Here is a 136,831-nt window from a genome sequence, read left to right on the forward strand (position 1 = left end):
CTGCACATGTTTTATTAAGTATTATGAAAAAACACAGTAACATTTACTTCCTTCTCAAAGTGCTAACATACATTTGGAATTACCTGTTCATGTTAATTTACTGAAATTCAAAGCTCGTTGTATTAGTATTTCATCCATTCAAAAGTATGGTTTACATACCCAGAACCTTGAAATCACACTCCAAGTAAACCAAAGCACTGCTCTCTAAGCCAACTGTCACCAGACAACCAGTTTATCACCTCCATTGAACTAAGTATGAATAAGAGAAAGATGTAACTGGAATATATTTCATTTTCAATAAAAATTCTGCAGAGGACAGACTTTCCACACAGCACCAGTTAAATCTGTGATGCAAACCAAATAAAGTGTTTAGACATTTGCTATTTTTGTGTCTTTTTTTTTTTTTTTTAATGTTTCTTGTTGTTGTTCTTTGTTTGTGTGGTTTTGTTTTGTTTTTACATACTTTCCTTCCAGGATGCTGTGAAATATCTCACATCTGTCAGTCTCAGCGGAGGGAAATCACTAGATCGATTACCATATACCTAGCATTCAGGTAAACTCATAAAGGAGCACATTTTTTTTTTGAGATTTAAGAATACGAAACTCTGAAACTACCTCTCTCAGAGGATTTCCTTTGTATCAAACTGATAAGACCATATCTGCAAAGAAATGCTACATCATTGATCCTGCTGTGTTTATTTAGAAGGAATGCAGTAGAAACAAACAACTACACACATACTTGAGGCATGCAAACATGATATACTTAATAACAATGTGCATTCCTGATGTCTTCGAAGAGCAGAGTTGATGTGTTGAAAAACAAGACTCTTCCATTCAGAGTTCCATCTGCTAAAATATCCTATCATCTCAAAAACATAACTAACAATTCTTTTTAAATTCACACCAAGAAAACAGAATTCTCTTCTGAAATCAAGCCTCACTGCTCTGTTGACACTTTACCAAAAATCACTGTCACCATGACGAGTGGGACCAGGCCGCACCTCGAGTGCTGCGTTCAGCTTTGGGCCCCTCGCTACAAGGACATCGAGGCCCTGGAGCATGTCCAGGGAAGGGCTACGAAGCTGGTGAAGGGCCTGGAGCACAAATCCTGTGAGGAGTGGCTGAGGGAATTGGGGTTGTTCGGTCTGGAGAAGAGAAGGCTCAGGGGAGACCTCATTGCTCTCTACAGCTACCTGAAAGGAAGCTGTGGGGAGCTGGGGGTCGGCCTCTTCTCACATGGGAATGGCCTCAAGTGGTGCCAGGGGAGGTTCAGGTTGGAAATGAGGAGACCTTTCTGCTCAGAAAGAGCAGTCAGGCACTGGGACAGGTTGCCCAGGGAGGTGGTGGCATCACCATCCCTGGGGGTGTTTAAGGAAAGGTTGGACGTGGTGCTTAGGGACATGGTTTAGTGGGTGATGGTGGTAGGGGGACAGTTGGACCAGATGATCTTGGAGGCCTTTTCCAACCATAGTGATTCTACAAAGGCAAGTAATGAGCAGCTAGTACGCCTGCAAGAACTACAAAGCATTTTCCATATAAATACTTTTATAATGGAAAGTGTAAATATAGGTGTTACAAACCGTTCCTCGTTACATTTGCTTTTAAGATTTTTCATGTGGCATCAGTGTTCAAAGATTTATTTATACAGAAAATAGCTTAACTAAAGCTATGCTATCACTCCAGGCCAACAAAGCCAGTAAAAATGCATATATATACATGCTCCCACTCTCTGTAAACCTGGCTGACATTGATTTAGACTGCAAAATCCCATCTTTAAGCAAATAGGAGCAAACTGTGTACATCAAGCCCAAACACCTTTGAGAATCCTACTAACCATTAGAATGTAGATTTGCTTTGGTGCATCATAAGTACACCATTTTTTCTTATAGAAAATATTATGTGACAGAATTCAAGGTGTACAATGTCTGCAAACAACAAAAAACAGTACTTGTGTTCACTCTGAACAGTTAATGACCTTTGAATCTTCTGTAACACAGCGAGAAAAAAACCTGCACAATGTTTGTTGAACTACGGTATTTTGCTGAATGACATTTAGAGAAGCTGGGCTGGGAAAGGGCAAAGATTGCTTCCCTTACTGTCCTATCCTATACCCCACAGCCAGTCACAGCAGTGAGCACACTGGAAATTTTTTCTCCTCTCCCATTCCTCCAGGCCCAGCAGGTCAAAGCAAGAGAGAGGACTGTACGTTGCAGCTACCACAACACAGCACCAGCACCTAGTCACAAATACCACATAGATTTGGGATCGTGACACTACTGCGGTATTTTAATAGCACCCATTAATAGGATCCACAAGCAGACGTGGCACACAAAAATAGTTCATTTAAGGTATGACAAATGACAAAGCCCAATTCTTTTTTTTTTTTTTTTTTTTTTAATAATTAATCAAGTATTGTACTGTTAATGAGTTTAGACATTCTGAGAAATGTACTGAGACTGTACATGCTCCTCAATCATTATCTTTACTTTCATATTAAAAACCCTTCAGTACAACTGCTCATTTCTGTACTTATTTGATTCAAGTAACCATATCACGTGTTACAGTGGTTCATATGGTAAGAAAATATTAACTAGGAATTTCACTTTTTTCTTCAAACCAAGCTTGAGTTACAGCCATGAACTTTGAAATATCAATTGCTTGAGTCGCGCCAAAATAAATCTTCTGTTAGACAGGTTTAGTTCTTCCTGATTTATCTAATAATCAACTAATTCAGGGTAGGTCATACACCCCTAGCCCAATCTTGTATAAAATCTCAACTTTTCTCTTTTAGGTACTTTCCACGAAAATAAGCTCTTCTTTGTAGGTACTTCTAGAATGTACTGTAACTGTGCATGAGAAATTGCTCTATGACAAATGGTACCAAACCCCATGGAACCAGGTCCTACAGAATTTCCAGTTTCCAGATGAAACCAATTCCCATTCCAGGAAGAATTTTATTTTATTTTTTTTAGATTTAGAATTCATGCTTTGTACTGAGCATATACAGTGAGAACTTTTTTTTTCCACTTGGGACTAATACAAGAATCAAACTGATACATTCAGAAATGAAAGGTGGATGAGCACTAATTACCTGCACAATTCTTTTATTTTGGCAACATATTTATGCAACATTTTCCTTACAGTTTTGTGTTTTTGTTGTTTTTTTTTTTTTTTTTAAAAAAAAAGTCTCTTATGTTACAAAAATGATTTTCCAAAGTTATTGCAGAAATAAGAAACAAGGCCTGAACATAGAAAGTAACAAGAAAGATCAGTAACAAGAAAGATCCTCAAAAAGCATCCAAGAATGGCAGAATCTGAAGAGCTATTGTGTCACACCTTTATCAGCTACATGTGACTTTATTACAGAACACATTCACTGGGGCAAATGCACATCGTAAAATCATGCTTGGGTCTTTTAGCTTACGCTGGAACACTTCACATAAACTGAGGATGTTTTCAAGTAGTCTGTTGGATGGTGCTTTCTTCACCTCTAATGTGACAAAAAGTACAAGCAGGCACACACGGGAAGGGGGTGGAATGATTCTATTAGCATTATCTCGTCTCTGTATTTTGGCAACTGATCAAAGCCGCTAATGAGTTTTGACGTCTATGAGATGTTGACTCTCAAAGAGGCAAAAACGTTACCAATTACCAACTCTCTTGCCAATACCTCTCTCTTTATGCATCTTGGTGGGAACCACAGCCTCCCATAGCTGTACGTCCTCACACCTCAGAGCTTTTACCTTCTTACCTGTAACTGGATAACATTCAAAACTTGCCAACACATCATTTTATCATTTCTCATACTGTGAAATCTAGTTGTATTTTAAACCTTTGTGAAATATAATCTACAGTTAACAGATTAAGTTTGCCCATAACCACATGATCTCCTAAGTCAACTTGCTCTATGTTTTCTGATAAATAAATAAAGAGCCCATCATTAGCAAAAACAGATTGTTTAACCTGAAATAGATCTGTGCTATCAATGAATACCTGATGCCATCACATTTGCCAGACACTGAAATTCATCCTCCAGTTTTCCTTGATATCAAGAACTGAGAAGCTTCCTTCATAATGTAATTAATGCTTTGCATGAATTGAATGTCAATAAAATTACTCTAAGAAAAATATAACAGAGGTAATTAGAATAAGAAAGCTACATGACCTCAAAGTTAAAAAATAGAGTACAAGAAACAAATGTAAATAAATACTTAAGTTTCAATCTTATTTAAGGAGACTGCTGCTAATGATAAAAAAATAAAATAAAATAACATTAAAGGAGTATTCAGAAGTTGAAAATTGAAATAGAAGAGATCTAGGAAAGATCACAGTACATTGGAGGAAGAGTCACATCTCAAAAATTATAAATATTGAAGGAAGGATTCTATTTTATAGAGGAGAATATTGGGGAGGAGGGGGTGTTACTATCTGCTCTGGGTCTGGATGGGATGTTAACTTTCCCTGCAGCAGCCCATACAGTGCTGTGCTCTGCACTTGTAGCTAGAACAGCAGTGGCATCACCCCAGCGTTGTGTCTGCTGCTGAGCAGTGCTGGCACAGCATCAGGACTCTCTCTGACCCTCCTAGGGGGTGGCCAAAAAAGTGAGGAGAGAAACATCACCAAGGCAGCTGACCTAACCCAACCAAAGTGATATTCCATACCACATCATGTCACACCCGGCAACAGAAGGTGGAAACAGGAAGAAGAGGGGAGGGGTGGGCTCTCGTGAAAACGTCGGTCCTCCTCCCAAACACCGGCTACGTGCATTGAGGCCCTGCTTCAAGGACGTGGTCAAGCATCACTCATTAGTGGGAAGTAGAGAGTAATTTCTTTCCTCTGCACTTCCACATAGCCTTTATTTGTTTTGTTTTTTTTTCCCTTTCCCCCTCCCTTTTCTCTTTTTTTTTTTCCCTTTAGTTAAATTGTTTAGTTAATAATAATCTTTCCTTAATAATTAGTTCTTTTTTCCTTTAATTTAATTATCCTTATTTCAACCCGTGAGTTGTTCTTTCCTTTACTTCTTCCCCTCCTCATCTAAGGAGGGGGAGCAAGAGAGCAGTTGCGGTGTTTAGCTGCCTAGCAGGGTAAACCCACCACGCTATCTGAAAACCCAGATAATCAGACTTTTTGCATAAATGTTGGCCACACAACACACACACACACAAAAACGCCATATAAGAAGATAACATACCATCAAATTGCATGGTTCAGGGATTAATAACACAAGTATACTTTAATCTTCACAGCAAAATCAACCCTCATTAGTAACATTTGAGCATCATCACTATCATATTATGTTCCAGTGCCCTAAGTGAAGTGAGAGTTTAACCAATCACCCCCGGCAAGTGATCACATCATTCCCACAACAAAATGACAGCTATTTGTTTCAGAAAGGTCAAACCTCATTACCTTCCTCCTTCAGGGGAGAACGCTCCAGGCTTGTGAAGGGCAGTGCTGCCAAGGGAAGCCTGCACAGCTGCTGTCTCTAGTACATGTGGCCTGCACAAGAGTACTCCAGGCTTCTGCCCTCTCAATTCAAAACCCTTCAGCACTGCTGAAAATCTCACATGCATTACTTAAAAACATTGCTGAAGACAATTGAATGCAACCCTGCAGATGTTATGCTGTGGCCTGGACACAGGCCAGATGGATTTTTTGACTTTAATTCTATGATTCTGTGATTCATGCAGTTGCCTAAAGCACACAATTGACACAGTGGATGTCCGACCGGTTGCTCAGAAAACTTTCATAAAATGATTTTGAATTAAGGTCTCTATCTGGGACATCAGCACACTCAGATCAGCAGCACAGACCTGGTGATGCTCATTTGCATTCTTTTTCAGCGTCTCTAACAGGCCCCAGTGGACTGGAGGCAGAGGGCTGTAAGAACTCAGCAAGTGAAGCTGACTTAATGGGTTCTGTTTGATTTCCGCAATCCTCAAGGCCCTCAAGATAGCAGGTGCAAACTTCGAATAATGAGCTGTAGATGAAATAATAATTGGGCAAGTTCTGTCTTGCAATCGATCTGCAACTACTTTAGCAACAGCTGTGTGTGTATCCAAAATATATCCCGTGGTGCTGTACACGGAGTGAATGGCAGCGAGGCAGTCGTCCTCAGAGCACCAGCCAGCCACCAAGTCCTGCTGAAGCTTTTCGAGTAGATCTTTCCGCAGCTGAAAGTGGCCCTGATTTTCCAGCTGGCTGTACAGTTGTGTCACCAGTTCTCCGTCCCCATCGGCAATCAGGTGCAAGTACCGCTCGAGATTGGAGGACTTCAGAATATCTACTGCTGGTGAGGAAGTGGGAACTAACTTTCTTCCCCTCAAATCATAGCTACCCGTCTGTATGAAGTCAGTCAAAACGTTGTTTTGGTTGGAAGCACAAATGCATTTTCTAATAGGGATTCCCATAATTTTAGCATACAAAGCAGCTAATATGTTGCCAAAGTTCCCTGTAGGAATGCAAACATCGACAGGACTTCCAAAGGCAATAATACCTTGCTGAACAAGATCAAGGTATGCAGAGGCATGATAAACTACCTGAGGAAGCAGGCGTGCCCAGTTTATGGAGTTTGCTGCTGCTAAAGCTGTGCCATATTCTACCGTAAGAAAGCCAGTGTAATCAGAATTGGTGAAGATTTGTTTTATAGCCGTCTGGCAAAAATCAAAATCGGATTTGACACCTATGGACCAGGCGTTTTCCTTCTGACAGCCAATCATCTGTGATTTTTGAATGGGGCTTACTCCATCCTCAGGAAAAAAACTCATGACAGCAATTCTCTGTTTGTCAATGTCATGGAGACGACTGAAGCCATCCAGGACAGCACTCCCTGTGTCCCCAGAAGTAGCTACCAGAACCAAGTAATTGCAGCTCCTGGGAATGCAGTATGCAAACATATGCGGCATCATCTGTAAGGCAAAATCTTTAAATGAAGCTGTTGGTCCATGAAATAACTCAAGGAGAAACTGATTGCCTGTCAAATGCCTAACTGGGGCGATTTTAGAACAAGAGAAGTTTTCTCCGTAAGCAATGCCAATAATTTCTTGCAGTTTCGATGCAGGGATATCAGCAGGGTGTATGCATCTCTCAAGTACCACCTGGGCTCTTTCAGCATACGTTGCTTCTATCAGGCTTTGCCACTCTTCGGCAGTGAATTTTGGAAGTCCTCTCTCAGGAACAAAGAGTCCTCCATCGGGGGCTAAGCCCTCAATAACAACATCACTGAAATACTTGTGAGTGTCTTTGTGTGTGCTCCTTCCAAAACTACTAGACCTAGTTGAAATGTAAGTTTCCAGTTCTGAGTTTTGGTATCTCTTCACGGCATCGAGGACCTTTTCTGCCACGATCTCTGCTGCCACATCCCCTCCACAAAGCACACGGACGTCGTACCACCTTTTGTAGAACTGCTTCCTGAACTGAAGGATGTCCTTGAGAGAAGTGCCAGGACCCTGGCCCACAATGCGATCCACCTTCATCGACTTCAGCCTGCTCATAATGACCGCCGTGGGCACGTCCAGATACACAACGATTCCATTTTGCTTCACATGCTGCATGCCGGCAGCATGCATCGGATTGGACCCAGTAAGGGAAATGACACTTCCAGATGCTGAAAACTTCAACAGGGCTTTTCCTTCCTCCTCTAAAAATTGCTCGTTACCAACATCCTGCAGCTTTTCCGACACGCTCATATTCCAGGTTGTTTCAAGGACATCATCATCTATATCTATGACAGGGCAATCCAGTTTCTGACCTACTATTCTCCCAACTGTTGTTTTCCCAGCACCCGGAGGCCCCATCAGGATAATATTTTTGTTTCCAACAAGAGAATGGCTTGAGAACCACAACTTCCATATCTGTGCAAACGCTACAGGTCTTGAAAACATCAGTTTTAAACACATGCCAGAAAGACTGCTTTGGGCTATCAGTCTCAAAGGCTGATACTTAACATGAAACATCTTCTGCTTTTTTTTTTTTTCAAGCCAACTTGACAATCCACTTAATTGCTTCAAAAAGAAAAAAGAAATATCAATTAGTCCTTCAGCAAACATCTACAGAAAAACTTAAAGGATATAAAATTCAGAACAAGAATGAAAACACAAATCCAGTTAGGATTTTTTCAGTGCCAAGGCTGTACATAAGACCATTCATTCCCCCCCTCCTGCGTAGCTCCAGCTCACCTCCACTGACAAATCCAACTTCAAGCAGTCCATATTGTCAGGTTAAATAAAGATATCCAAACCTAACACTACAATACTCTCTGCAAATAATATTGTTCATAGGAATTCAAAATCAATTAGCTTTTCTGCTAGTAGACTTATTTAGAAGTACACATTCACAAATAACAAAGGCTAATTATTCTTGTGTAATCAGAAAATTGTAAATACTGCCTTTTCCTACCTCCAAGATGTCTTTTATTTCCTTTCTAAAAAAGGAATTAAAAATTGCAATACCCTCTTAAATCCAATAAAAACTCACACACTTGGGCAACAGCAAGGCTGGAAGAGTTCCATCCAGTTCTCTTCTGATGGGATGACAGACCAAGTGAATTGTCAAGAAATCCTATAATGGAATTTTATCGGGTGTATTTGGTGTAAAGTGGGAGAGAGAAACAGACATCATGAAGACACTCTACTCTCAAAAAAAAAAAAAAAAAAATCACTAGGAAAGCAGCATCCTCAACACAGATCAGGCAAGACACTCTCAATACATTGCTTTGTTTGCTTACAGAAATCAATGCCAGTATCAACTGGAGTTGCAGAACACGATAAGCATGTGATATTTAGAGCCAAACGGTGAAGGACTCAAAATCTCAATAGAAGAGGAGGGCTCGGGGAAAAAATCCACACACATTTGCGCAGAAAATTGTTCCCGAGTCATTTTTCAGTGTAGGTAGGCAAACAACTTTGTTATTATTATTTCTTCACTGTTCGTGAACAAAATGTTTAAAGAAAAACAACATGAAACATTCTTTTAGGAAATTAATATCATTTTAGATGTAAAATTTCACCTCTTGGGTTATTCATCAATTCTTTTAAAATGTAACATACGTAAAAACAACGTTTTTATTTATTTAAGACTGCATTAGTGGATAGCCGTTACAATATGCAGAACAGAAATACTTGACTAAGCTTCAAGCTGCAATTTTTATTCCCTCCTGACACCGTAACACATAACCGAAACTGCAATCAGCAATTTCTAGTAACTATATTTTAAAGACTCAATATAACTGTAAGCACCCCAGCTACTTGCTTCACTATGGTTGGTGGGTTTTGTTCGTTTGTTTTTTGTTTATATACCAGCTACTTTGTCCAGAAAAATAATTTTTAATGATGAAGTGTTTTTCTGTGTTAATCAGGACTGACTAAATAGAACAAATGAAGGAATTCACTATAAACTGCCAGATCTTTCAGCCATTCAGAGCCATTTCTCTAGACAGTCTCCAGTCCAACAGTGCTTTAGCACTGCAGAGAGCAGAAACAGGCCTACAGTTGCAGAAGGCAGGTGAGCACCAAAATGGGAAACCTACCACCTTCCAAAGACCTACTCAGGGTTAAACTACATTTACAGTTACCAGAGTCCTTGAACCCTGCTGTTCCCTATCACAGTGGGCAATATCAAATGACTCCAGAGACACAGGTCATTCTAACTCCAAAAATGATAGAAGCTCAGGTTTTGTAAGAGAAAACCACAAAAAGTCTTTGCTTCCAGATGTTCCCTGCTCTACGTTCCTAGAACTGTCTTTTAGTCTTACCAATCTATTAGCTTATGTTACAAAGTCAAAGCACTTCTAATCAGCTAAATCTTTCCACTCACTCACTTCCGCATGGAGAGATGAGCTTGCAAACCAGTGCCTTAAACGTCACTGTATTCTGTGTTTGCACCCTGCGCTGTGACACAGTAAGCATGCTGTAATTACAAGGTGTAAATCAGAGTAAAGATGGGCACAGAATGTATAGATGCAGAGGCTTTTGTAATAGTTATTTAAAAGAACATGAAAAAAATCTGTGAAGAGTAGTTGTGACAATCAGCATCATTATAAAGCCATACTGTAATCATAATGCACTGTAGTGAGTACAAACATACAGAGCTACAGGGCCAGAAAGAGGTATTTAAACTTCCAGATGTAAATAGGTTCAGGATTCAAAAAAGACTTAGAGGCACTATTTTAGTGATTTTATTTATTTAACCTAGGAATCACTTCAAACCTTGTTTATGAACTGTGGGCATACAAGTCAAGCCAAACATAGCAACCTGTCTACGTGTCTAGATGCACTACAGATTCCCTTTCAGGTACAGTACATGCTATACAGCTGCAGGATGTAACATCTGGACTGCTTTATCAATCTACAACACAGGGACTTAAAACACCCAACATGAGAGCTGTAGACAAGAAAGGTACAAGAAACAGATTTCTCTGGTTACATACTTGCCATGTTTACATAAACTTACAAGCAGCCTAAAGGATTGTTCGAAATCAACTCAGTTAATTTGGTGCAGAAATTTGCAGGGAATTTTATTCAGCTGCTCAGAAAGTTTAACCTACTACGGTTTAATCCAATTTTGCACCCACATGAAGTATACATGCAAACAAGCTCGCAACCACTCTTATTCCAGTGGCAAAGCTATGCTGTAAAAACATCTTGAATCAGACTTCATGTCTAGGAGAGCTCACCAGCTTACAGCACCAAACCAACCACCCTTAGTTACAGCTACTTCTACCAACAGGTTTTTGTGTTGTTTTATTTTACTTTTTTTTATTAAAGCAGTGCTTATACCCGTACCTCCAATGAAGCTTTGGTAATACACCTCAACCCTCCACTCGGACTGCTGAGGGCATCTATGTATCACTAGCAGATAACCAAAATTTTAACAGCCACAACTGGTGACAAGAATTCAAGTGAAAATTGTTATAGTTATTGGTATGGACACAAAGTTTGCAGAGACGTGAGGTATGGTTAAACGGCAGAGCCCAAGGAAGGGAGAGGCAGTTGGCAGCTGTTGAAGACCTCAAGGCAGGTCAAGATAAGTAATACTCATGCTTCAAAAATGTTAACACAGAAAAAATATCCTTTTACTTTCCTCGGAGTTTTTATGTAGAGTAAAAAACTCCTAAACAACCTCAACCCTCCCACAGACCAAAATGTTAAAAATAAGTCACCTGCGTGCACACACTTCACCTCGTTTCCTCAAGGAAAGCCACCCACGGGTGAAGAAGCCCACAGGTCACCACACACAAAACCCTCAGAGCCACTGGAGGTGGCAGGGTCGCTCACACCCCCCCGATCACGACAATAAAGGCTCACTGAGGCAGCACAAAGCGCGTGCTGGGGACAGACCTTAACTCCCACGGGAGCTCCCGCTCCGTGGGGCACTCCCACCCACGGGAGGCTTCCAAAACATTATCTCAGGGCACTGCGGCAGCTTTAGGAGTCCTGTGCACCGTCACGGAGGGGTCACGCTCGCTTCTGGGCGCTGCGAGGTCTGGAAAAGAGAAAAACAAGACAAGGCAGCCCGGGCAGGCCGCGACGAGGGCTCCCGCCACAGCCGCCACCACCCCCTCCCTCACGAATCCCCCCCCCGCCCGCCGCGAGGCCCCTCACGTACCGCCCCCCCCCCCCCCGACCCCTCCAGGCTCACGCCGCGCATGCGCAGCCACCCGGCTCTCCCCTCAGCACCCCGCCTGCCCGCCCTCAGTCCGGGCGTACGCGCGCCGCTCTTAGCTTCATCTCCGCCAAGCGCGCCTGCGCAACCCGCCGAGGGGAGGGAGGGGAGAGCGATGGCGTAGCCCCGCCCCTTCGGTGCGCTGTCGCCTAGCAACGCGTTTCCCTGGCAACCGCGGCCGCGACGCTGGGCCACAAGATGGCGGCCCCGGAGAGCATCTATAACCTCCTGCCCCGCCTGCAGCAGCCGCCCGCCAGGCCGCCCAGGTACGTGGGGCCGAGAGCTTCGGCTCGGGCCAGGCGCTGTATCGCTGTATTTTGCGGGTAATTAAAAAATAATAACAATATATTGAGGTTTTTGCAGGGAACTTTAAAAAAATTGATTTTTTTTTGCAGGGAACTTTAAAAAAAAAAATGGATTTTTTGTGGCGTTATCACGCCTCTTGGTGAGTCACCGGCTGGCAGCTGGGGGTTTGCAGCCCGCTGATGATTCAGTTTGGTGCCACCTCGCCTGATGACAAGGAAGCTGTGAAGCCATCTGTCCCACGCACAGGAATTGCGTGACATCTTTGTTGTCTCAGCTTTTAATGATTTTTCAGTGAGCAGCTGAAAAGCTCTATTTTTTTTTTCTTTTTTTTTTTCTGTGTCACACCTGCATTCTCATGCGTCAGGTGCATCTTCTGACATCATTTCTTTCACTTCTTTCTCACCCCTTACCTTAAAAGCATTAAAAACGCCTTCTGCTCGCCTAGTATTAATGCTCCGAGGGTTTTTGTAAAGCTCATATTTGATGTGCATGTTGTATTTTCAGGTTCCTGCTATTTGTATGGAAGAACACTGTTAGACATAGCATTTTCAGTGAAACGTTAACCCAGGCTATAACTCAGTAGCTGTAAAATGAATAGCAATATCTGTGGCATTTGTTAGAACAAAGGCACAACGTCTGAATGCTTTTCAGGTAAAAGTGTTCAGACTTGCCAGATTTCTAGTTCTGAACTTTTATACGCCATATAAAAAATAGATGGTACGCCCTTTTTGATTTCCCCTGTGAATGAAGGATACCTCTGGTGGGCAGAGTGCAGTGAAACAACATTATGGATGGCAAGCAGCACGCCAGGTCCTCTCCTGTCTTAATTCCACTCAAGGATTTGGATACTGTATGACCATAGTCCATTAAGTTCAATATGGGCAAAGGATTCTTTGGGTTGTACACAGTCAGACTAAATCCCCTTCCCATCTCACTGATTTCCATTTTGTCACCTCACCTCCTGCTTTAGTTTGCAATGTGCCATGTACCCAGCTGGTAACAACAGTGTCAGAACTGGTTAATAGCATGACTTGAACATTTCTTTTTAATGCATACAAAATCTGGGGTCTTTTTAAAAATGAGATCATATATATTTCATTCTCAGCTGGCTGGGTACTAGGCATGAAATCAGGGCAAGCATCTTCATTTTCTCCAACTTTGATATCCCAAGGGAAGGCTTAAAGAACTAACTGTCTTTTATAAATATATTGTCTTTTCTCCCCTTACCAAATGCTGAATGGATTAAGATTCTGAAGTCCCTCATAACCACGTTTTCTTACTTGCAGCCCTCTCTAACCATCTATTGTTGCTGTATGACACCATTTATTTACCGTTTTGGCCATATGTCAGTCACCAAAACATGTAACAGTCACAACTCCTTGTCCAAAGAGAATGCCTATAGATGTATTCAAAAGGCATTGTAAAAAGACAGCTTTAAACTTTATGCCAGTATGAAATAAGCTCAATACCTTCTCATTATCTTTCTCTTTTCAAGACGGTGTGCATACTAATAGGTCAAACTCCTCAAAATAAGTAAATCATCATGAAGTAACTACCTTTCTCTACTGTGTGACTACAATGCCACTTTTACCAAATGGTGAGGAAAACAGTAGTATCTGAATGTGGTGGGTTCATGCCTAAAATATGGCTGTTTGCCATGAATTTAACAAACACACACAAAAAAAATACTTCCGTATAATTATAGGGTATTTCTGGAACTATATATAATCTTATGTACATGATTAATATGACACGGTTCCTAAAGCTGAACAAATTTCAAAAGGTACTGAGGTAGCCTTAACTTTATGAGTTCTGCTTCTTCAGGAAAGTGTCCATGCAAGCAGTGTTTCAGATGGCAGCAAATCACTGCTGATCAGCTAATCATCAGCATTTGGCTTCTTTTGCAGCATGTTTACAAACTTTTGATTAAAGTGGTAAATTCAGTTCCATATGCAACATGACACCAAAACAGTAGTGTGTGCATAAGTTTTTTCATACCTGAGCTGCTGTGATTTTCGTGTTAGCCTTCTAAGTCAATGCCAAAACCATGACAGATGACAATAGTTCAGGATCGTAGTTCAGGTCTGTGCCATTTAAGAACTACAGAGTTTGCTGTGTATCAAGTCTCTTTTAATAACATATAACAAATGGTTCAACAGGAGCACTGAGACAGTGATGCAGTGGCTGGACGTTAGTAAGATAAGGTGATGTTCAAGGACATTCTGTCCAACTCTTAACAATGTTTGAAGTGTTTCCTGAAGCATGAGGTTTTACGTACCTCTAAAATACGTTTCATTCCACAGAATGAAAAGTTGAATGTTCTCATTATCAATACAGATCTCGTATCTTTTCAAGCCAACTGAGCTTTTTCCTCTGTTATGTTTAATTACTGTTACGCAAGGTTCTACTGCAACTGCAGGTTCTGAAACATGAGATACATTGGTGTTTGCATCTCCCTCAGACTACAGATTTTCAAATGTACAAAATCCGACAAAGTAGGCTCATGATTAATATTTTCTTGTAGATGCACAACAGCTACATATTTAGGATGCATTTTTGAACAAAACAAAAAGCCACGTAAATAAATATTTTTTTCAAAATGTAGTTAAAAATCAAAGACCAGAGTGTGTAACATATAACCTACTAAAAATAAAGAATTCATGGTTTTGTCAGACTTAGTAAGCAATATTCGAAGTAGTGCTGAGCTTCAGAATGTCTGTGTTCAGTATTTATATGATACAGGAACTGTTTGCCAAATTGTGATAATACTGGCCTTGGAGACACAGGAGGAGGAAGAAGCAAGCTAGCTTCAGAATCAGAAGTACAACTTATCAGTGTGGTGCTGAGCATACTTTTAAGATAGAGGTTCTATGAATGATGATGGCCTTTGTTTGGGAGAGTATAAAACAAAATAGCTCAGTCTTCTGGCATGAACTAATGCAAAAATGTATAATATTTGAAGAGGTATTTTTAATAATTTTCTGACCTTGAACTTCTTTATGCCTATTGTTTAACATCAAAGGTATATATCAACATTTAGACCGTCTGTGAAACAAGAAATAGAGAAAAGTAAAGCTCAGTGGAAAACTATGGGGCCAGCAAAAGTTGCGGTGCCGTCTCCAAAAAACTTTCTGAAGAAACATTCAAAGGAACCCAAGCTACCAGCGAGTAAGTGCATACTTTAAATATGTGAAAGGCAATGTATTTTTTATTATATTAGAATTCTTAATATTAATATTGAAAATAATAGTTATAGAGGATCTGTTTTGTTTCATTTATTTAATTTTAAATGATTTTTGTAAGCTGGGTTGGTTTCCATTGTTCCATTTATAGCCTCTATGATGCTGAAATTAATTTACTATTTCACAAAAATGTTTCTCTTTCTTATTTATTGCGTAAAATACTAAAAGAAGCAAAAAGGAGATTACATATGTGATTAGTAAATACAGTGAGCATTTTCTGTCATGGTACAAAGCCGGATGAAATATAAAGAAAAATTATCTCTCTTTTGCCTGCAGCTATTTAAATATTGAAGATGTGTTGATGGTATATTCTATCCTGCTGATGTTTCAATTTACAATTATGTAATTTAGATTTGTATGTCATTCTTTCCTGCAACTGATCATTAATAATAAAGTATATAATATTAACAAACATATTAAAAGAGAACTAATTGCTTCTAGAGCTTGAAGACATGAAGTAGGTATGTGTGTCTGTCTTGATGTTATCACCAACATACAGCTTTTACTCTTCAGTATTCACTGTTGGTTCTTAATCTTGTAGCATTAAATTGGCAGTGTTCAGAGCACAGAACTTTTTTTTTTCAGAGCTACTTGTTAGAGAAATAAAAAAATGGAATATTTTATTGCAAAGAACCAGTTTTCCACCATCCTATTTTCAGGCACAAACCATAATTCTGGGTATGAGGAGTTGGCAGTTCTTATGTTCAGCTTCATGGCCAACTCTGCAAGGGTGGAATGACCTCCTTAGTACTGCTAGAGTTGTAAGTACATTGCTGTCAGAACTTGTAACTGAATCAGGAAGTTTTAGCTTGAAATTGTTTTTAGGTTGGAAAAAAAAAAAGAAGAACAAAAAAAAAAAAAAAAAAAAAATCAGAAGAACTTAAAGTACTCTATTAAAAAATGCTGTCTAAGAGAATGTGTGAGTCAGCACCCAAATTTGCATGGTACTTACAAATGACTTTAGCACTGAAAATACAGACTATCGCAGGAGGCCTTGGAGGCTTAATGCCTCAGACAATACAGATTATCAGAACCTTAAGGTAAGCTTTGGTCCCTCAGGTCCTGTAGGCATCCTGAGTGGTTTTCTACTTAGGTCTTCACTTTTTCAGGAAAGTTGAATAGCATTCACTGTACGGAACGTAATACCTAATGGCATCTGAACATTAATGTTTCCAAGCTCAAGAAGTTAAATTACTACACTAGTGTTTTAGATGAGCACAGGAAATCTAACCAGTTCACCTGTAACTTGCAGCAGTCTATAAGGTTCCTTTCAAATATTTCTATTGTAAAATTATGTTAACTACTACGATCTGGCTATGTTTTGAGATTGAGCACTCTGACCCATTTTTCTCAGAAAAGCAGCTCACAATATTTCTGTTTCAACTTGCTGATTCAGAACTTCGTAATAGCAATATGTGCTTGGGTGTTTGCACTTGGAGTCAATGTACCAGAACCTCAAAATGACTATGACACATCACAGCTTCCATCCAAACTAGTAATTTCACAACTACGATTAGATCCTAAGAGATCTTGAGAAGGAACTGCATCATTAACTCAGAAAGTTCTTAAACCTTTGTTGGATGGAGTCTCATACTTACGTCAGAAAAGTTACGTTGCTTAATGAGCTCTTTCAAAGCATGAGACTTTTGAACCTAACCAGTTATCTATGTGGGATTATGGTGTTTTGTTTATGATAGCTGTGCCACCTTGAAGACTGAGTTTGATCCATCTAGTTAAAAAGTAGGTTGCAAGGACAAAGCTGAAAGATTGATTTTTTTTTCCCTAAAGTCTGGGAGAATGTCATTCCTTTAGAGTTTGATTATTCAGCAATTCCCTACAAAAACTATGTTTCCTAATCTTCAGCTGAATCTTGTTTTATTACTTGGCCCTGACATTCATTTTAAGCAAACTCTGTTTCTGGCTCTAGAAGAAGCAGGGGCTCCCAAAGCAAGTGTTCTGCAGGTAAGGGTGAGCAGGTGCTCACTGAGATGCTGGTTTCCAAAGTAACATCATTGAGAAACAGATTTAAGTCTGTGTCCTGCAGTACTAAGTTATGGCAAGCTATCATGTTGTAAAAACCCCAGAAAAGTGCTGGTTCTTAGGGCCAGTATCAGGAAGCCAGCTGTTGCAGGAATGAGCTGTCACATGTGATACTACAGACTTGCTTTCTGTCAAAGAAGAACATGAACTCAGACAACCTGAGTCAAACTATTGTAGATTCTTCTGAGTTCCCTCTGATAACGACCGTAAGTTAGGGCTATATCTGTTGGGAAATAAGGTGGGGAATGAATTGTCTTTTATCGTTCACCTGAAGTGAGACAGCTCAGGAGGCTGCTGAACTTCTGTTGGTCCGTTGGAGAAAAGATTACACTGAAAAGGCAAGGGTTCTTGTGTTCTCTGGAGAAAGCATTGCAAGAAGTTGTTTATGAGTGTTATGGAAGAGTGAGAACAGGGCTACTCCCTAAGGGAAGGTGAGCCAGGAATTAAGAGTGACCACAGCGCCGGCTGGGCAGTGATCTCACCTACAGCAGCAGACCCAGCACAGCAGAGGCATGCAAGCAGAGCAGGGTGGTGATGAAAATGGGCCTTATCGATGGCCTAGGCAAGGTGGGGTAGCAGGCCAGACCCACCCTCTGATACCACACAGCTCTTCAGGAGCAGGGCTAAGGGCAGGCACGCCTGCACGGTAGCTAAGCCACAGACTGACAGCCCAGGGTTGAGCTGAAATGGATCTCCTGGGCCTATGGCTGTGGGGTGGATGCACCAGGTGGATCTGGTTAGGGTCTCTTAGTGCTCTCAGGGTCTTGACAATGAGCATCTCTGGTAAAAGTAGTTTTACTTACATTTTAAATAAGTCTCGTACTACTGCAGTTAAGAGGTAATGAGTGGCATAGTCTATGAAAACTCATCTACAAAACAGCACGGTATTTCCTAAGCTATGTAACTTCTCTTATTCCCAACAAGCATACTAGTTTTCATTAGAGTACGTTCCCCATCAATCCTCTCAGTGTAGATACAGTCGCTTTCTGTTTTTATGTAATTTTGCACATAATTTTTCTCTCTTCAAAAATGTAATAACATTAAACTGCTAAGCTCTTTAAGGTTATCACTGAGAATGTTTACATGCCTAATTCACAGGAAAAAAAGAACAGGATAGTAAGAAATTGCCTGCATTATCAGTCCCACGGAGGACAGATCACCCAGTTATGGGAATTCAGAGTAAAAAGAATTTTATAAATACAAATGCAGTTGCTGCTATAACAGGATTGCCTAAAAAGCCTCAACCTATTTATGTTGATAGAAGACAAGGAGACAAATATCTGCTTGAAACTTCAGGACTTGTTCCAAAATATATTAAGAAAAAGGTAAGTTTTATGAAATTATAGTGAAAATATGAGTAGCAATGCCTATTCTTAGATTCTTGCATTCTCCTATGAAATGTTTATGGTTTTCTTTTAGATGTTTAAATACCACTGCTGTTTGTGGTAGACCTTTGAAATTCACCAAGGAGAAATCACTGGCGCTAGAGTTGTGACTTGCCTTTGCTCTGTACTCACTTGCTTATGTTCTCAGCAAAAATTTTGCAGAATGATGCTGCTAAAGCAATAGCAGATGTGTTGCACTGGGAACCTGGGGAGTAACTAATAGGGGCACAAAGAGTTGGACTCGATTTCTTCAACTTCTACTCACTCAGCAGTCTTTCAGAGATGCTGGCAAAGAGATAGGACCCACTGGACAAAGCGGGGTGAGGATATTGTTGACAACATCTTTGCTAACCTCGTTAGAAGAGCTTTTAACTGGAGGTGGTATTAAAAGCTTACAGTTCAATCAAGGAACAGAGGTCAGGGTGATAAGTACATAGGGCAGGGTAGTGGGAGTGAGAAGGTGGGAAGGACAGATCAAACTCTTTGGAAGAGGGCCCACCTCACGTGTCAGTTGTACACAATCTGAGAAAGCAACAGAAAAAGCTAGAGCTCTGTGTGCAGGTTCAGAGTTAACATCATCAGAATAATGGAGACATGGTGGGAAGCTCTTCTGCCTGGAGTCTTGTGGATGGATGCATGCATGCTAACTCTTTTTGAATAAGAAGAGAAGTGGTTGCCTGTTGGCTGCAGGAGTGGTTCAAATTTATGGATCTCTTCTATGGAATTGACAACATGCTGGTTGAGCTCATGGGTCAGAATCAGAGGAGAGGCCAGTAAGCATCACAGGCATGGTTGTTCCAAACCATCTAATCAGGTGAGGAACTGGATGGAATGTCTTTAAACAACCTGAGGGAATCTTCAGATCACAAGCAGACATTCTCATGGAAGACTTCACCGTCCTTGATATCTGCTGAAAGACCAACACAATGGGATGAAAACAATGCAAAGGTTCCTGGAGCATGTCAGCAACAGCTCCTTAACACAGATGGTGAATGAGCCAACTATTGACCATGCTCTTCTAATTCTGCTACTTGCAAATCAGGAAGAACTGGTCAGTGGTGTGATAATCAGTGGTAAACTTGGTTGTAAAGCCGTTAAGTAGTTTAAGATCCACTCTTCCACAGGGAGACAGGTCATAGTGTACAGACCCTGTACTTCAGGAGAGCAGACATCAGCTTCCTCAGGGAACTAGGAAGCAGGACCCCATGGGAGAAAACACTAAAAAGAAAAAAAGAGTTGAGAGAACTGGCATGTCTTCAAGGTCAGTCGTCTCCAAGCTCAACAGTCCATTCATGACTGAGTGTTATGCAAAAAAAGACATGACATATGACGTAGCTTATAACAGCAGATGCAAAAACATGAACAGGCAGTCCTTGTGATACCTTTGTTTGGCTAACCTAAAGTGCTACCCTACACTAAAAGATTTGTGAATCATTTAGCATTTGGTGGAAACAAGGTAGATTCTTGTACCTTCTAAGAGAGCTAGGTAGGCTACATTCAATAAAGGATAAGTCAAAATAGAGTTGTACCCCAAGTGCATCTGGGATATTCAGAAATTATTGTTCCTCCCAGAGACACAAATCTGCCATATCCATTATGAGATAGTCCGTCATTCCTATCTTGTTAACATTGTTCAGTATCTTTTGTGGTATGCAATGTTTCAGCAAAAAACAGGATACTGGAAGATATTTCAAAGAAAGTATCCAAGGAATGTGCATTCCAGACAGTAGGACTTGGCACCACGTAAAATGTAAACTAGCTTTCTGTCATTAACAAATTTAAAACTCCTCACTCAAGCATCAGTTTGAATAAATACATGTTTTGGTTTCTGGATTCTCTTATGAAGTTTTGAAAAAAAAAATGAAGGGAATTCTTTATATGTCTTTCTCAGATTACGAAGAGAATTACATTTCATATTTCTAAAAACATGGTGATTTAAAATTTTACTGCTCAGTGGAACAAAATTCCTTTTCAAACTGTCTTTGTAAAAGTATAGATCACAGGTATGTCTTTGTTTTCTTCTCTAAGCTCATGTAAGATGCTTCTTCTTGCACTTCTAGGATTATGGCATTACACCAAAATATGTGACACAGAGAACTGAAGAAACAAAGAAAGCTCAGAAAGATTATGAGACCGAGGTCTTGGAGTGTCTCAAGAAAAAAGCCATGAAGCAGTTATCTGATGAAGAAAGGGAAAATCTTCTACAGGTACATATTTTGACTTAGTGTAACTAGTAACATGTACATAAGATTAATGAGGTAATGTAAATCAATATGAATAATAAAATTAGATCTTTAAGCGAGGCAAACGAGTTACCTACTTTTTCACTAGATGGAGCTACAGAACAGTTGCAAAATGAGCTGAAAGGAGCTGATCTATCTATAGTTTTAGTCCTGTTTTACAAGTACTTAAATTCTGTTAGATTCATGTCCTCTTTAATTACTTGGAATTTCAGTGAAACTTAAAGAAATGCAGAAAATAACCTATATGGGTCTGGAGACAGTTCTGACTCTCTACTTGTGAATCATAGAAAATATAAATCACGATATTTTTTTTCCTGATGTATATCATCATTGCTACGTTTGTTGGCAGTTTCTATCTTCATCTTGTAACCTCACTGGGTAAAATATAAGGCCATGCTTTTAAATGTGGCAAAACCAGCAAACAGAATTAAACTGCAATATATATATAGAACAATGACTGGAAAATTCTATTTTGTCAAACTCTTTTGTATACTGTCTTTCAGAAAGTTTTTATTGTAGAAATCTTTCTAAAATGAAATAATGCCATAAAAGATATAGAGAAGGAAAAAAGAAGACAAAAAGAGAAAATAAACATTTTTAAATTATATCCATTTTTTTTTAAATGGAATTTCTCATAACCACTTTTAGCCAAATTTCCTATGAAAATTAGGCTTACATTACTATGGTATCTGTTTGTCAGTCTGTTCCTTAATGTCTTTGGATCTTGGCAGACATCTGAAGCAAATTAGCAGGTGGATTGACATCTCCAAGATGCTAAATTCCCACAAAAAAAAAATAAAAAATCAGCAGAATAACTAGAGACAAAACCCAGTGTCTAACTTACTTACAAAGGTTAGCTGGGAGAGAAGCGAGGGTATCACATTGACCACAGTATAAGGAATATAACAGCAAGGGGGAAGACGAAGATACTGTTACGGTGAGGAAGGCATGGGACAATATGATGGTCCAGCAAGTTGTCTGTGCAGCAAATATATGTGTGAAAGAAGGCATGTCAGTTCAGATGCTCACAGTTCTGATTTTGTTTGATTAAAATTATGTTCTTTATTATTAAAATACAAGAGTGAGCTGAAATGTGTTGTTTTTTTTTGTTTGTTTGTTTGTTTTAATTTAAAAAGGGGGTTACTATTTTTGTTAAATCAGTATTTTTGTTTAAAGTTTTCAAAAATGTGCTCAGCCATGGGCCAGATGACTCACACAGATATATCTCCAGGAGGAATTAGTGTCCTCAGGGTATGAGACTCCTACCCAGTGCTCAGCTGTAGACATATGGGAAATCCGGTCTTTTAAAATAATTGACACTGCTATTGAACACATGTGCACTATCTGATTTGAAAGAATATGTGGCAATAGATGTCTGAGAACAAAATCAAGCCTTATGAACCTACAAAAATAAATGGAAGTGCCAACATTTTTGAACTACATATTCATTATGCTTACTTTGGTTGAACTTTTCATGAGAATAAAAGAGAATGTTGATAAATGCAGTACATATTTCTCACTGATCTAGCATGTATTCGAATTCCTTATATAGAGTTAGATCTTCAGTTTGTGGTCTAGCCCAGAGCAATAGTGGTCAGCATATTACATTGCTGTTGGAGGAGCTGTGAGGGAGATTTTTACACAGGGAATCTTGAACTGCTTTTGATCTCTTCACTCTACAGGGATAGAGTAAGTTGTGATGAGTGGATGCTTTAATGTGTTTTTAACCCCACTGTTTTCAACGATTTCCAAACCAGTTTTTACTAATGTAGAGAAAGTAGAATTATTCAAAAAGTTATGAATGACTTTTCTTTCAAAATATCAGAAATGCTGTATTTATTTTCATGATGATGTATCTGTAAAGTATACCTTATGCCTGGTAGACTAGAAGCCTTATATAAATGCTTTACAGCCTTAGATTAAAAGACAAGTAGCATTACAAGACAGTAAATAAACAGCCTTGCACATTGCTCTTCTTTCATGTGTTGAGACAGTTTTTAAATTTATGTAGGCATTTGTATATAAAGAATGTTGGAATAACCTTTGTAGGGAACACCAAGTCAATGCCTGGTATGAATATACAAAAAAATATGAATTTCTGTGCAACAAATACACTGCTTTGAATTAGTCAAATATTGGTTCATATTAAAATGTATGTTATGCTTAGTAGGCATTTGCAGGGAAAGGGCATTTTTCCTGTTAAATCCATTCATACAGTGGACCAAATCAGACAAGTTTTTAGGAACAACAGTCCTTGAGATCTAAAACGGAAGCAACGGATTCAAAGCTAGGATTAAGAATAATTCTTGTAAATTGAACTTCAGCAAGGTAATAATCAAGTCTGGGAGAAAAGATGACTAGTGGAGAAGAAGGACCTGAATTTGGAAATCACAGTGTGCCATGAAATCAGTGTATCAGTTGAATCACAGAGGAGAGTTGGAAATGGAGTTCCTGGGAGATTAACCTCAGTTCTTCATTTCTGAAGATATTTTGTGATATCCCTTAAGGAAACAAAACTGAGAGCCAAAAAAATGAAGTTGTTTTGGAAAAGTGTTCTCTCACCAATAGCCATATTGTATTGCTTGCTGACTGCTGCATAAGTTCCTTATAGTAGGTGTGATTATTAAGTACACCCACAGAGTTTTCATGAGGACATTTGTGCATTGAATAACCTACACTCCTGTGGTATAGGCAATATACAGGATGTGCAGATTTTGGTCATCCTCTTTAGGAGAGAAAGTAAGAGCATGTGTTGCACTAATTGTGAGGATGTAAAGGCAAGTTTGAAATTTTATTATGTTTCAGATTATTGCTTTTTGTTTGTCTGTTTGAGGCAGGGTTTTAGTCCTGGGTTTTTATATGAGGCAGGTACAGTTCACTTCAGTAGTTCATTGTGTAGTCTCACTCCAGAAAGGTGGCAGTTGTTTAAATTTTTGGTGATAGGGTCAGTGACAGCTACATTTTTTAGTCCAAATGATAAAGAAGTTGCATGTGTATGTTATTGTAGATGGAGATTAAGGAAGGAATGCAATTATTTAGAATTTCTTTAAAATAGCTCATAACAGTTCAAATACTGTGAGATCAGTTAGGTGCCCATGGTCTGAAGAAGGTCTCAGTTGCTGGAATAGAAGCTGGTGGTGAGGTAAACTGAGTGAGAATGCCATTGAATTTGGGCTGGATTTCCAAGCACTGGTATTCTTGTGATCTCTTAAGGTCAGTAGCACCATGTGCAATGCAGTGGTATCTGCAGCAGCAAGGTTGCTGTTTATGAGGGAAGTGGTTTCTGTGGTGAGGTTTGTAAAATAATTCCTGTTGCTTTTTGGAGAAAAGTAGGAATTGGAGTGACATGAGTTTTGGAGGAGCTTTCATGAACCCTAGAAGTTCCTCAGTTACCAGACTAGATTTAAATACAATAGAGCATTTAAAGTTGCCTACCTGTACATTATTGACAGCATGGAAAGTATCTTACATAGCATAAGGAAGCTTCACTCTTTATTAACTTTATACATTTTTTTTCTTGAAGATACACAGGACTGGAAATGAAGTGTAGAGTCTTCCTTGAGCTCCTGGTAGGCTGTGGAGCTGACTGTTAGTCACACTGACATACTTTTGTCGGTTTCTAATTTTTGTAGCTCCTCCTTCATTGGCTAGTTTGATGATTACTTGGTTATTGCCTGTTAAAGACTAATTTTTTCTCTCCAAAGCACAGGGTTTTTTGAAGATCATTCCTTATATCAAAATGAATCAAAATTATTTCTATTGCAGCTACCCTGACTTTTAAGCATTTAATTGATTTAGTCCAACTATTTAAGATGATTAAACACTATTCATATATTTATCTATTGTTTTAACATTGCTGTGACGCTTGATCAAAGGTAATTAAAAAAGAAATTGCAATTTGCATATTATTCTTATGCAATATGCATACTATTCTTAATGAAATATATTTTTCTCATGTATTTCCTTTTCTTCTGATGGCACTAGGGGCTGAAAAAGAACTGGGAGGAAGTGCATCATGAATTTCAGTGTCTTTCAGTAGAAATAGACACCATACCCAAGAAGTTGCATAAAGCAAAGCTGGAATCACAGATGAAACAACTGGAGCATGACATAGATGTAATTGAGAAGCATAAAGTTATCTACATTGCAAATAAGTAAGGACTGTTTTTCAGATATTGCCTCTTTTCTCTTTCTATAGCCCTGTCCTTCCAAGAAAAAAAAAAAAAAAAAAAAAAGCACAAAGCTGAAAAAAGAAATTGAAAGTTCCAACTATTCAGAAGAAGGTAATATTCAACTAACATAAGGATTAGCTTCTTATAAAAGTTGTTACATATAGCTAATTCTCATCTGTGTAATCCACAAGTTTTTCAAATAGAATGTTTAATATGACTTCAAATATATAAACACGATTTTAATCTATTATTCTTTGTAATTTTTATCAACTACTAAAATGTCTATAAATATCATACAAAAAGCATAAGAAATACTGTTTTGTATGTTTGGAGCACTTCTTTCCCTCGTAGCAAAAACTAAGTGGAATAATTGGCTGCTGAAGACAGCTTGGTAAATACAACTTCAGGGTGGGATGGCTTCTGGTCTAGTTATTAAAGAGCTGTTGTGCTTTACTTAAAAGCTTGAACGATTGTATTTCTAAATGGCTTGGCTTCTACATAACATTTTATGTATTCATTTTTTGTTACTAAAAACAAATTTTGTAGCAGAAGCCTATAATAATATAGGAACTCAAGCAATATGGATACCACATGTAGCTTGGTATGCTGATGTAAAAAATAACACCATAATACTATATTAAATCTACAACTAAAGTACAAAAATGTGTTTTGATTGCTTTTATATGTGTAAAGTTAGAATGAAAACAATATATTACTATGTGAGTCATGACCTAGGCAGAAATGATGTTGACATAGTTACAGCAATTATTTCCATAAAAAGAAAAAATGCTTTTCTTTCTTACTGCTTAACCTTTACTTCAGAACACAGCTTTTTCTGTATTATTTCAATTATTTCCACCAGCAGCTGTTGTGACTTCATAATATCTGACAGCAGAAGAGGATGGTGTCAAGAATTTTAAATAAACTATTAAAAGCCAGATTTTCATGTGCATTAGTTAATTTCATAAATCTGTCCGGAAAGGACCTTGAAGACTTCACAGTGATTCTAGGTTATATTTCTTGTGCATCTTAAACTTGTCTATGACATGCACTAAGAAAGTTTGGGGTGAGCAGGAATGTGTATTTTGTTGTTTCTAACTTATAGTAAAGCAGTAATGTCTATTTTTGAAAGGTATAAAATAAGCTGAAGGAAAACTGTGGTTTCGAAAAATATGAAATTCATTTACTGTTTACTCAAAAAAAATCATACTGTATATTTTAACAAAGCCACGCTGACTAGAATCACTTAATAACATGCTACATTATCTGCTAATGAAGTACAAGAAGATTTCTTAAGATATGCAATATAACCAAACATGGATGTTTTTTTGTGGCTTAAAATAAAAAGGCAGCTTTTGACTTGAAAACAGCATGCATTCCCACTGCCTCAGTCTCATATTTTTTTAGACCATTTGGCTGAGTTCTGCTGAGGATCTGGATTTGGATCTTCCCTTTCATCAGTGCTAACTTTATGAAAATGCAAAGTTGGTGATTGTGTATCCCAAAAGTTAGGACAAGCAACTAGGCCACACTTATTTTGATGTGTATTCTATGAGACCCTATATCAACACTAATGATTATGGAAAAATGTATTAAAATGAAAACCTTTTAAAGTACACAGGGAAAGATAATCTTCTTTCCCTTTAGCTCTGGTAAAATAAATTTACAGAATCTGTATTTATACGGTCAAGAAATGCCAGTAATTGAAGGTGTAATGTTTGTGAGTCAACTAATGTGTGCTTGTCGTTATAACTAAAGAAAAATCATGAATAAACTCAATTATTCTGATAGATTTGTTCCTTCATAAAAGATATTAAATAATAACATAAGCAACTCTTCAACTAGTCTTACAGGGCAGCCTTTCTCCAACCTGTATCTTCAGAACTGTAGGTCCTCGCTATGGTATTCTGAGGAACTCCCTAGAAGTAGCTCAGGTTGAGACCCAGTGTGCAGACCTGAGAGCAGAACTTTTACTGTGGTATTTATAAACTAAGGGAAATTATAATGTTCTTTAGTTACAAAACATCCTACACTGTCTTCTTGTTTTAAAAACAAAATAAAACAAAAGACTAGTGTATGAAAGCATGTCATCTCAGACATTCCTTAACATTTCAACATTAAAATGCTTCTCGTAACTTTGATTTTATTTACAGTTCAATAGATTTTCTTCAGCAGGAGCTTCCAACCTCCCCCAACTTGACTGTATGGCATTTTTATAGTGACACAAGCTGCTGGAGGTTTTTTCTGAGGTTTTCAATATATTCTGAGCACTTGCTGAGAAGGCAAGTTGTGTAACTAAGCAAATGTGTTAAGTATGTAATTCAAACTTACTGCTGCCAATGGTAACCTTTCTACTGACTGTGACAGTTGGCACATGATTAAAAAAAAAATGATGGGAAACTAAAGCAGACTCAAGATAGATCAAATGCTCTCCTACAAACAACTGTACTTAGAATGGATGATTTATTTTATTTTGTTTTGTTTTATTTTACTTTATTTTATTTTACTACACTTGGCCTTTCCAGATCATAATTTCTAGATGTTTCACCCTCACAGATGGTCTGTAGAATGATACCAGTCCTGACTAGAATAGGTTTAGTCTTCAGAAATTCAATAAATTCTTGCAAATATAAAAGTGAAATTTCAGCAGAATTGTTTATTATCAGCTATCAGTAAAACAGAGCTAAATCACAGAAGAAATCACAGAAGCTGTGGGGCTTGTACCTTTCTGTAATACAGTTTTAACTTCATTCTGAAAAACCAGCCACTGTTATGGGAGTTCTGTTCATAGGCAAAAATATTATTACCAGTTGAAACATTCTCTAAATTCACCAGTCAATTATTGACAATTAAATAATGAGAAAGAACATAATCAAAATACGTATAACATTTAATAGTCATCTTTTCAACCTGGTATTTTTAGATAGTCAGTACTATATTGGATAGCCACCATAAAACTCACACTAAAGAGGGTATCAATTCTCCGTTGGTCAGTAAGAGTTATGGTGCCACAAACTGAAAATATTTCCTGTTGAAAGTTGTGCATGACAAACTGTGCATCCATTTTTTAAATATAGCAACATGAAATTATGATAAATATCTGACTGGCTGTTTTTCAGAATGAAACCATTTATATTCAGGAAGTAAGGAATCAGATACGGCATCATCACAAACACAGGGAGTTCCTGATTGCACGGCTCTGATAGAGCTGCCTCGAGCAAGCATCAGAGCTGGTAGAAGCAGATGGGCTCCATGTGGCTGGTCTCAAGGCACTGTTTTCTCAGGATCTGCATGCATGCTTAGGCACTAAGTCTGAGGGTACCTCTTCAAAACCTTCCTTGCAGAGGGGTAACCTTATTCCCCTCGTGAAATAGTAAGGGTGAAATTCTATGGGAGAAATAATATGGGAGAAATTCTTCAACAATTTTATTTTCCTCAGTCTCTATGAGTTTTATTTTGATTTGTTTTTATAGGAGGGCGCATTCTGGCCTTTTGTATATTTTTGTAAAAAAAAAACATGGCATCACAAACTGCTGTTGTGATCAGTCTGCCACAAAGCTGAAATCTAGTCCTTCCACTGCCATATGTTTCAGGGAATACAACGTATCTGGCAATTTCAACACTAATGAAGTCAGACATTGTTCAGATAAGAAAACTTCACCTATATGCAGATTAATGGGAGGTCTAGATAAATACTAGTCCCAGTCAATGCTTTCATCCTCGGTTTTATGGTGCTTATAATATTAAGAATATAATTACAGGAGAGCCTGATGGCAAAACCTATTATTAAGGTTCCCTGAGATTTCCCATAGCCAGGGAAGCCAGCTGCTGAGTCCAGCAGCTGATTGCGATCATTCACCTCCGTAACTAGAGGTATATTGAGCCCAACCAAAGTCACAAGGACTGGCCATTGGTCCCTGCGAGTGGGTATCAGAGGTAGTCATTTATACTCAACCACTGAATTCCTAGGTTGTGTTTTGTTTTTTTCTTTCTGCCTTGATCTTGCTCCAGCTCTTTTTTGTTATGTAATGTTATGTAAACAGAGTGAGTAAATTCAGGGTTTTCATCCTTCAGGCTAAGCAGTGGCATTATGGGATGAACACAAGGTGAGTTGGGTTTCTTGTTTGTGCTCTTTGCTGTTTAAAGGGTCCTGAGGTAAACGTGACTGCTGTTTCACCAAGTTATGAAAAATATACCTATTTTTTTCCTACAGTGTACCTCCAACAAATGGTTGTAAGATGAGTGAGCATAGCCAAATGGTGGTTTACATTCACATAGGCTGATCTGGATGCTTCTGTGATGACAAACTTTTGTTCGATCACAGTACCAGCCTGTGTTGTTAAATCATTATTCCATTACTTCTCCACATTGACTCCACAGCATGGAGAAGTTCACACAAACACCAGGGTAGCTTTGTCTTCAACTCCTTCCTCAAATGTTTCTTTCCAGTGATGTCTACCAAGAATTTAACAACAGCTGAGCTGCTGGTAAACTGAGATTAGTTTTATCGTGTTGCCCAGTGCAGTTTCCTTTAACTCCTCTGGCACTCTGTAGCCTTTTGTTCTCTTCTGCTTAGACTGAAAGTTATCTGTGGTGTGGATAATCTTCTTCTCTCTTTGCACAGTGTCTGACACAGTAGAATATTTGTCCATAGTAGGGCTCCTAGGTGCTTATAATAACAATAAATACGATCATCTAGGGATGAATCAAGACCACGCAATAAAGGGAACGGATTCAAATTGTTTACCAAAAGGATCTGTTTTCCAAGAACTCTCATCTCGTTTGTTTCAGCAATCGGAAAGTAGGAGTTCTAGGAAGAAAAATTGAAGGCACTTAAGTTATTCCCTGGAGCAATGTGGCTTAGTCGCGTCTTTGTCATAGAAATTATTTGAAATGCAACGGCAAATTACTTATACCTGGCTTTTTCACTGGTAGCCATTAACAATGCATTTCTGCATTTTTGGGGTTCCCAAGTGCTGCAATTAGAGTCCACATGTTTTACATACAGGATATATATGCCTGACGTTAATGGAAGCTATGATTTGAACCTGTACAGCACTAAATAATAATTGTAAAATAATAACAGCATTGTAAAATAATAACTATTGTCTCAATATGGTCACTCAAGATTAATTAAATTAATGTTCAGTTCACTCTTGCTAGGTGTCAGTCCCCACGTGGAAAATGTAGGTGACTCAACCCTTTAACTTACAAAGCAGTTGTAAAGAAGAACAGGTACCTCTAGAACTGTTCCAGCATTGCTTGGAGGGCCATATGAATGTTCAGGAAGCAATGTAGTAATTCTCTCTTCAGAGGAAACAAATCAGTAGCATTGAACACATGGCCCCAAGTACTACAGAGTGAAGAAACAGCCCCATTTTGCTGTTTGCTCAAGGGGGATGGTCTGTCTTTTACACAAACAATAAAATGAGCAAATGGTCTTAATGTAGCATTCCGGTGCTCTCAGGGTGTGGGTTTATTCTGTGCAGCTGAAGAGTTCGGTGGTTGGCCAGCCGTGCACATTTAGCAGGCCTGTGCTACAGGAGAACTTGCTGGGCCAGATTCTGCTTCTCAATGCACTTCTGTTACTGCAATGTTTATTCTAAGCAAGCTGTGAAGTATACAAAATTACATCAAAGAAGACTGAGCTATTTTGAAAAAAAAAAAAAAGGGAAAGAAAGAAAGAAAAAAAAAGTTCTTAAACTGTTACTCATTTACTCATCTAAAACATTAAGAAATCTTTTTTTGTGGATATTCTCCAATTCGCTGTAGTTTACTTAAAGGGGAAAAAAAAAGAGGGACAACTCAAGTGAACAACCTCTTTTAGAAGGAGAACAAACTCGACCAGTTAAATTCAATACATAGGGTGCGACTCGCAACATATTTACAATTTCCTGACTCATTTTCATAGCTGTGCATCATGACTTTGTCACACGATATGATGTGAACAGCGGTTCTTGAAAATGATCTTTTATCATTCAAATGTCAATCTTCTCAATAGCTGGTTAGGGGAAATATTTGCATAATATTATGAAGGAAATAAAGTTTATATTAGTATTAAAGGACAAAAGGAAATTTTTGTTTGCATTTATTTCAGCTATGAAGAACTCTATATTAATAACGCGAACCTGAAAAGCAGGAAGAGTATCTTCAGAAGCCAGGAAATTACAAAGTGAAGATCTAGTTGCTCTAGTCTGGCACAGTGAGATTAATAACAAACAAAAATATAGTTTTGTATTAAAGATGTTTATCATGGACCAAATAAGTCAAAGCCCCAAAGTCTGTCAAGCAGTACCTAATGCAGATTGAAAGGTCATAAAATACACAAAACAGACTAACATCTGAATGTCAGCTTTTAGCCATTTTCTTGATATAAAAATCATCAAATTAAGCCTGAGTCAGTCTTGTAGACTCAGTACAGGTTAACTGTGACAGGTAAATGCTCTGAGTTTTACTTGTGGATCTTAGATGCTGAAATTGCTTTAAAGCTGAATTTTCCAGTTCCCAAAGGTGTTAATTCTGCTGAATTTGATATGGACAGAAACTACATTCCACCTTGCAGTGCCACTCCAATAGCTGCTATAGTGCAGCAGTCACGAAGGTAAAGTCTAACACCACTACTGCTACTGATTGTAGGATGCTACCTGGCTCTATCTACTTGTGCAGCTTTTCCTACCATCTCCCTAAATTCTTGAATGTAGGGAAACGGTTTAAAATACTGCTTTATGTTGTCACAGACATCCCTAACAATCTGGCAAATAGTTTTTGCTGCCCTTGCAGTCTTCAACAGTCACCTATGGACTTGGTGACTGCCTCAGGTAATGCAAAAGAACTCAAAATTCCGGACTATATTAAAGCTGAATATGAAAGAAATTCTAAATTGTTTTCAACATACCCTAAAGTACCGCATCTGCTTGACTTTGTTTTTCATATTGTCTTCAGTGAGCATTTTACCTAAAAGGTACACATCTTTTTCTGCAACAGTTGGGATGGGGGTGGAGGGGGATCACTTACCTTGTAACAACTAACAAATTCTGGTTTATGCCTCATAAGATTATTTACAGTTCTGCTGTTGACATAACAGCTGCAGCAACAGGCAGAACCAGAATAAGAGCTCTTACTTCATCCCCTAATTGGCAAGCTTCCACCTAGGTAAGCCATACCTCTTGAAATATTCTGGATTTTCATGCTTTTCTTGTTTATTTTGAGTGTTTACATATCAAATTGAGTAGTCAAATGTTTATTATAACTTCTTGGGAGGGGAATACATAATGGAGTTGCAAAGGCTAACAGGTAACCATGTGATAATATTTGTCTTGGACTGTTTTCTTGATTATACCCCTGCCCCCAATCTTCTGTTTTCAGTATTTCTTTACATTAGAGTTGTGGAAGGGTGGGTACTACATGTGCTGCTTTCATCAGTAACAGGCTAAGAGCGGAAAAGATGTGTAACTGAAATTATAAAGTTAGTTTTGCAAAGGCCCAAGATATAAATACTGTTCACAAGGGATTTGCATATAAGTCCTAACTCTGCTTTGTTTCTTTGTGTGTCGCTTTTTCCATCTGCTCCTTTATGCTTTTTGGCTATGTGTCCAGACCTACTTGTCAGTATGAGTTCACTATTCTTCCCTATTTTCTTTGTTCCTTTCCCCTTTGATTATGTTCCACGGTTGTATATCTGAAAGTGTTTACTCTTTTCCTCCTATTTTTAGTTTATGAACAAACAGCTAAACAAACATAATAGAAAAGTTCTGAATGCTTACATTCTTTTTTACGATTAAGGCCCTAGTACCGTGTTTTAACTAACCATATTTTGACCCTAATTAAGAAAGGTTTGAAAATGTACTGAAAATTCATTCATTCTACATCAGTTCAGACTGTAGAAAAACAATATAAATATCCAGTAAGAACATATAGCTCCACAGCAAAATCCTTAGCAGTTTCATTCTCGTCATGCACAAAGAACCTAATTAATTCTGATTTCTGTTAATTCTGTGGGTTTACAGATCCATGAATTTGTCACATTTGCAACAAGACTAAAAAAACCTCCCAAACTATTACATTTTATGCTAATGAATAGTCTTACATGCAGGAGCAGATTGATGGTTGTTGTTATTAGCGCTACCCTTCCAACTATGCCCCTGCTAAATTTCCCTAGTTTTTAATTTACATATTCTTATTTATTTGTTATTAGCTTGACACTTCATTGCACTTCTGAAGTGAGCCCTGTAAAACTATTGGAAGAGAAGAATACCAAAAGAAGACTTGACAAAATGCAGTCGTCCAACCTTGACGGAACAACCTTGACCGAACAAACATTTCCTGCTTAAGTTTTTCAGCACAATGCCAGAGGAATTTATTTTTTAGTGTCTTGTTCATAATCTTTTCCAAATCTTTAAACTCCTGCCTGTGGGGTTCCTTCTGTGGTGTAGTTTGAACAATCTCTTGTATTCCTGTGGTCTGATAAAGAATGTGGTTTAAAAAGAGGCAGAAAACTCTAGTAGTAACCTGAATAGTCCAGATGGCAGAAGAAACCAGTAGGCATACAACAGTGGCACGATTAATCTGAAATCCCAGCTGCAATATAAGTAGCTTCAAAACTATAGAGCTTAGGTCTATAATGTTTATTCAACAGCAGCTTCATATGTAACATGTAGTTACTGAATCAGATTGTATTAGCTTTAGGACAAACGTGGGCTTTAGAAGCTTTCTTCCAAGCAAGAAGAATCTTTAGATCTTCTAAAGAGCTTGTGGGCACAAATCACTGGCATTTGAAATGCAATTGAAATGCAAAAGTATTTAGGGATTTTATCCATTATGAAGATCTCCTATATATTTTGCAGAAATAGTATTTACTCTGCGTAGGTTTGTACAAATCTGTATATGCTCTTTATCAAATTCATGACCTTTTCTTAAGTTTATTTTAAAGCACTGTGAGCATGAACCATCTTTTTGCAGCATACCTCAGTCTTCATATACAGAGATCACTTCCAAAACAGATATGGTCTGGAGTTGGCCTCCCTCACTTTGTAAATGTGGTCCTCTATTCTTTGAGATATGTTGTCAACTGTAGCAATAGTTAAGAGTAGATCCTTAGCCCACTAAAAAGCAAACAGATCTGGCTAAGCATAAGAACCAAAGCATCTGTAGCAAGATCATTTTAAATCATTATAGTATCTGAATCTGTGTACATACTGTATAGATAGAGTCTGTAATTGTAGATTCATTTATAAAAATATTCTTAACACCAGATTCCTAAGGTATTAATTGTCCTGTCATTTCTAATGTAAGTGGGATTGCAGCAAGAGGATGCACTTAAAAAGCAGCCCATGCTGGACACCACACTCCTGATTTGGACACACCCGCGGTGTTCTCTGGATCCACCTGTTGTGACTTGTGGTCTCTAAGTCTTTATGATTACATTCTAGAAAGTCATGTGCCAAACTGAAATGCCTTCCTGCTTGGTCTGTGATAACTGCTCAGGTATCGCTAGGCACATTTCCTTATGCCCAGGTCTGCCCTAGACCCAGCTGTTTCTTCCTTGAATAGTTACTGCTATAGGAATAGCAGAATTCTGGCAGTTCTATATTTAAAAGATAAATACTGGAAGTTATAACCAACTCCTACTTTTAGGAAAGCACAATACTTTCTGGAAACAATCTCCTTCTCATCTGTGAGGCAGCGCAAGGACCCTATTAACCACTTTTACAGAAGCAGGCGAGGGAAGGCAGCAGGCAGCGCGGCTCCGGAGCTGCTCCCCTGCTAACAGACAGCACAACAAACTCTGCGGTGGGCTGAAGGCATCGGGAAGCTGCCTCTTACTCCAGCACCTGTGTAATGGTGGGGAAAAAGGCGCCTCCTTCCCTCGTACCCGGGGGCCGCCGGCCCCGGCCCCAGCCCGGGCCGGCCCCGCTCGGCTCCGCCCTGGCGCAGCCCCTCAGAAGATGGCCGGGCCGGGCGGCAGCGGCGGAGCGGAGCGGGGAGGCGGAGGCCGCGGCGTTGTGGTAAATGCGAGCATCGCCCGGCCCGGCTGGGCTCGGCCCGGCCCTTCGCGACCCCTCCCGCTTCCCCGGCCGCCCTTCTTTCCTTCCTCCTTCCCTTCCTCCTTCCCTGCCTTTCTTCCTTCCCCCGCCCGCCGCCATGCGCGTCCTGCCCGCCCCACCCCGCTGGCTCCGGGCTGCCGCTTCGGGGAGCTGAGCTCCAGGTCCCCAGAGACACCCGGCTCCCCACGAAGGGCTGGGACGCCTTCGGGAACCTCGGGGTGTGCCTCACCTGGCTGCGTGGGCTTCTGCGGCTCGTTTGGAGGGTTTGGGGATAAATCGGTTATGCAAAAAGTAAAGGGCTGTGTTCATTATTCGGAGAGATTAATGAGATCCCCCCCCCCCCCATAAAGCTGGCAGATTCTTCCCTGTGAGGGTGACAGAGCACTGGCACAAGCTTCCCAGAGAGGCTGTGGAGTCTCCTTATCTGGAGATATTCAAACCCCAGATGCCTGGATGCCATCCTGCACAGCGAGCTCCAGGTGAACTGCTAGCAAGGGGTTGGACCAGACAGTCTCCAGAGGTTCCCTCCAACCTCAACCTTAATGTGGGTTATCACCACCACTTCAGGAATGCTTTTATTTTATCACAGTGTTGGGATTTTAACCGAGTTAGGGAGCAGCAGCCCAGAGCTGAGGGCTTGTCGTGGGCAGCAGCCAGCCCCAGACCATGACAGAGACCCACCACCTCCCCGCCAAGGAACCCTGCACGTTGTGCCTGAGCTGTGGCTGGAGCTGCCCTGCATCTCCTGACACATCTCTTGACACTGGTACGATAAATGCCAGGCTGAACCTGTGACTGTTTAGCACCTAAACAATGTGAGGATGCTGCAGAGGAGGAGATGGACGTTCATCACTGTGCTCCGCTGTGCTAACTTCATTTCTTTTGCTTGGTACACGCCAGTGTGTGCACACACCCCCAAAGAAAACAAACACAAGTAAGGCCAGTGCAGTACGATTTTGTTTACATTTGTAAAGCTGGAACTGGCTTTGTGCTCAGCTCTCCCATTTCATACCAAACCAGAAAAATCTTTAAGGGAAGTACTGTGCTTGAACCTCATGTGTGCCCACTTTGGTAGACAGCAAGGCTAGCAAAGTTCTTCCAAAGCTATATTGCGAATTTCCCCATTTTCTCTCTTATGGGAGAAAGCCTTTGAGGTATGACCATGTATTTGCATTCTTATTTGTATATGTTCACATCAACTTTGTAGAGACTTATAGAAGAATTTTTTCTGGGCAGCTTGAACATGCCAAACCTGAACTTCAGAAGTAGCTGTTTCTTTCAGTGTAGGATATATTTTTACACACTTGTGTACCAATATATTTAGTATATATATTTATTTATCTGGACAAACCAATCATAAATATTTCCTTAAAATTTCCAAGCATTAAAGCCAGAAGTAAATGGAAGTTGAATTTAATTTGGGATGGGCATTTTTTGATACTCAGTTATTAAACTGAGGATAGTCACACAATTCACAAGCTTGTGTCAAAAGTCACACAATTCACAAGCTCATCAAAAATTACAGTGACCTGAAAAATTGTCCTGTAGCATAACACTGTGATTAGATCTGGGGTAAATCAGAATTTCTAAGGCTTGCTGTTGGGAAGTGCCAGTTTATTTGAAAAAAAAAAAAAAAAAAATAGGCTTATTACTTTAAAAAGCAAATAGTTAGAAACTATATATGAATTTAATCTTGTAAATGAGAACTTCTTTATTCTTGCAAGGTGATGTAGCTTAAGGTTTTTTATTCATGAAAACCAGAAGGAGAGAGAGAAGAATAAGGATTTTGTACCGACCCTGTGCCAGAAAGGACAGATTGTAGCAGAAGTAAAACCTATTGATTTGTATGAATTCTGAAGCAGTTTCAATTCATTTAGTTTGATCTTCAGCACCATGCTCAAAAACATGTAATTTGATGAGAATGATGCCTAAATAACCGATACTGACATGGGTTCTTAGCGGGTGCTTATAGTACTTATGTAATTTAAAGCACTATCTGAAATTGTTTCCTTTTATGTTAAAGTGCTTTTGCAGGAAACCATGCCAGACAGTTCATTGCTACAAAATATTTTAAAAGTGTCAGCCACCCCTATGTACTGAAAATGAAGATAGGAAAATAGGCTTCCCAGGCCTTCTGCAGCAGTGTTTTTGGAGCAAGATTTGCCTCTCATTAAAATCCTTGCCAAGGAGTATATTTATCCTCTCCTGTTTCTATGGAGACGAGGAACAGAATTAAGTAACTTTTTTCCTATGTGTAGTTTCAAGGCTGGTGTAAGCCAGGGGAAAGCTTTCATTGATTCCAGTGATCTCTGAGTCACGCTCTTTATGTGCAAATGTAGTAGTTACCAGCAAAGTATTTTTCTGCATACAGAAACTGTTAGGCAGAGCTTGAAAACCTGGCCATCTAGGTGCCTGTAGCTGACATTGAACATAAAATAAAATCCAAGCAAACACAAATCCATGAGGCACAGCACTGTTACAGGACAGCACTAGGAAGAGCTGGGGGTAAGTTCAACAAGGCTACAGGGGTGGAGGAACAGCTCAGCATCCAATATGTTGTCTTACCCTTGGTACTTCTGAGATATGAGTTATTGCTCTGCTAGATGAAATTGTAAGCAGAGGTTCAGTGACAGGCATCTAAAGGCCCTATTCAGCAGAAATGCCATTAAGAAGTGCAATTCACAATGGCAAGTCTCTCACCATGTATCCTGCTAATCAGTGTTCCTGTGGTCAAGGAGAAAGCCAATATGTTACTTGACGAATGTGACTGTACAAGAAAAAAAAGCTTGTTAGGTGCCACTTTCTATGCTGAATCAATAATGAAGCAAAACTTTTTAATGTTTCCAAGAAATACTGTGAACCTGCAGGTCTTGTCTTTCATACAGAATTGTGAAAATTGGTTGTGGGGAGTTTGCCTAGTTTTTGTTTTTCTTAGAAATGTGGTGATGACTTTGCATCTTCACAGCTTTCTGAAGCCTTTGCCTTCTGGCTGATTTTTGCCCTACATAATCTCGACTGCTGTTGCTTTCTATAGTATCTCCCAGTTGTTGTATTCTGACTGCTATGAAGCTAACACGTATTAAATTTGCAAACTATTTTTAGCTGTAAATGTACGTATGGTTCTACAGACTAGCTGACAGTGAGGTGAGATATGAACACTTGGTAATAGTTTATGTTTGATGACTTATCTAAATTAGGAACCTTGCCTTTGGCAAGACATAGTCTTCCACTGATTTGTACAGACACAGCCCACGAACCACATCATCTACTTTCCCTGTGTACTCTTTCATCTGTAGAATATTTATTAATATGTGACTTTAAAAATACCTCTAAAACAGAAATTCACAATTTTAATATATGATTTATGCCTTCTAATCCCTATTGAAGAATCCTTTCTTTCTGGTAATCTTACTTTTAACTTACTTACTTACAAGCTTTTCCACTTTGAAAGTAGTAAGAAACTTAGACTTGCCACTAGTTTAGTAGTATTTCCCCTTTATGTCAAGCTGTTTGTAATTTCAGGTGAATTTTCCCGTGTCCTGTGGAAAAAAAAAACTAACTAACATTTAATTTCTGAGGTATACTGAGAAGCAAAATGACAAATAGGAAAAGTGAAACAGTAACCACTGATTACATAATTTGGAAGTTTATGATTTGAGTGCCAGCGTATATGGAACAGTGTGTGTCATACTATTAATTCAATGCAGGATACTAAAACACTGGTTTTATATCAGCTATATTTTGTCAAACACCATGAAGTATTCCTAACAGTATTATTTAATACTCAGATTTCAGACAATTGGCCCGGATACAGTCTGGATTTGTTCACTTATCCTCAGCACTACTATGGAGATCTGGAATATGTGCTCATTCCTCATGGCATTATTGTTGACAGGTACGTGTGGTTTGATTGTTACTATATACTTTGGTCAATAATATTATTCTTTTTTTGTAAAGCCTGTCATCCACAAATAGTGTATATATAACATTTGTCCTAAAATATTGTGTAATCAATTACAAAAAATATTTTATTTATTTAATTTGGGAAGTAAAACAATGCTAGAAGGTAGGAAATGCTAGACGTGTAGTTGTCTTTTGCAAGTCATTATCTGATTTCTTTCACTTAGTTTCTGATTTGGGCATTTAACAGCACAGGGGTCCCACAAAAAAGAGATTGTGATCATGTAGTGAAACTGGCGTTGGAGTGTTTGTACACAAGAGGGATGAACCAACAGTGGAAGAGCAAGTACAAGGCTTTGCTTATAGTAATATTCAACTGTCTCACCTGTACCCTGTCTTGTGTTTTTAATATAAAAAGGAGAAAAAGACTACATTTAATTATGTACAATTTCAACAGTTCCCTACTACAAATCATTCATGTGGATAACCCAGCTGTTCCGGACTGTACCATTGACTTCTGCCATTTAAGCTGTGTAGCTAGCCCAGGAGAAGAGTGTGGGGTAGGCTGTTTCAGTCCAGAAGCTGTGCTTGAAGAGCAGCAGTGGGAAAGCTTGATCACCTCTCAATTCTTATCTTACAGTAGCTCCTGTATGCTCTCAGTGTAGGCATCTATGGTGCTTTAATATGTGCAGTAATCCAGCTCAGTTTTCATAGTCAGTTATTGTTCTGAGTAATTTTTAACAAAGAATTGGGAACATCTGAATGGAATTTCATGGGACATTTTCAGCCTGCAGCTTTCTACCTACCACATTTAAACAGCCAGTTGCAAGTACTGAAATTGTTGGAACTCCTTGAAAGAAGATTGTAAACATCCATCCTAAGGAAGAGTAATGACTCCTGTATTTGTTTTTACACACAAGCTTTCTTTCATAGCCTTTTAAGTTACCATTGTGTTGAATTTTCCATCTCTTGTTTAAGGTCAACTGACTCTTAATTCCTTGTTACAACTTCATTTCTCTTGATGTTCACTATAAATTTGTTTGAAGTGAGCATTCTCTTTTGTTTTTTTTTTGGTGTTTTGTTTTTTTTGTACTCCAGCAGAGTACAAAAGCATTTAGAGTAAATAATGCACTGAGCTATTTTTCCTCAGAACATCAAATGTCATTTTTCTGTTTTCTGTTGATTTTATATTTTGATAAAATATAAATATTTTGATATTTTATGTCTAGTAAAAACCTAGTACCCATTTTAGATCTATAATACCATCTACCTTGCTCTTTAGAAATCAAAGCGATTTAAAATGAGAATTTTACATGTAAAATGCGATTTTACAGAAATAATGCACGTTGAGGTTTTCTGTGAGATAAAACTGAAGTCAGTGTTTCACTTATCACCCTAAAGTCTCTGAAATGCTTATGAATTCAATATACAGTGAGATGTGTTACTACCTTTTCTGTAACTGGGCATTTAATGCGTTTGTCTAGTTCGAGTCACACAGTTTGCATCTTGCATCCAACACTCCTTATCTGCCTATTGTGAACTTGACCCAAAACCATGTAAGTCAAGATGCTTAGGCCAACTGTAGGTCAAGATATATTCTCATTATATTATTTTGCATACTGTAAACTTAGAGTACCCACATCTAATGTTATTTTATCCTTTTTTTTTTTTTTGTCTCAGGACAGAAAGATTGGCTAAAGATATTATGCAAGACATTGGAGACAACGATATTGTGGTTCTCTGTGTACTCAAAGGTGGCTACAAGTTCTGTGCTGACCTTGTGGAGCACATTAAAAATCTCAGCAGAAATTCAGAAAGGTTCATCTCCATGAAAGTCGATTTTGTTAGACTGAAAAGTTACCATGTAAGTCAACAACTTACTTATGTAGATTCTGGTTGTATGTTCGTAATAAGTATGACAGGCTTTTGTAAATGGGATTTTTTTTTTTCAAACTATACGAAAAACAATTGGAAAAATATTTTTGTTTTAAAAAATGTGAGTTTTTTTTTCCCCAGTATATTTGTTCATGTCCCTTTATCCTTTATGAACAGTATGAGTGATGATATGAAGCATCCTCAAGCTGTATTTTTTTAGTCTGTCATCACTTTTGGACATAAAATTATTCAAGTTTCCATCCTGTAAAATGTCTGCATGTTATTCCTGAAATCCTGAACAGTGCTGTTCAAGTTTATTTCTCATTACTTCATGTTCTGTTCCCCCCGCCCTTCTATAGTTTGGCATAACTGCAAGATGATAAATCTATGCCATATTCTAAATGTTTAATGCTAAGTAAATGAAGTGTTTTACTCTTCATAGCATGCAGTTTACATAGTAGCAAAATATACCACTAGATGATGATAGTGCTTTATAAGAAAATGAAATAAGGCGTTGAACCAAATCCAGTGTTGAGGAAAGGATCAAGACTTACTGTTATCTTCTGAAGAAATTATGCAATAATGATTCATTTGCTTCCATGAAGCCATGCTAATGAGATGACCTGCATCTTTTTAGAGTGCGTGATTATGATTTCTATTTGCATAAGCTGTACATATTTGTATTCCACCTTGTAGTTCACACTCCACAGTGGGAGAGCATTTCTAGTTGTCCTAGAAATGTCTGAGGAAGTACACCAAACAAATGGAGTGATAATACAGTTTCCCTCTAAGCATAAATGCAACTTGCTGAGCCCAATAGCTCCTGGAATAGTTCTATGTCTGTTCCACAAGCAGAGGCTGGTTGGTTGGCATTTTGCTCTGACCTCAGTGACCATAAGCTTTTCCTAACTTTTACAAATCCAGCCCAAGTTTTGTTGTTGTTGTTGTTTTGTTTTGTTTTGTTTTTACCATCACAGGATGACAGCCTTTTGTCACCATTTAGTTAGGATTTGGTCCTGGATTTTCTGTTTCAAGAACTAGTCAGGTCTGTGAAGGACATGTGCAATATAAAGATTGTACAATTTCTAGCTATTTAGCAGTATTACAGAACCAATAAATAAAGCAAAATATATTATGTTTGTCTCACGTAAAGGCACACCGAAATTATACAAGAATTTTATTCACTGTGGTAATGACAGTGCTTCAGTACTACTGCTTAAAGAATAGTAGAATTATTCTTTTTTTAAATTTATTTTTATTTTTTACTTTGCACCTGGTAGTATTGGTAATGCACATGGTTTTCTTATTGGGTGTCTCAGTATGAAGATACCACATGAAGATTCTTTCCTCGTTGACAAGTCAACACTTGCTAGCACCATTCACCCATAATCAGTGAGAGGAGATCTATACCACAGGAGTGTGGAAATCTTCACATCATTACTTAAGAAATTAAATAAAAGCTTGTTATATAAAACTGAAACAGCAGTACCAATTTGGTTATGCAGGATGTGTTTATCTAGGCTAAGTCCTGGATGATCCTAACATCTGATGGCTGTGATATTTTGGATCTTAGCTTTATGCTTCAGGAGGAAGTTAACTCCTCCCTAGAACTACTGCTTGAATCTAGTTTTTAGAAAATAAATCCTTCTTTCTCTTAAGTGCTTCCCACCAGGTGTCATGTACTTAGAGACTGAAACTGTTCTTTATTTAGTGCTTGGAACTGTGCTTGGTATCAGCCTGGTCCTAAGAAGCTGAGTAACTCTGGAGTATAAATGTAAAATGACATGAATGTTGGTGGGTTCATTCAGTGAGTGATACACAAATGTAATGCTCGCTAAGGTACCGGTACCACTACCTGCCACCCTTTGTTTTTTGAGTTACAGTTGTATCCTGTCCAATTGCAGACAAGAGTAGGTTCCCTAAAATTTCAGGTCATAGCCCTATGCAGCACGGCCACGGTCAGAACACTGGAGCTGTTAGTAGTTTGAGTGAGCCTGCATCCCAGCTTTATATGAGACTTCCAGACCCTCTGTGTCAGTTTATTCTGTAATAGCATACCTCTCACAGTGTTTTACAATTCAATAAGAGGCAAAAAATTACAGGTTTAAGGGTAAGACTCTACGTGAAGTCTTGGAGCATCACCAATTCCATTCTTTTCCTTCCTTTTGCCTTTTCTGTTCCACATTTTCTTAAGGCTTATTATTACTTTTGATCCATTTTTTTTCTCTGTTTTTTATCCCTCTTTCATTTTACAGACACTGTTCTTCTCATGTAATTTATCTTGCTTCCTTTTACTAACTGTTACCAATTTCTCTCCTAAAGGGAGTCCTGCTGCTCTCAATATACTTCCTTCAGATATGTCTTCTCCCCTCACCCCCCTCCAGCTGTTTAAATCCAACAATTAACTTCAGCTCAGATTCATGAAATTTTGAATTGTCTCATTCCAGCTTCAGTACTGAAAGGTTAGTCAATTTTTAGAGGTTGTGATTTAAAGGGGGTATTCTTGGTTTAATTGTGTAGCAAAAATGGGCTCTATTTGTGATCCAAAGTCAGATGCTGCCATCAGTGAAAGTACATCTTAACTGTGAAGTAGCAGTGGAAAATGTTATATTTTGATGTCTGGCATACAGAAATGATCTCAAATAAAAGGAGACTGCAAATGAGACCAACTTTACATGGGTCTTTGTTTTTAGATCTGTCATCATATTCTAGAGTTTAGACATTTAATTAAGATGTTAAGATCTGCTTTCATATTATGCTGCTGAAAGTTGTAATATCAATCCTTATTTAGACTTCTTCATGCAAATCATTTGATTCTTAAAAAAGCTTAGTATATTTAGTGATATGAGTGGCTGCATGTACTTCTAGAGTAAGGATGGTTTTATTTGGTTTACTAGCCTGGACATTTTTATGAGAAAATTTCCCATGGTTTACAAGTACTGTCTTGTTTCAGTATCTCAAATTGGCATGTCAGATTAATGAATCTTGTTTATATACAGGTAATATGGGGAAATACTCTTAGTTTGTTATTTTCAGAGGAAATCTGATAGGAAACCATAGCGTAAAAATAATGTGGTTACACTGTTTATGTTCTACACACATCAGTATTAATTCTTAGACCTTTAATAAAATTCCTGCAACTGAATGTGGAGGTTGCAGCATCTGAAAGCATATTTTTGCTTCCTCTAGAAACTGAACTGTATTTTTCCATTTCTTTTTTTTTTTTTTTTTTTTCTTTTTTCCCCTACTGGAATGCTAAAATGATGCAGTACAGAAAGTTAAGGAGCTTATACACATGGACAGAAAATTACATGCTCAAATGTAGATCAGTAAAAAAAAAAAGAAAAAAAAAGAAGGTATGCTTAATTTGTAAGAAAAGTTTATATCTGTAAATCCAGAAATACACCATTTACAAACAAACAAACAAACAAGCAAAAACACCAATTACATTGTGCTAACTTAGATTTTGAAGGCTTTTTGATTTCTCTCAAGTAAAAATTATTAATAAATATATAAATGATTAATTATGAAATGGGAAAGAATCATGTCTGGAAGATGCATGGAGTGGCACCCTCCATAGAAATATGAAAAATTCTTCGAAGAATGCAGTTTCTTGTAGACTTAAAGGTAGTATGATAAATGTACTGTATTTTTTTTATATTATTATTTTTTTTTACATAATCTCAAAATAAGGAGATAGTTTACATGGGGATTTGATTAAAGGCTGTGTGGTGACTTACAAGCTTCCAGCACAATGGGCAAATTAAAAGAAAACACCGAGGTGAGAGTTAGGAAATACGATTGTTTAGATAAACATACGGAAGTAGTGTGTAGACACTGTAGGGTAAGATTCAAGACGTAGATGGAAAGGAAAATAAAATCCAGTGGTGAAATTTGAATGAGAAACAGCAGCTCCAAGTTTTAAGAGTTGTGAGGCAGTAAGTATAGTGGCTAGACGAAGAAGTACTAGCATAGACCTCTCATGAAATACGGTGCAGGTATGGATAAGCTGCATGCCAAGTTTTCAGGGAAGATGATGTATTCTGGAAACTGTGATGTAAGAACTGAAAGAATTTGGCAACATCTTAGATACTGAATTCTAAGAAATTGCACTTGAATATGGTATAAGTTAGGAACAGTATAATTCACTGCAGAGATTTTTGAGTGGAAGAATAATATCTAATATATTCAATTTCACCATATTGAATTTTTTCCTGACTGATCACTCCTACACAGGGAGTTGAAAAGTGATGAGAGTTTCAGATTGATAGAAGAATTCGAAAGTATTTTCAGAAACATGGTAGGTTGAAATCAGGAATGAAAAGTATTGAAGAAAGTGGATGAGCTTGCAAATGTCACCTAAGGACATATGACACCAGTGGGAGAGTTAAGAAATATGGATCCAGAAATCCTTTAATATATTGGTGATATGGAGAGCTTCAGCACATTAAAGAACTAATTCAGAAAAATCCAGTGGGAAGTGCAACAGAGGAAGCTGGAGGTTTACTAGCCTACATCCGACACTAAGATGCTTACAGATTAATGAATAGGACAAGACATGAAAGAATGTTTGAAGATGAAGAAGAAGAGTGAGCGAGCAAAGGAATAGTAGACAGATGTCACATACTAAAGGGCTGAAGGGGATATGCTTTAGTAAAAAAACATAGTGTGAAGTCACCCAAATCTTACACTTTCTGTAAAGAAGTGAAGGTTAACAAGATCCTATCATTTTTCTTATTTAAAGCATATCTTTTTTTCACAGAATCACAGAATCACAGAATCACAGAATTTCTAGGTTGGAAGAGACCTCAAGGTCATGCAGAACAGTAGAGTGTTCCTGAACAACAAGAAGAGTGTCTCTTTGTTCAGCGTGGAAGAGACAATTTAGGACAGGCTAATGAAGGTAAAGGATGAATTAGATCTTGAGGCAGATGTTCTGGCTCCTCAAATCTAATCCCCAGTTTATAGGTGCAACGACATCATACTGTTCCATGGGTATGCCGAATGTGATCTCTAAACCAAAGCTCAATTCTGAAAAGGAATTGAAAAAAAATTATTAGAGGAGTAGAGGAAGCATACAGAGTCTGTAGACATGCTTGAGAAGTTTCTAGCAGCCTCTCAGCAGGAGAGAAAGTAAATACGTGTGAATTAAGAATTCTTTGGGGGACAGATGATGGAAGCTAAAAATGGAAAAAATCATACTAATTTGTGGTTGAAACTGGTAGCAGGGGCTGGTGGGAGAAAGGAGAAACACCCATACTTGAACTGGGCAGACCAGCGTGTCATTGCTACATGTTCTTCTGAAAAGTTTATTTTTCCCATATTGTTATCCATGGCTGTCTGTTTCATTCTCAGAATTATTACGTGATACAAAGTCCATATGGTGGTAAGCCATGTGTTTTGGGGAAGGACAAGTGAATCTTAGTGGCATAGCTTTTCTTGTGAGAAGCATGGTGAGCTAAACAAGGAGTGAGATACTTTTCCTTTAGACTTTTGTGATTGCTTAGGTTATCCTTGTGTGGACTAATGGGACAGGAGACCAATCATCTCTGTTATTTTGAACTTGTGTAGTGCACTTCTTAAAAAGGACAGTAGTTGAATTGTGATAATGTATCATAGGTAAAATTTCATGCCAAGCACAGATTATTATACAATATCGATCTGTTTTCCATATAGTGCCTGAATTGCAGATTTTAGAAGTGCATTTTTCATATTCTGGTGGCAAGAAGGTATTGTTGAAAATCACCCTGAAAAATATGAATGAACTTCAAAGGAATGTTGTTTGCTAGTCACTTGGAGGAAATTTGCAGTGGATTATGTGGATTGAGCCAATTCATGTAATCCTTTAAAATTAATACATTATTTATGGTTTCCAGAACATAACTAATAAAAAAATGTGACCTCGAATTGTAATCCACACACAATGGTTGCATTGAAGTCTGTTCACAAACAAATCCATTGATATGATCTGTTTCCTCTTCAGCCTCCAGTTGTTTGAAATATATTTACAACTGTTGGTTATTAATCTTGGCATAAACAGGACCATTAGTGCTGCAAAACTCTGAAAACAAGCAACAAAACAAGTATTGTTTAGTAGAAATCTGAATGTTTTTGTCTATATGAGGCCATTTCAGTAAATAGTTTTGCTAAACCACTCTACTGTAGGAGTAAGGAAACAGAGAGATTTTATAATGAGTAAGTTGAAAGCCAGTTGATAAATGTGGTAAAATAGTTTATTTTTCTGCCTTGTAGCTTTACTTCTCATATGCCATTGCTAAATACTTACATCTTAAAAAACAGAGCAGCGTGAGACATCAGACTGTAACTACAGTAATGAACTGTGTAAAATTTATATCCATTCTTTGCTTAATTACCTGTTCCTATTCAATATGATTTTACTGTGTGGTACTTGTTTGTTTTTTTTTTTTCCTTTTTTTAGGACCAGTGTGAATTTTACATTTACATCTGAAAACAGTGTATTGTAATCTGTATCCTAAAAAAGCAAATAACTCCTTAATGATTTCATTAATTTAACAACACATAAGAAACAACAAAGTGTACTGCTTGGATTTAATGATTTACATCTAATACCCAAACTCTTCATCAGTGATATGATGACTGTTTTATTTCCATACCTACATGTCATGAAAACACAGTTTATAATCTCCCAAGAAAAACGTACATCCTGAGATGGAGTTGACAGTAGCTTTTGGAGTTACAGGCTGTCTCATGGGCAGGTTGTGAGTTCCCTTTATTTTGCTTCATTCACACATTTTAGCTGATGTTCATTTCATCTTCTTTGATGTTGAGCAGCCATGGAAATTAGGGCCTACCTGGTAGATTGAATACCTGTGAACTTTTAGACCAGATTTTACAATAATTTCACAAGATTGAACTCCATATTATCTGCAGATGATCAGTTTGACAGGCAAATAAATATCTGTTGTAGGCAAAATGAGCTCTATTTACTTAATTTGGAGGGGTTGTGCATGTACTATACAGCAAAAAAATAAAATATTCTCAAACTTTTTCAGGTGCATGGCTTGCAACAGCAGACAGTGAACACCTGTGCAGAGATTAGAATTTTGCAGGATTACATTCTTGTCTTGTCTTTAGTCCACAGAAGCTACAAGCGTCAAGGATACGGACCTTAAGTTGTAGCTGTTCTGAGAAATGTGTTCTAGTATAGAATATGCTATGAATATACTAGGAATAGACGGTTCTGCCAAGTAGATGTCTGTCGTATGGACAAGTTAAACACGGGAGGCTTGCAACTAGCTTTCTGCTCCTAGCATTGCCTGAGGGATCCTACCTCGGTGTACTTTTCCATGGATAAAATGCTATTTGGATCCTCAAGTAGTAATGTCTTTTTGAGTAAAAGCTCTGTGAAATGCTCAGACCTGTTAAAACTAGTGAGTAAAACGTCCTTTACGGTTCCAAGCTGAAGATGCTGCCAAGTCTTAAGCAGGCACTAATGCTATCTCTGTATTTCTGATGCTTTCATCATTTTCTGAAACTTAGTCAGACCTGAGATGCTTAATAAGGTGAAGAACACTGGAAAGAGATCATATTTTGTGCAGGGAGAACGTTTGCAGTTGCTAGAATTCACTTTCCTCCTAACATTGTCCAAATGTTTAAAAACAGAAAGGTTTTCATGAGGGAGACAAAAAACTCTTCTACATTCAGCAGTGTCTTGCTGCAAAGTGTCAGCCTCAGAGACACTCAGGCTTTTCAGAGAAATAGCTGAAAAAGTAGTAGTAGTGGAAGTTGTCCCAAAAGCTTATTCTTGCAACTGGCTGAATATTTTTTGAAGAAATTTACAGAAATTTAATGAGAAAAATGTCGACTCAATCGGTAAAAGCGTGGCTGATGTTATTAGTGTAACAGGATGATCCAGACAACTTTGAGAGTATACTCTCACGCCAGATACATCTGCAGTACACCAGGTGTAGTTAGTTCATGGTTTGGTGCAAAAACAAAGACTGTGGAAATGGGCCTTTTTTCTGATTTTCTGCACCAACAGCTGGGGCGATGATGATGCTCATTCTTCATGAAGCATGGTGCCCTCGTGCCAGCCACGCTTGCCAGCTCAGGTGTTTCTGGGCACATCCCTGCCTGTCTCAGCCCAGATGAGACTGGGTACCCGAGGCTTCCTATCTGAACTGCTCCAGCTACCTGGGTTCATTTTCACTGAACCAGCTGCACGCATGCAGCTCAGCCTGCTGGTAGGTCTATATTGAGCACAGCTCCTGCTGGAGAAAGAAGTCTGCCCGTGGTCTGGGGATCCTCATTGCCAGAGAGCAGTGCAGCAAGCCTCAGAGCCCACCACTTCAGAGGGGTCAGAGGGAGCGTGGATCAACCCTGGTTGTTTTCAGAGAACCAATCCTCTTTTCATACAGTTCCAAGGCAAGCTGCAGAAGGCTATGCTACAACACAATAAAATATGACCTGAATGCTCAGTGTTGTGGTTTGGAGGCAGATGCTCTCCTAGACATCCTCAGCTTCCATTTAACTTGTATGCAGAGTTGTGACATATGAGAGCTTGAAACCATCACTTGCTCAAAGCTCTCTTGAACATAAAGAGGAATAAAGTGTTTCTGATTTAAGTTATTTTTAATTAAAACATACAGTATTTTCCTGTTGGACACTGTTTAAGGGTTGAAGTGTTACTAATAATATAAGTAGGCGTTGATTTGTGAGCATAGCTCAGGAAAGGTCATTATAAGGCAGGATACAGTCAGTTTATCAAGTTCATCTGTAATGTAAAACTTGCTCATGGAGAGGTGATCTCTGTAAGTTTCTGCATCAGATAATACACCTACACACCGCTTAAATATGTTAACACCATCTGAAGTCTTAGGGATTTTTTTTAAAGTATGAGTAAGTGTTTCGGTGACTCATCTGAAAGATTTGGGGGAACCAAACAGATCAGCCGGGGGAGAACTGAGTAGGAAGCAGTCTGATTGCCATGGGGACAGAATGAGAACAGATGTGGCCGTGAAGGCAGGGTGGTACGGAGCTGTCCTGAAGCTCTCCAGCACCATCAAAGTATTGTTTTAAGGCATTTGTGGGACATATTGCAGCTAGTAATTACTTGCCTTCTCAAGATACCTTTCATTTTTAGCCATTGTTCCCCACTTAGATACTGCCTTTATACTGCTTTGTGATTTTTAGCTGTGGAATTCCTAACTGAAAATAAAAAAAATAAAATACACTATTCATGTATTGGGGGTTGATACTCTGTTCTGCTGGACTTCGAGTCTAATGCAAAGTCTTTGAGAGATTTTCGCTAATCTTTCTGGAGAAATTTGTCTCCCCCCAGGGTCACATTTTTCTAACAAGCTGTAATGTTTTCTTTTGAAAAATGTTTTCCAAATTGAAATAAATGTTTTAGATTATACTATGTTACAGAGGGTAGACGGCTACTATGCGTAAATGAAGTTTTAGATCTGAAGTTCATTTTTCTTAACTTTTTTTTAATGTTTTCTTCATGAGCTTAAATCTTTGGTATTTCTAAGCAATCCAGCCTTCTGGAACATCTTAACATTTGAGACCGTGGATGTTTTTAAAATTGTTCAGTTTGAGAACATACTCAAAGCATCAAGGGATTTCATTCAAAAGCACTCGAGAGGTCATCTTTGCAAAAAGTTAGATTCGAAAGTTCCCCTGGATACAGGATTTGTTGTAAAGCGGCGGTTTGTTAACAAAGCCGAAAAAATTGAAGTTCAGTCTCAGTAAAATATTTTGTTTCATATTCTGCCAAAAATGCAGCAAGCCACCGTTAAATCATGACATTTCCAGCAACACTGGATGTCATCATTAGGAGAGGCTGAAGTCTGTATTTTCTGACTGCTTTGTAGGTTTTTGCAGTGACAGGGAGATGGGCTCTTACCTGGAAGAAATGTCCAGAACATGATGGTTGCTAATGCTGCTGTACAAATAAGATCTGGCAAGTTTGAAAGTACCATAATATGTTTATCCATTGGCAGAGCATCACCTTGATTACTTATTTGGATGCTAATAATACCATTTAGTGTGTGGTTTTTTTAATTAAGATCTGAAATGGGGCAAAATTAATTAAAAGAAGCCCGAGGCTTCTAATTTTCCCAAGGAATTCTATGACTCTCTTCTGCTGGCATCCCTTACATGCTGTTTCTTAAAACAGATCATAGCATGTGTGATGTTCATGCGGTGCCACACCCCAGGGGTGCTGTAAGGCATAAACCAAAAAGGTTGCTTTAAAGGAATACAGCAATAACGAGAAGCACTCTGTTATTGAAGTGCTTATCAGTGTGACAGATACGAAATTTGTTTCCCTCTTCCTTTGATAAACAAAAGTTAGAATATTGAAATACAGCAGGAATGGTAGAAAATAACCTTGAAATGCTGGAAAATAATCTTGAAAAAAAAAAAAACACTTGCTGAAGGTTATGTTGAAAGTTTCCAAGTTGTCACTAGCAAGGAACTGAACATCATATGAAAGAGAGCTACCAAGTTGTAAGGGATACACTAGACTTCAGGTTGCTGGAAGGGATTAAGCATTTGAGGTTTTTATCAGTATCATCTCTTGAGAATTTGCTTACAGCTATCTGTTGTCTCAGCCTATGGCTATTTGACAGATTTGAAGATTCTTCTTCCTCCCTTTTATCACCAAATCTCAGAAACTGCTGGTAGTCGGGGTCAGGAGGTCAGTACTTTATGCTTAGTTCAGTGAAAGCTGTTTTCCCTTGTCCTTTCAGAAACCCTCAAGGGACAGTTTTTTTTCAGTTTAGAGCTAAAAACTTGCTCGTTTTTGTGTTTGTTTACTTTCATGTGTTTTTCATTAATTAAAAACAATTAACAATTCAACAATTAAACACATGGGGTAAGATGGTACACTTGGAATAGTCCCATCTGGGGTACTGAGCCCCTCAGTTGGTGCTGGGAAATGTGACTTCTAGTCCTGTCGCTGTAATGGTCATGTACACAATAATGAACAGTAACTGGGTAAAAGACATACTCTAATTAGCTTGGGTTTAAACCAATACTGACCTTTTCCTAGGTTGCTTGATGTCCTTTTTGATTTTTGCCTTACCATGGCGTAGTAAAAGGAGGAAGATTCCCCCTGCACTCTTTAGCTTATGGTGCACTTTTGAAAGCTAAGAAAAAAGCCCAAGCCACCTATTCCATGAATATGGGCCTTTATTATATTATTATCACAGAAGGTGGGCACCCTTAGTAATGTCTCCTGGCAGTCCAAAATGAGTTCTGGCAGCTACACTTCCTAAATTGTTCTTTTGCCTGAACATTTTAAATTTGCTCTGCCTCTCATCTCTAGAGACAAAGTAGTGGTCTGAATCTCCCTTTGACTGAACAGCCCTGTGCAGTTGTACAATTTCTCATCCTGGAACACATGCAGATTTTATTTCTATGTTTTAAATGTGGTTTTTGTTGTTTTTTTTTTACAGAATAAAAACAAGTTAATAGTGTAAGAAAGCCTTGGAGTACACTGTTTGTGAACTCAGCTGAGATTTGAAGATATTTTGTGGTTTTCTTTTATTTATGTTTCCAAAAATTTAGTATTGCATGTTCTGGATTTCATTTCTTGCTGATCTTTCTAAGTGTACAGGTGCTTTTTGTGGCATATGGATATATGTGGTGCTGCAGTCTTACTGCCTTATTCTTAAACAAAATAACCCATTGAACCAATACCAAGGAAATATATAAAACCTAATTGCTAAAGTAGAAAAGAAAATATCAAAATAATTTTTATAATCTTTATTAACCATGTTAACTGTTCTAAATTCTATTGCCATTTCCAATAGTTTGACCCTTCTCCAACAGTTTGTGCCAATATAACTGAAGTTACGTCTTTGTTCAAGGATTTTAAGGAGAGTTTTACATGCAATAAAACTACAGGGCTAGACCATGTATGCACTCACATCTTTAGAATTCTTTCCCTATTTGAAAATATTTGAAAATTTCTTTAATCTGTATATCTACAGAACCTATTGATAGATGGAAATAAAGGGTTGAGCACATTCCTCCAGGAAAAACAAAAAAAAAAAAAGTAAGGAATTTACATCTTTTAATATCTGTCCCTAGCAAATATGTTGTTAATTACGTTTATAATCTGTATTAACCTATGTTAAGGGTATTGGCATTGCATGTCAGTTCACCTCTGTTGATGTCTGAGAGTATTCCCAAGAGAGATCAATTCCAAATGCCTTGACCAGGAGGGGAAAAGCTTCAGTGGCAGTTTCTGCTTTATTAGATACCAGAGAATCTCCATGGAAGCCTCTCTATACGGGATGAATTTATAGTACCAACTAAATCATGTCTGTTTCAAAATACCTTACCTCCTTTGGATTAAATACCTAGAAGGCATGCAGGAGTCCTGGTATACAAGAAATTACTGAATATGTGAGCAGATGATTATAAACATTCCAATTTATTAAGTTTAATAAGGTACTGTTGCCCTGAGAGTTAAGCTGAGGGATCTCTCTTGCTTTTGTAGAAGAGAAGCAGCATCTACGTGTGTTAGCACACGTGAGCTGATGAGGGGTAGTACCTTGCTGTAAGTAAGTTCATTGTTTGTGTTTCTCTGTCCAAAGCCTACTTCCTCATTGCAGAGCTCTGGCCTTCCCTGGAACTGGATAGACGAGCCTGAATTTGAAGTGCTTCCAAACCTGTGTGATGGAGCTTTTTGTTAAGGAATAACAACACGGAGGAAAAAGAATAGGTGAAATGAGTTAGCTTGTAGATGTAACCATAGAGATGTACAGGTATGGCTTACATTGTAGGAACTGGAGCTCAGATAAATATACCAATACCAGTTTAAAATTTACTATCTCAGGTTATGCTGGTAATAGGACAGGTCTCAGCGCAGCATAGTTCATGTTATAGTTACCAAGCAGCTCAGGAAAGCATTGTAGCCCCAACTTTAAAGCTAACAGAGACATACAGAACCATCAGTGTCTCTGTATAAACATATTTTTACTGTTCCTGGGGGATAAAGATGTTCTGACAGTGGGAGTGTGCCAATTTACTGTGTTTGATTTCCAGTTGGTTCAGTATCCTTCACTTGTCTGCAAGGTATTTAAAGCACGTCCTACAAATATCTCAGTGACCTGGCACTTGATTATTTTGAATGTGGGTGCGCCCTGGAGGTTTCAGTCTGCACTTTGGTACATATTTGATTCTGGGTTAGGGAAGGCATGCTTTCTTCCCGGTCTTTACCAGGGAGTGATCCATATCATTTCCATTCCCATTTGCACAATCTCCAACTTAGCAGTACATACTAATGAATGTTGCTTCTTTAGCATATAGTCCTAGTTTCCTGCCATGAAACCCCTGACAGTCCATGATCTGAGCTACACTCCTAAGGTCCTTCATTCTTAGCTGTTTTCTTCGTTTGTGAAATCCAAAATGCTATCAGTTAAGTATATTCTTGTAAGTACAGCATCTTATGTATTACCATGCCACTGATGTTCTTACTTCTGCTGAAATAGAGTATAATTTCATAGCCTACATTTAATACGCCAGTTTGACATTACCCAGTAGTCCAAATAAGCTAATAGATGATGTAGATACCATACTGACACTTCTCAGACCAACATATTAACATACCGAAGCAGTTCTCAGGAGGCAGGCTGCACAACAAGTGAATTTCATACTAGAATATCTGCATCCGAACTGGAAGATCAAAATTTTAATTGTAATTATTATGACTGAGATGATAGAGCATGGTCATATAGCAAAAGATATTAGAATTATTGAAACATACAGAATTTCAAACAGAAGTCTTTATAATCGCAGATGCATCTACCTAATTGCTGCAAATACCTGCAATTAATTTCTGCAGCACTATTTTTTAAATGGAGAAAGCTTGGTTATATTATGAATCCTTTTGCTGCAGCTAACTCAGAGAAGTAATAATTCTCTATTTAAATGTTCTGTGAGAGACATGGCTTCTGTGGTTTCATTTTTGAAGGATTGAACTGAAAAGTAAATTCTTGTCATATCTGCCTCTGTTTTCCTCTGAGCGCTATGTTTTTTCTTAACCGAAAAACGTATCTGTTACTTCACATGCCAAGGCTCTGCTTGGGTTTTCTGTCATTTTCAATTTCAGCTTCAGCAGTGTATTTTAGCCATTGTCTTGGACACAGCCATGTCTCTGAAACTGCAGTCATTTCATAAGCCAGTTGTGTCCTCCATGTAAGGTTTCAGAGTCTCAGTTTTTCTTTGAACTACCAAGAGTTTTGTTCAAATCCTCATCATTCATTACCCCGGTAAATGTCATCTCCCCTCTGCCTTTAATGCCATCCACCTTGTTCCCTCAGTGCCATTCAACATGTAGCTGCTGTTCAGATCACCTTCAAAGGAGCTGTTTTCACAGCCAGCCCAGCTGCTGTCCTTGCACCACTATCAAACACAAAATAATGTTTTGTTGAGGCTTGCTGAAACTCCATTCTTCCAGATCATAAACCCCACACACGTGAAATCCACTTGTTTTCATTATGTAGTGGGTAAACCCTATGGATAAGCCCATATTTCTGTTCTGAGAAGTTCAGACTGTAGAGTCCCATTAATCATCCAGTATAATGTTTTTGCAAAAAATCTGCAAAGACTGGTTGCTAGTATTTTTCCTCTGCACGTGGGGAGAAATACTAGATTGACTGTATCTTTTAAAATCTCTCCTCAAATATACTTCAACCAGATTAAAATGAAACCTTTGAATAAACGTGCAAGCAAATTAACCCACAGTAGTACCAAGGGGAATTGTGTTTGTGTGAGAGAGAGCCTAAGTGGATAGTTGAGGATGGTACTAATGGAAAATGGTCAAGATCATTGCTTCTTATATGCCTGTGGTAAATGTGATTGAAAATAATTTCTTTCTGAGTGCTCAGTGAGGTTTATAAGAAGAAAATATTGATGTCAGTCTCTTAAGCTGGGATTAATTTCAGCTAACTTCAGATGTCTGACAATTAGATGTCTAGGTGTGAGTTATTTGCTGTAGATTTCCCATGTGGTGAAACAAATGATTTCCGTGATCTGCCTGGCTTTCTCCAGTCATCATGAAGGGAGCCCAGGATGAGCAGCATAGAGTTTGAAGTCTTAACTTTTAGGTGCCTGAATTAGGGACAAAGTAATCCTGTTTTTAATGAATATATTTCAAGATCGTGGGTCACCCTGTGAGAACAGCAGTAGCATAGGTAAGACAAAGTTAATGACAGTCTTACTGGAAAACAAAAAGATGAGGCCTAAGTGAATGTATAGACTGAACTCAACACTGCTTTGGTGGACGTGTTGGACCAAGCCTGTTGGTGAACAGGTCTGAAAGTCACATCCTTCTCTCTTAAGAGTTTCTCCAATTAATTTTGGGGGAAGAAAATAATCACATTTTTTCCCCAAGAGGTTACATGCAAACTGTGGAGACTATAGTAACTGTATGTGTGATATGTGCAATATTGCCTTGGTGTCATTTCATAATTTAGTTGTGCACTTAAACTGTTTTGTCAGAACTACTTTTTTTTTTTTGCCGTGATTAAAGAATCTTTGTTTCACTGAGCCCAGTATTAATGTACTCCAGATTCTGTTTCTTTAGAAGAGTAACAGATGTTCACAGTTTGGTGCAATTTTCAGATGAGCAATGCTGTTTATAATAAATTTTCCTGAGACCACCCAACTCATTTCACTTGTAACTTGAACTGCGTCCAAGTGTTGATCTCAGGAGATGTGAGATGTAATAATTCTGTGCCCCACCCAGTTCAAAAGACATGACTTAGTATAGATGGAATTTAAATATCTATACTTCCAATCAACGTAGAAAGTCAAAGTTTTTATCTCGCGTGCTGTGAACAATGGAGGTGAAAGTAGCAACATTCTGGCTTTCATTCATTAAGTATTCATAAGATCTGAAGATGCATATTGACAAGATCTGCAGGAAATAAAATCAGAGAACAAAGGTGAACAGGTGAAAAAGCACAACACGGCAAGTACAAACAAATACATTGAGATTTAGTCTGGAAAAATGCAGATTTATTAAATGCAGAAGAAACGGAAATGCAGTATTAAACATAGTATGTGATGTGAAGTAGGGATAACACAAAATGCACCGTGGTTTATCAGGAGCAACTGCAATGAATTGTTTGCTGCATAAACCAAAACATAGTGTGGCTTTGAGTTGTCTATCTGGGACATTATATTTAGTCTCGAACATAAAACAGCAAAAATTGTGTTGATAGGGTTTAATGATCCTGAGGAGCTTTGGGAGATTGAAAGCAAACCTTTAATTCAGGTATTTGCATTTATTAGAAGTCCTGTAGACTCAATCGTATCAGTGATGTTAAAGTATTGAATGTCTCCCAAAGGAAAAAGAAGCCCTGAATGACTTGAGAGTGTGGAAATTCAACAAACAGTTCTGAATTGACAGTAAGAGCTATGAATGAATCAGTAGATTCTTTTTCTTTCTGACATTTATTGTACTTTATGCTTAACATTTAGTGCAGTGTTATTTTGAGATTATATACTGAGAATTTAGGAAAAAGCACCGGGAGGTTCCTATGGCAACCATAGTGTGCACATTCCCTGTATGAACACTGTGAGAGCTGTAATGTGACACTGTGGCACTGAGTCCTGCTGCTTGGCAGGTAGGTATTTTACACTACGAGTTAATTGATAAATTTAGAGGTACTTCTAAATGGCATTAAAGGCAATGAACCAATTTCTTTTTTTTTTCTTTCTCTCTTTTTTTTTTTTTTTTTTTTCCTTTGGCAATAGAATAGCCCTGCTGTGCGATGCAGGTCATTTTTTCCATATTTCTTGAAAGCATCTTGGCTGAAACGTTCTGAGATGCATTTTTCTATACATTTTTTAGGCACAGTGAATATGCTGCCCTGTCCTCTGATTCATTCTCTAGTCAGAACACAAAGATTTTCATAGCGGTGTGCAGTTGTGTCACAACACCCAACGTGTAACCACACAGACGGGGGGGATGCTCTGATCCCCCAGCTCTCAATGGCTTTTGTGTTTGCTTAACTGGTCACCAGCAATGAAGTTGCTATTTCAGCATCTTCCTTTCAGCTGAAGCCAGAAATACCAAATGCAAGGGGAACAGTGTTGCTGTAAAGACTGATGAAAGAGATTTTTTTTTAATTAAAAATAAATAAATTCACTAATTGCTGCACCTCACTGCTCTCTTTCACTCTCCCTCTCTTTTCTCTCTCTCTTTTTCCACTAGCAACTGAGGGCAACCTGCCTCTTCAGTCATTGCTGTGTGTCGGCTGTTACAGAAATTCCAGTCTTTCTCATTTGGAAATGAAAAAATATTTTGTCACTGCCTTGGTTACACACGCCGTGATAGATATTAGAACCCGCTTTTTATAGTCTAATAGTAGACTTGACCTGAATACGTCCCTGACTTTTGAAGAATGACCTGGACTGCTCTACAACAAAAGGCTTATGCTGTTAAGGCTGAACTTAAAATGTTCCCAATCTCCACTTATTGCTTACTTTTAAAATAGCCTTCTGAGGAATCAGTTGCTTGGTTTGTTATTTTTCTGTTTTTCCTTACAAAAATAAGAGAAATGTTGAACATTATACTAGGAAGCATATGGATGTAGCCTTCATTCCAGCTCTAGCTCTGTTTCCCAGGAAACGAATCTGAGCAGCATGAAAAATATCCAGAGCTCCTAGATCTGGTGCAGAAAAAGTGAAAGCAGGTCTAAAACCTGTCTTTTTAGGCAATGACTGCTATGGACCTCGTACAAAGCTGTGGTGTGGGCTTTTTATGGGAGTGGAGTCTGAGCAAAAGGGAACTCTTCGTGGGTCTGGGCTATGCGAGCCTGGAGAAATTCTCATCTGGGCAATGCTGTGACCATTACTTGCTGTTCCTCAGGGAGGTTGTGTTCATTTAGAGAATCCATGCCCATGGGGACCATGCATGGTTCCTGGGGCTGTCAGAGTGCTTGAAGGAGTGAGCTGCCTGGGCAAGTGAGGTTTCCACCTGCATGGGAGGACAGCAGAGGCGTGCAGCCGTAACCCCACCACCTGCCCAGCACTCACATGCCTCTGCTGCTGCTGCTGCCCTATGAGAAGAGCTACAAACCCCTATGTCCACCAGTAAATCCTCACCTGCCTCCTTAAGTCCCACTGCTTTGCTACTTACTTGTGGAAAAGAGTTTGACTTCAAAGCATTGGGTTTATTTCTGGAATAAAAGCTAAAGTATGCTAAAGTCGCATTTTCAGCACTTGTCTCCAATGATAAAGCTTTCTGAGGTTATTGGTAAGCTGCAGGGTCACATTGTGGTACTGCAGCTGTTATTAAAATTGGACTAACCCTGTCTCCCTGTGGGGAAGGAGATTAGATTAGCACATGCACCAATTTCTCAAAAAAAAAAAAAAAAAAAAAAAAAAAAAAGGAACAACAACCCACATTAACTATACTTATTTTTGCTCTTGCTTTCTCTGGAAAACACAGCCTGGCTATGACTAGGTATTTTTTAATTTGCTACTTTCCTTAAGGCCTATTCTGTCTTCCTTTAAAAGTAGGGCTCCCTTAATTTCTCCTAAAGTTCTGTGCGGCTGTTAATGAATTTGAACTAGACCTGGTTTGAGAATTTTCCATCAGGATGAATTTCCACTAGAAATGTCTGTAAAACAAATCTATCTGAAGAAAAGGTTTTACTTTTTTTTTTTTTTTTTTTTTTAAATACCTTTGCTAGTAGGAAAATCAAAGCATACAATTCTGTTGGGATTAGTATGACAGTATTTTGTTTTACTGAAATGATCTCAAGGATTTTATATGAGTTAATTGAAAAAATAAACAAATAAAACTCTTGAAACCGTATGGCCCTACACGTACATGCTGAAACTTTTCTTGATAGCAAGTGATAATTGTTTGCAAAACATTTTCCAGAACAAAAAATGAGCAAATTTCTTCTATAATAGCTAAGTTCTCCGTGTGAGTGACAGATAAAGGCACATTTTGCCTGTGTTTATAAAAACTGTTCCAAAAAAAGTATGTACTTACAGGTGTTTTGTCAAGTGTTGAGACGCTGCTGTTTTCCTGTTTTGGAAGGGACAAATGTGTTGCTTTACACTTTTCATACTGAGAAATAGCAAGCAAAGGAAAATCACTTGTTTAAAAAAAAAAAAAAAAAACAAATAAATAAATAATGCAACTCTTTCTACTTCAGTAAGCCTGGAGATTGATGTTAGTTTAAACACAAATGGCGGAGATGATAGAATGATAGAAGTCACAGGAATTAATGTCTTTCTCTCATGCACTAGTACTAATAATTATTAAAAAATATTAGTAGTTAAGAATGTAAGAGATAAAAAAAAATAACATGTTTATACTTTTATACAGTTACATCCAGTATCAAACTTTTGTCTTTCTTCTTTCAGAACGATCAGTCTATGCAAGACATGCAGATAATGGGAGGAGACGATCTATCAAAGCTGACTGGGAAGGTTTGTTGATTTTAAATTTCAGCAAGAAAACGCATCCACTAAAAGCAGTTGAGAAATGCTGTGTAATTTTGCACATGATCTCTCAGTTTCAAACCAGACACTAATACTGCAATCAAAGAAATGTGTTCATCTCTATTAGATTGCTGTAATGCCATTGCTTTCGGATTGCAGATGCCCCAAAAGGTCAGAATGTATCCCCTCCATCCTAGTAATGTGGGCATTTGCCAAATAGTTGCACATACATCATCAGTGCTATTGTGGGCAAAACTTGTGCTGGAATGCTTCCCCAGAGCTTGTTTAGGTTCTGGACTTTTTTTTTCTGCCCCCTAAGGGTGCATGCATGCAAAGTGCACTTTGAGTATCCCTGTCAAATTCAGCACACGAGGAGTTTAATATAAATTTGCCTACTATAAAAAGTGGAACCTTTCACTCAGCTAATCAAATGGGATTTTTTATTTCAACATCAGACTGTCTGTATGACTGAATTTGCTTTGCACTATGATTGGACTTTGTGGTAATGAAATAGAGAGAGTGGTTTGAGTCAGTGAAAAGGCTATTTTCATCCAACCATGATAATACAAAGCAGTACTTTGAAGAGGAAGGAAGGCTGATTTCATTAGGCAAATGGTCTATGTGGAAAATGGTCACAAATGGATTCTTTACTTATGCATTAAGGCAAGATAATACTTGTTTTGTTATTTGTACTGTACGTGCAGTTACTCTTGTATTAGCTGGCAGTAAATAACATCAGTTTCTTCAAAACACTCAAAGGAGCTAGCACTCATTTGCCTTGGTGTACTGTAGCACACAAGAAAATGAATAGAAGAACGAAATTTTAAATATTTCATTAATATTCAATAGATTTTGATGCATCTAGAACTTAAAAGAAAATGTTAGTATACTCAGAATATTTTTGTGATAGGTACATCTTCAAATTACACTTCTATATTCTGTTGGGTGGTTGTGTTTTTGCAAATTATCATGAAAACGTTCATCTTGTTCTTGTGAAATAGTAATTTCTTTGCTGCTTTCTACAGTCACTGGAGTAACCTGTTCTTCTGTGATGGTTTTGCCTATGCTTCTTTACTTCGTAGGCAGAGCTGGCAATGCACCTGACATTCCTCTTTCCCAGATAGTCCAAGCTCTTTCTTAGTTTCTAGGCCAGCTCCTCTTCCCCATCTTCCAAACCCAAAGTTTCATAATGAGAGCCTGGTGAGACAGATCCTGTTTTCAGTTATTTATATCATTTCCAGATACAATTTTTCTAACGTAATTTGAGTTCACTGGGACAAAATATAATTTTCTGTATTATCAGGACGTTTGTGTACTTGTGTGTGCATATGTGTGTGAGAGAGAAGGAAAATTTCAGCCCTGATAATTCTGTTCTTTCCAAAAATGAGGTATGTTTTCCTTACACTGAAAATCCCAGTGACCTTTTCTTGTTGGCTGTGCCCTCCCAGGTCTGGAACAGGGACATAACATTTGGTGTTGGGAGGCTGGAGGGTACTTGTTGATGGTGACTTGGATTGTTGGGTGAGGAGTCTGGGGTCCTGGGTAAGTGTGAAGGGGCTGGTTTGGGAACGACAGAGGTGGCTGTTGAGGGAAAGAGCCCCATGATAGAAGCTGGGTGTGGACAAGCTGAAGCAGAGCAGGACAGGAGGGTTGGGTAGGACGGGGAGCAGAGTTCCTGAAAGGGCACCCACAGAGGTTGGTTGTACATGTGGTTGTCTCTGTGACACAGCTGATGGGTGAACAAGTAAATAGCATTTTCACAAGATGTGAAAATGGGATTTTCTTAAGACTTGTGTTACTGATTGAAGAAGTGGGACACAAGGCTTGAGCTCAAATGTTCAAACTTGTGCGTCTAAAGTTGGATGTATGGAGTGGCCTTATGTCCACAGGTGCCAATTCCCCCATCTGTTGTTGACTTCAGCAATTAGTGAAAATGTTCGGCACGTTTTACTAATCAGCCTTTCGTGGATTGATTCAGAGCCTCCTACAGTCAGTGTTTATCTTTCCTTGAAGTGTTTTTTAGTACCTTAGTTTAGATGCTCGTTTTTAAAACTGCTGGCTTTAGTAACTACTTGAAAGTCACTGAATGAATTAGGGGAAGACTTACTGGTAGAATTCAACTTCCTTGCTTCTAACGGAGCTGGGTGCTTCTGCCTGCTTGGAATACTTATTATAGGAAGAATGTAATTATATTGAAAATTAATATGCTAGGTGAAACCATATTAACTTAATGATCATGGAAAGTGTTTTCTAAAATGTCTGCACGGGTTCAGAATATAAGTTCCATTAACTTCCTGTAAGGTTCAAGACCATAAATAACTTTAACAATTCTGAAAACTGCAGACAAAAGATTCTGAGATTTGAATCTTAAAGTAAGAATATGTGGAACTTCGGCTATTCAATAGTCTTAGTGAACAATTAATTCATATATGTTACCTATTATTGGGGAAAAAAAAAAGGTTATAATTATGAACGCTATTCTACAGCAATCTTCTTTTTTTTTTTTTTTTTTTTTTTTTTTTCTGAGAAAGCAAAACAAATTAAGAAAATTAAAAAGCTGTTAAAGATAATAGCTTTTCAAAGGGAATAATTTCTCCTCTGTACCTCTACAGAAAAAGCTTTTGTTTTAAAAGTATTAAAAGCATGGAAAAAAAACGTGTAATGACCCAAGCCATGAAAAAGAAAAAATATTCAGAGAGAGAAAGGGTTAGCATACAGATCCAAACTGTCATGCAAAAAAAAAAAAAAAAAAAAAGTAATACACAATTTGAATTTCATCTTCCATGAAGAAGGTCACAGAGGCAAAAATTAAGATTTCCATGGTATGAATCATTAATAAAGGTACTTGAAAAATGAGTCCTGATATAGCTTGAAACTCTAATGCTTTGCAACTATTCATTTCTATGCAGAAAAAATATAATTTCAAAATCTCTTCTTTAATGATGAAAGTAGTGAACGTAAAATATCCCAGTAGCTGATTTCATAGTTAAGTAGCTGCTTAGCTTTCAATTATTCTAAAGTTAAAATGCTCATTTGGGTAAAAATTATCATTAATGTTTGTAAAGATAAATAAATTTTGAAAACAGGTGGTAATTAGTAGCTATCCAGAAAACCAGAGGCACGGTTTCAAAGTGAGATGGTAATGAAAATGTACAGATTAGGCAAAAGAAGAAATGGTATAACCATGTTCGGCATTAATACTGTAATCATCCTGAATAATACTGTAATTATTCATAACATTTTAAAGTATTTGTGGTATTTAAACAAAACAAATTTTAGAAGATCTAGAAATTTCAGTAGATCCAGCTGTACCAGTGTTGTGAGTTATCATTGCCATTTACCTCTTATATTTGTGTGTATGTTTTGTCTTAATATGCTGTAAATTAGGGTTTGTGTCTTTGCTGAAGGGAAATGGAATTATCATTTTAATCTGATATCCAGAACTGAGCTCAGAAAGCATTAAACGCAAGAGTTTTGGAGCTGGTTATGTAGTCCAAAGTGTCTACTGGCAGGAGTTATTATGTATATCATTCTGTATGTAATATCCTACAACCTTTCAAAAAAGTTCCTATACTGATTTGACTTGTTTCCATGTAAATGAGACGAGTTAGACAAATTCACAAACTTAAAATTTATGTTTACAATGATATACTTATTTCATTTGGATAATGTATTTATTTTCAAAGTTAGATTCATATATATTTTATAGTTATCACTGTTTCCATATAACAGAGAATTTGAACAAAATTAATCATTGTCAGGTAATATTTGTCAGGTTAATGAGAATTTTGAAGTAAAACAAAGTAGCTACCTAGTTAGTGTGATATAATTATGGAATCCATGAATTTCTGATATTCTAGCTGTCTGTAATACAGATCAATGTTTATTTTCTTTATGAACGACTATTCCCCTTATTCATATTAAACACATTGTGTTGACAGCCAGTGTTTGGACATTTTCAGAGAGGCATAGAAGGTAGTAGAGATCAAGAAAAAAAGAAAGTGAATGTCTTGTATTCTCTATGCATTAGTTGCATTAGTTTGAGCATCATTCCATCTCTATTTTAACACTCTCCCTAAAACAACTGATCAGCTCATATCAAAAAGAGGTTTCACTCAGAGGAAGATATCTACCACTGAGTAGTCCCCACTTCCTTCAGGCAGGATGTGTCTTAGAAAATCTCTAAACTTCCTTTGTCTATGTCTCACCCAAATCAATTTATCCACTGTCTATCATTTTCTTGCCCCACTTGTCACATGGGAACATGTTCCAGGAGCATAAGGCAATCTCACTTTCTTTCAACACTAATTTTTCTCTTTTCCTCTCTTATCTTATTCAGTCATTTTCTCTGCTTGTCATAGTTTCTAGCAAACTTTGAATTGTTTCTTTAGCATTCTCTTAATTATGGTAGCATTTCAGTATCGATAAATGATCCACATGGCAACAGTAACATGCAGTTTTATTCTCTAGATTTAAAATACATACATGTATTATGCTTTCATTCACCATTCCATGTTTTAGAGTTCTGTTGGTTCTGTATTTATTATTATTTTTTCTCATTCAATATTCACTGCCTTGAGTACAGTTACACTCTCGCTGTATGTATTCCTTTCTGGAATGATGCCCTTAAGTTTGCAGGAAAAAAATGCCATGAGAGATTATTTACATGACAGTATTTTAACAGCACAAGAGATTATTTGTATGACAGTAAAGATACACAGAATCCACTGTACACTTCTGCAGTAATCATGTCCCCAGCTGTCTTCGCATCTCTGTATGTATTTACATCTGTATATCGTACTGTATTCCTATCATACATTGTCTTACCTTTTTCATCTTTTCAGAGGTTGATTTGGCATATTTTGAAGCATTTCAAATCTTCTGTACCTCTTCTTACCTCTACTTACCTGCCATCTTTAGTCACTTTTGTCATTCTGCTTTTTTTTCTTAATTAAATTTTAACCGATCTACTCTTATGACAGTTGCCATCCTCAACCGCTTTTTCCACAGCAAAAGATACTCTTTTTTTTTTTTTCCCCATAGTCAATCACCTTTCCCTGCACTTCCTTCTTAGGTAATCTGCTGTAGTGTTCATTATTATTTACTTTTTTTTTGTTCTTGTTCTGGAGAAAAGTACGTACAAAGGGAACTTCCCAAACTTCCTGTCCCATTTTTAACGAGGGCTTGGTGGCCTCATTTGCCTTTATATCGTGAGTTGATAATTCTATTGATCTCACCTTTGTCAGAAAAATCCCCTTCCAATTTCAGCCTATCAGAAGATTATGTATTCTCCTTCAAGTAAGAGCAAGGAGAGTATGACCTGTTTCTGCATTAACTTTGATTGATTATGGTAATTTGCTCTACTTCTTATGCCCAACAGAAGCATGCTGTGAAGATGGCTGTGAGTAGGGCACGTGCGTGTGCAGCATTCAGCACCGCAGTGCTCTCTAAGAACACCAAGTCAGTCAGAGCACATCATCATTCCCTCCATTACATCCCCTGCTCTGTTAAATCCTTAAGATACTGAACTAGTTTTACAGGCTTTAAGCAGCTGGAGTCTGAGTACATAGGCTCCTAAGGTGCTAACCGAGTTGTTCCCATCAGCAGCTGACACTGACCAAATTGATTTTTTTTAAAAAAAAGAAGCATTTTTGAGTTACAGTGTCTGTCTTTTCAGGATGCCATAAGCTGTGGATCAGCTCAGCAGAAGCGATTAAAATCAGAAATTCATGACCTTTTCTGGAACCTCATTAAAAGCTCCCACTTAAATGTCTACTCTCTCAGAAGTCTCTCATTATTTTCTATCATCTTGACGAGGTGTTAGTACATGTGGATTTCTTTCTTGGGCATACTGTTAAATGATTCCAGTTCTAACAGCTGTCCTCGTAGCTTCCTTTAGACCTCTTCACTGAGACCCGATGCATTATCATTAGCTTTTGTTTGTTGATGATTTTTCAGCCCTGTCACTGCTTCTTCAAACCCAACTGAAGTTGTCATGAAAGGTCTTGTTTAACCAATGGGACCTGAGGTTGCCCAAATACAAAGCTGAAAGAGCTGGTACTGTAGGTGTGATAAGTAAGCTGATAATTGGCTAGCAATTCACTTTGAACAACTATATTATCAATCTATCTATCTTTTGATGGCACAGAGCACACAGGAAAAGAAAGTGCCTTTAGAAATAATCTAAATGAAAATGCAGACTTTTGAATGGAAATTGACCTAAAGGGAATGAAAATATACTGCTTTGGAGTCCTCCACCTCTCACCCTTCAAAAAAGAAATACACAAAGTGGGACTGTATCTTTCTTTTTCAGTCTTTTGTATTTTTTGTAAGAATATGCTTTTATCTGTGGAAGTGGATGTATAAAATAAATCACTGTTTCCAGCAGTTGTTTATTCATGCATACTTTATAAGCTGGTGTAACTAACAATATGTAACGCGTATCCCCAAGGAGTTGAAGCATAGTTCTGAGCAAAAAGGAGAGAGGAAGGAACTCAGGACACCAGTGGGGACTTACGGGGAAAAGTATTTCCATCAGTTGCAATTTCCATGTATTTTCTCCCCTCATAAGACCACCGTTACATTACTGCCATGCTGTACAAGATGAAAGGTCTGTCTAGGCTTGTGTCACATCCTCAGCAGCAGCCAACTGGAATCATAGTAGGGGAAGGATATATGAAACATAACTAGTATGTAGACTTCCTGAATCAAAGTTAAATCTGGGCTATCGTTTTGAATAGATCCAGTGCTAAAATTACTATCCATATCTGTCTTATCTCTTTGCAATTCCAGTTATGCAGCTGATAGTCCTACAAGATCCTGCAGCAAAGAGTTTCATGTTTGAGATGCATGTAAAAAAAGTTCTTTATCTTTCTTTTAAGCTTGCTACCTGATTACCTTCTGTGATCTTTACAAAACATAGATAAATCTGTCCTTTTGATCTACTACCTTAAGAATTCTGCAAATCCTGCCATTGTAGGGTTCTTTTTCTTTCTTTCTTCCATTTTTTTTTCCCTTGCAGTACACTTATTTGGCCTAAAACAGCTTTGTTTAGAGATACCTAGTTGTTAAGATCCAAAAGCACCATTACATTTTTGTCTGAACTCCTGGGTAATTCAGACTGAAGGGTGCCACACACCAATTTCTTCAATGGGGCCACAGTTTCTCTTTTGAGCTACCAACTATTCTGAAGTCACAGAATCACAGAATGGTTGAGGTTGGAAGAGCCCTCTGGAGACCATCTGACAAAACAACGCACTGGGAGCCTGTTGTAAAGTGCTGGCATCCTGTAGGATGTAACTGAGGCAGGCTTGAAGGTAGAATTGACAACTGGGAATTAATATTAGGCCAGTGGAGATACTTGGAAGAAACAAAATTTCAAGCATGCAGATCCTTCTGTTCGTATGAACAGAACTGGCAGACTTCAAGCCAAGATTAGGAGTAATTCTTAATTTTAACCTAATGTGGTAATCAGTTAAGACAGTCAGTTTGGGAGAAAATGGTGATTGCCCTACATGATCACCTGCCCTATGACCAAAGAGGCAGATAAAAATGTTAAGAATTTCTCTGAGCTAAAATAAGAGAGCAAATTAACAGCTGTGGAGCACTGATAAATGAGTTGGAGGTCAGCTGCCGTGGAAGATGATAACGTGCCATAAACCCAGTATTTTATCGAGTCCATGATTTCTAGTGCATACAGCAGTTCTGAATTTTTGTTCCCAGGCTCAGCTGTTGAAGGTATTTTGTGGTCGCTTTGAGGTTGTGGGCTGAGAGGTCAAAGTTCTTTTGTGAAAAATGTTCTCCCACTGGGAACAGGGCTGTTAATTAAATAAAAGCTATTACTTCCTGCTACAAACCATATTTCACTCTAAGGTGTTTTTCCCAGGTTTCAAATTATTTTGCTTTTCCCAGTTTTAAGTTATTTCTATTTTTTTTAACTTTTTTTTTTTTTTCCTCAAATGTGTGTGCATGTTGTTCTATTGATATACTGAGACATTTAAGGAGAAAATATTCTCTTTAGGTACCTACCTGAGTTTCTTGCTATACATGCAAGGACCATGTTTGTCCTGTTTGCTGTAGTATTGCATTAAGTACTGTTGTTTATTTGGTTGTTTAAGTAGAGTATCAGCTTTCCAGGAAAAGCTCCTCCTTTTTAAATTTACAACTTGGCATTTTGCTTTGTTAAAATTTTATATTTTACATGAATATAAAGGCAAGCTTTCCCTCCAATGCTTATTCACTACCTATTTCAAAGCATAGGATATTTTTTTCTTTCAAATTAAGTTTCTGAATAGATCATGAATTCAAAATCTAGAAAACAACAAAAAAAAAGTTATTCTTTTCCAAGAAGGTGAAAACTAATTTCCATAGTACTTACTACTGTCAGGCAGGAGGTATACATGATCGCATTACTCTGCTTGGTCTTGTTAGCTGACATTGTTCCCTTTGTTATTGACCTGTGGGAAGGTAAACAATAGAAATGTATTGACTCAGGGCTGGAGTATTTTTCAGCTTATCACAAGTCTGGATTTTTCTTACGTGTGTTGTAATATCAACCTACTTTCTTGCCGTGCATTAGCTCATGTGGCTTTGAAAGGCAGCAGAGCAGAGAAAACTGCTGCTCAGTTCTTTCAGGGTTCCCACTTAAGTTTAAAATTCACAAATGCATTGAAATTTGTTATAAAAGTGAACGTGTCTTTTTAACGTGAGAGACAGATTCCCATTGAAAGCAGGAAGTAGAAATGATGGCTGCTGCATTTTACATCTAATATTGTCAAAAACATCCTGCTTTTTCCAGATGTCCATGCTGCAATGAATCATTTCTACTACTGCCTAACAAACAGATATGAAAGCAAGTTTTATCTTTGTGTAGATCCAGTTCACACTGCAAGTATTATTCCTATTCAGTACAAATATCCATATGTAGAATCAGAAGTTGTATGCACCCTGGTCACTCAAAACTGGAGAAATGTAAGTTTATCAGAAACCCTCTCCCTCCTGCATTCAAAAAACACAGAGTATTTATTGCACCAGCCTACTACCTGGTAGGAAAAGCTATAAAGACAGCACGAATCACAGCCAGCCATATCTATCAGCTCCATACCATTCCTCTGAGCCATCAGCGATGAAAGCTACTGATTCTTTTGTAATGGCTGAGTAGAAAAGTTTTTCAATTTCTTTGAGAGCTGAGCCACTGTCCCTTCTTTCTTTGGGCTAAGAGAAGCATTTCCAGGACATATTTAAAAAAATGACTCTTCTCTGTGTGTCTTACTGTCAGATATATTAGAGCCGTTGTTAGATTTCTGGACATGCTTCACAGTTCATATTGGTGAAGATGACTCTACTCAGAAATTAAGCCATCTTCAGTCTAGTCAACGTGTCACTAAATATTCCCGCTTCCTGTTCTCCAAGCTCCAAAAATAGACAGAAAATATCAAATGCATGCCAGAAGGCCAGATTACTTTTCTTTTCATGTGGTTTCCTCCTCTGCAATCACCACAGCTGTATCTGAAAGGACAAAACAGCTTTGATCTGTGTGGTGCAAGAGTCTCAAACATTTACATAGACTTGGAAAAAGACCTTTTCTTCAGAGTCCTTTAGCATCACGTCGTTTGTTCCAGCTGTCAGTCGCTGTAGTAGCTCCTCAAGCTGATGAGTTTTACCAGTCTCCTGCCCACCACCTCAGGGGTGGATTTCATGGTGAAGCTGCACAGGACCTGCTCATACCTGTGACCTTTCCCAGCGGATGCTGGATGCGGTCAGCTGTGCATTTAGGATGACAGTGACATTGCTGATAGTGTAGCAATTTGTCACATCCACTGCATTCTTCTTTTATCTTCTCCTATCCATCTGCTCAAGGATATGCTAATCCATTTCAACCAGCTGTGGTTGCACATCACCACTACCTCCTCTCAGATACGCTGTGTGTCAAAACCTTCCTTTGCAGATTGCTTCTCTGCTGCTCTGCAATGCCATCCCTTTCCTGGAGCCCTTCTAGCAGGAGCCTGCTTCAGTGGGAGAAAGGCAGAGGATAAGTAGCAATACCACCAGTTTCCCAGCACATCCCATAGCTTTCAAGGAACTGGTTTCTGGTACCAGAGGCTGGCAAACCATTTTGAATGCCCTCAGTCCCAAGCACAAGTTAAGTATGATAACATCAGTCACAGGAACCCTGCTGCCTAATCAAAATGGGGAGTAATGTGTCATCTCCATCAGGATGCCTGCTTGCTTATACACACAAACTGTTTCCGTATCTCAGTATTTTATAGTGGCTTTTCCACTACAAAGTCTTTACATACAGGGTGTCTCCACAGCATAGAAAATTCTCATTAACGTTTTGGCAATAATGAGAAAGTCTGGTTTGTGTTATGCACAATCTGTGTTTCCTAAGATAGACAAGCCACCTGATTAAAGGGACTTTCACAGAACCAAATCTCCCAGCTCATATAATTTACAGCTCTTGGACTTACTGAATATGAGTAGGAAGTGGTAAGGATAACAGAGCACTGGGCAGAGAATTTCAGGGTCCACCAATATCATTCCTTCTCAAGATAATTGCTCAATATGAGATCTTACCCTTCAGCTGAAGTTTTGTGCAGGTGACTATCACTCTTGTGGCCAGACAAGTCCTTCAGGGATGTCTGATTCCATGTTCATCTTCTTTGCTTCATGTGAGTCATTTGTGATAGGGAAGTGTAGACTAGATTAAATTTGTATTAGATGGATGTATAACTGGTTGGAAAGCTGTTCTCAAGAAACTGTTAATTATGCTTCATTGTCAGACTGGGTGAATTAAAGCACATTCTCCAGGGACTATACAATATTTAATTCATGATTTAGAAGACTGGATTAGCATTTCATGCTAATTATACTACCTGGAAAAATACTACAAGATAGGATTAGGATCTTAAGAAGTTATTTTAAGAATTTGACTCAAAGAATGACATGTAACGACAAAGATGAATACTAACTTCTGTGTTTTTATAGAAGTCATCTTTTGCATAAGTGGGGAAGGACTGACTAAGCAACAGTTCTGTGCTGGAGATGATAGGTAGTTCCCAAGGTGAATATGAGACAGCAGCATACCTTTACTGAAGATGTAACCCCTGTATTGGAGTTTGTAGAAAGGAGGGTTATTTGTAAGGTATACAAAGTGGCTCTTTTATTCTTCTGAAGGCTTGAAAAGGTTTCTCTGTGGCTTGGGGCACCACAACTGGAGAAGGATTCTGACCAACTGGACAGGTTCTAGAGGAGAAAAAAAGAACATTCAGGGGTCTGGAAAATTTAGCTTGTGAGAATATGTTGAATAAATAGGGACAGTTTAAAATGGAGAAGAGGAAACAAATATATCTGTCTTCAAATGTGGAAGAAGGAAAATTTCATTTCTGTGTCCACAGCAAAACATATTCAGGTCAGATAACAAAAGAGGTTTTCTAACTGTATTTTTGCTCTTAGATAATGAGGCACTGAGGCACAATACCTGAGGAAGTTCTGAAGTCCTCACCATGTTCAAGAACAGGTAAAGCAGATATCTGTGAGCAATAGTTTAAGTTGATTCTTTGGGCCAAGGATATCAAAAATCTTCTTGATGACCTTTCAAGGTACCCTCAGCCCTGCTTTCCATTAATGTCTGCTATTCTCTTTTCCTCAGGAGTTAATTAATAAGGTCTGTTCCTCCCTGTTCGTTTAATCCCAATTCCATGGGTAGGGAGGCTGCTGTCCCCTCATTGTCTAATTGTTTTAATATTATTTCTGCTTGCAAGTAAGCAAGGGAACCTGTGTTTCTTCTTGAGATAGGATAGCTGAAGCAGCCACAGTAGCAAAAACCATCCCAGGACCATGGTTTTCTCTGAAATCTGTCAGGGCCCAGAGTGCACTTAATAGATCTTAATGGTCCTGACACATCTCACTGAGGGCCCCTTCCCACACCTGTGGACACAGGAGCTCCAGTTCAGCTCAGCCCCAGGCTTGCAGTGCCTGACCTGTGCTGAGTTCTGATGTTCAGGGCAGCTCCAGCCACGCCTGTGCCTCATTATGGACCAGGCTGACTCACAGACTGACTGACTGGCTTCCCAGCTCAACCTTGGACCTGTTGCACCACTGCAGATGGGTCTGGTATCAGCAGGCTGTGTTTAACCCTGGTTACTCTCACTGGGCCTGATCCCAACCCGTGGACTGACAGCCCAGCTTGCCCTCGGACCTGCCGCTTCACCATGACATGCCTGATAATCTACACTCTGTTGGATCAGGTGCTGTCTTGGGGGTGGGTCCTGGCTGGTGGGGCCCCTGCCTTGCTGCCTAGCCCTCACTTATGCAGGCCACTGCAGCCCCTGCCGTGCCAGTTTTGGTGCATCTCATGCTGTACTTGCTGGATGGGTCTTGTCACCAGATGTTTGCTTTTCCTCTGGGAAAATACATCTGATATATTTGTTCCTGTAAACAGCATGAGGAGCAGCAGGAGGTGCACCAAGGTGGCAGAGTGAGTCAGGGTGCCAGGCCGTGTTATCGGGTCAGCCTCTCCCACCAGATGCCAGCTGCAGTCATCCTGGTCTGTTTGCTGGTACTGAAGGAGCTCGTTTCCAGCTTTAGTTCTGCTGAGGCTCTTTCCTACACCTCTCTGCATACCTGTCCACTCTTCTGCTCTCTGCGTATCATACATACATAGATACACATATGACACGTGCATGTATGGAGATGGTTTAACCGTTAGACCTGCAAATCATCTTTAGGTGTCCACTGACTGAAAGGAGTGATCTGCATCAGACCCAGGTGTCCTGGGCTAGGCTTTGGAAAGGGTTTTTCTCCTGAGAGCCAAACTCTTTCATATCCAAGTGGCTTCCTTTAAGAATGCATGTCCCTGTAAGCCTGCCATAAGCTTCTCCTGAGCATGATCTCTTCATTTTATCTAGGGGATTGACTTATTTCCATTCTGTCTTGAAGGAAGATGTTTCTAGAGGCAGGACATCTTGGGGTCTCATTGTGAGGAGGCCTTTGACTTTTTAGCTCCGCAGGTTTAGGTCTTTCAGATCCAGAGTTGTTTTTGTCATCTGCTGGGAGGTTGAAAGTCAGGAGTGCCAAGCAGGATAACCACCAGTGAAACCTGTTATGAAAACACCAAAAAGGAGCCACCCTCCAGGATTAACACACATTCCATCAGAGCTCAGTCTAAATTAGTGGCTTTCTTGAGTGATAGCTCCACTGCTGACATCGGCTGAACTGCTACGGGGAGCTCCCTCCACAACTTGACCAAGTGTTTTGCCATTTCAGAAGCATCCAGGGGATTATATGGTGTGTGGTAACATAGTCTGCATATCTATGGCTGTGTGCATGAAGCATGCCACGTCTCCCTGCCAAGCACTGTGATTGTTAGGAGGGACTGCAATCTGAATACGTGTGTGTGTGTATAGATAGATATATATATGTATATATATAGGTGATGTGTATTAATCAGTTCTAGTTTGCAGATTAACAAAAAAAAAAAAAAAAATTGTGACCAGTGAATGAAACTGCCAAAGCTGTGCTGTTTATAAGCACTCTCCCTTCACACACTCTTCCTCCATGGTGTTTGAGTCTTTCTCCGAACTCTCAGCTTTAGGACTGTGTGGTTGAAAAGAAATTTAGACAGCCTCCATTTTGTGTAGGTGGCAAAGCCAAGGAGCTTGATAGAAAGGGAAGTGGAGTGTAAAGCCAGCTGGGTGAATACTGCATAGATATGAAACTATCTGCGTAATGTACACATACGTGTAAGGTGTATACAGAGATATATGTGAAAAAACTTCCTTTTTGCTATTGTATCACGGTCTGAGAATGGGTGGTACAGCTCGCCATGTAATCCTTTACCGTGAGGCTTCTGGTGGGGGGGGAGAGGAAGAACATTTATTTCAGAGTGAGAATATCATTTCTGTAGTTTCATATTAAAGTTGGGAAATAGTATTTTAGTAAACTATCGGGTACACTGTAGTATACCACTGGACACACTGGTATGAAGTGCAGTTCATCCCATTTGGATTTCCTACATCTAGTTGTATTTTCCCAAGCTACATCCATTCTTGCACAAGACAGGTAATCCAGACAGAGCTGAATAAAATCATAGGCTCTGATTGCCAGCTATTTGTGGCTGGCTCTTATTCAGGACACAGAAATGAAACAGGAAGACTCCTTGTGTCATGCCCTGTTGTACATATGCACATGGACCTATCTTCATTTCACTTTTTCAAATATTTTTTTATTTTAGTTTCTGAACATTGTATAACAGTTTTTCTTCTTTTTTTTTTTTTTTTTCTTTTCTTGCAGAACGTTTTAATTGTAGAGGTAAGTTGCGTGTTTCTTCTATCATATTGTACTTGGAGAAAGTCACATAGTAAAGTCGAGGTAAAACACAACTGTGTTTAGACTTCTTTGGCTGGGAGGTGTAGAAGAGGAAGAGTTGATTTGCTTAATAACATCTCAGCCTTTTTGCAATTGCACAAGGGATCAAACTACACTGCTGGCACTCTAATTTGTACTCTCCTTGTGATACCCAGCAGTCACTTTCTGCGTCACTTGGTGTGGTATTTTTATGGCTTTGTGAGCTCCTGTTCTGCAAGTCGTTCTGTTCCTTGAAGGACAGTGAATCAACTGCACTGATGCCACCATAAACTTCCTTATAGCGTGACTGTGAAATGGCAGCATAGCCCTACACATGCTTTACAACTTCAGGGTTGTTCCCATGCTGGATGAGAACGTCAGTCACTCTCTCAAGTCCCCGTGACTCCTGCTCATTAGCACTGCACCCTGGAGCGTCCCCTGGGGAGGTCCATCACAGAGATGTTGCTGATGTAAATCTGCAATGTTCAGTTGTAGAGAAGAAGAATGTGTGTCACTTCACCGGTGCTGCAAAATCTTCCTTAATTAATAATGTAGGTGATTCTTTTTTAAAATGTCAGGAAAGCAACCGGGATGTTTAGAGAGCACGTCAGGACCTGGCTGGCATTTCTGGCCCAGTCTGCTTGTGTGAGAAGGAGGCTAGGTGGCATGATGAAGGAAATGCACAGGTGCTGGAATGTCTTTTCATGGAAAAGGAGGAGAAAAAAGTCATCAGGCATAGAAATGACTGTGACCTTAATAACTGGTGGGAGCTCCATATTCATTAATGATCACTGCTGTAACAGAAGTGAAAAATGTCTGCTGCAAATTCTGTTAATGCTCATAGGTAGCTGAGGAGCAGAGGCAGGGTTTTGCTAATGAAAAATACACAGCCGTAGAGTTCAGGATCAACAGCTGCTCTCCAGTGGTGTTCAGTTGTGTAGCCAGGTATGGACAAGAGATCTCCAAATGAGATCTGGAGAATACTCATTTGTACTGGTCTAAGAAAAAAACAAACAGGGCAGATTTAGCCCTGGGATGGAGAGGTGTTCACATACCATAGTCTTGAGGATAAAATATGAAAAGTCTGATCCCTGCATACTTTCAGTGCCCAGTAAAGTCACCCCCCATCCCTTGCAGTATCCCAAATACTAGAAACAGCTGTTTTCAAGAGGAAGTGGACAGTCCTTTATGTCTTTATTTTATGAGTACAAGGTGCTTGCTTCAAAGAGTCTCACACTCTTTACACCCCTTTTTGGATGTGGCTCACAATATACTAGGAGAAATATAACATTTCCACAAAATAAGAATATGCAACTTCCCAGTAATTGTTCAAATTTCCTTGTTTCAGCTTTCCTTTGTTTTTAACTTGTTGTGTTTTTAATGTTTTGTAAGGATATCGTTGGAACTGGGAGGACTATGAAGGTTCTGCTTAATAATATAGAAAAATACAAGCCAAAAATGATTAAAGTGGCGAGGTGAGTAAAATGATCAGAAAACTTTGTAATTAATTGCTCTGGCCCAACGTATTTCCCAGCAGAGATTCCCATTCCACGTTCCTGTTTTAATTCTGTGCTGCAGCATTGCATGGGGAGCTCTGCAGAGAAGCTGCCTGAGTCACTAAGAAGAGGGTGGAGGAAAGGAGAGGAAATGCTTCTGTATTGTTCTGCAGTGGCAATGACCCCTTCAGCCATTTCAAGGCTGGCACTGATAGATTTTGAAGGGAAACACACCCAGTTTTTTCCCTGCCATTAGGATACTGTCGAAGGAGAAGCCGAAAAAGAACAGTGGTTCATATGGCTCAGGAGCTTTTCGATGAAGGGGCTATGTTTTTATGCATTATTCAGATGAATATTTGGATTTTTTTAAATTTTGTTCTTAATTACAGTTTGTTGGTGAAAAGAACATCTCGGCCTGATGGGTACAGACCAGACTGTAAGTGTTGTTGTGAAAATCTTTACATCACTGTACAAGAAGTTACCATTATTCTGTAACTTGCCCTTCGTATGATCCTGCAGCCTCCTAGAAGCGTTGTAAAATGCCAGTTGTCAGGGGGAGTTGTCATTGGGTTGCAATGGAGGGGTTCGTATAATTGTGGTTTAAGCCTAGCCTTCACAATGGTCTGATGTTTTCTGCAGAGCACTAACTCTATGAGGAAGTTATGGAAGGGTTAAATGTTATCTATGAAAGGTGGGTGCTTTATCTTCTGTCTCTGCCAAAATACATGGCAGTCCTTTTCTTCCTTTTCCTTCCTCACTATGTCTCGTTAGAGGAGCTGCAGGACTCCACCTGGACACAAAGGCTTTTTTCATTGTGAACTAATTATTCACAAGTTTTATATTTTTAATTATTTTTTAAAATTATTTTTAAGAAGCACTATCATTTAAAGGGTGAACAATAATATGGTCAAATCCCTCCCTGCCAAAAGCAAAAGATAAAATGGGCTTTTCAAGCTTCCTCCTGCTGCTCTGTTTGTCTCATACCAGCACCACTTCTCTCTGAAGTACTGGCACTTGTACTGGGCTTAGATGAAGACATAAATGGAGCTATACCAAGCTATTACCATTTTAGATTCATTAGAATAAATGATGTAATAATAGGTATGTGGCTGAATACTGAAAAAATAGGCCCACCTAGAAGAGATCAACCAGTATTTGCTGCTGAAGAAGGCTCTGGTCACAGCTGAGGTGGGGAGGAGGGTAGCAGGAGAGTAGGCAGGTGGGTACCAGGAGGTAGCATCAAGGGGCTGGATTTGGGGTGTGGGAGAGAGGGAAACTTCACGAACCAGAAGTTAATCAAGGTTGAGCATGGCCCTGCAGTTTTAGCCCAATAATCTGAACTATGACTCAAACATTTGGTTGTGCAATTTTTTATACAGCATTTTTTTTTTACATTTAGAATTTAATCCAGTAAATTAAAGTATCCATTTTACTGAATTCACTAGACATATAAAAAATACAATAAAATGACTCCATGAAGGACAGCTTAATATTTTAATGTGATACTTTGTAAAATGAAACAGATTTTAACCACTTTCTTGTTTATTTGTGATGGATTTTATGAAATAACAGAGGTCACCCTTTAAATCACTAACAGGGCTATGTCATTTCCTCACCTGCCCAAATGTGTGATTCAAAGTGCCTGTTACCCATCATTTTTAACAAGCAAATAAAAATCCTCTCTTGAGCAGTTGTAAATTTTTAATGCTGTAAAAAACGTTATGCAAAAATTTTGGTGTCCACAAGGTTGTGTTTTTCTCTAGTTACATAATGAACAACTTGGAAAGGGTCTAACTCATTTTATATAGTGCTGATACTGCACAAAACCTCACACTCATAAAGATACATGGCTATGATTAGCTTGAAGTGTGTGAGTTGCATGATTCAGCTACGCTGCATGCATTTACTTTGTTAAGCGTGTGCATGAGTCTTCATGAGACTGGGGCTTTAATTTAAGAAGCATTTGACACATTTTGGTAGGATAATATGCATAATAGCTTTGCCTACTCTCAGAAGAAAATGTATAAACCTCTTCATAAGTTTTTAAGTAACTTCTGAATTTAGATTATACCTTTTTTCATTCTCAATGGACAGTTGTCATCACATGCATAAATGAACAGAGCTGCCCAACCTAGGCAGAACTTTTCGGCTCTGATTTTGGCTTCCTTCCACAACGTGTCTGTTGTGCCACTGATCATTGTAAACACGTCTCCTACTCTCCACTGACTGTTCACATGCCTGTCACGAATAGTCTGTGAGCTGGAACTGTGAATTCTGCTACCTGCTGACTCTGGTTTCTACGTCAGAAATAACAGAACCTGAACTGGCTACACATATATGTAGTTTACTGGTCAGAGGACCAACAGGTTAATTTAAAGGCTATGCAGTAGCCACCTGCCTTGTATTTATGGTATTTGTTATTTGCCTCAATACAGATTACGGATTTGAAATTCCAGATTTATTTGTGGTTGGTTATGCCTTAGACTACAATGAGTACTTCAGAGATCTGAACGTAAGTTTATTTAAGAAAAAACAGAAATCTCTATTTTACTTTTTTTGGGGTGTCTTAAAGGGATCCTTCCAATGAGTGTAGAACTCCTTGTAAAATCTCAAACAATCCAGAGGAGTCACTGCTTAGCACTGTGGGTGGTTCATTCCCATCTCTCACCCACTAAGAGCAGAAGTTGTCACTTCTGTCATGCTTCCATCTTCAGTGAGCCTGGGACTTCGTGGTTCCACAACTCCCAGTAAATGCAGTGACAGCAGAAAAAGTGAAATACAGCTACAGTTCAGACAACTGGGGCATTTTAGTGCTGTGTTGCCTGCCCCTTTTCTCAGGGAGATGATGATGGAAAAAAGGTGCAAGCATTGCCAGCCTTGCCATTGCTTCCTGTGATCCCCCCGGGGGTGGAGCTGAAAGCTGGGAATTGCAAGTGGAAGAACTCACTGCAGCTAGAAAGTGAGATCAGATTCAATTTCAGGTCTCTGGAGAGGGAGGAGTAATGGCAAGGTTACCGGATTGGACAAGCAAAATTATTTCTGCACAATTCATTATTAATTAATGATGTAATCAACTATGCTCTTGCAATCCGTATTGTATTTTTTTTCAGCACATATGTGTTATCAACGATCACGGCAAAGCAAAATACAGAGTCTGAAGCAGTAACATCCTCACCTGAAGATTTGTAAGCTCAGTGGAGCAGAAATTTGACTGCATGCTTTCAAGCATCTCCCAGAAGAGCAGTTCAACCGACTTGTGTTTCTGTCAACTCAGTGTAATGAGGGGTTTACTCTAGAGATACTGATTAACATATACAGAAGTGGGAGCTTCTAAAATGTGAAGTAGAGGGCTTTTAAAGTTATTACACTTTTTAAGTACTAAAATTGCAGTATAAGATGCCTTTTGACTATTAATTTGTCTGCCTCAACTCTCATCGTGAATGTGTTTTCTTCATTCAGCCCATCATGCTACCCGTTACAATTAAGGTACTTCACATCATGTGTTCTTATGTGTCGCATAAGATTTTTCAGAAGGGCCATTTTGTGTTAGATTCTTGTGTTAGGCAGAATTTTAGGAACTTCAGCATCCCTTTAGTCTTGGTCACATACTCTGCTGCCAAACTGAAAACATTATTCTTGTCTAATTGCACAATTCAAAAGTTTCAGCTGAAGCTGTTTGCTGTATGACTTCTGGCAGTCCATTATTGCCCCTTCCAAACAGAAGTTGTAACTTTCAGAATGCACTGAACTGGAGTAGTGGTGCACAATGGACCTCTGCAAGACACTGTTGATCTGAACTTGGAAGATATCTTGCTTCTGGTATGTGATGTGGGCATAGATCTAATCAGCTGTGTTTAACATGTTGAATTTTAATCAAGAGGAAACAATGCTAGGAAGGCTTCCATTTCTGAGCAGTGCCCTTTGACTTCTGTAGGACATGAGCTGGTCCAAAAACTAGCATAGTGTTCTGAGTATATATATTTTTTTAATTAAAGTTCATTAAGCACAAAAGCTTCATGTTAAACGATTATTCAGTTATTGTTTGATTTTCACAGCCTGTCTGAGATTTTCTATAGCCATTTGTCTTCTTTAGGAAAATAGAACTGATGACACTGAACTGAAGACTAGTATAAAATAAAGGGAAAAAATGTATAGGAAAATCCAGGAAGCAAGTTAACCTGTGGGTGCTGGAGACTAGAGATCCCTTGTATCATGCTGTATTAAGTTTGAAGAGTTTAGTTCTGTACCGTACGCAACTGTTCTCAATGACTTCCTGAGGGAAGCAAATGCAAAGTAGCTGTATACCAATAGCTTTGCTCTGAGCTGCAAGAGGCATGTTGTTATTAGCTTCAGTTTCCTTTAAACTAATAAAGAAACCATAAGAACACTTGTTACGGTGCACAGTTGTTTATTTTCCCGCTTTAGCATATTTTGCATATCCCTTAAAAGCTTTTCAAGAGTATGCATTTAACCGGTAATCTAAACATACCTGGTATATGTGTCCTGTGACTCATGAACTATTTTTATTTGGATAAAATCCATCATGTTAATGGCATGAAGTAAGATCACACAACTGTTGTGGTTGCTAATGTTTTAGCCCTTTCTTTACTCTTTTAAACCATATTTTTAAAGACTTCCGTTGAAAAGCTTTTCTTCACAGAATAACTTTCTTCTGTTTTAGAGAAGAAAGCACACCCACACAGCCTCTGGAAAAAGTTTCCTTTTATGTGAGTGTGTCTGTTTTCCCTGAATTTAGTACTATTGTCACTTTGGATAGGCAGACATGCTTAGGCTTAATCCAGGAGATCCATGAGGTTATTTCATTTTTTCCTCTCTTAAAAAGGCTCAGTCCAGTTTGCCTTGTACTATGATCAGCCTTCAGCAGCACCAACAAAAGAATCTAACAGGTGAATTAGTATGAAATTAGTGGGAAAATATGAAGTGCTATAGTTACACATAATTGAGACTGTGTCAAAGTTGTTTCATTGGAAGATTCAGATTGTTAAAATCCAAGTACCTAATAGAAAATGACATAATTATACAAAAGCTAAGGAAAAAAAATGAAATTAATTTTATTTCCTCCTGCTGACATATTTTTAACATTATGATAAATCACTCTATGGATGTCATTAGCGAATTTACATGTGTAATTGTATTGTGAACAAGAGGTGTTTTTCTCTTCTAATGTCATATTTGAATCTTGTGCTTTTATATATCCAAGCATGTCGCGATGTCTCAGTTGCCATTCCACATTATTCTCTGCTTGAAGCACATCCATCTAAAAAATTAATTTTCATTTACTTTAATAATCTGATTCCAAAACATCATTAGTGATAATGAGGGAACAGGTTAATTATACATGTCTGATTAATGTTGGGTCTATTTTCTTCATTCTGCTCAGCTAGCTTAAAAAAATCATACGTCTTTCCCGTGGTTGACTCCCAGTTTAATACCAGCATTGATTCCATGCGTCACAAAGTTCTTGAACTAAAAGACCACTAAACAATTTTTTCAGTCGCAGTTGCACCCTATGACCCACAAAGCGATGTTTTGTTGTTTTTTTGTTTTTGTTTTGTTTTTTAATCAGTTCAGCAACATTTGTTGTTGAAGAAGAGAGAGGATGTTCTATACAATCTGTTATTTTCTGGACATCATGTTTATGTATTTGGCGGCCATCCATTTTTGTCTTGGTTTTTCTTCGCATGCACTCTAAACCCAGCATCTTTTCCCTACCCACTGAATACAAATTAATTCAGGCAGTGATTTGGTTTCAGGTTACGTAAATGTTTAGCAGTCATCAGGTTTTAGGTTTCGTTCAATTCATTCATGGTTACATCTGGTCCAATTCCAAAATATCTGAAAGTGATTTTCTGGACAGAAAGCCAAAGTAGGAAGAGTCTGTCCTGCATCTTGGGTAACTACAGACCATTTAGGATTTCATGCTACTTTGTATAGACATGGTCTGACTATAGCAGTTTCCGCTTAAAAGAAGGGAATTTAAATAGTTTGAAAGGTCTGCAATTTAAATTTTCAATTCGGTTTGCTGATGCATACTTGTGTTCATAGTTGAACAACGCAGAAAATAGCATCTGCTTTTTGTTTGCTTCCTGTTAATGTTATATTTCCTGAACATCCTATGTTACTCCTAATGTGTTCTGTAATTAAATTTCTATGTGAAATTCCAGCATTTGCTTAAACAAACAAACCAACCAAAGACCTGTACGTGGTATCAGCTGCCAAACAGTTTCAGATCTGGGAAAGTGTCAGATCATCACTGTTTATACACAGTAAAATGCTTAACTTGGAGATGTACCTATGACATGAGTCATCCTTATTGCTGTGTGGTGAGAATAACATTTTGAAGTAAAAACTTCAAATAGTGAAACTATTGGAATGATCAATTTTAACATTTCTTTAGACTGAAGAAGGCAAAGGCCTAATCAACTTCTCCGTATATATTTGCATCTGTATTTTCTTCGGATAAAATAGCACTGAAATCCTCTATTATAATCAAACTTGGTACACATGAAGACTGTAATTGGCTCTAGCTATTCAGAATACTTTAATTTTCAGTTTCAGTTAAAAATAAGATGACAATCTCAAAAGAAAAAATACAGGGTAGCATAGCAAGAGATAGAGGTTCTTTCTCCCTTTTGTAAAACCATCAATTTAGGAACATCTTTGCCTTCTTTTCCCTTCCCTTCCCTTATTAAATGTTTTCCACAAACTCTGATTGTCTACATGTAAAAGCTGAAATGAATGCAATATCTGGGCGTATTCTGAAAGGTATCTTAATTGATTTTCCTCCTTAGATTGGAGGAAGAAATTTACACATAAAAGTTCATGTAGGAATATATCACTTCAGTTAATTCTTCCAAAAGTTGGCCCTGTCTGTACTCACCAGAGAGAGCAGAAGATAATTGAAGAAGAGTCAACCTCTGATAAGGTAATTGCTTATTTCAGTGGTCCTATCTGAAATCTCATTGGTGAGAGAAGCACGGTGTCAGGCACTGTACCCATCTGAAAGAAAGAGAGAGGAAAGTGGAGGAAAAATAAAAGCTTGCTCCCTCATTTCATAACCTTTCACAATTACTCACTGATGTTTTATACCTTACTCTGGGAAGTCAGTCACATCCAGCTGTGTCAGTGCCCGAACCAGCAGTGTTTGTACCACTAGGGAATGGCTGGTGTGTTTGCCATCAGAGAAGTAAGGAACATCGCAACATGTTCCTGAAGCTAGAAGATATTGATTGGGAGACATAAACTTGAATGAGGGATTATTTTGAAGTATTAAAATTATATTTTTTGTTAAGAAGAGCAATATTCTGCACTTTTCTTCTCCCCTCATTATTAAATAGATAACCAAAATAGAAGAGTGCTAACAAATTAGAGAGTTTCTCATTTATGCTGCTGAAAAGATGATTGCTCCAGCAAGAAGAGTCAATATTCTTTAGAAGAGGGGAAGCAGAGAGATCAGTTCCGGGTGAGGCCCTGCAAGCCCCTTGAGGGCTGTTGGCTGCAGTTTGGCTCCTTGTCTGTGCTCTGCCAGGAAGCCTGGGCTGGCACTGCCTTCCTTTCCGTCCATGCCTTCCTTTCTGTATTCACACCTTTCACTGTTACCACTGGTTATTTTGGATCATGGGTTCCAAATCTGAAAAACCTTAGACCCAGTTAAGTACTTGCTGTCATACCTCGTTCCTTCTGCTGCTGCACGGAGCAGAGAAGTACTGACAAACTACCAGAGTTTGCAGTACAGCAATTTATTTGCAATACTGAGAGAGAAAAAGGTTTGGATGCCATTCAAAGCCTGACCTTTAGTTTGGTTTCGGGAGTGGCCTGAAAGATTTCCCCTTTTTTCCATAGCAGAAAGAGACAAAAATGACTTGTATTATTGTGACCCTGTAGTTTCTTTTAGACCTGCATGATTGAACCTCTGATAATGGTAAGAAAATCTCATTTCATGATACAAAATTTCATTAAAGTAACTCATTGCTATATATATTTCAAAATCCATTGGTCCTACTATTAGTAAAACTTTCTACATTTGTCAGTGCTGTTAAGGCATAAGGCTTGACAAGGGAGAACTCTATGGTTGGAAGATCACTGCTATGCTTTTACAGCTATTGAAATCGCACAGAAAAATAATGGAATTTAGCAAATATTTTGGAAGCCATGCCAGAAAACAGAGCTATCCTCAAGTGTATTTTCCCAGTTATTTTATTTTCCTAAATTATTAGAAGTATTGATCTTTTTTCCTTGAATTGTTTTTCTGCAGTTTGATCGAGTATGCTCTGGTTTTATGTGGTATTCTCTCCTTTGCCTTGTTGTCTGTTAACCAAACTTGTGCCAGACTCAGTTTTTAATGACACTCACAGACTTTTGCTGTTTTTCAGAAAAAGATAAGCCCTTGTTCTGAGATGCTCAGGGCCAGAGCCTTGAAGGCTCTTAACCAACCAAGAAAACTTAAAGTACTTTCACCTGCGTGGGTGGGTGCCTAGCTGCATCCTTCAGTGGTTATGTACCTTTGAAAATCTGATTTGCAGCCTAATCTGGATGGACTGGGAAATGCAATAATGCAATAATAAAACTGTAGATGAAAATAGGAGCTACCAGAATAAAAAGGAGGGGCAAGTACAATTGTGTCATTCTTTGATTCAGGAGTGAATATCTCTTTGTCTTTCTGAATTATACAAGTGTTGTTTGATCGATTGATTTGTTTGCTTTTTCATGAGAGTTACTGGAGCTGTGTTTCTATGTTTTCTTAGGAAATTTGTAATGAGGTGAGGGCGCTCAAAATTTAAATTGTGGAAATCATAGCTCAGCCTAAACAGTTGCACAGAGAGACAAAAAGCAGACAGCTTTCATGACACCAAAGGCAGACCAGAGACAGAAATATTCAACAGTAGCACGAGGAGCAGAGTCAGACAGGGTAACAAATGAAGAGTCATTACAAGCTCTAACTGTAGAACATTGATTGGAAGGTGTCCACTACTGAGCGTACAGGAAGGATGCTGAAATCAGTTAAATATGACCTGCTGAGTGAGTATGGAGATGGAAGTTTTCTGCTGAGAGACTGTTTGGTCCTGGGCCCACTTGTTCCATATGGGAAAGAAAACTGTAATAAACTGAAATTGTTTATCTTCCATCCAAAAAGCATTTTGGAAATAGCATGATGCTGTTTACCACTTTCAAACTTTTAACTACAAACACCCAATTTAAGCTCCTAAATACTATTTTGCCTAAGCTACGTGTATGAGGCAGAGTCAGTTCTGTAAAGTCAGTCTGAATCTCCCTTCATCTTTAATCAAACAAATTAGACACCTATGTTAGTTCATCTGACTAGATCCCAGTGTTGTTACTCACAGTCTCTCCATCTTATTTTCTGAAGCTTTTAGGTCTTCCCATCTCAGGCTTTGCCTAATTACTTCAATCTTCATTACTTCCCTTTCTCCCAATTTCTTCTAGTCCGTGTTGAACAGAAAGCAGTCTATGAGCTCTGCAGGTGCAGGGAGCCCAGCAGGACGATCAGGTGAATGTGAATACTGCTCCAAGCCAGTATTTCCAGCTGCATTATTCAGACAAGAGCAAAAAAGGGTTTATCCAGGTCAAGTCTGGCATGCAGTTGATTCCATCAGGCCTTCGTAGTATCTTGCAGCAGCCTAGCCAAAATATGCATCAAAATATTTTGATATTTCTCCACACGGGTCACAAAGTGGAATCCCAAGCTAGTGAGTGCTTTCCTGATTATGTTCCATTTATTTATAGAAAAAGAGTCAAATACAAGAACACATTTCCTGTGCAAAAGGGAAGAAGGAAGTCAAGGTACGTCATGGCACTGCCTCAGGATGATCCGAATTCTTCGGACAGGCGCAGCCTTGCTGGTGTTATTTTCCATTCCTCAAACCATGTTTACGCTGTCTCAGCTTCATCCGTCTCTGAGACATTTAAATTGTTTTACACAGAAGGACAACAACATTTTGCGAAGTAAAAATAGGTTGTGAAAATTGTATGTAAAGCTATTCAAGAACAAGAAGCATGTGTTCTGTGTATTTGAATAGGAAAATAACTCCACAGCATGTGGGCCCCATTCCTGCAGACTGACTGTATACAACTGTTCATACGCCCTGAGTTAAGCCCCTACTAAGTTCAGAGCCACAGTTTTTAGTTAATATAGGTTTATGTATGAAAATAATGTGAAAATACTGTCATTTTCCACGCGAATGTTGTTCCAAACAGTCCTCTAGCCTGCCAGTGTAATGGCATCAGCCCAAAGGTAGGAATGCTTGTACTGCTGTTAATTCTGAGAATTAAAATTTTTGGTTTAACATTTAAAACATTACCAAATGGGATGGAGATTCAGTCATGCAGCTCTTGGTAAGGCTTACCAAATATTCATCCACCCGTGTCCTCCTGGAGTCATCACCGGAGGCTCCCATGGCAGAGAGGAGCCCACAACTCAACCACCGGTGTCATCTCCAGCATCTCGCTGAGGTCTCCTGGAGTTTTCCCAGCTCAGCACTCAATGGTAAAGCAGATGGGATCACAGTTTAAAACTGTAAAACGTAGGAGTTAGCTTTTCACTGAGAACACTCTCTAAATAATAATAATAATAATAAAAGAGAGTAACTGAGTTAACTTCTTTAAGCATCCCTGCCCTTCCCCTGAGAAGTTGTGTTCCCTTAGTGAGTGCCAGTGCTGTCTTCATTCAGCTTCTTTCCAGACCCCACTCTTCTCACCCTTGTCTGGCTCCTGCTCTTGCCCCCAGCCTTTTCTATAAATTACTTCTAGGTGTTTGGATGTTTTATGGGCCAAAAATCTCATTCCTGACTACAAAGACCTTTGCAAGCCTGTGGCTCCAGCAGAAATAATTAGGTGGATGTGAAGGATTTTGAAAATCAGGTGAGTAGATGATTTCCTTCTTTAGGTTTAACCAAAATTACAACACACTTTAGTGCTAGGGCAGCGGGGCCTGGCTGATGCCCTCCCACTGCTGGTTAGAGGAGCTGAGCTGCTGCTTTCACTCCTGTAGTCCCTCTAGTCCCAGTACTGTATTCCTCCATAATATAACTAATAGCTAACAGATAAGGATCTGGAAAATTATGAACAATTAATTAAGAATTTAGTTGTGGAGTGAGTTTTTTTGTTTTGTTTTGTTTTGTTTTGGGGGGGGGGGGGGAGGGAAGGGAGGGAAATTTACCTGTTTACCTCTGTCTTGACATACTTTGAAAAAAATCCTTCACATATTTTCAAATGTCTTCTAATGACTCACTCCAGGAAAGCAAACATTTATAGTTTGATCTTTTGTCTGTAGGTTTGCTGAAGGTGAAAACAAATCCTGGGAAGTTTCCCTCACTATTCTGAGTTAGTTTAAAGCAAAGTCATCATACCAGACTTTCTTTAAAAGTTAGTTTTAAAATATGCAATTACACATTCACATTTCTCTGTCTGCATTAATTGCTTTATGAAAGACAAAACGTTCTTATGTAGGTATAATATTACTATAATAATCATTAGGAGAAATGTGGATATAGAAAAACAGCTTAGAATAAAAAACGGTATTTTTATCTCTGTTTTTAATGAAGTCTAAGCTAAAAAGTATTTCTCTATTTCCCATTTTCTCTCTCTCTCTTTATTTTTTTTTTCCAGAGCTCTGCCAGAACTCCTGCGTTCAGCTTTTTCAGTCAGTCACAGGATCCCTGCTTGATTTCCTTCTTCATCTCTACTTTACTGACTTTAGAAACTGCAGCTAAGGGAACACTCATAATTTGGGTTTTATCTAAAGAGGCTCAGTTCTCCTCCTTCCAAGCAGCACATTGCAAAGGTAGCATCTGGATTGCTCACCCAAACCAAATTTATTTTTGCCCTTCTTCGTGCTTTCTGCAGCACGTTCACTTGCATTTTCTCTCCATGTTTATCTTGGATAGTGCACCACAGTGCTCCCATCTAGATGCTGAATTATTTTAGCAACCAGGAAATTATTTTCTCTTGCTCCAGCGACATTTTATGGCACGGTATGTCAGCCTTAAAGTGAGAACGACTGGCTTTAGAAGATTCTCCCTCATCACATGAGCCCTTCTGGCCATGCCAATAGCGTTAAACATACACGGGGCCTCAACACTGGCCCCGATTTTCGTGGTGACTCCAGAGCCCGATGAAGCACAGCTACACGTGGCCTGCCTCAGGGCATTGCAGCCCTGAGGTTCCCTCAGCAGCCCTGGGGTTGCTGCCACCAACTTTTGAGCCCCTATGCAAGCCACAGGCCATGCCCAGGCATCATAGTTCATGCCCAGGAGCCATAGGCCATGCCCAGGAGCCATAGGTCGTGCCTAGGTGCTATAGGCCATGCCCAAACACCATAGGATGTGCTCAGGTGCCATAGGCCATGCCCAGGTGCCACAGGCCCGGCCCTGTTTATGCCCATGGGGCAGGGGAGGGTGGCAGCCTGACACCTCATGCCTCTCCTGCTGGGTTTAGTGTTTCCAGCCCCCAGAGAAACCTCCAGAAGCCCTCCCTGCTTCTGGTTTGGTGCTCCTGCTGACGTGTCGTCTAGCTTCTCTGTAAAGGTCTGTCAGTCTTTTCAGAAATGAGAACTTTTTCCCTGACAAAGCCGGATTCTTGGCACATTCCTGCAGCATTCCTTCAGGCAGGCAGGCAGCAAACATCGGCGCAAACAGTCCCCGACCCTCTCATTGTTTCCTGACCCTGATTTACCAGGGGTGAGACGGATAGATGATTAAACTAACCACAGGCTTGGTTTGTGCCAGGCCATTCCATCTGAGCTCTCATGACATATTAATTTACATTTATTTCAGTTCTTCTGCATCTACCCCAAAAGTAACAGTTGTGTGTTTTCAGCACCTCCCACCCAGACTCTGCATATCACTCGAGGTCAGGCTCTGTCCCTCTCATTCTTTCTGGATATCATCTTCCCTTTTACTCATATTTTCAAGTTACTCCTGAAAAAAAAGTGAAGGTTCATCTCGTCAAGTGGACAGTTGGATGTGGTGACATCCAAGGGTAAAGTGCTACTTTAGATAAGAGCGTTACAAGCGGGCTCTTTGCAGACATTTCTAAGCTGGCTTTCCTAACATAAGTATGTGATGTGGGCAAGCACACAATCTTAGGTTTTGTTCCAAAAACTGAGAGGCTACAGCCCTGATTTTAGAGATGCGTATTGGCTCAACTTTCAAGCTGATAGGGAGAGTGCCATGACAAGACAGCAAGCTGCTGTAGGAGCCCTAGCACCGATGGCTTCTCACACCCAGCGGTGGCACTGCACGTGGCTGTGTCCTGTCAAAAAGCAGCACCCTGATGTGATGCCCCCGCTGTAGGGCCGGCAAGTTGTGCTAGGGTTCAGCTGCTCCCCTCCTTGCCCAGCTGCACGATCATACTCTGCTTGCTGCACCTTAGCCTCTTCTTCATACCATCTCCTTTTTATCTTGCTGCATGTCTTTTACTGTCTTTTCTTGCATTTTTAATCCTGGTTTGTCTTGATTTTACTGGAACTAGCTGTCTTCTGCTGTACTCTCAGACTGTGAAGGATCTGCTGTACTTCCTTTCTGGTCTCATAGGACCGTTGCTGAAGCTTCTGGCAGAATTTCTTAATTGTAGCTTTTTTTTTTTTTTTCTTTCCCCCAGACTCTACCGATATAGCTGTTTGACTTTCCAATCAGAAATCCTTCATTACTACCAGGAGCAGGTGGTTCTCATTTCAGAAATTTCAGTCAAGAAACCAAAGCATGTGACATCTTGTGAATCACAGATTCTTGCTTTCTGTCTTGACATTTCTCTTATCTTTCTGAGCTGAAGGCTGATCCTGAAAATGGATAATTAAGTGAAGTTGCATACCACGCCGCTATAGCCTAGCCAAATAAAATCTAGACAAATGGCTTAGGTGGAGTCAGCACAAAATGCAGAATTAACAAAGATTGCTAGATTTTGGCCTATACAATATTTTTTATATTTATACTGTTGCTTTCCAGATTATAAAAAAATGACATACCCTGACAGCTCCCAATCCCCCTACATCTTACTATCAGTATAACTGCATATCTGTTTTATTTTTCATACGTTAAATCTGAGATCTTATTTGCCATTTCCCAGCCTTTCTTCATACCTGCCCAAGAGCTAGAGTGTTGGCCACCCAGATAAGGCCACCAGGTGCTTCAGCTTGTACCATGCTGTAGGAAGTCAAACTTCATAATGTACCATATTAAAGCCTCAAAATCTGTCCACATGCTCTGTAGTGTCATGGGGCATACCAGCTATAACATATACAGCTTTTCCTGTAGCTGTCAGCAGGTTGGGTACGAGTATGCAGTGACTACATGTCTTTTTGACTTGATTATTCAGACTGGGGACAGGGTGAGAGGGTACAGCATGGCCAAATCCATTTAGTGACACACTGAAACTGAAAGGAGAAATCTCTCAGAATGATTTAAGAAATGGACTTGGGTCCAGCATACATCTGCATTCTTCTCTTTGTGCTCTTCCCTCCCAGGGTAGAGTGATAACTGCAGTAGTGGAGAGTGAGAGTGGACAGAAAGCAAGTTTATGGGGATTCCTACCTGTCCAGCTAGGAATGGTGTGGGAAGGAAAGACTAATGGAAGTGTAGGGGAAGAAAAAGTGCAAAGAATGACTGACAGGGAGAAGAAAAGGGGAAACATGGGAAATGGGGAGGCAGGGAGAAAGAAAAGACACTGAAAAAAAAAATAGAGAAGAGAAAGAGGAGAGGAGAGGAGAGGAGAGGAGAGGAGAGGAGAGGAGAGGAGAGGAGAGGAGAGGAGAGGAGAGGAGAGGAGAGGAGAGGAGAGGAGAGGAGAGGAGACTACAATAAGAAAAAAAAGAGAGAAAGGAAAAAAAGAGATCATAGTGAAAACTCATTTTTAAACGTACATTGCAAATGTCATCTATGGCAAGAGGATATTTGTATTAAATATCTAAAACTCAAAATCTGAATGTCTTGTACATTTTAAAATATATCTCTGGACATGGATGTCTTTGACTAAGACTGACTATCGTTCTCTTTGGCATTATCTGAACTGAGTGAGCTGAAAGGAGGTGCTGCTGTCCCCAGACAAGTTCATCCCATTTCTATCACTAGCAGATCACCTAATGACAATAACTTTACACTTAGCTCACAAAGATAAGCCAGAATATCTCCTTTTGCACCTCGCTGCAGTCCAGATGGGCGGGAATGCAATGCAGTTTCCCTGGCATGCCTGAGCCCATAACAACTGGTTTCTGTCCTACTTAATATCTGAACACTCCTTACATTTTCAGTTGTGTTCAAATGACAAAAGCCTGGAGCTTGTGCACAGGCTGTCTGAGCAGCCCTTGATAATGTCAGTGCCACAGAATTACAGTCATTATCCGTGATCTAAGTAATGCTCTCTTGCTGCCTCCTCGATGGATTCACTGTGAGAGAGAAAACAGCATGTTTATAGGTGCGAGGAGCAATGCTTCCCAGGGATATTTCAGTCTCTCCCACCTTAAGAAACCTGTCCTTGACTCCTCTTGCCCATCCAGGTGCTCTCTCCTCCTTGCTGTGGGTCTGCTCTTTGAGCAGCACATCTACAATCAGTGCTTACAGTTTTGTTTGTTTGTTTGTTTGTTTGTTTTTTCTCTTCAGTTCTGACCTAGATCTTCCCTAATTTGGCTTCTGCCCTGTGTGCTCCACTGAATCAGTATCCCTGGCTTATGACTACCCCAAAGTTCAGAACTGGAGGTAAGATGACTCTTTCGTTTTAATTTTAAACTGTTACTTCTAAAACACTGGTATTTTAAACACAGGAGCTTATGGGGGAAGGCGAGGAATAGTGCATCTCTCTCAGCAGCTTTCTTATGACTAAGGCTAACAAGGAACAGGCTGTTCTGCCGATGCTGCTGTGCAACCCAAGCTTCCGGAAAGCCAAGTTATCTCCTAAGGGTCTCACAAAAGCCTCTATTGATTTCCTTCTGGCTAATACTTCTGCTCCCTCCTCTGATCTGTCTCCTGCTTTCAAGAGATTTGATCAGGTTACTCTTGGTGCTTTTGTTTGGCTTCCACAGTTGTATTTCAGCTTCTTTGTCTTTAATCTTTCTTACAAAGTATTAAGGGATCTTCATTCTCTTTCCAGCATTTTCTGCGCATTCAGGAAATAGCTGGTTTGTCACCTTTTCTTCCCTCCCTGTGCTTTGCCCCTGAAGAATCTCACCATAAATAAAATTTCATCAACTTTTTCTGTGCTTATGATTCACCAGTATTTCTCCTTCAGATTTGTCATATTCTTTCTGAGCTAAAATTTTGACTTGTCTCTCTGGCATTAATTGCAGTGCTCCTGTCTGGTATTTCCTAAGCCAAGCTAATGTAGCACCCACACTGAGGTATTTTTGGTAATTTTTTTTAACACCACTCCACTAAACACATTTTCCTGCAACTCCTCAGTTTCTGTGTCCCCTTATTATAGAGAGCTGATTTTAGTTTCCCACATCTGTTACTCCCACCTTGTATAACGTGTTCCCATAGTTCTGAAAGAGGCAGGGAGGAGGTTTGCGTGGGGTCATCAGTCACTGTACCTTAAAAGACCTGGGCAGGTCTCAGCTAGTAGGTGAGTGAAAGTAGATTAAGTCTAGAAAACATCTTGTAAAATGAATTTATCCTATCCTATATGAACAAAGGATTCGTATTTTTGTTTTACCTCTGCATTTGAAAAGGTGAATAATATATAATAAAGCCTATTGGATTTTCCTCGAGACAATTGTATCCGACTGTGAAGGTGCAAGTACAAAAAAGAGGGGCTGACTGCTCCACACTGGCCAGTGGGGAATAACTGGGAGTAATGAGATTAAACCAAACAAAGGGAAACCACTGAAGGTTGAACATCAGGAAAATATTCTGGCCATGGCTATCAGGCCATGCATGGACTAATTTCCCATGGGAAGTGGTGGAAACTCCATCTCTTGAGTAATTTAAAATTAAACCAGATAAATCACTAAAAAACAGAGGGTTGGGAACAACCCAGTTGGAACCAGAAGGGGATGAACTAGGTGGTTTTGAAAGACTGTTTTGGTCGCAGTTCCTCGTCTTCCGAATTTAAATAATCAGCCTTCCTTAGGGTCTGTTCACTCAAGACTGCCAGCCCTGCAGCTGCACTGTGTCCTCCTCATCACAGTCAGGCTGAAATGCTGATGTGACTCTGAGCGATCGTTTTTCTCTGTTGTGGTCGTGTTACAGCTTGAGCTTGCTTTGTCTCTAGCAGACACCCCTGTGGACCCAGTTCCTTCCCTTGTTGCAAACCTGGTTGGGGTCTGTCATAAGAGTTTTTCTGCCCCAAATCTCCTTTTTTATGGACTGATTCCTCACTACCTCCCCTGCCTGGTACCCTGTTGGGCTGAGCTCCCCTAGATGGCAGAGCTGAAGCAATTTAAATGTGAACCACTTCACACAGCCTTGCTGTTACATTACAGGGACTGTCAGCCCACTAACCTCTCAAGAGCTGCTTGCTAGAAACAGCATCTGCTGTCCTGGTTCACTCAACTGCACGTGAGGGGCAGTCCAGCTCCACGTACAGTTAATGGAGGTAGGATTTGGCCCCAGACTTGTATTATTTCCCATAAACGATTCGAGTTTCCAGTTCTCAAAAAGAGCAGGCCAACAACAGTTGTGCAAAAACTTGGAAAAGCAATGAGCGCGATGAGGCAAGTTCAGGGAAGCTACAAGGGACCCTTCTTGTCCATTTGCACTTTTTAAGCCTTTTGTTATGTAAAACTGCAGGTTATCCAACTCGGAGCAGTTAGTCCACAGTTTCTCTCTTTCTCCACACAGAGATAGATTTCCTATCAATTGAAGTCTACTGCAATGCATTTTTTTTGGACTAAAGTGCTGAAGAAAGCTGAACCCAAACTGGGTCACATTTTGAAGATTTCTTTTGACTAAAATCACATGCATAGCTGTCTGCAAATTTAAGGATCTGATAAAAATTGACTTATGTTATCTCTAGAACTGTTTTCATTTTCTACAGTTTGCTGAAGAGGACAACAGGTCAGGCACATTTTTTTTTTTTTGTGTTGTTTCTTTTTCGGCTGAGTGACTCCATGCAGAATGTTCTTTTTTTCAGCTGGCAAAGGGCTGTATTTTTTGAACAGTTGTTGGATTACCACGGGATGCCTAAGAGTTTCCCATCTTACAATCAGAGACAAAGTAAATAAACTGATAACGGCTGTGGCAGCTACACAGATGGAGAAATGAAACGACTTGGGAAGCCACATTGATCTGAACTACGTTGAGTCTCCTTTTCTTATATATTTGAACAGGTAAGTTTAGGTAAGTAATGCAATCTGAAATAGGAGCTGCAAGTAGAGCGTAGCAAAAAAATAAATTACTTTACCTGTCTTGGTAAAAGTCATCACTTCAGAATCAGACTCACTTTCTTAGCTCTGCTCTGAATTTGTATAGCTTCACATTTTATTCCCTGAAGAATTTCCTTCTTTGTATCAGTAATTGTGATTGCTTGCAATAATTCTTTTGCTGACCATTTCCTTATTACTCCTTTTATCTGTTATATTTTCCATCCTTTTCATCTCTTGTTCATGAAGTTTTAACACTTCTGATTCCCACTCATTTTTGATTGTCTCCAACTCATTTCACATTTGTGTTACCTATTCTGTCACCTTTTTCTTCCTCCCTTTATGTCTTATCTTTATAATTCCTGTATATCTTTTTTTTTCTTAATTTTTATTTTCCACAGTGTAGCTTTACAGTATCAAATACTCATGTTGCAAAATTTCCCTCATACGGAGATCAACAATAAGTTAGCTGGAAGTCATCCGTATTTCATTATATTTGGCAATGAGAAGTGCAGCTTTTAAAGAGCCTCCACCCTGCAGCTGCATCTCATCATTGATCCATTTAAATGCACTAATCTAGCCAAAACTCAAATGTTTCCCATTACAACCTGTCTCTAAGTGACATCTATGTGCTAGTTTAGGAGCAGATCTGCATAACAGAACTACTTTGGAGGTACAACAGGAAAAGATATCCTTCTGGTTCAGCGCTAAACACTTGCATGCTTTTAGACTGAAATAAGGATGGAGCTATGTACTTCCATCCAACTACACAGTAGATGAAATGCACATTGCAAGCATTGCTCACCGAATACAAGCTCTGTAATTATGGGCTACATGTATGATCAGTCACCTGACTGGAGACTGGCTCCCATGCTTGTTGGGATTTCTCCACAGAAATGGAAAATCACAAAGTCTGTAATGAAGATAGCATGGGATATCTAACACGTTACTGATATTGCACAGGCTCTCAGGGCTTTGTAGGTGATTGTATCACAGCAGTTTTTTGAAAGATGTAATGAGGCCTGGTCTACCCACAGGCTTGGTTTGCTTGACTTCATTGACATAGGTGTTCTACTGTAAATCCTGCTGATCAGGATGGGAAGTGTCTTACAAAAACAAGACTGCATTTTGCAGGTCCTGTGACACAGCAGCACTCTGATGTCAATCTCATAGAAAGATGAAAAGGGGGGTTCTTACAATTAAGTAGGAAAATGAGCAGTATATCCAGCACTATATTCGTTATTTTGTATGCAGATGTGTTGAAATAAAGATAAATACCCACATCAGATCATCCTTCAGCCACACCACCGCACTTCCCCGCTCGCCGGGAGCCGCAGGCCGCCCCAGCGCCCCGTCCCGAAGGCTGTCACAGCAGAACCAGAGCCTTTTACGAGGAGCGAGTGAGTGGCTGTAATTCTGGCACTTGAGAACGTGTAGGAGTCTGCTTCTTGAACCAAAGGCAAGTAGATAAAGGGGAATATACACGGTGAGATGTGCAAAGGCTTTGGAGGGCTTTGCAGGATCTGCCACCATGCGATCCACAGAGGCCTTACCCAGCTACTTCAGCGTTCTGGCACCCTTTGAAATACAAGGGTTTCTCCTCAAGCCTTTCTTGCTGCCAAATGCTTTCTACATGTGTTGGATGGGGTCCTGAATCATAGTTTCTGCTGTGCTAATGCTCACAAGACTAAGTCCATCTTTGAGCCCACTGCCACATCCTTTCCAAAACTTCGTTTCTTCCCCTTTAAACCCACAACCCTAATCAACAGCACCTTTGACTTCTGGCACACCTTCCAATACACTCAGCCCTACCGTAGAAATGCTGTTAAAATGCTGAGTTGTATTCGCTTCTTAAATTAACATCCCAGCTGTGATAAATGTGGCAGTTCTTGGATAACAAAGGTACTGTTCCATGCTGTTTGCTGGCAGCATCAGGAGAGTAATTGCACTGGTCTAAGTTCAAGTCACGCTCAAAGGCTGTCTCTACAGCCACAAGGGCTGGAAAATAATCTGTTGTAGGGAGGCTTTGGTTCTCAGCTCCAGTTATAGGGAAGGGACGGATCTCCAGCTAACAATAACCAACAATAAGGTGTTAGGCACTCCCTGCTACAGAACACTTCAGAGAATATCTGTACTGCAGATCTTTCTGCTGTGCTGCCATAAGTAATAGATCTTCAATGAACGAACAACAGCAAAAAAACAACCCTTGTTAGAGTGTAGACAAGATCTGAATTTGGTTTTAACACATTTGGCAGTGTGTAACGCCTAACTCTTCACCTCAGTAGAGGTCAGTTATATCATGGCTCAATACTATAGTTTTTTTCTGGGCTTGTGTATAACTCAGTTGTGCAATGATTTTCTAATTATTTCTTATGCTAGTGGACACCACTGCTCAATTCTTTATCAGTATTAAATGGGTCTGATTCCTGTATCAATAAAAATGACGTGCACCAGGCAGACTGTTTCCAGGGCCACAAACATCCCTAGTATCCTCTGCGACAGACAGACTGCCAAGTTTTGTAACATGATGGATGAAACTAAATTGAAAATCAATATTTTCTTTTACAGAAGCTTTCAAAATACTGGTCCTGGTGCTTTGTTTAGAATAAAAAGCCCTTCCTTACCAAAAGCAAACGTCTAGTAATGCCAATCCTGTAGCACAGTCACACCGTTGCTCTCACCCTGCAGAACAGCATTGCAATTTATAAAGTGATTAGCCAAAGAATTAGGAAATACCTAATTAATGTAATTGAAATGTCTCGCTTAATCCACTTGGTTAACAGCAACGCTACCAGGCAAAAATTTCCCCTACACATTCAGATGAAGGCTTTAATGTTAACTCATGTCATGCCTATTTCTTAATATAGAAATAATTGATACTTGTATACCAGCAGTTATGCAGAACAGAGTTGCACAGCAGTCTGCTTATCCTCAACGAAAGGCTGTTGTTTTATACATAGGAAGAAAGTGTTACTTTCATTGTTATTCCCACAATAGGAGGGTGAAAAAAAAAAAGAAAATGGACTAATAATAACTAATTGCAGTTACAGAAGTTCAGGCTCTCCCAACAGTCAGTAAAGGGAAACAAAAAGCCGATGCAATCCCTCTTAGAAGAGCGGTGTGAACGTTTCTTGTCAGCTTCTGCGACTTCATTGACTATTAAGAGAGCCTAGATGATGAGCTCAGATCAAATGAATAATTTATAGGTGGGTAAAATCAGGTGCCATGGATACCGCCCTTGGTGTCTAGCGCGCTTGGAGCAGAGAGCACAAGGCACGCAGAAAATTTTATTTGCCTCGGGGTGTCAGAAGTTTGCATTATTAGGCTCCTTGTTTGCCCAGAATGAGAGCCCTGCTGCAGGCAGATTTGCAAGGATGTGCTCACACTCAGAGCCATGTTGGAACAGTTTTATCCATACGAAGAGCTCCTCATTCTCAGCTGAGGGTGCACTGAGCAAAAGGGGAATAAGATGTTCTTATTTTGGGAAGAGAGTACCCGGCATATGCTGTACTAATCCATCAATATTTTCAATATTTCGGCAGTGCTCCTGCTCTGAATTGGAACCAAAAGCAAGTATTTTCATTAAAAGCCAGAAGGAGAGAGGGAGTGTGAGAGCCACTTAATTAAAGCATTTCCAGCCAATACTCTGAAGAACTTTTAGATTCCGCACGTATCCTGTGCACAGTCAATGGAAACTGTACGAGCAGAGGCTGAAAAGCCTTGGAGGGAGCTAATGTAAAATGAGCAAAAACTACAATAGTCTAGACCGTAAGAATAAAGCTGTGGCATTTATCTGAGGAGAACCAAAACATTTAGTGACTAAGTGGATCTGCTGGCTGTTGAAGAGAGGCAAGAGAGCCCCAACACAGCCTACAGCAATCTGCCGGCCTGCTCTGAAGCGGGGGCCACATCTGACAGTAATGAGAGGCTCCAGCACTGCTTCTGTATGGGATGAAGAAGCTGTCTCAAGATGCAAGAAGCTGTCTCACAGCCCTAGCCCCTCGCCCAGAAGTGCCCACCTCCCTGCCACAGGCTGGGCGAGTTGTCTCGTTGCCCTCTTTCAGTGCAGAGTAGCAGAAAAAGGTCAGAGGGGCGAAGAAAGTGGTTTGTTATTTTCTGCCTTTGAGGAACTGTGTAAAACCACACTCACATGTCGGGGAGAACTTCACCAGCCCAGCTGTCTGTGAAATAACCTTCTGGTTTTAGGCACAGCTAGAGGAGGCCGCTGTGCTGGCTGTCTTAACGAGGCAGTGGCATGGGGCATCCTACAAGCAGCGTGCCTCACTCTTTGCCCTTGCACAACCAATTTTGTCATGACCAAGAAGAGCACAATCCTCCGAGCTGGAATCAGCAAAACATCTTGCAGGAGGAAAAGCCAAGAGATGACTGTTGCAGTGTTTCCACTCGGTTTGTCCCTTTGCTACAGCAGCTAAGTATTGGAAGGGGACTTGAGCTGTGCACAGCTGTTATTTACCTCTGTTTTGAAATGCTCAAAGTTGCAGTAATCTGTTTATTTTCCTTTAACTCTTTTATGCTTCAGGGGTATCACGCATTTCAAGAGGCAACACTGCTAAATATTAAGAAAATTATTGGGCTGGCAATGCCGTAGCAAGTGTTGCTTTGTAAAAGAAACACAATAAATAAAGGAAAGCAGGTTAAATAAACATGGAAGCTATCAACACAGCACACACAAAGAAAAAAGGTCTTAGTGAACAGAGAAGTTTGACAAATGATGACTGGTACAAATCTTTGCTTTTTCTCCGGCTTTCATCAGGATTTCTCTAAACCATAATGATGTCTCCAAAAGAGGAGTCCTGACACAGCTTTGGGGAAATGGATTGGAGCCTGCTGCTCCTGAGGCTGGTACTGCAGGCTTGGAAAGGAGAAGAGCAAACAGGAATACGGAGGCTTTTTCCTTTTTTTTTTTTTTTTTTTTTATATATATATTAACCAGACCCAGTTATTAAGGCTAATTACCTTTATAGAAGCTGTATAATGCTTGTGGCCCTCCCCTCAGGCAGCTGTATGGCCCTGCAATCTGATAGTCCACCCCCACCTGATGAAAAGCAAAGACCACTCTTGCTGTATCAAAAAGATTAAGCCCTGTCCTTATATTTCTTTTGGGGGGGAAATGCTTTGCATTGCTGTGCTCAGAGTTTGTTTTCTGTTTTGCTTAGGGCTTAAGGACTGCCTTGAGAATTAAATTAACTTGGACCGTTTTCCCTTGCTTCCCTTGTAATGCTTTGGTCTAATCCTGCGAATGACCTTTGTGTGGACATACTTTGCATCCACATGGAGCCATTTGGAGTCTGGTGCATGCGAAACAGCCCCATGCTGCACTGAAGAATTCAAGTATATCTAATGAGTTAAAATATTTGGCTGCTGCTTCCTTCTGGGAAAGCAGTTCTGAAATGAACATCTGAGGGTGTCTCAGCAGAAGGCTGGGCTGAAAACACTCTGTAAACGTGGCTTTGTTTTTTAGCTCATTACTTTCATTTTGACTTCTGACAGCATTGTGTTATTGCTGATTGGATTTCTGGATTGATTTCTGTCTAGATTTGCATCTCTAAATCCATTCCTAACAGGGACAAAACGCCCAGTGTGACAATTGGTTTAGTCACACTGGAAACATGTTATATTCAATGCTTTCTCCAGCAAGTTCAAATGTGTGTTTCTTTTTTATATATTAAAGTTTGCATAGGCAGTCAGTCAACATGGCTTCTTTAAAATAAATGAGCATTTCTGTTCCTTAGATGTAATCATTCGCATGGCTGGGTTTCTGTTTTTTCTTTTTTTTTTTTTATTCCCATCCAGGCAGATGAGTCACCTGGAACCTGAACCCAGCTCCAGGTGCTCCTCGTGCCCACAGTTGCCTCAGCTGTTTGCTAAAACTAGAGCAGAAATCACTCATTACAGAGTATATCTAATTCTGATCAGCCAGCACCTACTGTAGAATTTGACTTTTGTTCAAAGGGTTTGTAGAAGACTGAAAGGGAATAAGGTCCAATATTTTCTTCTCCTTGAAAGCATCATGCACAGATAATCCTCTCTCTGGAGGCTGGATGTAGCTTTCTGGGAAATTTATAAGACTCCTTCCAGGAAGCTATGATGACAGATTAGCTCTGTTAAACTACCAAACATATTCCTAATCCAGCCTATCTGGGAAAATCCACACTATACAGATGTAAATACAATCCAGTTTCCCCCATATTTTTTTCCCCCTTTGGTAGGGGTGAGGAGTTTCATGCTTTCCTGGATGCTGTTTCCCCATTTTCTGTCTTGCTAGTGGGAAGAAAAATAAAATAAAATAAAAGAGGAAGAAGAAGAAAAATGTAACATCATTTTCAGAGCCTAGTCCCCATAAATAGCAATCATTTTACAGGTTTAGAGACCTTCTGGCCTTTAGATGGCTCCTGCTGTCCCAGAGAGCATCTCTTGTGTCTCTCTTCAGTGAAAAGAGAGCTGAGCAGCAGTCGGCATAAGTAGCAGCACGTGGAGTCAGGTTTAGAGGTGAGTACCTGGTTTCTACAAGGTATCTGCCAGTGGTGTTGTGATGAGCTCAAGGTGAAGTAAAAGCTCTTTGGACAGAGTGGGCAAAACAAGAAAGCAGCAACTGATATATTGCCTTTGGGTGGAGCACGTCATTGTTGGAAGGAGGGAGGGTTCTAATGAAAGGAATACATTACGATGATATAAATGCATTATTTTCCTTCCTGATCTGCTCAGTGCCTGAAAGCTACCTTGACCCAGCCCCATCTCTAGAGGAAGACCTGTCAAATGCCAGGGCTCGGGAGGAGGCTGTCACACCTTGTCCCTTTGGAGGGAAGCTGTGGACAGTCAGAAGAAATGCAAGACGGGCAGCCTGAGTTTTGGAGACGGCTGTTCGCACCTCTGTGCTGCTACAGCACAGCCTCAGTAATCAGCAGATCAAGCTGCTGCTGATGTGATAAAGCAAGGACAGAGTGATAACACTGTTGTCAATTCATCACCAGCTACTTCCACCTAAATTGTCAGTTAAGTAGTTAAACTAAACATTTTACAAAATAGGGCTGATTTATCACCTCTCAGGAGACAGCAGAGAACCAAAGACAGAGCTGTTATTTCAGCAGAGGGGCCACGGTAACCCAAATTGTCGTTTCACTTTTCTTTACCTTTTGAGCAATTAAATCTTTTCTGTCATGGCCAATTTTAAATAGATTGGATGTTCACTGTGTTGAACTCTTTAAACTCGTGTGTGTGTGGGAGGGGATGGTTTTGAGGGAAAACGCTGCACATCTAATAGTCCCTGCTGGCTTTCTAAAACAAGTTAACATTGTTTGACCTAAAGTGAATAAACTCTCAACAGGACTGAGGCTGATGACTTTATCTGTTAGACTCTGGCTCCTCTGATTTAAAACAAATGAAAGACTGCTGATAGTTTAAGTGAATGCAGAAAAGATGGGAGTGATTTTTTTTCCCTCTAGCCCTTTACAAAATTAGGAAATCTTGCTGTAAACAACATGCATGGCATTTTCAGAAACAAGTTGTTATTCCACAGTGACAGTTTCCAACAGGAAAACGAGAAAAACAAGAGTTTTGCTTTGCTTATGGTTTCTAAGTGTTTTGGTAGCTTTTCACTGCTAGGAACTCGAGCTAAAAGCGAGTTCTGCTGTGCTCCTCCTCGTCATAATCTGTTTGCTCAGATTTTACACTGCAGCTAATTCCCCTGGGCACACTGAATTATACTTGAATTTGTTTTTGTCTCTGTCTGGATGATGTTAAATTCCTGCAGGCTTGAACAATGTCATACTTCTTTACGGAGTACCGAGTCTGCTTTTAGAGCGAACAGCTGAGGCTTACTGCTGTAAAGGGTGTGCATCAGCCTGCCTTTGTGCACTTTGGTAGCCTCACACACACCTCTGGGTCCAGTTCAAGGAAACCATACACATGTGGCAGAGTTAATAAGCACTTGGGTGTGAATGCACAGCACACCCAAAACTTCTCACCATCTCTGTTTTGGACACATGGAAGAATAACCTGCCTCACTACTCGTCATCCTTGCTCTGAGGGGAAACAAAGTACCGCAGGCCTCTTACCTGCACGCAGCCTTCTGCTTGGTGATGCTTCAGTGATGCTGGCCAGGAGGAACAGTCATCTCTCCGTGAAATCCTGGCTTCTCTTGGGGCCTTGGACATTGTCATCCAGACTGTGTGAGGAGCAGCATCCTGACAGAGGCAGCTCTCCCTTTGTGCCTCAACTTTATGTGAGAAGACCACACCAAAGACTGGGGGACATCAGCTGAGATGTTGCTTCTCATAGGGTAACTACCTTGTTCCCAAAACAACTGGCAGAAGCCAAATGGCTACTCTCTGCTGGTACTCTCAAACACACAAAGTATTCTGAGAATAAGCAGCTCATTGCCTCCTCTTCCAAACCCTGGCTTGTAGTCCATGCTGACAAACACTGCTGTTGTGGTCACATCACGCCTCCTATTTTCAAAAGAAAAGGTGTTGGAGGCATATGCATACATACACGTACTCGGATCAGATCTCCAGATGCCTTGGAGAAGAGCAAAAAGGGCCAGCAAACAGCAGCCACACACAGCCTGGATAAAACATATCTTCTTTGGGAAGCTCCGGAAGGTAAGATCCAGCTTTCTACCTCAGAGAAACCTGACCCCAAACCATGATGCCTGGCAAACCACCACTCCTCCCATCCACCACATCATCCCACAGCTTGTATGGGAGGAGGCAACTTGACCGTTTCTACAAATATTTCAGGTCAGGAGACCAGAACCATCACTCGCCCTGCAGGGAAAGTTCTGCAGCCTCATGCTGGAAAGTGGGTTAGGGAATTGCCCTGGCACAGGATAGGAAATAAATCAAGGGAAAGCAATCTCTAGTAGCTTCTGCACAGAAGATGACTGCTCCCTTCCCATGCACATCTCTGCTCAGTGGCTACAGTGCAGGGGACATGGGTCCTGAGAGCACAGCCTGAAATATTCCCCATGGCCTCCCCAAGCACACCTAGTAGTGATCTTCACTTCATGGTCCTGAAGCTGCCATGCGTTTATGTGATATCGCACTCAAGCTGTACCATTGCCTCAAGTCATTCACTGCTTTGGCAAAAGGAAGGATCTGTGGGGAAGGCAAGAGGCTGCGTTGCCTATCAGACCGGTTAACTTAGTGGTGGAGGATGTTCTGAGGACATCTGAGTCAGCAGTGACAGACTTCTGGTCTTACCAAGTCCCTTTTTATCCTCCTCACCTGTATTCAGTGAGCCTGGTGATGCTGGCTCTGGTCTGCTTCCATGCCCAAGAAGTCACAGTGCCGTACTTCCCCTTTGTTCAACCCAACACGTGTCCAGCCTTGCCCTGTACCTGCTCTGCACATCTCGTTATTCAATGGCACTGCTGGCAATCAACCTCCCAGCCCAGGTTGGAGACCATGCTATACGTTTTTCACCATGTCTTCAATACAGTTTTCTTTTTGTAGTACCTCACCACTCTCAGGATGCACACCCCATCACTTCAGCCTCCTCTCTGGCTTTCCAGTAGGCCATGCTTCCTCTTCATCACAACTTTAGCCAGGCAGAGATTATACCTGGGGACTAAGCTGTGCAGAATGTAGTATGCACTCAAAAGGGAATTACTTGTAGAGGATATTGCATATCAGCCTGTGACTGGTGGAGACAGCACTGCTGAAGCTTCAGGATGCCAAAATCTCTTACTGTAGACCCAGTGGCAGGCTGGCTTCAATTCCTCTTGGCAGTGCTCTGCAGCACTTGAAAAGCCTCAGCATCCAGGGCCAAGTGAGGTAGGTGTGATCTCCTGTGAAGACTGAAATAAAAGCAAGGAGGCACTTTGGTCATAGTTCAGTGTACACGTGGGAGCCAAGGCGTAGGCATGGCAGCAATGAGATTAATCTCCGCAGACAGAATATAGGTGATAGGAAAGACCATAGAGTGAGATGGGAGTGTTGGGGTACAATTACTAACAAAACAGCCATCACCAATAATATGTAGGATGAATAATGTGCTAGTGCTCTACAGGAAACTGTTGCATGCATCATGGCTGAATCACAGGAATCTTAATGCAGAAATCTGTAAAGCAGATACGATTGCAGACAATAGTTAGATTACTGTGTGGCTCTACTCGTGATTTCACAGAAGGCTTTTATATGTCTAGGAAGGAACTGTATTCCAGCTGCAGTATCTTGGATATATCAGATAATGAAAAATGTGTTCATCGTGCATTTTTTGATCTCCCATTCTGGGGAAAATGGAATAAATCATCCTCGTGTAGGGCACCAGTCAACATCCTCTGGAGCATGGAAGCTGTTAGATGGATGTCACTTGGTGCTGTGGCCATGCGCTGGAAGAAGTCCGTGCCAGGCTGCTCGCCATGGTGCTCTCAAAGGCTGCCAGGGAGGCAGTAGCATTCTCTGAAACAGAGAAACTGCAGAGGTGTCCATGCTCAGCCTGACCCTCTCAAAGCAGGCCCTGCCTGTGAGATTTAAGCAGCTGGGGTCTGTGGTGGGAAGCCTTACCTCAACAGCTCCCACAAGCGACAATTTCTGAGGGCAAACATCAGTGCAATTGTCTACTCACTTAGAATCCTTTCTCTTCCCACTCACTCTACCTCTAATTTCCAAAACCAGGTCCTTTAAAATTGGACCTTTTCTTATTTAACTCCTCAGACTTAACTGCCCAGTCTTCCCCCTACCCCAGCACAAAATAGACAGGATTTACTCTTATCTCCCACTATTCCCTATCTAATCTATCCTACCAGGTACTCCACACTAATCTAATCTAAAAATTCCTGTCAAAAACCTGCTCTCACTTTATCCTCTGTTTCTCTGCGCTTGCATTTCTCGCTAACTCAAGGGTAGGACATTTGGGACTACCCACAGCTGAGCCAACTCGCTGCTCGTGGCACCTCAGTTCTGACAGATCCTGGTGGGCTGCACGTAGTGGGAGAGGAGAGGGCCTTCGGGATGGCATGGACAGCATGGCTTCTTGGGAAGCGAGTTGCCTCAGCATGGGCTGGGTGCAGTTTAGATAGGTCGTAGGTGTGAGAGAAAGGCAGGCCCTTGGGCTCTGCCAGAGGTAGATGCTAAGTACCATGTGGGCAGGGGGCAGGTACCTCAGGCATACTTATGCAATGAGTTTCAGTCCTCTGGTCTACCCGCCCAAGTGAATTTCGATATTCACAACTTAGCCTTTAGAATTTCTGTGTTCTCAAGATATCGACGTGTTCATTCAGCAAATGCTGTCTTAAGAAGATACAGCCCCGTATTTGTGTCGTCGCTGACCCAGCAGAACTGGCACCGCAGAACGACCCAGCACGCCTCAGCCCCTGGACGGCAGCGTAGGCTGAACTCCGCCTGCCTCCGCAATTCAAACAGAGCTGCTAGACTTTGCACTGAAGAGGCTGAGATGCACTCAGAGATATCTGCACCAGCTCTCCTGTGGGGATGATACTCTTTAGCAAGGAGTGATAATAAACAGTAGGATGGTGCTAACACTTTAAGCTGCTGCAGCTGTCTGCTAACAGAATATGTGTCAACACCTTCAGACTAGAAGGTGAGAAAGTGAAATTATAGCTCTCGGTTACCCTAATTCTGCTTTTGCAACCTCTTTTATTAAATCGCTTTCAAAGGTGGCTAGGAGACTCTGAGATTTTTCTTGTGTGTTTTGAATCTGAGATAATGAGCTTGATTCTGAAAGCTTGCCTCCTTCTGTAAGCTTTCCTGTTGCAACTACGACACCGTATTTAGAGTGAAAAATTACAGCACATGAAACTCCTAAAGATATCCCAGCCCCCCAGGCAAAAAACATCTGCCACAAAAAAATAGAAAATTGTGATTATGAGGAAGAAAATGAAGTATGTATAGTTTAATGAAGATTTGGTAGTATAAATATGTATAAATATTCTTTTGATAATTACGCAAATATAACCTTCCCAGAGTTAATAATAAGATCTATTTCCTTAGCCAAGCCATGAAATAATTTGTGATTCTAGAATTATATTTTCCTCTGTGATATTTTTGCCTCACTTGTATATTTTGAGAGCTAAAGCTAGAGAATTTGATTGGCAATGTAAGAAAAGTAAAAATGGAAGATTTGTCACTGTATCGATGTAGCTCTGCTGATATAAATAGAGACTTGCTAGATACTAAACGATTGCTCAGATAGTCTATTCATGTTTAAATCTCTCTGAGACATTTTATAAATCTGACAACTTTCTACATGGATATTAGTTATGATGCTAATTTAGATTTGGAGTCTGTGGCTCTCATAGGAAAAGCGATGATCATGATTACATGGAAGTTATTTCATATACATAATAGATTTTCAATGATGTTCTGCAGGTTGGCACAATGACTAAAGTGCAGAGAGCAGTATGCAGCCAAGGAAACAGCAACAGTTCTTGGCTTTGTTTGATAACAGCTTCCAAACAGCAAAAGTGCCCCAATTGTTCCCTTTCCTCGCCCCTTAAAAATCTCGGGTGATTTTATCTCTGATCTTTTCAACTTCTTGACAACCATGGACTTGATGATATTGTAAGTTTGTTCAGGGGTTGGACGGCAAATAAATCATAAAGTGTATGTCAACGAGAAATTATTAGGGAGCTTGACAAAATCATTCTGTGAGTTGCTAGGTGGGCAGCAGCATGCTTAATTAAAATATGTGTATGTAATCTGTGGTCCAGGTCAGGTTCAGCTATGAAGCACTCTTCAACATCAGACATTTATGAGGACCTGAAAATGGAGGTCTAACATTGCCTTCACACATTGACTTCAGAAACTACTACGTGTTTTAGCTGTATATACATCTACAGAAATCCATGGAATCACATGGGATTGTAGGTAGGCATGTAAATCAGGGTGACGAGACTTGTGTTGTAATATACTTTTACATTCAGTGGAGGGTAGATGTGACCATTTGACAAGGATCAGCATTTGGACGTCCAGGCTCCTCTCGGTTCTCAGGAAGCCAATATTCCTACCTGCTGCGATGGGAGTGGTTGCTGCATAAGCAGGCCAGTCACCTCCTTTCTGAGGTCACTGAGAATAGCTAAGTAAATAAATAAAACCACACAACCCCAGCACATTATTACTGTTCTGAGGGCACAAATGAGACGGGATCTTTATTTCATGCAAGTCACTTTATTTTCCGTAGCTGCCTCTCACAGAGACTTCAGTTGTCCAGTCGCTGTTCTGGAATGAAGAAAAAGAAAAAATAAAATGAAATAGAAAGGTCTCAGTGGTAAGACCGAAGTAGGGGACACAGGGGACGTTTATTTTCGGTGCCTTCACCGTGACACCGCGGCCAGGCTCCTGCCAGCCCTCAGGCTGCGGGGCACCGGCCCGGGAGCGCAAGGACCGGGTGCAGCTCGGGGCCTGCCACAGAAGCACCAAATCCTTCTCCAGGGCAGAAAAAGGGGCGATTATCCCCGTGAGGGACCCGAAAAAGCCGGTGGGGAGGAGAGGCGAAGCGCGGGGCGCTCCACACGGCGGGGCGGGCGCTGGCAGCCGGCTCCTGCCCTCTCGGTGTCGTCTGAGGAGGGCGGATTTTTGGAGGCAACACAACCCGCCGGCCCGGAGGCGGGGGAAAGGGGACGGCGACCGGAGCCGTGTGAGAGCGAGAGGGGGGCCGGCGGCGGGGGCAGCGCCCCTCAGGGCCGGGGAGAGGCGAGGCGAGCCCGGGCGGCGCTGGGGCAGCGCGGGGGCCCCGCGGGGGCGGCGGGGCCGGGCGGGCCGCGGCTCCCCCGCTCCGCGGCCGGTGCCCAGGTGGCCCCAGGTGGCCGGGGCGGCGCAGCTGGCACTGCCTCACGGCCGGGGAGCGGCGGGGGGCAGCGGCGAGGCCCGAGGGAGGGGCGGCGGGCGGGGCGCGGTGGTCTGATCGCCGGCGGCCCTTGCGACGTAGCCGGGAGGAGGAGGAGGAGGGGGGAGAGAGAGGGAGGGAGGGAAGCAGGGCGCTGGCTGGGAAGCCAGGAACAAAAGCCCGGCTGCGGGAGCGGCGGGGCTTGGCCTTCGCCGAGCTCTTTTGTCGCCGCTTCCCAGCCGGGGTTGAGGCGGCTGCGGGGCCCCCTGGGCGAGTTGAGCAAAGTTCGGGACGGGACGCGACGGGACGGGACCGGCCCTGGGGCGCGCTCCCCGCCCGCCGCCTCCCTTCCCCGGCCCGGCTCGTCCCGGCCCTGCCCCGGGCGGCTCGCCCCGTGCCGCCGCCAGCCCGCGTGTGGCGGGCAGGGAGGGAGGAGGAGGAGGAGGAGGAGGAGGAGGAGGAGGAGGGAGGGAAGGAGCGGGCGCCTCCCGCCTCCGCCTCCCTCTCCTCCCCGCGGCTGGGGCTGTGGATAGGAGGAGTTGGAGGAAGAGGAAGATGACGAGCGAGTGCAATTAGCCTAACAAGGGACGGGTGGCGGCGGCTCCGCGCCGGGGACTGACACCTCTGCTCTTTTCTCTCTTCTCTCTCTCCGGCTCCAGCCATGAAGGCAGAAGCGGGGCAGCGCGGCTGAAGCCCCGGGGCCCGTCCCGGCGCTGTGCCCCATGGCCGCTGCGTGACGGGGCCGGCCCGGGCTCGTCGGCGGCGTGGCCGCGCTGGGTGTGTGCGAGCGGCTTCGGCGCTGCCTCCCCCCCCCCCCACACACACCTCTTCCCGGCTCCTTTCCCTTCTTCCCGTCCCCGATGTGGGCTCCAGCGGACTCGCCCCTCCTTTGTAGCCGGGAACTGAAATAATGGCGACCCGGTGGGCAGCCGGGCCGCCCGGCGGAGATGGAGACACCGAGCCCCCCCCGGGCGGCAGCGGCCAGGTAGGAGCGGGCGGGTGCGGGGCTGGCTCGCTTCTCTCCTTCCCTCTCTCCCTCTCTCCCTCCTTCCTTCCCTCCCCTCCTGCCGCGGGGAACGGCTTGGCTGGAGCGGGCTTAATGGCCGCCCCCCTCCCTCCCTCCTCCCGCCCTCTCCCTCTCTTCCTGCCCGCCCGCCCCGCAGCCGCTGGGAGCCGTGTGGCGGCCCCGGCCCTGCCCCGCTTGCCCCATCCGAAGCCCCTCAGCGTCCCCGAGTGGCCTCCCCCACCCTTCAAAAGCCCGACCTGGCACCCTAAAACCCTGCCTAATGCCTCAGCTCCCAGCTGGCTGTTAATAGTCGTAAATATCAGCGAAACGACCCGGAGCTCGCATCCAGAGAAACAGAGCTAACGGCTCCGGCCGCGTTGCTCCAATACCCGCCTTTAAACTTTCATTTGCAAACTTTTGTCTTTTTCTAACTTTTGTGACAGAAAGCTGGCTGGAAGCCGGGTAGGGCTGTGGGGTGGGTGTCCTTTATGTAGACGGTCCCCTTTTGTTTGCTGAAATTGGCACGCAGGAGACTGATATTAAACCTGAAGAGCTCAAAAAATGGAAGGTTTTTTAATTTCAGAAGTGCCAGGGTTTGTTTTACCTCTATCCTCGGTTCACCTTGTTGCCTCGATCCCAAAGTGGCACATATGGTGGTGTAAGATTTTCTTTGCTGCCGTTGCCTCGGTTAAGGGAGTCACGCAGGCTCTTAAAGCAGGTGGGTTAGGTGAGGACAAAATGGGGAGGGATAAGTAAAAACAGAAGACGCTAAGATTTAAGAGTTAGCCATGAATTTGTGCTTGTTAATTTCTGTGTGGATTTTATACGTTGTTACTGATACCCCTTTTTGAATGTAACTGAAAACAAGGCCATTTTTGGAGAACGTATCCTGTAATACTATTTAAATAGTGTGGGAAGAGGGGAGAAGCCACATGGCCAAGTGTAAAAGTGAAAATCTGCTTTTTAATTCTGTCACGTTGAGGCTGCTGGTCTTTTGGCACTGGTGCTGTTGTCACAATCCACCTCTCCCTGCTGTGGTGAGCCCTAATGAGGCCTCTGGCACCTTTGGAGCTCATCTTAGAGCTGTCTAACCGGGGACTGCTAATAGGTATGGAATTGCAAAATGGGCTGCGCTGCCTGTTGTTTTACCTGGTATTTCTGTGTTGCAGTTAACATTTAACTGCTGGAAAATATGCACTTACACTGATGACTGCCTTAATCACAGCAGGCCTGAAATAATCTTTGCTTGAATGAAGATAGCCCTCATGAATGCCTAATTGAGGTCGTAATGCATTCTTAGTTCCTTTCGTGCACGTATTCCTGCATGGTTTAAAGTACAATTTATTTATTTGTTTTTTCATAGATTGGTGTAAAATGCCAAGAGAGAGTTGAGGGGCTGTGGTTTGCTATCTGCTGTCTGAGTTCAGCTGATGAAATGGTTACTGTGTGCAGTCCTGGTGTGAACAAATTCCTTTAACTCCAAAATAGGACTTGTATTGAACACTGGGAACCTCTTTTCATGTGAAAAAGGATCAGAAAACACTCGGTGAAATTACTGTAAAAATGAGTCTTTGCAAATTCAAGAAGTTCCTGCTGTTGTAGGATTTTATAGTGTGTTCATACTTGACGTGCAAGGTATTGGGAATTTTGGGAAATGATTTATGCTTTTGGCACACTATCTCCCATATGTTGTTCACATTGTCATGCAGTATTAACTCATGTCCATGTAATAATGTTTAGCTGTAGACCTGTACACACAGCAAGATGTCATGAGGAGGACTCCAAGCATAGCTTGTGTTCATAATGGGCAAGGCAGTTGCAAGAGAAACTAGGATTTCCAGCCAGATAAAGGCTTTGGAAGGGTACAGCTATAAACACTGGGGCTTGATAGGAACAGAACTTGTCCTATGTCTTCAAGATCACTGGTTGTACAAAGAAAAGGAACTTTTGAATATGAAACAAGTGTGTATCTTTATAACACAGAGGTGGGAAAATTGTGGACATGCAATTTGACTCCTTTGGGTAATGCATATATGGGTAGATAATTTTTTTTGTTTGGATGCATCTTTACTCTGATATTATACTTTTTTTTTTTTTTTTGTCATGCTTTGCCATGATTTCTACTTTTTTATTTTCACTTTTTTTTTTTTTTCTTTTTCCTTGACACTGCACCTGGAAGTCTTTCGCGCTACAGAGCCCCTTCACTGAAATGATTTTTGAGAACAAAGATGACGCATTCAGGCTTGCAGGCTCCCATCTGAACATACAGCGCCTGTTCAAAGGGACAGATCACGTATTCTGGGCTCTTGGGGGAGCTGGCAGAGAGGGCCAGGGACTCTCAGGGCTGTTTGCCATTCTTTTTGAAATCTGACACACATTTGCAAATGGGTACAAGAATCGCTGAGCTTGTGCTCATAAGGACAGATAAGTGAGAGTGCTTTTTCTGGCTTTTAGATTATTAGGCATATACTATCTCCATTTTGTCAGGTTGTAGCAGTGTTTTGCTGTAGTGATTAAGCCCTGTTGAGGTACAGGCAGTGCTGTGCTAGTCACAATATCACATTTATAGCTCTGTCCAGATTTGAGACCGGAGCTGCCGTTTTTTGTTAGTGTAAGTTTGAACTCTCTTTCCCTGCTTAGGAAGGCATGAAAAAGTGCTCTTTTTGGTTTTCCATTCCCACTGTTTTGCATTTACTTCAAAAGAATTACTAAATCAGTTTGTGGTGTAGCTTGCTGTTATCTGTATTAAGATGAAATTGTGGTTTATATTTTTTCATCCTACATTTAAATGCTTTTCAATGTTTGTAGCTTTTAAAAGGTAATTTTTATGGTAAACAATAATTTTGTCCACTTATGAACACTAAAATACTTTGTCAAATAAAATTTATTAGAGTTTTTGATACTTTTTTCTGTTGGAACTCAGAGCACATGCACGTTTAGACTTTTGTTATTGGAAGCATCTAATACTGCAAAGAAATTTGGAGCATGATGTCTTTTTTGTCTCTTTTATTTATTTATTTTTTGTGTAACAGATAAAGATAGTCTACCGTGCCTAACAATTTTAGAGATTCCTGTGTGTTTTTGCATTTGGCAGTAAATAGGGAGTACATTTCCATAGGCTTCAGTAAAAGAAAAGTTAGTTTCTTTAGTATTGTTATGAATTCAGTATTTGTGGTTAAAAAGAAAGGGGGAGAAAAACCCACAATATTTTTCTCTTACTCCTTATCAGAGAGAGCAAAACTGCATAAACTGGAAGGGTCAGGAACCAGAGAAGGGCAATGATGACAGTAAAAATAGAAAATGATTGGCATTTTCACTAACAATAATTAGTAGACTGTGCTTGCTATTTTAGCAGCCTGGTTGGGATGGCATTGGTAGGCTCAGAGTGGCGACACCCAGGTGTTAAGTGTCTCTACTGGAGGAGCACAAGCGCTGGGAGGCTGTAGTTAGGTTTTGTGTTTCAGTCTTTACATAATTTTGCCTGCAAATGTGTAAGCTGCTCTGTCAGTATCTTTGGAGACCAGTACTTCTCTGTGCTTGATGAGTAGAGGCATCACCATGATGTATAATGAGGTTCAACCAGAATGTATTTGGTAAGTGGCAGCATAAAGCAGTAAACAGTTAATTTTCTTCAAGAAGAGGAAGGGATGTGCCTTCAAATGTAGATGTGTCTGATGCTTTTGTAAAAGTGACTTTCTTCTTCTCCAAAAGATGCCTTTGCTGATTGCACCACTTAGATAATTGCTTGAAAAACAAGAGTTTTTGTAAGAGAAGCCTGATGGATTAAAGAATGCTTTGAGCTGTATCAGTTCAGAGTAAGTGCATTTACTGTATGCAGTGTATGTTCTGTAGGGTAAATCACAGAATATCCTGAGTTGGCAAGGACCCACAAGGATCATGGAGTCCAGCTCCTGGCTCCACACAGGGCCACCCCAAAACCAGACCCTGTGTCTGAGAGCATTGTCCAAATGCTTCTTGAGCTCCAGCAGCTCGGTGCCATGACCACTGCCCTGGGCAGCCTGTCCCAGTGCCCGACCACCCTCTGGGTGCAGAACCTTTCCCTAACCCCCATCCTGACCCTCCCCTGTCCCAGCTCCATGCTGTCCCCTCGGGTCCTGTCGCTGTCCCCAGAGAGCAGAGCTCAGCGCCTGCCCCTCCGCTCCCCTCGTGAGGGAGCTGCAGGCCGCCATGAGGCCTCCCCTCAGCCTGCTCTGCTCGGGGCTGAGCAAACCCAGGGCCCTTATGTCTTCCCCTCTAGATCCTTTGCCATCTTTGTAGCCCTCCCGTGGAGGCTCTCTGCCAGCTTTATGCCCTCCCTGGTGCACCCCAGGGCACACGGCTGGCTCGTGGCCAGCTGGCCTCCAGCACAGCCCCCAGGCCCCTTTCCTTGGGGCTGCTCTCCAGCCTCTCGCCCCCAGCCTGTGTGTGCAGCCGGGGTTGCCCTGTCCCAGATGCAAAATCCAGCATTTGCTCTCGTTAAATTCCATGTGGTTGGAGATTACTGATTACCCAGCCCTCTAATTTGTCAAGATCTCTGCAAGGCCTCTCTACACTTGAAGGAGTCAACAGCTCCTCCTTAGTCAACAGCTAATTTAGCGTCATCTGTAAACTTAGTGTATATTTAAGTCCTGTGTCCAAATAACTTATAAAAGCATTAGGGTGAGCTGTCCCTAAAATGTTTCTCTTTAGCAGTTGTAGCAAACATCACAACACCAATCGGAGCTTTTTCCTTCCATAAGCACTTAAACCAAATTCCTATTGTTAAACTGAATGTGGAAAAACCATCTCTACTTCTGATGTATTATTTCTGGTCTGTGCTATTTACTTGCATACACCAAAACCAACTGAGCGCACTGTTGGGGAAGAGAAGGCATCTCATGACACTTCTGCACTTTATGCATTTATGGTCTTGTACTACTTGGATGTACAAAAACGTCTTCCTGTAGGTGGATGACTAAAACGTAGCTCAGCAGAAGAGCATTGGCTCTGCAAAGAGTAAAAGCTGAGTTTTAAATTTGTGAATGCAGGCGTATGGTGCTGTGTAGATGGTGATGAGAACATGAGTGTGTGCAACCTGTGGGCACTATAAAAAGAAAAACTTCCTGTATCTTTTCCTGAGGAAACTTGCGTTGCGGTGTTTGGTTAACCTGTTAGCAATATATCCTGGTGCTTGATGCTGAGCTTATTTTTTTCTTTAACAACTGGAAGATGGAGAAAAATGAAGCTATTCTGGCATTCAGTGGTTTTGTGTTCTTCATTGCCGTTGTTTGTACATTAAATTGCAGAGGCTAGGAAGCAGAATATAAAAACTTAGGAAATGATGTTAAATGAAAAGGGATTTATTTCCTGTTGTTAATAAGGGGTCATTGTTTCTAAAAGGCCTGGCTTAGCTGTGCTGTAAATGGCGGGGCTTCGTAGCTGGCACTGAAGCTGTGTGTTAATGGACAGGACTGCAGACGTCAGGCTGATGAGCTGTTAGCTATGACTCCTCCGTTGTAGAGACATCAGATCCTGTGATCTCATCAAATCCTTGAATTTAGTGCCTTGCTATAGAGGAAGAGTTCGTCTGTCTCCCATAATAGGTAATATATGTACTAAATAACACGTTGTGCCAAGCATAATAGATAAACAGTGAATGAGAGCTGTCTGGTCAGATCAGTGGATGAATGGGGATAATCATGTCACACTTCACCTGTTTATTTACACAGAGTGCAGGTTACTGTAAATAGTGTGTATCTCCTGTCCAACTCCTTTTTGTCTTGACACTTTCAGTATTGTTGTGGAGTCCTGGTATTTTTTCCCCATCACTCAGCAGTAGGTGTATGCAGCAGAAGCGTAAGCCCAGGTGATGGGTGGGAACAGCAACATCAAACAGGCTTTGGCTGCGTTCATAGCAGAAGTTCGACACGTCTTGTAAACCTGAAAGTGCCAAAAGAAAGGATTCTTTTAATCTTCTGGTTGCAAGGTGGGATAAGCTGTTTTATGTATGTGGTTCTTAAATAGTTTGAGACTTCTCAGCTGGGAGGCTTCCTCTGTTGTGCTTTTGCCTTTTGTGTTGCTTTTAAACCGGGTGAAATGCATTTTTCTCTTACTCTCTTTACGTGGTAACTCTAGCTACTCCCAGAGTTGTTGTTTATCTTCTTCTTTTAGTAATGGTGAAACAATTTTGAGTGTCCTGTTTTATTGCTGCTAGTAGTCTTGAATCAATCTCATCTGGGAAAATGATGATAAGAGCTTAGAGACTGGGTCACTTGCTGACAGGAAAGTAGGAACTAGGCAGAGCCATGTGCTCTTTGAGTCTCTTTATGTTGTGGAGATAGACCTATGGCATCTTTCTGAATTCGTATACCCTATTATAATTTTGAATGTGATCAATGAATTGTGTTCAGTGGGAGGTGTTGCTGCTTTATATTTTCCGTTGATTTTTTGCACAAAAACTTGCAGTTCAGAAGGTGTTTATGAGCAGAGCTCAGCGAGCTGTAATTGTAGCTCCCTGAACATCACAGTGTTTGAGAGAGCCTGATGCAGATCGTGATAGTAAATATTTAGTGCCGAGCATGAAAGGTGCTGTGTGGGCATTCTGGAAAAATACAGACAGCTGTTTATAGATTTTGACTCCGGCTTGCCACCGTGAGCATCTACCTTTGGGAGCGCAGGTTGTGGGCTTATTTTTGTTTGAATTTTTCCTGATTTCCTTCTGCCAGCAGCTGCTGCTTTGCTCCCAGTGAATGAGGTGCCTCCTTAGGGGCCATGGCTAATTACAGATCGGCTGTTGGCGGAGGGGTGCGCTTTGAGATAGACGATTTTCTTTTATGTAAGTGTCATTTGCATAATGTGTTAGGACACACTGTATGGAATGCATTAAGCGCAGCAAATACACTGTAGGGAACGGTCTTGCGCTGACATCAATGGGCTGCCCAGATGACCTAATCTTCCTTATTTTTAATTTTGAGGTTTGTGCTGTTTTTCTGCTTGGAAGGACAGGAAAGAGAAATAAAATAGCAAGCTTTAAATCTTACTGAGAAGAGAGATGTTAAACACTTCTGAGTAATGGTTGTAGTTGGTACCAATCAGTTGAAAGGAGAAACGTGAGCCTGTTTCTGAAGTGATCTTGTGTTTTTACTGATGGGAGTGGTAGTGTGCCCTCCTAGTTATGTCTTTGTATACTTCATGTACTTTTAACGGAGTACTATTCCCTATTTAAATTTAGATGACAATCACTCGCCCTTTAAGAAACCATTTTATTGTCCTTTCTTATGTTCCAGTTTTTCTTCGAAGTATATGGGACTTTATTAAGAAGTATTAAGAAGCTGAGAATCTCAGAGGATGTAAACTCTTGGGGAATTAAAAAACAAAACAAAACAAAAACAATGTTGCTTAAATCATCTTGACAATAGTGTTGAACATATTGATGCCCTCTACTTCAAATTTCTGTTTACTTTTTAAGTGTGAGGGCAGAAGGGGCTAAAATACAGATAAATTTCCTACGAGATTTAACATTGGATGTGAATAGGTGTCATGGGTGCTGCCTGTTCTGACCCTGGGACGAGCTCAAGGAGAACAATTAAACTCTCCGAAATCCCGTACGGATTATTTGGCTTGTGACAGATGCAGTCTACACAATGATATGTTTATGGTATTGGGACAGACTTCTCAGCTGTGAGAACTACAGTTAATTAAAACTTTCCATGTGCTGTGTTGAATAGTTATAGTTGAAAAACTAGTTTATGAAACAAAAGTAACGTTCACCTCAAAACTTCAATGCAGTTCAACTTTTGAGGAAAACATCGTGCTTGTCCAAGGACTACCCTGCTGTAATGAAATGTGGAAGTGGTTGATTTCCTAAGAAACGTGGGTGATATTTTAACACAATTCTTTAATTAAACTTTGGGTCTGTTGTAGTTTAGGCATGTTTAAACTTGAATGTCCTTGGGATTAGACTATTTTAAAAGGCCAGGGTTCATTCGGTGCTTGCATGGGTATGCAGAACCATCGAATTTCCTTATGATGCAAGAAATGAGAGCCAAAACATTTTGTTGTTGTTTGGGCCAGCAAAAGAAGCAGCAGATCTAGTATGTGCACTTCAAGCAGGTGGCTCTTACTACCTTTAAGTTCTGACCTGTGTGCTCTTTTTTTTCTTTAAGATAAAGATCTGATTAGGGTTAAGTTAGGGAGGAATGCCTCAGTGTTCACGTAGCAGCAGGCAGTCTCATTGCAGTTCATGCTTTGTTTTTGTTGCTGTGCTTTTCTCCTCAGCTTTCCAATTTTGATGTAACTTTAATAGCGAGCCCATGATTATGGTGAAAAGCATTCTCATGTGTAGCCACAAACATTTCTTATTCATCAATGGTTGTAAAATCCTACTTGTCCCTTCTTGCATGCGTTTTAAAATTTTATTATCCTCAGTCACCATGGTAAAAGGTGAGTAAGTAAACTTCGCCTGGAGTAATCAATTCTCATGGCAATTTTACAGGCCTCCTGCTCCAGCCTGTGTACTTTGCCCTGTTTTTGTACGGGTTTGGTCTGAATACCGTCTGGTGTTTTTTTTTATTTATTGTTTAAATTTGTTGGAGAAGTTTTGGGACTACCTGTGAGGTGGGATTTGAATGTGATTTCCTTCCTGGCCTCAAGCAAGTAAGAACGAATGGCTGTTGTACTGGTCCTAGGACGTCAAAGTGTCTTGTCTCTACAAATTGGCATCGAGAGGAAAGCTAGAACACAGAAACAAGTTTGTGTGGATGATCTTCAGTGTTTCTAGCAGTCTGTGCTAGAATCAGAAGCTGGAGTAATTCAGCAGCCATAAATAGCTTGGTGGGCTGGTGTTCTGATCCTGATGTCATGGAAGTAATCTCGCAAGCTCATTAATTGCATCTCTTTTGTTCTCATTTAAAATAAATAAAAAATGTTGATTATTATTTTAAGAACTCCATACCTGACCAAAATGGTCCTTGCAGCCCAGCTGTGGAACAAAGGCTTTTTCTGTATGAAGTATTACAAAACAGCGTTGTATAATGGATACGGGCCAGCGCTAGCAGCAGTTCAGAGCCCATGCCCTTTAGCTGTTCTTTATGACTTTACAGGTGGTTTTGAATAGTTTGCTCTCTGTTTGCGTTTTGACTGAGAATGATTCAGCTGTATGGCTAAGAAGGCCTGGTAGCTTTCTGCTGTTTTCATGAGTTGAATGACAGTGGGAAAGGAAAGTGCTTATGTTTCTGTTTGCCTTTGTACAGACATAGACTTTGTCCATACACTTGGAGTTGGTGTGTCTAGGTTTGTTCTGTGGCTTCCCTCTCCATTTTTCTCAGGAATAACAGTACAACCAGAAATGTCTCAAGACAAAGAGCAGCAATGATAATTGAGCATATGGAGTTACCTGTCCACCAAAAACAATTAAGGAAGCTCAGACTTCACAGTTTGGGAAAGAACTGGAACTGGAGGGAGAGCTTGAGATGTCAGGAGAAAGATCTTTGCCAAGAGGGTGGTCGGGCACCAGGACAGGCTGCCCAGGGTAGCAGTCATGGCACCGAGCTGCTGGAGCTCAGGAGACATTTGGACAACGCTCTCAGACACAGGGTCTGGTTTTGGGATGGTCCTGTGTGGAGCCAGGAGTTGGACCCTTGTGGGTCCCTGCCAACTCGGGATATTCAGGGGTGCTGTGTTGTAGCGTTCTTGACCTCTCTTGAATTTATGTGGGCCAGCTTTTCACTGTCTATACAAAAACTTGGGGGTGTCAGATGAGTGTGGTAGAGTAAGAACAGGCGAAAGATGATAGCCCTTACGCGTAACAGTTATTTAATCATGTTACTATTCACTGTAATATTTTGGAAGCTAAAGGTGTCTATGTAGACTGAAGGATAGCCAGGATATTTTTTTAGAAAAGCAATACTTTGAGAGTTTCTAAATCACCTGGTAGTGGAATGAACTAGGGATTTGTAAATAATGGAAGCTGGGAGAGTTTTCTAGTGGTGCTTGCTCTTGGGTTCTTCCCTAATTGTCTGCAACTGTCTGCGTTGGCCACCGCTGCAGACAGGCTGGGTGGACCTTTGATCTGATCTACAGGTGTTACCGTATCTTCTGATGCCAGTTCCATGGTAGCTTATCAGAATTCCTCCCGTGTTCAGGCCTTGAGACTGTGGTTCCGTACTAAGCTGAAGCACGGCGGCTGTTTGCTGTTAGCAACAGGAAATGCAGCTTTTCAAATGTTTGGGATTTTGACCTATTTTTGATTCTTAAAGGTTCAGGCTAGATATCAAACTTAGTCCTTGCTTTTGTTCGTTTTTGTAAAAGTTGCTATTAATTCTTGTTACACCATGTGTGTCTAATGTTCCCCAGGTTGTAGTAGTTCAAACGAAATGCCTAATTGCCTGCTTGCGTGTTCGCCCTATCTGTTCCTCCAGCCTCTCCCAGCTTCAAGAGAAAGCAAGGTGATGGCGTGGCTTGTACGCAGAAGTTAAGCACGTTGTTGTAGTTTTTGTGTTTCTTTCCTATTTGCTTACGATCATGCCAGTATTTTTTGTCTGTTTTCTGTATTACTTTTACTGGGCTGCATTACATTGCAAGAGTTTATTCTTGATTCCATGTCTTGGAAGTTCTGCAGCAGCAAGCCCAGTGGATCCCTAGGAGCCAGTGGAGAACTCCATTCAGTGAAGGGTCTTTAGGCAGTTGGGTCTGCTGACTGCTGTAGGAGAGTTTCCTGTGCTCCTCTTCCACTCCACGTCTGTGGTTACCAGCTGAAGGAAAGAAGAGGCTCTTCGAGGGACTGTTCAGCAACCTACAGAGCTTCCAGGGCTGCTGGTGTGCAGCTATAGAATATACCAGAGGCAGAAGCAAAAAGCAACTTTTCCCCTTCACCAATCCTTAAAAGCAGTTCTCAAGAAGATTAAGGGGCTAATCGCTTACCAAAAGGACTATGAAATGAGGTGAACGAAACCACAAAATGGTTTTGTTGAGGTTGGCTCTTTGTCTTTTGTGGGTGGGCAGAGCAACAGTCCACCCTGTGCCCTCCAACCCATGCTGCTGTTATTAAGGCTAAATGTTTGTATTTGAAGCCTGAAATGTTTAAAGACTTCTGTGGTGAAGATGGTTTCTGCTCATGTAATTAGTGATTCATGGCTCTCAGCAACTGAATTCTTCAAGGTGAGCGAGCAGAGACAGTGGTGGTGCGAGGTGGTTAGTCAGCAAGGTGTGGACAGGTAAACAGTTCTCCCGGGTAAACATGTATGCAGGCAATCATTTTTTCCTTATTTAAATTGAATTGGGGAATTGTGTAAACCTAAATTCCAAAAATTCTGGAAAAGATCTTCTCTTCAGTTCAAGACTGATCTCTTAGACCGTCGTGGTGCTTGTTTTTTGTGTTATCTGGTGGGTGTTTATTTGGGAAGAAGGTTGCTCCCACACTTCCTTCAGTGTGTTAACCTTTTTGTCCATTTCGTGGCCAGTTGTCCATCGCTTGGTCTGTGGGTGATGCAACGTCAGTGGGTGACGTAGCAGTTGTCTCCAGGCTCTTTGTCAACTCGGGAGTGGGAACCAGAAGTTTGGAAACAGAATTTTATATGTAATGTTGTGTGTCTGCTGTGAGGGAGGTGAAGCACTGTGATGTCTGTCTCCTTTTGGATAGTGCCAAGAGGGTGAATCATCATGTTTCAAAGTGTTTTTAACTCAAGCCATTAATGCCACCGGATGAGTTGATGGAAAGGCATTATGTGTGAGATTAAGAACAGGATTTGTGGGAGTGACTTGACCTTAAGTTCAGTTAATGCTGTGGTTGCTTCCCCCCTTAGATAATCTGGCCAGGCAGAGTTCTCTTTGCTCCTTAGGGCCCAGGATACCATGAGCTTCCGTTCCTTGGAGGGCTCTTGTCTTGTCTACTTGGTGAGCAAGAAAGCAGGAATTACAAAAATATGTTCTCAAATGAGGGTTACTAAGCTTTCCAAGCCATGAAGAGCAGAGAGGTGGTAGTTCTTGTCTTGTATTTAACCCCTGACACCATTGCCTCTTTGAGGAACTTGGATTCTTCCTTCTTCCCTCCTTTGGGAAAGGAATAGGACTAGTTGTCTTCTAGAATGTCACTAAATTTTCACTGCAGAAATATCTTCCAATTAATTCTTACTCTGTAGTAAAGCCTTTCTGGGCTGCTTTTACTTTTACAACCCTGTTTCTTCACTGTTAGGTTATTTTACATACTGCTGTTACCAGTGGTAGTGGAGGCTTTACTGTTCCATTAGGGTGTTCTGTACTTGGAGTTCCGTCCAGTTCCCAGATGTTCAATCATATTTATTGCCTTAAAACGTTTGCAGTCCAAAATACTTTTTTTTTTTTTTTTTTTGATTCTTAAGTATGGATGATTTCAGATGTTTGTGAAAATGTATGGGTAGGAAAACCTCATGTGGTGCTTTATATTAATAAAAATTCCTTAAAATTGGAGGGAAAAAAGTACTTGCAAACTAATTTAAGATGCTGAAATAACTGAAAATGATGTTGTTCCTTCTATATTAATTACTTCATCAAATAAAAAAATGTAAGTACTTTTAACTGAAGATTCTTACGGATTTCAGCGGGCTTTGGATCGGCAGTTCTAATAAATGCGCTTTTGGAAATAAAAAAACTTAATTCCTGAGAAAACCAGTTGTGCCTGTTCTGTTACTTTTCTTTAAATAAAGCTGACTGCTTTTTTGTGTTGTGTGCTAGAATATAAGGAGTTTGCATCGTATACTTTCTGCAAACCTTGTTTACAGGGAATGAGTGCTAGATTTAAGTACAGATACCCTAGGCATCTAAAGATATTTTTTCATAGCGAAGCCTACATCATAGTGGCTTTGACTACAAGTTTTCTTTATTTTTATACTCTAAAGCTACATAAACTATCTAAAACCTGGTGTGAGGTTAGCTACGGAAAAAACCTCTGAAAATGTGGAGTGGTTTTTTTTTTTTTTTTTTTTTTGAAGGAGGGAGCATTATGAATTTATCTGAACAAGCTGTAGAGTAGATGAGTTTGTTTCTGGATGGAAGAGTTGATACAATCCTGCGAGCAGCCACCTTCTAAAAGACTAGTTTTTTTTCTTCTCCCCTTTATAGGAAGTCTAGAAGGAATAAGGACTGCTTTTTTGAACATCTGCAACTTGAAGGAGCTGTAGATATTTCCTCAAATTATATTTAATCTGAGGTGTCTCCTTCCAGCATCAACAAAATCTGCCTGTTTTAAGAGAATTACCTCTTCGCTGTTTTTTTTCAACTTTAACAAAGCAAAAATCTGATATTTGGTAAATGAATCTTACAGAAGCCTTGTGTGCAAAGGGTATAGGTATCTCACCTGGAAACAACAGTGGGTTCTATGTGCTACCTAAACACTGAGTTGGGAAAGCAGTAAGAATGTAGTAATGCTGTGTTAGGAAATACTGCTTTTAGGGTTTTTTATTGCTACTGCATTTTATCTGTCCTTCAGTTGTGTAATCCTTTTGCAGCTCTTTGTAGCCATCTCTAAATATTCAGTGCATTTTTTCCCGTCTCCTGTTGGTGTGTGAATAATGAGTTGTGTTACTGTGAGAATACACCTTGTTGAAAAGCCTTCTTATAAAATTGGAGCCTGTAAACCACTGTCATACCTGATGCAGTTAGTTCTTGGTACTAGACCTTTTTGTGACTCAAGAGCTTCTGGCTCTCTGAGATCAGTATCAGAGTGAGTTTTCTCCTCTGCTTCCTCCTCCCATCTCTGGACACATGTGGTTGTATGTTGCAACTGCAGATCCTGCAAGCGATTGCTGAAGCCAGAAGCTTGAGAAAGGGGTGACACTTGTGTGAATAGCATACTTCTGGTAAAACTAGATGAGGGCGACAAAGAAGAAAACACCTTTACACTGCATATCATCAGGGAAAGTGCATTGTACATGAACAGTCTGTTAGAGATACGAACCAGAACATAATGGCAAAAAAAAAAAACAACAACCAACCAAGTCTGAACCTGATTTTGGCTGTAGCTACCACGTGTGTAGCAGCTGTTGCGTAATGCATTCACACCATTGGAAATAAAATCTGGAATTAAAAACAACTTTCCCAGAATCATTAAATCTCTGAGGTTGGAAGGTGCTGCTGCAGATCATTTGGACGAACCTTTGGCTCAAAGCATTGGCAGCTGGAGCACGATCTCTAGGGCTGCGTACCGCCTGCTTTTGTCTCAGAGAATGGAGGCTCCCCAGCCTCTCGGGGCAGCTTCTTCTAATGTTCAATTAGCCTTATGGTAAAAGTTTTTCTTTCTGTGGGATTTCCTGTGTTTCAGGCCACCCGCTGCCTCTTGTCACTTCAGTTGGCACCACTGCCTCCTCATTTTTTGCTATCCCCCCACCTCCTCAGGTATTTATACACAGGGATAAACTCCCTCTTTGTCCACCAGGCCTCTCTAGGCTAAAACAACTCCAACTCTCGGCCTTTTCTCATGTGACAAGTGCCTTCAGTCCTTTAATTATCTTCATGGCCACTCACTCCACTCATTTTGCTATGTCCACACCAGTCCTGTACTGGGAGGACACAAGAATTGGACACAGTGCTCCAGATGTGATCTTAGGGCCGAGTAGAAGGGAAGAGCTGCTTCCCTCCGTGTGCTGGCTGTATTGTCTTTGGGGTCCAGGAGGTTGTGGGCCTCCTTTGTCGTGAGGGCATGTCCATGAACCATGTTCAACCTGTTGACCATTAGGAGCCCTGGGACCTTTTATGTGAGGCTGTTTTCCAGCCTCATGCTGGTGCTTGGGGGTTATTCCTCCCAAAGTGTAGGACCTGATATTTCCCTTTGAGTTTCATGAGGCTCTAGTTTGCCCGTTTCTCTAGCCTGTCGCCATCCACCCGAATGGCAGCATACCCAGCTGGTGCATCAGCCACTCCTCCCACTTCGGTGTCATCTGCAGACTCGGCTGAGGGCACGCTCTGCCTGATGGTCCAGGTCATCAGAGAAGAGATTAAACAGTCTTGGCCCCAGTATCGGCCTCTGGGGCATGCCACTGGAGGTTGGCCTCTGGCTGGACCTCTTGCTGTTGGTCACAGCCCCTTCAGCCTGGCAGTTCAGCCAGTTTTCAGTCCAGTCACTGTTCATTTATCCAGCCTGGACTTCATCTGTTTGTTTCTGGGAGGTGGTGTCAAAAGCTGCTCTGAAGTGGAGATAAACAACATCCACTGCTCTGCCCTCTTGCACCAAGCCAGTCATCTCCTTGCAAATCGCTGTCAGGTTGGTTAAGCATGATTTCCCACTCATAAATCCACCTTCTTGTCCTTCGTGTGCTTGGAAACCTTTCTTGTTGCCCTTCAGGTTCCTTCCAGATACAACTCCAGGTGGACTTTGCTATCCTTAAGTCCATTGCTGTGTGTTCAGATGGTGTCTCTGCCTTTCTTCTGGATCACCTGGGTCTTGTTTCAGCTCTTTGTATGCCTCTTTCTTTCATTTGAGTTCAGCCAGAAGCTCCTTGTTCATCAAGGCAGGCATCCTTGATTTCCTGCAGGTTGGTATGGGCTGTTCTGAGCTTGGAGGAGGACATCCATGCAAGTCATCTCCTGTCCCTGTTGGCCATAGTCCAATGCTCTCCTCGTCAGTTTGGCCAGCCTCTTGGCAAAGATGCTTTTGTACGGCTTGCTTAGGTTGGCATTTGATATGGGACAACGCTGGGACTGAGATCCCAGGCTCTACAACTAAAATCATTTTCCGGCGTATTTTTATTACATTTTTAAGAATTCATTCTGAATTGTTTTTTTGTACAAAGCAAAATAGGAACTGCCCTTAGAGGTTGTTGACCAGGAACTCACACAGGGGAATTAAATTCTGAGAAGAGGAAGTTGCATTAGAGCATTAATCTTTTTCGTCATATAACAAAATTTAAATGCCAGAATATAAAATTAGTAAGGAAATCAGCGAGGAGGCTTGGTAAAGGACTATTAAATAAAACTGAAACAGCAACTTATGTTCCTGCTATTCAGTAACTTTTAGTTACTGTTTTATGCCTGTTGCGTATTCAAAATCTGATTGGAAGTAATGAGCTGAATTTTGCCATCTCTTCAGCCCTTGCTGCATGTTAGCGGTGTGCATGTCTTGTGTGGCTGTTTGACATGATATTCTGTACAAACACTCCCCTACATTTATAGATTTTGGGACTTCTGCCATTTGATCTGAAGCAGCAACATAGTAATTAAAGAATAAATAAATCTCCCTTGAAGGACAATGCTAGCCAATATACCATCCTTCTACAGACATAGTAAAAATGAACACGAAAAGCTCCAGAAGAGAGCCACTTGTCCAGTTCTGGGTGTTTTTGCACAGTCCTACTACTGTCACTTATGTAATGAGGAGCTTAGCGTGTGTGTAGTAGTTTCATGATTGATAGGTCGCAGTGTGCATGCCAGCCCTGTGGTAGGATTGATAGAAGGCATGCCTAAGTTATAATGTGAACTTAATATGACACAAAGTGATTTTTTTTTTTTTTAAGGATCAAGACCTACTTTCTGCTGAAACGTAAGCAACTTGGAATTAAATTTGTGACTTGCTGTTTATTACGTAGTACCTATAGTTTTCCACTGCAAACATCTTGCCTGTTCAGAGGTTTCTGCTGCATGTATTTTTTCTTGTATTCCACACATTCAGCTATGGAAGTTCTTCTTTGAAAACTCCCAACATTCAAAAAGAAATCAGTAGCTTATTTTGTAGGATTTCTGGATGTGGTATTAGTATTCTGCCACACGCTGACAGAAGTCTGATGGATTGTGAGCGATCTAGGATGTGCTTGTTAAAATGGTATGTTTTTTCTTGAAATTAATTTCATTAGGTTTCACTGGCACGTTAACTTTAGACTTAGCGTATAGCTCACTTAAACTACCTGCAGCATTGTAACAGCATTTTGAGTGGTGTGTTTTTTCGCTCGTAGGAAATTTGATGGTGGGTGAATAGTGTTTGAGTTTTTTGAAGTATACTGCTTCAGGTTGTTTTATGTGCTGCTTCCTGGCTTTGTGCACCTGAATTTCTGGTTTACGTTGTTTGAGTCAGTCTTGATTAGGTTTTTGTTAGTTAAAGACTTGTTTATATCTCACTAGAAATAGAAATCTGTAAGGAAAATTTAATTATTAGAAATTAGAGATTTCAAGAGCTACTGTACCTATTTCATATTTGCTCTAAGGGTGAGATTTTTACCCTTCTCATTAGTTTTGCATTGTAGCCCACAGTTTTTTGGTTAAAAAATAATTATAAAAAAATCTTCAACCACTTGTGCTGAGTAGCCTAAAAATGCAGATGACTGGCACCCTCTGTCCCCTTACTCATCCTCTGCTCTTCCTTCTGACCAGTTACTTCCCTGCATTGCTGGAGTTTCTTTCCATTATTTAGTGTGTGGCGAAGAATTAATTATCTTTTTAAATGGGTAACAGACTTGAGAGAGGCTGTGGTACTGCATTCTGCTTCGGAAGCTCTGGAGGGGATGGAGGAAACAATTCAACGAAGGAAAACAAGAGTGCACACGGCTGCTGTGGGCAGCACTGGTGGTGTATTTCTCGTGCTCTACCTGTGCAGCACAGCGGTGCGGTTGGTTGTGTTTGTTGTTCATACCTCTCGCACTCCGTCATCTTCAAAGCACGTCGCTGTAATCCCCTGTCTGCTTGGCACTCGTCAGGCTTGTCCCTCCACTGACAGTGATTTTCTTCCTCTAAACAACCTTCTGTTACATGGCAAAAAAAAATAAAAAATCACTGGCATATATTTTCAAATAAAAACAAGGTGTTTCTGTATATGTTTAAGCCAGGAAAGTGCAGCTGTCCAAGCCTGTAGAGTTCTTTTAACGCATTAAGAAAATAGATTGACCACAAAACGCCGCGTTCCCTTATCGCGTGTGGTTTGACATCTTTCTGAGGCTCACCCGTGTTCTGCTTTCTGAGACGAAGCTCAGCAGAGTTGTGCTGTTTTGGGCTAGTGTGGGTGGCGTCTATTTCGGAGATGAAGGTGTTCCAGGGGTAGGAGAAAAACCCCCACAGATGATTCATTTTGGGATTAAGTCTGTCTTCTAGAAGTTCAGTGCAAGGACCGAGGAGGAGATGGCTTTTCTTCCAGTGTGAGTTTTGACTGGCGTGGTGATCACATCCCATTTATGGCTCCTTTTATCACCTCACCTCAGAGGGTGAAGTTCTGATAAGCAAAATGAGAATCCAGTTGTCTTTCTCAGCTGAGAGTTATCTTGCCTGTGTAGCTCCTGTATTTAACTACTTGTTTGCAGAATCAGTGCTCAAATAAGGTGAAGGCGTGAACCTGCTTCCTAGAGGATTATTTTTATTTATTTAACCTTATGTGGGAGAATCGCCTCATTGTGCTTTACATTTTTCATGTCCGTCTTTCTCTTCTCGAAACTTGGGGAATATCTCAGGGATAAGCAGTAGAAAAGATAATTCTGAGCTCAGTGTGCTTCTAAGAATGGTAAGTGGTGATGGAGTTATGCATGCTTTAGGCCTTTGTGCCACAGATACCATGCTTTTCCTTCGTTTTATTAGTGAGATCACTTCCATGACTGCTATGACTGGTTTCCAAATAACAGTAAAGCTACGTGCACTGGTTTCTGGTCTCATGCCGCAATGTGCTTTCTCTCCAAAAGCCGAAGGATGCTCAGATGTCCTTCCCATAGAGACCCGTTGTTTGCAGGGCTGAAGTGTCAGGCAAGCTCAAAATCAGTGAGAGGTGAGGTATTACGTGATGGGATGTGGCAGAGCACAGGATCTCCTTCCTTCCCCTTTTTTTCCCCTCATAAGCAGCAAGCTGCTAGGTGGGCCAGGCCTGCCATACAAGCCCTGCATGCATTGTGTAGGTTTTTTGTGTTGGTTTCAGAGGTCATTTTGTAAGTGGAGTTTGTTTATCATTAAATAGTTTTTATGCTGATGAATTCCATGTGTTTTAGCTAAAGTGCTAATACAAGCAGGCTTCTGTTTGTAAGATGCTGCCTACTTGTGCTCTTGCATGTTGTGTTGAGGGCAGGTGCATCACTCTGCTCATCTCAGCTTTCCAAGGGTATGCTGAACTTTTTCTTCCAGAATTTTGGATGGATGAGTTGTTACGCCAGCAAAGCAAGGTTTAAAAACATAATTCTAGGCGACACATTATTACCAAGATCTACTTAGATACCATCCCTGCGGTGCTAAGTGTGTTGATTCTGTGGTTTTCTGCAATCAGTGCATTTCCCTTTAGTGGTAACCACAGAAAATTACCCTGGGTTCATAGTGTAATTGAAATTTTGAGGCTAGAGGGTGAAGCTGTTGACTTCCTCTGCAAATAGAATGGGGCAGTGCTCCTAGTTGAGGAAGAACAGGTCTTCACCAGTGCTACAGTTGTGTTTTGCATACTGTTTGTTTTTGCCATAAAAAGTTTCTTTTATCCTGTGGTTAAGAAATAAAAAGGTTTTCAATTCCAGTGTTAAGGAAGAATTAAGTATCATGTCAAGTCTCTTTCATGCCACGAGTAATTGCTCATTATATATGGACAAATTCAGACACCTGGCTTCTGGCTGTTGATCGTTTAGACGGGCATTACAGTAGTGCTTACTTTTCCATAGTGCTTTTTATACTCTGTCTAAAAATACATTCAGTTGTCTGAACTCTAGAAACAGGTGAGATTTCAGATGTACTCCTTTCTTCAGCATATAACACATTGCTGCTGGTAGCATCTGTCCAGTCTGTACTTCTCTGTTCTGAATTTCCATACTAGATGCTTGATCTGCTCATTGCTGAGGTAGGAACCGAAGCTCTCACACACTGTAAATGCAGCTCCAGGATGTTAGATGCAGTGGCACCTGTTGCTGTGCCTACATTTTGTGAGTTTGAGTTTTTCTGTACAGAAAAGCTTTCTTCAGTTATTTTTTGTTGCTTTTTATAGACAGATGGAAAATGGAGGGAAAAGTGGAGTTTAACCAGTTGGAAAATGAATGATGATCAGAAAAACTTGTCTTTTGTTCCACCTGCACTCATGTAATTTTTGACAAGAATAGGGCTGCAGGCCCTTCTTGACTTAATCACTCTTGATGTTTGTGGAGTTATAAAGAATTCACACTAACACAAGGAATGAAATGTATTAAACGTGCTAGCCTCCAGTACTGCAAGTTTCCTTGTTACTTCTGATGAGAAAATCACAATTCCTACATTGCTGTAGGACAGCAATAATACTGCAGGGTTATGGAAGAAATATGAATAGAGAATGATTTAATGTCCCAAAAAAGTTCTGGAATGTGGCTTGTGTAATAGCTGGATGGGGAAGGAGCGGAGGGCAGTACAGCTGAAAATGCAGGGCCTGTGTTCTTTGGGCAAAAGACATGGTAGGAAAGGAGTGATGTAATGGAGTGAAGTAAAGAAAAAATAAAAATATCTTGAGTATGTTTTTTTGTGCATGCCATCAGTCTGCCCGCCTGTTAATTTCTCTGCAGTTACTCTTGAACTCGTTGGCCAATTTTGGCCAAATGCAAAGGCAGCAAAGGAGATAGGAGGTGCCTGGCGATGCAGAGCCTGTCAGTAGCTGGGTGGAAGGCAAACTCGGATTAATGCTTCTTGCTGAAGGTGAGGAGGAAAGCTGGTGGCCGGGCAGCACAGGAATGACTTCAGCCTAGCCAAAAAAGTTATTTTTTCCTCCCATATGGGGGAAGAAAGGCAATGAGGGGGAGATCCGAGATGCATGAGTCCAAAGTCAGTTCTGTTACTCATGTGGTAACTTGATATTTTAAATTTGTTGTTAAAATAAACTTTAAACCTTCTTAGAATTCCAAAGCTTGCTGGAAAAATGTTGAATTGTTTTAAAGTGCATCTTCTTCTGAGCCAATCCATCTTTACATGAAGTAGTGAAAGGGCAAAAGCTTACGCAACGGTGGGGAAGAGCTTTGATCAAGTGCACGCATCTCATCCAACAAAAAATGCTGGAAACAATTAAAGGTAGTTTCAGAATACCTCAGATGACTGAGCTGATAACACCGAGCAAAGCTGGGCTTGGTCTACATGAAAAGGTGATGGAGAAACTGAAGTTAAATTTGGAATTTTGAATTTCTTCCAATTGCCTAAAGAGATTATTAGACAGGTGGCATTTATAGAGCTTAACATTTGAGTTATTTTTTCAAAGTAAAGACTAGGGTTTGAACCTCTGCGAGCACAGTGTATGGAAGCAAGGCTGTAGGGTTTAAATTCAAATTTTATTGATAACCATGATGTGCAAAGGACAGAGGTGTTTGACTTCTGTTTGTTTGAGGTGCCTTATCTTCAGCCAAACGGGAGTAAGGCAATAAATTGAGTCAAAATTTTATACTAGCCTCTGGGACTGAACTCACTTAAATTTGGGAGCAGTTAGAAAATGAGCCAGACATAACAGTCATGGAGGTGACTCATTAATTAAGCTTTTTTTTTTTTTTTTTTTTTTGTAAATTATATTTTAATTCTTCCACCCCTACGAGTGACAAGTGGCAGCACTTCTTCCTCTGCTGGCTTCTGTAGCTGTAGCATGGTACTGGTTCTTTGCACTGCATTCATTAGGTTGCCCGTAACCAATATGACAAACTGTTCAACAAGTCCTCAAAATCTAGCCCGTAGCTTACATATGCTATTGAATACGTTTAAACTTTATTCCCTTACAAAACAGAAATAGAAGTGCAGATGTGAGGAATGTTGCTCTGCAGTACTCCAACATCCCAGAAGCTGTCCGTGGGTACGGGGACGGGAACGTGCCAGCAAAGCAGCCCTTGCTTCCCCCTCGGCGAGCTGTGGGCTTCCAGTCAATGGCAGTCTCGTCAGGACTCTCTTCTTACACGTTCCCCAGCTGTAAGAGTGATAGCGTTTTTTTTAAATGTCATCTTTTTAAAACTTGCTTGAAAGTGTGTGTGCTGCCGTACTGTTTAAGGGTGGTGCTTCAAAGCCCGGGGAGTAATGCGGGGCTGTTGGTGCTTCAAAGAGGCACCTTGCTATATAGCATTCAGGCTGCATTAAAAACGTGCCAGTTGTGCTCAAGCCTGAAATTTATGAGGCCACAGGTGGGAACAGCAGAGAGGCGTTTGGAAAGGCTCCTGGGGAGAGTGCTTTGAGGTCACTCGTGGTGTGGTGGCCAAGGAGAGCGTTTGGGATTCCTGGGCCCCACAGGCTGCAAAGTGGCTGCACTCACCAAGGCTTTTTTTTTTGTTGGAAGCAGAATAAACTTGTAATGTCTTTTATTTCTTGACATGAAAATGGTGTTTGCTTAATGATTATAGTACTAAGATCCTGGTCTCTTCTTTTGCCTTTTTTTTTCTTTTTTTTTTTTTTTTTCCTACATGGCTACATTTGGAGCAATAGAGGAAGTAAAAATGATAGCATTGTATAAAGTTAGACTTCAGCTTTGTTTTGGAGCTTACCCCTCTGCCTGACAGCTCTGAAGCGTCACTTCTTGCTCCACCAGAGGACTGCCTGCCAGCTGAGGGAAGAGGAAGGCAGGGAAGAGGGAAGGCGAAGGAGAAGATTATTTTGCAAGCTGAGAAATTCAGGTTGCTTAACACACGCTCTGGTAATTTTATTTTAATGAAGATTTTATTTCCTCATTTTAACTGGCTTCAGAAGGAGCTCAGCTAGTTTAACGGTATATTAAATGAGGCTTCTGAACTTTGAAATCTCTATTTGTTGTAGAGGAACAGTCTGCTGCAGATTATTGTGCCCCATGGGAGGTGGAAGATGTGTTTTAAAGCAGATCACTTAGTGGAATCCTGAGATCCTTACATACCAACTCAACTCTGGATGTTTTATTGACAGTGTCATAGCATTGAATAGCTTTTGTTTGTGCCAATGGTGATAATTTTTAATTTTGACTGTAAAACTTCTTACAGTCTTTATTCGAAGAATGCATGAGTACGCCTTTATTCATATCAGGCTGGCAGAATGCCTTCTGATGCAGTGTGAGATGAGGCTTGCTTTTTGGGATCCTATTGCAGCTCAAGCAGTTCTCTGTTCCTGTCCCTTGGTACACAAACACCTCAGCCTCCTGAGCATCCCACAGGTGAATAAGAGGATATTGGGCTATAATTTAAGGTGCTTCACTGGGGTCACGCTTGGTGATTAGCTTCATCCAAATTATCCAAATCTTCTACCTAGAGATTGCTAGATTATTGAGAAGACTTATCTGTATTATAATAGATTTGCTGTGTAAATAAATGTCCTGGTGCATTTAAAGGATTTTCTTTATAATCACCAGAGCTAAGACAATGTTTTCCCTTGTGTTTATATATGCACTAATGTACATAAGGAGCTTCTCAAAATGCAAGTTTCAGGATTCTGAAGCCCAGTGTTGGTCAGGCAAGTAACTTAGCTCTGCCTTTGGGCTGGGAGCAGAACATAGCAGAGCTGGTCACACACAAGCACAGCACAGCGAGGAATATGGAGACAACGGGAAGTACCTCTGTGAGAATTACACCCCTGGGAGGGTTCAAGCCAGTCTCGGCGTCTTGTGTGTTCAGATAGGATCATAGCACTGAGCCTTTCAGTTCTGCTTCTGTACTGTTGTGGTAGATGCTAGAAGGCTGTACCAGCAGGAGCGTACGTGTTCAGCTGTAAACAGAAAAGCTTCACTGCAAGAAAGTACTTCTGCTGTTGCTACCAAAGGCATACGAGCTGATGTGGTGTAGTTTAAACACTTTTACCATTGTTCCTGGGGAAGAAAAATCCCAAACTTTGCTGCTCTCTAAGCTAACAGTGACTGCATCCTGGTGTACTGCGTACAGTGTGTTTTCTGGAGACACACGTGCAATCTAGACGTGCTTAGTAATGCAGCTTGCAGTCATCGCTTTCGTGATGACAAATTCAGTGTATGTTACGGTGGCGGTAAGCATTGTGCTATTTTTGTCCCAGTGTTTTGGTCTGGCACGAAAAAGTAACCATGGAGAAAAAGCTCAAAATAAGTCATGGTGCGTTTCTTGGTTTTGTGGAGATAATGTGAAATAACCAGGTGAAAAGACTAATGCAACTTAGCGCACAGTTAGCAAATACTCTTGCAAACACGATAGTTTGACAAAACCTTTGTGTTCTCACAAATTTCATCTTGTTAACATGGCAAATGCTACAGAAGTGCTTAATGGTATTGTTAGATGAAGAGGAAGAGAGAATGCATTTTGTATCGCATCGGAAACAGAAGTTGGTTGGAGTAAGAAAACACCAAAATAGTTTACTGACAATGGCTGATCTCCAAGCAAGTGGGCAGTACTTCAGCTTCACTTGTGAACTGGTAGCTCAAGGGAAAAGACATTTTCTCTCTGCCATGACTCAATCGAACAGCCTTCAGATCAATATTGGTGCCCCATCTCCTCCTTGAAAAGAAACAAGATGATGGGGAAAGTGTACAGGAGTATCTCCCTAACTCTTCAAAAATCCTCTTGCATCCAAATTGATGAGGACCTCATTCTGCATTAGTAATGTCTTCTAAAATAGTATTAGAAACAACTCAGTGTGATTTGGAAACTGATTTTGTTTGTGGGGGGTATTACAGAATTAATCTCACAAATAAGTATTTTGATTCATCTAATGAGCTTATATGTTGATTAAAAAGTAAAACTTGCATTCCTGCAGAAATAAAACTGCATTTATGCTGACCTCAGTTACTTTCTTTTGCTCTTGATTTCTGATGGAGCAGGGAGTATTAAGTCCCGTGTATTTCGTGTTTTTTTTGGTGCTGGGGTTACTAGGAGAGTTGTACCAGACTGGTAGGAACGCCTTACAAAGCCTGACTGGTGCTGTACCAGCTGTCCTACACTTGCATTTCTTTCCCCCTGGGGATATCTGTTGTGTTTATAGTGTTCTTAGCTGTATTGCATCCTAAAAAGAAGCTGCTGCAGAGGGAAGGAAACACCAGATTTTTTCAATATGGAGAGAGATGTTTTTGGTATGTATTGTTGTTTTTTTTTTTTTCTTTTTCTTTTTTTTTCTTTTTTAGTGTTCATTGCTTTTGATAAGAATTCCAGTGATAGGAAAGAATTCAGAATGGAAATCATATTTCAGCCTCTTCCTGCTCTTGACTCGTTTTGTAAGAGCTTTTCTAATTGTCAGTCTTTTGAGCCAAGCAATGGAAATAGTGTCTCTCTTTTTTTTTTTTTTTTTTTTTTTTCCCAGACATGCTTTTCCTTTTTGTTCTTATTCACTTCTTAATTTCATTGACTAAAACGAGCCGGACTTCCTCTGGAGCTTCACCATCCTCATTAAGAGTCTAGACCGTGTTGGCAACCTCAAACACGTTTCAGATGCTCTTGAAGTTCTTTCAAGTGGCCACTGTGCAATTGTAGTAGCTAAGGGGACCCCGAAGGCTTCTACCTCATCTGCCTTTGAGACAAGAGTGAACAAAACTTGGCCTTTCTAGGACCTTGTAGCTTCTGGTGAAAATAATTGCTTTCCAGGCTTGAAAACATTCTCTGATGTGGGAGAAGGGAGGAACCAGGGAAGATGCTGTCTGCATTTGTTGCTTGTGCGTGTGCATAATTTATTTTCATTTAGAAGCCACTAAAATGCCATTGTAAGGAAGAAATCATTAGTTACTGTGTGCAGAGCACCGCAAAGCCCTTGTGGTGATATTGTGTGGTAGTGCCCATGATATTCCTGTCACTGACTGCAGGAGTGCTGGTCCCGGACTGGATAGATAGGTGAAGTAAGTAATAACTTTGCTTGTAATAGGACTTTCTCAGTTCACTTGCGTTCTCCGTCCAGTCATCATTTCCTAAAGTACATTTTCCAAGCCTGACTCTAAAAGATAACCTTAAGAGTCATTTTTATGTATTAGCTTATGTAAAAATACACAGTGCGTTCTTGCATAGGAACGCCCTGTCCTGAGAGTCTGACTAGAATTATGCTGTTGGCTTAAGGGGGGAGAAAAAGGGTTTTCTTCATAAAGGATTTACCTCTTCAAGGAGTTTGGTACTCCAAGTACTGAACTGTGTGGCTTGGGACCTGTAAGCCAGTAGCAGGCAGGATGAGGCCGGTTCCATCACCTGGTGTCTCTCCTCTCACTCCTCAAATACCAAACGGTGCAATACCAAGGCACTTAGGCATTGATTGCTAGTTGCTACCAGTTTGAGTTATTATTGCTTGATCCTAAACCTGATCCTTTTTAACACTGGGATGAAACAACAGACTTTGTGGCAGGCAATCTTTGAGAATATGTGAGGCTTTGGATAGATATTTTTTTTTTTAGTTCATAATTTCAACTTAGTGCATAATTGAGCTTCAGCAGTTTTATATTCTTGCAATTTTAAGTGGTCTCTTCGTTATTTTATGTGGACCATAAAAGCTGTAAAACTTGAAAACCCTGCTTAAATCATCTCTGTCATTGTCATCTTCTTTCAATTAAAGCTTAGTGTCTGGCAGGGAGCACCCTGGGCAGGTGAATGCTGAGACCTTTGGAGCCTGCTGCCCTTGGTATGTGTCCTCTGTCATTCTCTGCTGGTGTGAGTGCATCTTTCAATGCTGTGTTGACCTTTTCCTTTTCATACTCCAGTGTGAAAGTCAGTGTGGAAGCCGTGTTCTTAAGTTTTAACCAAAACTATCCACAACTTTAAAAAGAAAAAGTTTACAATAGGTTATATTGATTTTTTTGACTTTTTTTTTTTTTTTTTGAGGAAGGCATTAGTAAATTGTGTGTTGAGAACAGAAAGGGAAGTGCTCTGTTTACTGTGTGCCTCCTTGAAGGCAATTCCATAAATTCCTGTGCAGTTGCACAAGAGTCTTCAGATCAGAGTCTTCTCAGCAAAACTGTGCCTAGAAGAAGTACAGAAGGGCTTCCAGCAGACATGGAGCAGTAATTTGCGAAGAAAATTCTGTTTTGTTCTGAAATGAGGTAGGAATTGAGCAATGCTAAGCTAGTGGAATTTGATTTAACCTTGTACCAGGAAGGAGGTTTTCTTGTAAGTAGGAGCAATCATCAGGCTAGTTGGAGATTGTCAGGAATGGTTTTCAGTACTGGCAGATCAAATTTACAAGGACACAGGCTGGTTTAGAAGGGAATTTTAAGAAAGAAGCAATTTTAAGGTTTTATTAAACCAACTTAACTATTGAGGGTGCTGCTCTTGTAGCAGTTCCTTTATCTACGGGACTTTAAATGAAGACTCAGGCTTGCAGAAACTTCAGTCCTTGTCTCATTCCATGCCCACTGAAGTTTAAAAGCATTTTGATACTGATTGTTGGTGACAACAAATTCAGGCCCATTCTGACTGTTTCTGAGAATGTTCTCCTATTTCTTTCTGTTGTAATTTGTTTTTATATGAAGGATTTAGAGACTTCAGTGTGAATTGCAGTAAGTATTACATAAGCCCTGGCCGGACTGGGGGGTTGTGCGGGTCAGAATTTCCTTAAAACTTTGAAAATTAATGCCAAAAAGTTACAGGTTAATAATGGCTGTTGATTTTATGGGAAGAGGTATACAAACTTGTTTTTTTGAGGCTTGACTGACTGACTTTCTTATATCAAACTGTACAGTAGAGTTATAAAATACGGTGTTGGCTATTTACTAGGAGTTTGAGTACTTCAGAAGGAATAAATACTGG

General features: G+C 40.4%; 3 protein-coding genes across 5 annotated transcripts; 2 read left to right on the forward strand and 1 right to left on the reverse strand.

The window, feature by feature from the left end:
- Positions 1 to 5,033: 5,033 nt before the first annotated feature.
- On the reverse strand, positions 5,034 to 11,542 carry THNSL1 (threonine synthase like 1). Of its 3 annotated transcripts, none has more exons than XM_032182331.1 (3): positions 11,337 to 11,542; positions 8,480 to 8,559; positions 5,034 to 8,003 (listed from the first exon to the last, which is right to left on the reverse strand). In XM_032182331.1, exon 3 carries the CDS (start codon positions 7,953 to 7,955, stop codon positions 5,736 to 5,738), a length of 2,220 nt encoding a protein of 739 aa, XP_032038222.1. In that variant the 5' UTR covers positions 7,956 to 8,003; positions 8,480 to 8,559; positions 11,337 to 11,542; the 3' UTR covers positions 5,034 to 5,735. The 3 variants fall into 3 exon arrangements, with proteins under 3 accessions (XP_032038222.1, XP_032038220.1, XP_032038221.1); XM_032182329.1 differs by having other exon boundaries at positions 8,476 to 8,559; XM_032182330.1 differs by having other exon boundaries at positions 8,476 to 8,628.
- A 317-nt stretch (positions 11,543 to 11,859) lies between these two features.
- On the forward strand, positions 11,860 to 25,276 carry ENKUR (enkurin, TRPC channel interacting protein). Its single transcript, XM_032182558.1, has 5 exons — positions 11,860 to 11,927; positions 14,990 to 15,135; positions 18,348 to 18,574; positions 20,695 to 20,841; positions 24,862 to 25,276. The coding sequence occupies exons 1-5, from the start codon at positions 11,860 to 11,862 to the stop codon at positions 25,033 to 25,035; spliced, it is 762 nt and encodes a 253-aa protein (XP_032038449.1). The 3' UTR covers positions 25,036 to 25,276.
- Positions 25,277 to 34,993: 9,717 nt separating this feature from the next.
- Positions 34,994 to 80,563, forward strand: PRTFDC1 (phosphoribosyl transferase domain containing 1). Its single transcript, XM_032183451.1, has 9 exons — positions 34,994 to 35,053; positions 38,881 to 38,987; positions 40,673 to 40,856; positions 60,257 to 60,322; positions 74,627 to 74,644; positions 76,073 to 76,155; positions 76,566 to 76,612; positions 78,612 to 78,688; positions 79,287 to 80,563. Exons 1-9 carry the CDS (start codon positions 34,994 to 34,996, stop codon positions 79,332 to 79,334), a joined length of 690 nt encoding a protein of 229 aa, XP_032039342.1. The 3' UTR covers positions 79,335 to 80,563.
- Positions 80,564 to 136,831: the final 56,268 nt, after the last annotated feature.

The sequence above is a fragment of the Aythya fuligula genome, chromosome 2, assembly GCF_009819795.1.
Source record: "Aythya fuligula isolate bAytFul2 chromosome 2, bAytFul2.pri, whole genome shotgun sequence".
Classification (NCBI taxonomy): Eukaryota; Metazoa; Chordata; class Aves; order Anseriformes; family Anatidae; genus Aythya; species Aythya fuligula.

Excerpts from the sequence above, each read along its gene's own strand:
- THNSL1 (XM_032182331.1), bottom strand. The coding sequence starts at position 7,955 with ATGTTTCATGTTAAGTATCAGCCTTTGAGACTGATAGCCCAAAGCAGT.
- ENKUR (XM_032182558.1), top strand. The coding sequence starts at position 11,860 with ATGGCGGCCCCGGAGAGCATCTATAACCTCCTGCCCCGCCTGCAGCAG. Across the intron at positions 15,136-18,347 it reads GGAACCCAAGCTACCAGCGA|GAAAAAAAGAACAGGATAGT; the intron begins GTAAGTGCATAC and ends CCTAATTCACAG. Across the intron at positions 20,842-24,861 it reads AAAGGGAAAATCTTCTACAG|GGGCTGAAAAAGAACTGGGA; the intron begins GTACATATTTTG and ends TGATGGCACTAG.
- PRTFDC1 (XM_032183451.1), top strand. The coding sequence starts at position 34,994 with ATGGCCGGGCCGGGCGGCAGCGGCGGAGCGGAGCGGGGAGGCGGAGGC. Across the intron at positions 35,054-38,880 it reads GCGGAGGCCGCGGCGTTGTG|ATTTCAGACAATTGGCCCGG; the intron begins GTAAATGCGAGC and ends TTTAATACTCAG. Across the intron at positions 38,988-40,672 it reads CATGGCATTATTGTTGACAG|GACAGAAAGATTGGCTAAAG; the intron begins GTACGTGTGGTT and ends TTTTTGTCTCAG.